We start from the raw sequence: 144,179 nt of genomic DNA on the forward strand, positions 1-144,179 counted from the left end.
TCCACCATGTATAGTATGGTGGCTTGCAGAGTATGTACGTTGACGCTGATGCTACTGTGCATCTTGCCTAGATTCCAGTAAATACGGATGTAGTCATCGCAACCTTCAATAAATCTCCCGTCTGTCGAGTAATGGCATCCGGCGCTTCACTAGACTGATATTGGCTTTGTATTTATGTGGCAGTCGGCATGTTCAGTTTTGGTGAATGTTTGTCACTAGTGTCACGCCTCCATGCTGCTACGGACTGCATCTAGGACGCCGGGCTTCTACATTTCCACTCTTGCAACATGCCAGTCGGATTTTTGTATTTTTTTATATTTATGGTACATGAAGTTCAGGAAAATATCAATCAGCCTTCTCTGTTCAATGCCAGTTTCAAAAATTCTCGAGAAAATCGAGTTTGTAGTTTCCCGCCCATTTTTAATACACAAAACAATGGCTGTTGTTTTCGATAAGCAATGTGCTATGCGGTAGACTGCACATATGACTCGTGTGGGGCATGACTTCAGTTCCTGATGGAATCAAATTTTTAAACAAAGGTGCATATTCTACTAGCATTTGTGTGAAGCGTCAGTGCTTAAAGAAGGAAAAAGTTGTAATTTTTTAAAAATATAAACAATTCCAATTAACAATCTTTTGTAAAAGATCAGTAATTAAGAACGCGTTTGCAACGAAAAGTGGAGCTAAGTGTGTGATGTGTACATGGACGAAAAAAAATTGCAACACCAAATAATAATTAATGTCGAGTAAAGAAATTTCTGTAATACACTTGTCTAGGCAACATATTTAACTGGTTAAGATTGCAAGATCATAGGAAAATGTAAACATGCGCTATGCCATTGCAAATGTGAAATTCTGGTGCATTAATAAGCAGTGTAACCGCCAGAATGTTGAATGAAAGCATACAAAAATGCATGCTTTCTGTTGTACAGGTGCCGGGAGTCTGTTTAAGGGAGAAGTTCCAAGGTGGTTGCACTTAGTCGGGCAACACACGGATGATTAATGCTCGTTGTGGATGATGCTGGAGTTGTCGACTGATGATGTCCCATACGGGGGCGTTTGAAAAGTCCGTGCAAAAATAAAAACTACTTACGTGTTTGGGGTAAACCTTTTTTATTTTTCGACATAGTCTCCTTTTAGACTTAAACACTTTGTTCAACGCTGTTCTAATTTGTTGATCCTTTCCGAATAATAGGAACTGCCCAAGTCTGCAAAATAGCTACTAGTTGCTGCCATCACCTCCTCGTTTGAATGAAATCTTTGGCCCGCCAGCCATTTTTTTCAAATTGGGGAACAAATAGTGGTCCGAGGCAGCCAAGTCTCGAGAATAGGGGGGATGTGAAACGAGTTGGAATCCTATTTCCATTCATTTGGCGACCTCAACTGCTGAGGTGTGTGCTGGTGCATTGTCGTGATGGAAAAGAACATTTTTGCGGTCCAATCGCCGGCGGTTTTCTTGCAGCTCGGTTTTCAAACGGTCCAATAACGATGAATAATATGCTCCTGTAATAGTTTTACCCTTTTACAGTGAGTAGATGAGGATTATCCCTTGCGAATCCCAGAAGACAGTCGCCATAACCTTTCCGGCAGAAGGACTGGTCTTCGCTTTTTTGGTGCAGATTCTCCCTTGGTAATCCATTGTTTAGACTCGTGTTTGGTCTCAGGAGTATAGTAATGTATCCATGTTTCATCCACAGTGACGAAACGACGCTTGAAGTCCTGCGGATTCTTCCTGAACAGCTGCAAACCTTCCTTGCAACACTTCAAACGATTCCGTTTTTGGTCAAGCGTGAGCAATCGCTGAACCCATCTTGCGGATAGCTTTCTCATGTCGAAATGCTTATGAAAAATATTATGTACCCATTTATGCGAGATGCCCACAGCACTAGCAATCTCACGCACCTTAACTCTTCTGTTCACCATATCATGGATTTTATCAATGCCCCCTCCAAGGGGCGTTCAGAACGTTCAGCATCACTTGTGACCATATGGCCACTCCGAAAATTTTTGAACCATTTATAAACTGTTCTAATCGAAGGTGCAAAGTCAGGGTAATGCCTATCAAGCTTGTCTTTAGTTTTTTGATGCGTTTTGCCTTTCATAAACTAATGTTTAATCTCCGCACGAAATTCTTCTTCGTCCGTATTTTGACAGTCACTCGACTTCCTTGATTCACACGAATGCCAAACACAAAGAAATACACCAATATGGCTGAAGCTTGGTATGCGTTCTTTCCAAAGATGCTACTAACCAAACATGACCTCGATACACTTCGGGTGTTGTGTGCTGTCGTTAGGTTAGTTAGGTTTAAGTAGTTCTAAGTTCTAGGGGACTGATGACCGTAGATGTTAAGTCCCATAGTGCTCAGAGCCATTTGAACTATTTGATACACTTCGGTGGTGCCATGTCTCGGACTTTGCACGGACTTTTCAAACGTCCCTCGTATGTACTCGATTGGAGATCGAACTGCTGATCGAGTGGGCCAGGGCAACATGTCGACACTCCGTAGAACATGTTAGTTTACAGAAGCAATATGTATGCGAGCTTCATTATGTTGGAATACAGTCCTGGAATGTCGTTCATGAATGGCAGAACAAAAGGTCGAATCATGCGTGGGATTACCACGAGAGTGCTCCTGCTGTCATACGAAGTCGCACCCAGACCCTAACTCAAAGTGTGTTTAGCACACATTTTGGTTGGAGACCCTCAGCTGGGCCCTTTCTAAGCAACACACGGCCATCACTGGTACCGAGGCAGAACCAGCTTTCATCACAAAACACAACAGACCTCACCCTGCCCTCAAATGAGCTCTCGCTAGACACCTCTGAAGTTGCAAAAGGCGGTGGTTTGGGGTCACTGGAATGCACACTGCAGGGCGTCTGAATCGAAGCTGTTCTTGAAGTAAGCGATTTGCACCGGTTCGTTGTCACGGTGGTGCTAACTGCTGCTTAAATTGCTTCTGCAGGTGCTCTCGATGCGCCGGAGCCAGACACCGAACTTGATGGTCTTCTCTCTCAGTAGTGCCACTTGGCCATCCGGAGTCCCATCTTCTTGCGATCGTATGTTGTCGTGACCGCCGCTGCCAGCAATCTAGTTCAGTGTCTACATTCCTGCTAGCCTCTCTGCAATACCGCAGAAAGAATATTCAGTTTCAAAAAATGGCTCTGAGCACTATGGGACTTAACATCTGAGGTCACCAGTCCCCTAGAACTTAGAACTACCTAAACCTAACTAACCTAAGGACACCATACACATCCATGCCCGAGGCAGCATTCCAACCTGCGAACGTAGCAGTCGCGCGGTTCTGGACTGAAGCGTCTAGAACTGCTCGGCCATCATGACCGGCAATATTCAGTTTCTTGTGGCTCTGTTGCACGACCTCGTTCAAACTGAGTGAGGTGTTCATAAGGGTGTCTTTCTCCCCTTAAAGGCATTCTTGACTAACATCAGCTCACCATGTCCAGTCTCAAAGATAACTACCACTCCCGACCGTCACAACTTTTATTTAAGCGAACCTGATTTGCATGTATATAGTGGCGCTACTAGCGCTAGTCTTAAGCAACTGGCGCCAGATTTTAATAGACTTCATGTTTTAGATGCACAAACAAGATTATGAACTTTCGTTTGTGTCGCACAGATTCTTCTTAGTATTGCGATTTCTTTCCGTCAGTCAAATTATAAATAAGGAGACGTACATTGCTCATAAAGATGACAATTAGAATCGTCAATTAGCTTATATTTTATAAATTTTACTTTTAAATGCCGTAGGTATTTGAACTGAACGGAGAAAACTAAAAAAATAATAACCGAAACGAGACTCATTCCAGAAATTACCAGACTCGAATGCTACCATTTACAACTTCACTTATTGGACGCTTAACGGAAACGTTCGTAGAACATACGTCTTTGTTTAAAAATTTGCTTCAGCCATGAATCGAACGTGTGGCCCCTTGTGGGTAGCGAGGGAGCCATACCACGGAGCCACGCTTCTTGTCGAGAAAAGTGTCTACCTTGTTTTAGCTTATTAATCCTCTCATTACTAAGGGGGCAGGGGAGGATGCTACGTGACTAACTTTTGAAAAAATATTATGATCTAGTCAGTTACTTCATATTTTAAAATTTTGAATAAAAATGGTTATTGTTCATAATGAATTCTTCTTCGGGATTCCATAAATGTTTTACATTTTTCAGGGAAACTTAACCCAGAAATTAAAGTCTCAGTAGACTAGTAGATGTCAGACCCGCCAGGCTAGCCGAGAGCGCTGATGCGCTGCTTCCTGGACTGGGGGACTCGGGTAGGCGCACCGGTCCCGTATCGAATCAGCCCAGCGGCTTAACGACGGAGGCCAGTGTGCCGGCCAGCCTGGATGTGGTTTTTAGGCGGTTTTCCACATCCCTCTATGTGAATATCCCGCTGGTCCTGATGTCCCACCTCAGTTACACGGCTCGCAGACACATGAAGACATTCACACTGTTCCGTGGATTACACTCGACACAGACAGTTGGGGTACACTAATTCCGTCTGGGGTATGGGGTGGCGGCAGGAAGGGCATCTGGCCACCCCTTAAATTAACCTTGCCAACTCCGATTAACCATGCCAACCCTGCGTCATTGCGGGAAGAATGCTCAAGCAAAAGAAAAAAAAAAGACTAGTAGATGTCACTTTGTCCAGTGAACCCCATATTCATTATTTTGAAGTTTAGTACCTTATTTACACATCAACATTTTTTTGAAAAGTATGTTATGCGTAAAAGTCACCAACAGTCAACGAAATTTGCACTTGTTGTAATTTTTTTGGGGTAGGCGAAAGTATATCCCCCTCCCACCCTTGGCAGTACATGTTATTAAAAGTGTATTGATATTGCTAAGAGTGTGCTATAAGATATTTTCTTGTTCTGGACTCAGCTAACATACCAGTGCCTTTTTAAAAAATAGGTTGTTAAGATAAGTCAATTACAGTTACTGAATTATTTTTTGCCTAGGCATAAAGTAGCTGCAATCCCTTGGTAATGCGCGTTATGGAAAATACGTCGGTGTTGTTGTTGTTGTGGTCTTCAGTCCAGAGACGGGTTTGATGCAGTTCTCCATGCTACTCTATCCTGTCCATGCTTCTTCACCTCCGAGTAACTACAACAACCTACATCCTTCTGAATCTGCTTAGCGTATTCATCTCTTGGTCTCCCTCTACGATTTTTAACCTCCACGTTTCCCTCTAATACTAAAATGGTGATCCCTTGATGCCTCAGAACGTGTCCTACCAACCAATCCTTTCTTCTAGTGAAGTTGCCCCCACAAATTCATCTCTTCTCCAGTGCTGTTTAGTACATCTTCTGTTATATGGTCTAGCCATTTAATCTTCACCGTTCTTCTGTAGCATCACATTTCGAAAACTTCTATTCTCTTCTTGTCTAAACTATTCATCGTCCATGTTTCACTTCCATACAAATACTTTCAGGAAAGACTTCCTGACACTTAAATCTATACTCGATCTTAACAAACTTCTTCAGTGACGCTTTCCTTGCCAGAGCTAATCTACTTTTTATATCCTCTCTACTTTGACCATCACCAGTTTTTTTGCTCCCCAAATAGCAAAACTCATCTACTACTTTAAGTGGTTCATATTCTATTTGAGAGATTTCCGAAATCTCTTGTATTTGGAGTCAGCGGCTGGTCGATGGCGTAGATGCTTATGAGAAGAGTGAACACTTACCCGAGGTATTTTCCGTGCATCCAACTATTACAGATGTTACAGAAATAGCTCTTAGCACAGAGGATGTGTGGAAACGTCTGGATCAGATTTGCGGGCGCTCGCCGTAAAACTCTGTCATTAACTTTCGTGCAAGTGATAATGACAAACTGTGTTATGCGAAAATTTGACACTCTGTTGTGAGTGCACAGTGCGTGGCGCTCTGTGACCTCAGCTGTCAGCAGCTGGACGGCCAGGTCAGCAGCAAAAAAAAAGGGCAATAAAAATGATACCCGGGCCACCAAGTTTCCGCCGGAAGGGTATAAAAGCGAGTCTGGAGGCACGCCGCTGTTAGAGCAGCAGCAGTGCTCACCATGGGGAGAGTCCGACACAGCCCGCCCCCGCTCTGGCTGGGGGCTGTCGTCGCAGCCTGCCTGGTGAGTGAGTCCACATCCTCCGCTCGCTTCCACGTCCACCGCGTCATTCTCACCGGGATTAGACCGTAGATAATACAGACCACGCGTGACGTCATTATGTTGAAATCGACATCTCGATCAGCTGACGAGAGCGGCGGTATCCATTTGCACGTGACTTCTTGAATACTCTTCAGTTCATGTGAACATAGCTGCGTAGATAATACAGAGTATTCGTGACGTCATTATGTTGAAACCAACATCTCGATCAGCTGTCTAGAGTGGCGGTATCCCGTTGCACGCAACTTCTGGAACACTGTTCAGTTCAAGTGAACATAGCTACAGTAGTTTCAGCAAAGGTTTCTTTATTACAGTGGCGAAATCTTGCGTAGCGTTTGGTCACATATGTGACGGAAAGTAATATTCCGTTCCGCAGGTGAAGTTGTTTGGGATTAGTGAAATTACACGCTCAAGCTAAGGACTGATAGAGTTACCAAACGGGTGCGAATGGTCTTCTATTTGCCACAACTTATTTTTAATATGAATCGAATGATAAATATGATCGTGTTAAAAAAGAAACTTCTGTAGTTTGAGAGGCAGTACAATCGAACAAAACAATGAAAAAAGTTCCATAAAATTTCGGCCATGCAGCCGCATAAATTCGACATCTTCTTCTAATATTTCGGCTGTATACCGTCCAGGCATCTTCAGAGTGAGCTCACTCTGTACAATATTCAGCTAAAATGTTGGAAGAAGAGGTCGAATATATGCTGCTGCAGGCCAGAAATTTTATGGAACAGTCTTCGCGCCACCAAAATATGGAAATGGACAACGAAAAAAGTTCAGTAAACATTGCGTCTAAAACACATATCTTGGGTTATGTGCGCTTGTTGAAAAGAACATGTGTTTCAAGGTAGTAAAGATCAGCAAGTGCCAATAGCTCGTAAGATATGCATTTTGGGGCCATGTATACTGGACATTTTTGTTTTGTTTCGGTGCACACTGTCATATCTGAAAATGTTGTTGTTATTGTGGTCTTCAGTCCAGAGACTGGTTTGATGCAGCTCTCCATGCCAATCTATCCTGTGCAAGCTGCTTCATCTCCCAGTACCTACAGAATCCTACATCCTTCTGAATCTGCTTAGTGTATTCATCTCTTGGTCTCCCTCTACGATTTTCACCCTCCACGCTGCCCTCCAATGCTAAATTGGTGATCCGTTGATGCCTCAGAACATGTCCAATCAACCGACCCCTTCTTCTAGTCAAGTTCTGCCACAAATTTCTCTTCTCCCCAGTTCTATTCAATACCTCCTCATTATTTATGTAATCTACCCATCTGATCTTTAGCATTCTTCTGTAGCATCACATTTCGAAAGCTTCTATTCTCTTCTTGTCTAAACTATTTATCGTCCATGTTTCACTTCCGTACATGGATACACTGCATAGAAATACTTTCAGAAACGACTTCCTGACCTTAAATCTATTCGCGAAGTTAACAAATTTCTTTTCTTCAGAAACGATTTCCTTGCCATTGCATCTACAGTTTATATCATGTCTACTTCGACTATCATCAGTTATTTTGATCCACAAATAGCAAAGCTCATCTACTACTGGAAATGTCTCATTTCCTAATTCCCTGAGCGTCACCCGATTTAATTCGACCACACTCCATCATCCTCGTTTTGCTTTTGTTGATGTTCATCTTATATCCTCCTTTCAAGACACTGTCCATTCCGTTCAACTGCTCTTCCAAGTCCTTTGTTGCCTCTGACAGAATTACCATGTCATCGGCAAACCTCAAACTTTTATGTCTTCTCCATGAATTTTAATTCCTACTCTGAATTTTCCTTTTGTTTCTTCTGAAAATATAGAATACTTTTTTGTAATATCCTATGGGTGATTCAGCTGCCCCTACCTATGAATTTTATGAAACCTGCAACGCTTTCAAAGACCACGTGTTAGATTTTCATGTTCTCTCGCTTGCTATACGCAAACTGTTAGTCCTGCAGAAAAAAATAAAGTGGACCTTTTTGTAGGAAACTTAATGTGGATAAATTTTGTGGTGGAGTACATTTTCGTTAGAAGTCGTAGTTGTCGAATTATTCAAGATAAACCAACAAAAATGACCTTCAAATGTATTTTTATTGAGTGACTCAAACTCTGTGGCCTCCAGCAATAACGCGTCCCAGTACAAAATTTAAGCACATGAAGTTTCCTACAAAAAGGTCCTGTTCATTCTTTCTGTAGAACCAAAAGTTTGCGCATACTGAGTGAGAGAATATGAAAAGTTCGAATGTCCTTTTTGAAGGCGTTGCAAGTTGCATAAAACCCACAGTTAGGGGCAACTCAATCATCCTGTATATAGGGCGTCCCTCCTATGAGCCATCAGGCTCATTTTTTCTGGTGTTTCAGCAGATACTTGCACTTCAGTTTTTTGCAATGTGAACGTGGAGTCACCTCAGACAGATATTGCTAATCACGTCTTTCATGTGACACCCAATGCCAACTAAAAGTTTCAGTTTGTTACCCACTGCAAACAAAATGAATTTTTAAAACGGAATTTTATGTGCCCTTTCGCCGTGGCGGTTCACAGTTACTCTAGTGAGATATTCGTTTTGCCGATATGTATTTACAGGGACAGTAAAACACAAAGAATAACCAGTGCTCTAGCAACGACCGAGCACCGCCATTGCCTGCCCTGACTGTTATCGCCATGCACCGGCTTCGCATGGAAAAAAAAACCCCTTGATGAATGATATATATACCTTGCACCTCACGTCCAAAGCTTGATGGATGACAAAAATTTTGAGGCGACAGGATGTTAATATCAAACTCAATACTCATTTTCTAATACAGCATGCTTCTTATGTTAACATTGTTTCGCTGTCTGTACTGGACTCAATGAAACTCATAGAACATAATCGCTTATTTTTGTAAAAACCGGGCATTATGGAACAGAGACGTATCTCATTTCTTATAAAAGCATAATAAAATATTTCACATGTATTGTTGAGGAGTTGTCAAAGACTAAATACTTTCTGTCAAACCTATGTTTTCTTTTTTACTCCTGTGGTAGCAGCGAACTAATTGACTCACTTTGATACAAATACAGGAATTCAGCGAAGAACTGTAATTCTATTGCTTGCAACATAAAAATCTTTCACGCAGGGTTTAAAATGTTTCTTATCGTTACACATGGACAAACTAAAGATGATAACTATCGTACTAATACTGGAAATTTTGGACAAGTTGCGTTAATTGTACTACTACATGAGTGTTACTAATACAAGTCGTTCAACAAATGAGGAAAATCGTAAACGTCAGCTCTACTTCGCACAGTACGTGATGTTAGAAACTCGCCTTTTTGCTCTCCGTCACACGACTCAAAGGCTGATTTCAAACCTCAACATGGCAGAAACAGGGGGGTGCGCAGTCTAATCGTTCCTATGTCTGCGTTGCCGGGTCTGCTTCATACAGCAGGTGCTGCTGATAGTCCTACGGAAAGGGGGCCTCCCGTAACAAATAAAACTTGTTGTCATCACTACTTATAATATGCTACATAGACAATGATTTTAATGACAATAATAATAAATATATAATATGATTTAATATAATACTAATCTGTTTACATCAGCGCTTTACCGAGCGAGGTGGCGCAGTGGTTAGCACACTGGACTCGCATTCGGGAGGACGACGGTTCAATCCCGCGTCCGGCCATCCTGATTTAGGTTTTCCGTGATTTTCCTAAATCGCTCCAGGCCGGGATGGTTCCTTTGAAAGGGCACGGCCGACTTCCTTCCCTAATCCGATGAGACCGATAACCTCGCTGTTTGCTCTCTTCCCCCAAACAACCTAACCTAAACCCTAAACATCAGTGCTTCGTTTGAAAGTTACCTGAAAGATAAAGTTCATTAATTTCAAAAATTAAAAACTATCGACACCCCAGTCCTAAGTAAAACTGAGAACAGATATTTGACATGCTACATCGTTGGCGAATTTCAGATTTTTACGTGATTTTTATAACAGTTGGAGATATTAAACTTATTTTCTATTCTCCGCGGAGAGCAGAACTCTGCGATGACTTCCTGAAGACAGTAATTGTAACAAAAATGTCGTAACCTGGACCCTAGGATATGGCGTCCCTGGCTTTTTAGTTGGTAGATTTCTGTGCAGTACGATCCTTCGTAATGACAGAGCCAGCTTTCGTGTTTGTTCTGGCATATGTGATGGTGGTTATAATTCCATGTTCATGGGTGCTGATAATGTCGTGGATTCACCCCAGTTCCAAGAACTCCTGAAAATAGACGTTGAATGTGGATATTGCTTCACAGACACAGTCTGTTCAGTGTTGTCATTAAACCCGCCCAAAGATGTAACCATGCATGAGCAGCGCTTATTAGCCGATCAGTTCCAGTCATTCCGCCAGGAAGGAGGTACACGGCTGGTGTTGTCTGTAGTTCAACAATGCCTAGACGGTCAATACCGCGGTTCGATCGCGTCCGCATTGTTACTTTCTGCCAGGAAGGGCTCTCAACAAAAGAAGTGTCCAGGCGTCTCGGAGTGAACCAAAGCTATGTTGTTCGGACCTGGAGGAGATACAGAGAGGCAGGAACTGTCAATGACATGCCTCGCTCAGGCCGCCCAAGGGCTACCACAGCAGTGGATGACCGCTACCTACGGATTATGGCTCGGAGCCAGCAAAGCCATCATGTTGAATAATGCTTTTCGTGCAGTCACAGAACGTCGTGTTACCACTCAAACTGTGCACAGTAGGCTGCATGATGCGCAACTTCACTCCCTACGTCCATGGCGAGGTCCATCTTTGGAAACACACCAAACAGTGCGGTACAGATGGGCCCAGCAACATGTCGAATCGACCGTTCAGGATTGGCATCACGTTCTCTTCAACAATGAGTGTCGCATATGCCTTCAACCAGACAATTGTCGAAGACAACCCGGTCAGGCTGAACGTCTTAGACGCACTGTCCAGCGAGTGCAGCAAGGTGGAGGTTCCCTGCTGTTTTGGGGTGGCATTATGTAGGGCCGACGTACGCCGCTGGTGGTTATGGAAGGCGCCGTAACGGCTGTACGACACGTGAATGCCAACCTCCGACCAATAGTGCAACAATCCCGGCAGCATATTGGTGAGGCATTCGTCTTCATGGACGACAATTCGCGCCCCCATCGTGCATATCTTGTGAATGATTCCCTTCAGGATAACGACATCGGTCTACTAGAGAGGACAGCATGTTTGACACACATAGTGGTTACGGTTACTACAAGTCACACCACAAGTTGGGAAACGGGGCCAAATTTCTAGTAGTTTACTGTCGAGTTGAGATTCTCACACACAGATGTTTTATTCATATCTTACAGAAACTAGCAATACGGCAATAAACAGCCTTTTAAACACGCCGCTAACGGCAATCAAATCATTTATAGCAATACAACAATTTAAAAAAAAATTTCTTTTTAAAAAAATGGAAGTGACAGTACGGCAATCAACAACCTTTCCAAAGCACGCCGCTAACGGCAATCAAGTAATTTACAGCAATGCAACAGTTCAAAAATTTCTTTTAAAAACGGCAATCAAGTCATTTATAGCAGTACAACAGTTTAAAATTAAAAAAAAAGCAGAAGCTAACAGTACGGCAGTAACAGCCCTTCAAAACACGCCGCTAACGGCAATCAAGTACTTTATAGCAATACAACAGTTTAAAAATTTTAAAGAACATTAGTAAACAGGTTACTACAGTAAATACAGAGCTTTGTTAATAAAGTTCGGTGAGGTAGTGAAGCTACCCACACCGCCATTAAAAAAGAAAAAATCAAAAGCCTCAGCAAACACACGATTAATGGCAATAAAGGAATGGAGGAATTTAAAAGGTTTTTAAACAAAAGTGTCCTGGAATTTCATTAGAACATAACAGATATGACGGACCCGTGTAAGGCGGCCACAAATCACCCACTCAGGGATGCTCAGGCTAGGCAGAATACTGACCAATTTAAATACGCCCGTAAACACAATTGCCACTCTCAGGCTGGTCACTGCACCGACTTTTAGCCAGCGAAAACTTGTAATAAGATGGCTTAACTTGCTGACAGAATTAGAGCTAACCTCGTGCAAGGAAACATTACACCACACAGTCCTGAATGAGCGACCACATGATCAACCAACAAGAAGCATGAATTTACTCAATAACACACGACATAATAGCGAAACAACTTCAATTACACCGGTGCCAAGGACAGGAAACCCGATCGCCGGAGGCCACAAGGCAGAAGAGACACTGGTTACGCAAACGTATTACTTAATGATCAAATCTTCCACTAAGTTAACTTGCAATTATGCTCCAAGAGGCCGTACACGACCTCCCATGGCAAGGATCCACACATCCGACCGCGCACGCGTCGCCAGTGTACCCAACACGCCACGGTCACCCGACAACACGCTCTGTCACCGGAGTTCACGTCTTCTCTGCAACGTTGACGGGTAGTGACCGCTCCTTCATGTTAGGTGTCTCCTTTTCAAACTCCAGTGTTGAAACGGAGGACTTAAAGAAGCTTGTTAACGTCCCACCAAGGTGAAATGAACAGCAACTACTCGTGGGGCGATTCTGTATACAACCAACCCGCGGGGAGCTCTTCCGTCAACTCGCCCGCTCGTTACACACAACCGACAAACATCACGGGGCGACTCGGTACAACCCACCACGGCTAGTCCGCGCTGGCGAGCCACACTGCCCTCCCGTGTCCACCAGACTCTCTCAGCGCACTCCGCCCCTACTTCCGCGCCACCACACAAGGTTACCACCGGTCAAAGATCTCACTTCCTCCATAGCAGTTTCCCGGAAGAAAACGCAGATATCGATAGCAGAAGGAAAAGACAACCAAGCAGCCACTTAATGACAGACAACATATCAAACAAACATGTCATGGGAAGAAAAGGAAAACCAATGCAATCTAAATGCAAGGTGTAGCACGAGTCGATACACGGCTCAACCTCCTCCCCTCAGACTAGAACCCGGGGGGTGATATCTCGAAATAAACTAACTAGCAGCTTCTAAAAGGCACAAGACAATGGGCACGAAAGGCCGCAAGCGATACACTCGGTCGGACCCACCCCTGCAGAGGAAACATGCCCTCAGCTACCTCGACATCCCTGCCCCGGGACGGCACCGACCTAAGACCGACAAGACGACCAACTCACAGCCACTGCTAAGCTAGCAACGAAAAATAGCGAGATACCCTTTCGGGCTTCAACCATGCAGAGGAAACATGCCACAGGCAATCCGACATCTCTACACAGTAGAAGGCACCGAGCTAAGCCTCACAAGATGACCGAGGTTGAAGGGACTATTCGAAGCGGACAACCAATGAGCTACCAGAAGTTTAAGACCTAGCGAGATACCCTCTCGGGCTTCAACCACGCAGAGGAAACATGCCACTGGCAATCCGACATCTCTACACAGTAGAAGGTACCGAGCTAAGCCTCACAAGATGAGCAAGGTTGAAGGGACTATTCGAAGCTCACAACCAATGAGCTACCAGAGGTTAAAGACCAGAGGGTAATGCTCGGAACCTAACAGACGCGGTTGATCAACACAAAACCAATTGTGTGTCGAGTTATCTGAGCCACTTAATTCAACTGACCCTAAGTCACGTACCCGATTACCGAGGTGAGCTAACTGCGCCCGCACCCTATCTAATTGCCTGCCACTAGGCTGAGCATCCTCTAAGAAGGATATAGTATCTGAGACGATCAACCGCCTCACCCAAGAATTTTGCTGCCGCCTTACACTCACCAATCACTTCCGGCGTGATGACCACCGGAGACGAAAGTGCAGACCGTAAACGCGCTGCCAGCTCCGACACACTTCCTCCCGTGGGCTGCTGGCGGATGGCCAATTCATACAACAAATGTTCCCTCTTCAACAAGTTTATTCCAGGGCACTTCCGCGGTTCCATAATTACTAGGACGCTGAAACAGAACAAACAAATCAGCTTTTGCACCACACAAAGATTTCAGACAATGAAACAATTTCTCGAACTCGACAGTGAGCAACTGACCAAGAGACCGTAACCACGCTCTGCTACCAAAGCTGACACACACAGTGGTTACGGTTACTACAAGCCACACCACAAGTTGGGAAATACAAGGTGTAGCATGAGTCGATACACGGCTCAATGTTCTACAGACATGAACCCTATCGCTCATGTCTGGGATAGACTGAAAAGGGCTGTTTATGGACGACGTGACCCACTAACCGCTCTGAGGGATCTACGCCGAACCGCCGTAGAGGAGTGGAACAGTGTGGACCAACAGTGCCTTGATGAACTAGTAGATAGTACGCCACGACAAATACAGACATGCATCAATAAAAGAGGAAGTGCTACTGGGTATTAGAGGTACCAGTGCGTACAGCAATCTGGAGCACCAAATCTGAAGGTCCCACTGTGTGGTGGTACAACAAGTAATGCGTGGTTTTCGAGAGCAATAAAATGGGCGGAAATGACGTTTATATTGATCTCGATTCCAATTTTCTGTACAGGTTCCGGAACTCTCGCAACCAATTTGACGCAAATTTTTTTTTTGGTGTGTATATGTTAGTGAAACGTTCTTAGCAAATAGGAAAGTTGTATTTATGGATTATCGGCTTATGATTTGGATACTGCTACAGAACAGATTATAACAATAAATGAGGCTCAAGATCAGACAGGGGCGAAGAGGAGATGGACAAGGGATGAGAGGAGATATATACAGAAAGTGGAAAGGAGGAGATGGACAAAGAGTGAAGGTGGGACGAGCTAGAGAGTGGAAAAGAGAAGATGAACTGAGAAAGTGGGCAGGAGATGATGAACGAGAAAGTGGTGTGAGAGGCGCAGGAGGGGATGGAGAGATGAGGAGAAGATGGGCAGAGAAGAGGGGAGGTGATGGACAGAGGGAGAGAGCTAGGAGGAGATGGAGAGAGAGGGAGGAGAAGATGGACAAAGGGTGGAGGAGGTGATGGGTTGAGAGAGGGAGAGAGAGAAAGGCAGGAGGGGATGGAGAGGGATAAGAGGAGGGACAGAGATGGGGTAGAAGGTGATGAACAGAGAGACGGGGAGAGAGATGTCCCGGGCAGCAGTAGGTGGACAAAGAAAGAGGGTGGTGGTGATTGAGGGGGGGAGGGGGGAGGGTGGAGAGTGGCACAGGAGGAGATGGAGAGAGAAGGGGGAGGAGAGAAGATGCGTGGCTGGGAACAGCTAGTTCTCTACAAAAATCTGAGTTTTCGACGTAGATCGTCAGGGAAGCAAGGGTGACTATCGAAGTGATGGAATCACACATAAAAGACTGTGATAAACTGCATAAGAATATGTCACGAATTAATGTCACGAATTACACATTGCGATAGAAACAAAAACACCGTGGACGAAATATGATTGTTTCCAGTGTAATATCTGGTCACAGTGGTCGCTACCACATCTACACTCATACTCATAAATCAAAGATAATTGCAGAATGTGGTGCCACACAACGTGGCACTACACAAAACTGGCGCAGAAAGCATTAGCACATAGGGAACATACATGACGCAGATCTATAAGTGCACTGTGTTGGTGATAAGTTGAGAAAACCGTCCCGAAACACATGTGCTACAAAACGCCTCTGTCTCCTGCGCATGTACCCCGACATCAATATGCGATATGATCACCATGCACACGCACACAGGCCGCACAACGGGTTGGCATACTCTGGATCAGGTGGTCGAGCAGCTGCTGGGGTATAGCCTCCCATTCTTGCACCAGTGCCTGACGGAGCTCCTGAAGTGTCGTAGGGGTTTGAAGACGTGCAACGATAAGTCGACCGAGAGCATCCCAGACGTGCTCGATGAGGTTTAGGTTTGGAGAACAGGCAGGCCACTCCGTTCGCCTGATATCTTCTGTTTCAAAGTACTCCTCCACGATGGCAGCTCGGTGGGGCCGTGCGTTATCATCCATCAGGAGGAAGATGGGACCCACTCCACCCCTGAAAAGGCGGACATAGTGATGCAAAATGACGTCCCGATACACCTGACCTGTTACAGTTCCTCTGTCAAAGACTTGCAGGGGTGTACGTGCACCGGTCAGAAGCCCACCCCACACCGACAAACCACAACCTCCATGCAGGTCTCTTTGAAGGACGTTAAGGGGTTGGTATCTGGTTCTTGATTCACGCCAGATGAAAACCCGGCGAGAATCACTCTCTAGACTGTACCTGGACTCGTCCGTGAACATGACCTGTGACCACTGGTCCAGTGACCATGTACTGTGTTCATGACACCAGGTTTTACGGGCTCTCCAGTGACCAGGGGTCAGTGGAATGCACCTTGCAGGTCTCCGGGCGAATAACCCATGTCTGTTCAGTCATCTGTGTCTGGAGACAACTGTTGCAGTGACTGCAGTAAGGTCCCGAGCAAGGCTACCTGCATACTCCGTGGCCTTCTGCGGGCACTGATGGTGAGATATCGGTTTTCTTGTGGTACTGTACACTGTGGACGTTCAGTGCTGTAGCGCATGGACACGATTCCTGTCTGCTGGAATCGTTGCCAAAATTTTGAGATCACACTTTGTGTCACACGGAGGGTCTCTGCTACGACCTGCTGTTTCTGACCAGCCTCCAGTCGCCGTCGTATTCTACCCCTCATAACGTCATCGATACGTGTTCTTTGAGGCATTTTCAACACACAGTCACCATTAGCACATCTGAAAGCGTCTGCACACTTACTCGCTCCACCGTACTCTGAGATGCACCAACACACCTCTGCGTATGTGGACTGCTGCCAGTGCCACCGTGCGACGACCGCAGGTCGAATGCACCACATGGTCATACCCCGAGGTATTTGAAACCCGCAAACCGCCCAACAGAGCGTTGTTTCACCATCTATCAGCACTATCCTTACTTTATGAACATGAGTGTAGTTCATCTGCCACTACGTTTACATGGGTTTCCCAAATCCGGTTTTCGTAAACCGATTTTGGAATACCGCTTCTGGTTGTCACTTAAACTCTCCAAAATCTACTCTGGAACTTCTTCAATCTATATTTGCTCACTTGTAAACTCTGTACCGTTTGCAACGTGTTACAGGTATCAGGTTTATACTCACCTTTAAAAATTTCGACTAATTTTGTCGGAGTGAACTTTTATGCAGCGTAGGACAAGAACAAGAATTAGAAATAGATTCAGCGAGAAGTTTTCACCGCCTCTCCAACCCCTTGCCCCCCCCCCCCCCCCCCCAATAAGTCACTGAAGAGAAACTGTGGTGTCACCGCCAGACACCGCACTTGCTAGGTGGTAGCCTTTAAATCGGCCGCGGTCCGTTAGTATACGTCAGACCCGCGTGTCGCCACTATCAGTGATTGCAGACCGAGCGCCGCCACACGGCAGGTCTAGAGAGACTTCCTAGCACTCGCCCCAGTTGTACAGCCGACTTTGCTAGGAAGGGTTCACTGACAAATACGCTCTCATTTGCCGAGACGATAGTTAGCATAGCCTTCAGCTACGTCGTTTGCTACGACCTAGCAAGGCGCCATTACCAGTTACTATTGATGCTGTAAAAAATGTACCGTCAAGAGCGATGTTCACCAATTATTAATTAAAGTTAAGTATTCCAGTAGTTACGTACGTTGTTTGCTACTATAAATTCCTTGTCCTGTTCCAGACCTCACGCCAGCCTGCGTGAGCTTAAACGCGTGCCTTTCGGCTTCCTCATAGTGGATTGGCTGTCTTGCCAGTCCACAACAGAAACAGTCACCGTACTGACTGAACAGACCACGTGTGTGTAAAACCGACTATCGGAAAACCGATATTTGACGGGGCTGGCAAAATCGGTTTAGATTTTCGTATGTAAACTGGTTACGACAGTAGATGCCGACATCAGGTTTTCGTCTTTCACAAGTGGCATCGCATTTAAAGGTGATGTGTGTGATTCAGACACTTCTTTCACATTTAGGAGGTTTTATGAGGAAGAAAATGCTGGATATTGTTTGAAGCTGGGATTTTTGTGGAGAATTAACTCTTTGGTGTAACGTTTTCAATGCAATGGACAGCTTTTAATGGTAACTTCTCTGGCATTTTCAAATGCATGCATGCCATAACACCAGCAGGGAGTCCCCGCTGTAGTGGGGATGCCTCTACGGCCTCATGCCTGACTGAAAACGCCAAAGAAGCGACCATTAACGTGGACAGTAGGCGCCACAGGGTTAAAACAACTAGTGCACCGAGAACATTTCATATAACTCATCCGTTACTGAAAGACTTCGTAGTTACGTATTACTTGTTGTTTCAGGTGACCGTGGGATTGGGACTGGCTGTACCCCAGGGTGCAGGTGAGTTGAGTAGCATCCAAGAACGCAGTACGTGAGTGTACCTTATTATAATACTGTTCGGAGAACTGACGCTTAGGTCAGATGCTACTGTACAGAAGTTCTTTTCTCTCTTGCCTGTAGCTCGAGATGGCGTTTCCACCGTATATAAATTCATGTCGAACTAGTTCCGAAATATCACAGTATGCTAAGTGAATTATCATTGAAACTAGTTGTTTGTACAATGGACCATTCTTTAATAAAACTATTTTGGTATGCAAGACATTTTGAGCTCATGGAGCATTAAAGTTGTAGCTTCGTACTCTGGATGAAAAACGATAATCAAAAGCTCTTTGTAGTAGGAACTATTTTTGGCTGCAGTACAAAGACGAGTTCGGGACTGTATGGAAGATGTGTAGCGTACTCACCCACATGTTGCTGAGGTTGTTTCCACCACGCTGCAGAAGTTTCACTGGGAAGCCCTCACACATCCGCCATACAGACGCGACCTCTCCCCATGTGGTTTCCGTATTTTGGGAGCCCTGAAGAAAGACATTCGTGGACATTGATTTGCGTTTATCTGGGTACAGTCGTGATTCCGTAGGCAACCGCTAACATTTTTCCATGGGGGCATTGAACGCCTTGCCTCGCAGTGCGATAAAAGTGTTAACAGTTATTGCCATCATTTTTGATATAATAAACAGTTTACTTGCGTTTTTTCATATGTCTCATTCTCATTTGACTACCCCGTTCATATGGGGGCTCACATATATGGAGAAAAATACACGGTACGTACATACTGTTCGAAGACGGTGTTATTGCTGCAGCGGGTTAACACGCAAAGAAAATTTCTGTATTTATTTCTGAAAAAATAAGCAGGAAATAAATGAAGAATTTAACTTTTGACTTGGGTGTGTTTCACTCTGGAAGGATTTCAGGGCACAGGCCACTGCAGTTCTAGTTAAATATACCATAATAGCAAGAGAACGTTGTCGCGTCTGCGAACATATTATTCTGAGAGCATCTGGAAGTAGAATAAACAGAATAACAGCTCTGATATCACTAACATTTTACGCACAGACCAGAATGAACTCCACTGCCATAATGTTTAGTTACGCCGCTATTTTGCAGGTAAACGATACGCGGTTTTCGTGTATATGCTATCGTTTGCCAAACAGAAATATTACCGTCTGTTTGCTAACGAGTACTACGAAGTTTGCAGTGTACAGACGAATGGTGAATGAAGCTTTGATGTAACTTGTTAAGATAATTAAGCCAGAATTCAACAACGCAGCAATGATAGTACTGTGTTATGCTACATAATCCGTATCTTCCTATATCCCAGATACTTCGCTGAAAGATGTATTTAGTCGTACTATCACTTGCTACTTGAAGTGACAACAAATAAAATCAATTTTAATTGAAATGTGGTGCAGCAAATGAAAGGTCCGATGACATCCTCAAAACAAGAATATAAAAACGCTTTAGGCCAAATTATACCGGACATTAGTTATTCAGCTTCTTTTTATTGTTTAATATGTTAAGATGTGGCTATTAAATACCGTTTTTTTACTGTAGTAATTGAATTACTGAAACTAGATTTATAAGGTCACAAAATGATTGATCCACAAAGTTCCAAATTTAATTGTTGTGTTGTTGTGAATGAGAGTCATTTTTCAAATTTAAAGCAAAAATGGTAGAAACCGGCGCAGCTGCACTCGAGGTCTTTTGCTTGTGATTTTGGACTCCAGTGAACCACAATCAGTAATTTGTCAACGTAAGTGTTCGCGATTACATTTTGCAAGTGACTGCTCATTGTCCCAGTGGAGACAGAGACATTTGCGGTCACTTTGGTGATAGATCCTCGCTGATTTTCCGCAAATCACTACTGTGATGCAGCAGTGGGGAATAGAAAAATTTGAGGACTGTAAGAGCGTTGGAATTTTGCTAAGTTGAGCAGCTTTATATTTTGGAACTAGGCGGCTTAAAATGTCATGATTGACATTGTGCATGTGTTTGTGACTACATCGATTTCTGGAACATTTAAAAGCAATTAATGGGATTTGATCGCATACTAAAACAACCACCTCTTTAATTTTGCTTTCTGAGTCAGTGTGAGAACACACTGAACGAACAAGTAGTTCATTCTTGGAAGTAGATAGTGTCGATTACAGTAATTTATGACATTTCATACTAGTTTTTGTGAAGTATGTCCGTTTTCACAAGTGCTAGATCAGCATCCTTCAGTGTAGTTTGAAATTTGTAAGCAATTATATTATCAGACCATAATGTTCGGCTGTGGAAACCTTTCCCACGAATAGTCATGTGAGCTAAAGTAATGACAAAAACTGTACAGCAGCCTGAACCCCATATTTTCACATTCATGTAATTTATTTCTATGCATAGTGACCAGATTTGTTCTTTCTACACCAACGGCAACCTCACGGTAGGTGTCTGGGGATCCTGTGCCATCAGTATCCACCAGCTGACAATTGGCGTTTGCTGTAAACATTCAATAATAAGCCGCCACGTCTTGTTCAGTGCCTCGTTGATCTCCCTCTGGAGTGGAGAGACTTGTACCAGACAGTAAATGAGTCTTTTGTTATGGAGTAGCAGAATGTTAATCGTTCTTAACGTTCGTTGCTGTGGAAGGGGAAGGTAAAGGACAGATTAAAACTACGTACCAGACCGAGATTTGAACTCGAGACCTTTGCCTTTGGCGGACAAGTGCTCTACCGTCTAAGCTACCCAAACACGAGATCATGCCCCGCCCCCACAGCTTTACTTCTGACAGTACCTCGTCTCCTACCTTCCAAACTTCACAGAAGCTCTCCTGCGAACCTTGCAGAACTAGCAGTATTGGAAGAAAAGATATTACGGAGACATGGCTTAGCCATAGCCTGGGGGATGTTTCCAGAACGATATTTTCACTCTGCAGAGGAGTGTGCGCTGATGTGAAACTTCCTGGCAGCGCACACTCCACTGCAGAGTGAAAATCTCATTCTGGAAACATCCCCCAGGCTGTGGCTAAGCCATGTCTCCGCAATATCGTTTCTTCCAGTAGTGCTAGTCCTGCAACGTTCGCAGGAGAGCTTCTGTGAAGTTTGAAAGTTAGGCGACGATGTACTGGCAGAAGTAAAGCAATGAGGACGGACCGTGAGTGGTGTTTGGGGAGCTCAGACGGTAGAGTACTCACCCGACATAGGCAAAGGTTCTGAGTTCGAAGCTCGGTCCGGCACACTGTTTTAATCCGCCAGGAAGTTTCATATCAGCGCACAATCCACTGCAGAGTGAAAATCTCATTCAGTTAGGACAATTCAAAGTGAAGATTGTGATTATAACCGGCTGTAATGTTTTTGCATAACTACATATCAATAAGAATTTTAAAAACAGGAGGTTCAAAATATTTTTACCTACTTTATGCTGTACTATACAGTGTGGTTCAGCTGCCCCTACCTATGGATTTTAATCACCCCACAATGCCTTCGAAAATCATATATGAGATTTTCATATTCTCTCACTTGCTACACGCAAACTACTTGTCCTACAGAAAAAAATTAGGAAATTTTATGTACTGAAATGTTATGTTTGGATACGTTTCCGCTGGAGGCCACAGTTTACGAATTATTCTAGAAAAGCGAAATTGAAGGTCATTTCTTGAATAATTCTAAAACTACGGCCTCCCGGCCTCTAGCGAAAACGTACCCCAGAACGAAATTTAACTGCATTAAATCTTCTACATAATGGCCCTGTTCATTTTTTATGTAGCACTAATAGTTTGTACGTAGCTTGCAAGAGAATATGAAACTCAGGTATGTGATATTTGAAGGCGTTGTGGGTTGCATAAAAACCATATGAAGGGACAGCTGAATTATATTTAGTTCTAATAAATATGGCGACATCAATTTTAACCCTTAACCCGCTGTAGGTGTCCTTTACATAGTACCTATCATCCGTTAGCATAGGTACATTATTATCTTTGAAACGATAGTTTTGGAGACAGCACTACAAGGACGCCACCAATAGAGAGACTCTCAGCTGCTTCACAAGAATTCTAACTTGTTGATTTTTCGACTGTTAATCTGTGTACCCGTTTCATTTTATCATAGAAAAGATCTGTCTCTGGAGACGAATGAGTCAGGATGGTACTTTGGGGGATGGAGGGTTTCCCCAAGCAGATATCGCAGACCATAGTTGCTGCAGAGTAATTGGAATCTTCTGGAAGTACTAGAATTGTATGGCCATAAGACTTCGGCATGAATTCCCTTAGCCCTTAGTTTACTGTGTTAAGTTTTCCCTTGGGGATGCTTTCACCATAAGTGATATTCTCCTGCTTATCCTTCATTTACCAGTGGAGAACACATCGTGTTTTGCGAAATCCCAGCATAATCTGTGGGCTGTCTGGAGGTGTCGATGGGTTTAGAGGTAATAATCTATTTTCTGTTGCACCTCCAAGACTTAGCCCACTCAATTTGCAGATGAGTTGAGATGTCGCCTGTCCAATAGGTGTTTTTATATCCGAAGCAGTTTCAGAAGTTAGTGTTATTGTGTTTTTGTGTTATTATCAGTATAAGCAATCCGCCTCGTTTCCTCAAGTTTCAGAGTCTTGAATTTTCCAAAATACGTAGGTCATTCCCCTTATTTTAAATGCAATTGGGGTACCATGCAGCAGTTAAGTGGAGTGGAGTTCGAGCTGGGGGTTGTGCAGAAGTGGGGCTAAATTTGACAATTATTTCATTTAACATCAAAGTACAGGGTATCCCAGAAACCTTTCCCTGATTACAGACGCGAATAAGGCAGAAAATATAACATGTAGACTTATATCTTTTAAATTGACGTGCAGGTTACATATTCTAGTTATTATGTACACACATACAAACCTCATTTTGGGGTTAAAGGCTCGTACCTGTTTGGATACAACATTTCCGGGAAGATGCATTGGACTTGGTGGTCGCATAAATTGGCCTTCAGAACCACCCAACATATAACCACTGGATTTCTTCCTATGGGATTACACCAAGTACTAAGTTTACCGAACGTCAGTGACTCTCTGGAGGCCGTTAGACACGGACCAAGAGCTTGAAGGTTCCATCTGCACCTTGCGAATATCTTTAGAAATGGTGGATATCCAGACAGAGCCCCTTACGTGTATACTAAGCTAATAAGCAAACCAAACAAGACAGCGAGTAACACCGGTTGTTACCCCAGACAGAGCCCTTTATGTGTATACTAAGCTAATAAGCAAACCAAACAAGACAGCGAGTAACACCGGTTGTTACCCCAACAATGGTGTCAGCTGGTCAAGTAATAGAGCCCACATGGTTCTTCAGGTATCCCACTTTCAGCTGAAGTCGCTCATTAATGACTGGATCTCGTAGATTTTCAGCCTTACTGCGATGTTCATACCTACGTTTCACTCGCTGTTCCAAACAGTCCCAACCATTTTCTGCTGGATTAATAGTCTGATTTATCAGTCCAGTTGATCTGTAATTGGATGCCTGACTGTTCTTCAAAGCTGTGAGGACGGGGCGCTCAGATGGTAGAGCACTTGCCCGCGAAAGGAAAAGGTCCCGAATTCGAGTCTCGATCCGGCACACAGTTTTAACCTGCCAGGAAGTTTCAGGGACACGACTGTTGTACACTCCAAAGGCGGAAGCGTATACATAATACAGATCGAGTTGTGAGACAAGGGACGACACTAGGTCACCGAGAAAGTGGAAATAAACATCCTGGTTCACGTTCACAGTACCCTCAATCAACGGGCCCGTCATGATACGAGAACCACCCACAAACATTGCAGAACCACCGAAGGATTGAAATACACCCACCCCATACTACTGGTTAAAAGTCTCTTGGGGTCACCGGTGCATCGATTCCTTTGCATCATTTGGAAACAGACAAAATTACGAGTAGTAGGAGCACGCTACACGTCTCCAGTCAGATACTGTCCAGTTTCGGTGTTGTTTGCGCCATTGGAGATGTCCAGATTTATATTCCTCAGTGAGCAGTGGCCCCTTGAGATACACTGGACTCCAAGTATCCACTGTTGGCAATGTTCGCTCGCAAACTGGTTCAGAATCTGGATTCACTGACAGCTCTCTCATTGCCACTGACAAAGCGTGACACTCAAACTCTGTTGGCCCATCATGGACACGGGATTTCGGCTGGTTAAGTACTTGTCAATGTCAATGAAAATGCTTCTTGGACTGCAGGTGTGCTTTGTTGCTATCAAGTCTTCGAATTAAACACTAGTGCAATGGCTGAATTCACGACATCCAGAGATTTATATTTCTATATGACATTTTCGTTTATTTGGAGAAATGCATATGGGGCTTGAAGATGAAATAGTGAAATGCTGAAACTGGTAACCTTCAAAGTACAAATAAAATAACATCTTAAGTTACAAAGCTGTTCGTGAATTTCATTGACATTGACAAGCGTCACACTTGCTTCCCGTTTCCGTCGACTGGGATATTTTTGCATCCGCCATGTTCTGAAATACTGTTTTGTTTCTCCACCAGACAGTGCCACAAATTCCTCCAAAAAACCGTAACACAAGACACACACACACACACACACACACACACACACACACACACACACACACACGTCATACTAACAAATGTAAATTCATCTGATGACGGAGGTTTAAATCTTTGAAACGCGTTGTACAAGTGTAAATCCATCTGATAATGGAGGTTTAAACCTTTGAAACACGTTGTGGAAATAAATAAACAGTGACTGGCCGTGTTACATGTCTGCGACTGGTACATCCTTCCCTGTAGTCACAGTGAACAGTCCGTGCTAATACATCAAGAAATCGGGCAACGTAATTCACAGTACGGTCATGGACACGTCCAAATACGATGTCTCAATCCTATCATTCTGTCACTGCCACGATTCACGTCTGCAGTGGAGAATCACATGATCGTTTGGTACGAATTCCACGCTATCAGCGGCGTCCCAAACTGTCCAGTGTGCTATATTAATGGGTGTCTAACTTTTGCAAACCCTCGTAGCCAGTTTTGTAAAGGCCTCGTCGCTACTGCTGTGCCGAGTTGCCACTGTAGTTACGGTAGGCCGAGTTTGTGAGTTCGTGAAACGACTTCTGGTGCAGTACACCTTAGCGGTGTACTATTTCTCCCTGCCACGGTTACTCAGCTATGCGCCAGGTTCAGATAACAAGATAGGAGAACGAAGGTTCTACAACACTCCAACAAATTAGTAACAAATGAGTTCAAATGGGCCGGCTGTAGTGCCCGTGCGGTTCTAGGCGCTACAGTCTGGAGCCGCGTGACCGCTACGGTCGCAGGTTCGAATCCTACCTCGGGCATGGATGTGTGTGATGTTCTTAGGTTAGTTAGGTTTAAGTAGTTCTAAGTTCTAGGGGACTGATGACCACAGCAGTTAAGTCCCATAGTGCTCAGAGCCATTTTTTTTTAGTTCAAATGTTTACTTATCTTTGTGACTAGTTGAATAAGTCTGCAACACAGCTTGTAATATAAAGCAAAAAAAGGCCCTCAATGGTTAGGTGCTAATTATCAAAGTAAAACTTCACAGTACATAGCAAATTCAATTTACAACAACCGTCTGTTCACTTCTAAGACTTCACTAAACGACGTTTCCTGTTTAAGTCAGCCTTTGGACGATGATCTATAACTTCCGAGTAGGCTTCTGTCCGATCGTCCAGTCATTGATGCATTGTACTCGACATTTTGTGCGGTGAGCTTAGACTAGGTCGTGGAAAGTGCCAGAAAGGTATTTCCGATTCAGCGCCCATCCATTCTACAGGCTCGCCACAGACCTTAGAGGTTTAAGTTTTTGGTTTTTTATGTATTTATTTTTTCACATCTAGCCGGCCGGGATGGCCGAGTGATTCTAGGCGCTACAGTCTCGAACCGCGCGACTGCTATGGTCGCAGGTTCGAATCCTGCCTCGGGCATGGATGTGTGTGATGTCCTTAGGTTAGTTAGGTTTAAGTAGTTCTAAGTTCTAGGGGACTGATGACCTCAGAAGTTAAGTCCCATAGTGCTCAGAGCCATTTGAACCATTTTTTTCATACCTGATCGTCTCGCAGAAGACTTTCCAGAATAGTTCACTCTACTAGAGGACTGACAGTGTCGACCTTGCCCCAGAACACAAGGAAACGGCCAATTCCCTCCCCCATACACACACACACACACACACGCACGTACACACCATTTTATTTCTTGGGCGCGTAAAGAGTGTAAAGTTTATTGGCAGAGTCAACGCCAGGCTTGAACTGAATTAGTGAATATTCGAAGCCTCCCCAAAAATTCAAACAAAAAAAAAATGAATATTTTATTCTTGTATACGCACACATGATATGCTGATTTGGCAGTGATCTAAAGTAGGTTACGTTACGTCCAGCCACCGAAAAATCAGAAATAATCAACTACATAGCCTGGATGAAACAGGGAGTGACGTGTTTGACGACTCGCCATCAAAATGTAAGATTTTAAAATGGAAAAGATAGCTTTAGTGAATACTTTTGATGGTTTACTGTATTATTAGATCCGTGTGAAGTCTTTAAGCTGCTGTTGTAAGGGATTCTTTAGTTTAAATGAGTAACAGATTCATATTTCATTTAAGTTTCTTCTCTCTTAAAAGACTGGTCTTCTCCTTCGAGTCGCGTGAGTAAGTGAACGGTACCTCATTGAAATTCATTGTATCACAATAATGACCCGCCGTTGTAGAGGGATGGTCAGTTTTCAAGAAGGTGACACGAACGATCATTTGACGCAAATAACAAATGTCTTAAGCTTTGTGAACACTTTTTCTTCTTCGATACTTTGAAACAAATCTCTTCTACTGCTAGCTCATTGCTTTCCGTATTTTGGGAGGATGTAGTGTGGACCAAAAGAAGAAAGAATTGTCTAGTAAACATTGGCTATAAAATGCATATTTTAAGAGCTGTGAACACCTATTCAGCGGAAGAGATTTGTTTAGTAGTAGCGAATACGGAAAAGGGCTCATGTCACTTAAGGTGCCCACTTTAGAGCTACGTTTACTGGCTTGTTTCTTGTTTACTTCCATACAACCACCTTTCAAAATATGAAAATCCAAGAGCTTGCAGTAGAAGAGTTTTGCCTCACAGTATCCAAGAAGAAAAAGTGTTCACAAAGATGAAGTGGTGTTCAAAGATCTTAAGGTATACCTTTTGTTGTGTTTTGTTTATTTTATACCTATCATGACTTAATGTAACCTGCCATAACCTGGACTAAACATTGCTGCATTACATCGCTGAAATACTCTTACCAAAATAAATGCGTTACGAGTATATGCCGTTCTTGTGAGAATGCAGCATAGGCGCCGCTTCGGCCTATAAATAGACATGGTCCTTCAGAATCTGGTCCGCGAGTAGATACAGGCAATTTCTCTTTCGCAGTTAGGATATAACGTTAATGGTCTACAAAATTACCGGAGGACTAATGACACTATGCAAGATAGTAATCACGATGTGTTAGGTGCTTGAGGTCGCGCAAGGACGCCGACCTTCATGAAACGGAAATGGTAAAGCCACCGTTTCCGTGTTGTTGTGACGACTCGCTGGGACTCATTTGCCGCATACTTCCACCACGTGTGTTGTGAGTGACGCCATTTCAGCGACTGACGGAAGTTACGTTTGCTCTGACGTAATTCGTTGAGTTACGTGTCCTTTGTCTCACTATGGGTGTGTACAGTCATAGGAATCTGTACTTTACGTTGAGTACAACACATGTTACATGTTGATTTTGTTTTTTAAATGACTATTTTTTTAGAAAAACTTTCAGTGTATCTAGTTTCAAGGATGGTCAGAATCTTTTATGGATGGATGTTTGTTAATAAGTGAAATCACAGAACTCCAAGTCAAGTTTACGTGTGTGCTCTGTTCACAAACAATTATTTCCATTGTTTGTACTATTGTGCCAACACACTTGGTCGTATTTGGGTATTACCGGATAGTTGCAATTAAATCGTAGTTACTCACGGAGGACAGTCATGGGTTGTAATTACCGTATGGCAGCAAAAATTGGTAGATTTGCAAATGCGTAACCTATTTACACTGGAAAAAATTAGTTCCAATTTCGGCAACCGGGTGGAAATCTGGCTGTGTACCGTCTTTGTATGACGATATGACACCCACGCTGTCATTTGAAAAGCGATAACGTGAATGAACAGTAAGGATACCGAGAAGAGGGACCGTACGCTCTCAGTGAGATTGTTTTATGTGCACAGCAGCAATTACAGCGCTACACTGAAAGAGTAACGCCGACTAAAAAGCCAGAGGAGAGGCCAGATGTCATTAAGTGGTTTAAAGGACATAATAACGAAATTCGAAAACACGGGTGTGTTTGGTGTGGCACCTGAAAGAGGAAGACGTCCTACATCGGTGGAAATTGTTGACGAGGTTGCTGTTGCTGTAACTCTATAACTGTCAACGCAGCACGTGCACCGGCGAGTGCTACTACCCGTGCAGTGTCCATCCCACGGCCAACAGCACGGAAAATTTTGTGACCTCTTATAAAACAAGATCGAGGTGGTGCAGCAACTGAAACAGCCGGCCGTACCACAATTCATCAAGAGTAGTGACTGGCGTATTGTGACGAGCCACTTGCTCGGCCACTATTGACCAGACGTTTTCAATTGGTGAGAGATCTGGAGAATGTGCTGGCCAGGGCAGCAGTCGAACATTTTCTGTATCCAGGAAGGCCCGTACAGGACCTGCAACATGCGGTCGTGCATTATCCTGCTGAAATGTAGGGTTTCGTAGGGATCGAATGAAGGGTAGAGCCACGGGTCGTAATACATGTGAAATGTAACGTCCACTGTTCAAAGTGCCGTCAATGCGAACAAGAGGTGACCGAGACGTGTAACCAATGCACCCTATCCCATCACGCCGGTGATACGCCAGTATGGCGATGAGGAATACGCGCTGCCAATGTGCGTTCACCGCGATGTCGCCAAACACGGATGCGATTATCATGATGCTGTAAACAGAACCTGGATTCATCCGAAAAAATGAAGTTTTGCCATTCGTGCACCCAGGTTCGTCGTTGAGTACACCATCGCAAGCGCTCCTGTCTGTGATGCAGCGTCAAGGATAACCGCAGCCATGGTCTCCGAGCTGATAGTCCATGCTGCTGCAAACGTCGTCGAACTGTTCGTGCAGATGGTTGTTGTCTTGCAAACGTCCCCAGCTGTTGACTCAGGGACCGAGATGTGGCTGCACGATCCGTTACAGCCATGCGGATAAGATGCCTGTCATCTCGACTGCTAGTGATACGACGGATTCAGCACGGCGTTCCTTATTGCCCTCCTGAACCCACCGAATCCATATTCTGCTAACAGTCATTGGATCTAGACCAACGCGAGCAGCAATGTCGCGATACGGTAAACCGCAATCGCGATAGGCTACAATCCGACCTTTATCACAGTCGGAAACGTGATGGTACGCATTTCTCCTCCTTACACGAGGTCAACTGCTGTTTGTGTATGATAAATCGGTTGGAAACTTTCCTCATGTCAGCACGTTGTAGGTGTCGCCACCGGCGCCAACGTTGTGTGAATGCTCTGAAAAGCTAATCATTTGCATATCACAGCATCCTCTTCCTGTCGGTTAAATTTAGCGTCTGTAGCAAGTCATCTTCGTGGTGTAGCAATTTTAATGGCCAGTAGTGTATGTCAATCAGTGACAAGCCGAATAACAGTTTACATAAAGGGGCAGAGGTGAACCAACGCGTGATTGACTTGCTCAGTTTGTGAAGCTCTTTCTCTTGAATAAATCATCCAATTTTTTGGCATTTTAACACTTTGTTTGTTTGTACATCTACATAACCTGTATTGATTTCCGTCCCCACTCAGATAATTCCTACGTGCTGCGTTATGTTTTTGTTTGGCCAGGAGCTGCAGATAGACTTGCATGCCACTACTCTTCATTTACTATGACTGATGAACTTGGCATAGAGTTCAACCAACATGGAATGACGTATCTGTGTCATCCGAGCTCGGTTACACCCGACTCCCAGCCACCCTAGAGTCGTCGTTTCTGCCATAAGTGACAGCTCTGTGTACCAGATTTCACACGCTGTACACTCCCAAACCATCTACAATTCTTCCTTCTAGACCGTATACGCACAAGATAAAATTTTAATATTTTCTATCTTTCTGGTGTTGGTATTTTATTCTCCCACCGTGTACTTGAAAATTAAGTACTTAAATATCTCCTTTAATTATCTGTGACTGAGATCGAAGTGATACGGAATTTGTGAACAAATTCTTTGCTGTTTAGGAGGTGTACCAAATCTTACACGACTGTCCTCAGAAAACGGTGTCCTAATAACCACTGCTCACCTGAATCCCAGCCGGCCGGTGTGGCCGCGCGGTTCTAGGCGCTTCAGTCTGGAACCGCGTGACCGCTACGGTCGCAGGTTCGAATCCTGCCTCGGGCATGGATGTGTGTGATGTCCTTAGGTTAGTTAGGTTTAAGTAGTTCTAAGTTCTAGGGGACTGATGACCACAGATGTTAAGTTCCATAGTGCTCAGAGCCATTTGAACCCGAATCACCCCGGCTGCGTCTGAAATAAAGTTATAAACACTCCAACACTGTTCATGACTGGAAACACCGGCAGCAACCACGAAAACAGTTAAACAGCTGAGTATTACCCATTCCTATACTGACGGATTCTCATGAGCCGTCTTAGTTTACAACGCACCCGCTCGTGTAAGACCACTGTCGCACTAACAGACTCTCCAAACACAGATCTCAGTCTCGGACCTGCTCGTTTCCCTGTTGTCTCTCTGAGGAGCTAGACTGACGATACTTATTTTTAAAAAATATGCTTCACAGAGCGCACAGAGCAGATTCGAATGTGCGTATTTACAGTTCCTTCGGAAACAGTGTCCGCTCATTAGGATTGCTTGCGTCGATAATACGTGGAGCACATTGACCGAGGCACGCCTTGGATTTCACGACTTTGTGCAGTCTAGAAAGTGAGACTCGGATTGTTACAACATGACTGCTTTTACAGGCAAACGCTTTCATCTTGTGGTGGTCGCTTTCTGTCAGTTCGCATCCTATTTAATATTCTGCTTTCCGTGCATCCAATTTTTGAATGGACTCTTGTTTACTTTAAAAAAGTAATTTACTTGTAAAGTTTCCAAATATGCATCCGATTTAAATTTACTGGCTCTACTATATTTTTCTTGAATGTTGCTCGATCTTAGAATCTCCTTTCAAACGCATTTTAGGGGAAATTTTGAAGTACAGTAAGGAACAAAAAAGTCCGAGCAGCTGAAAAACTAATGATAAACATTACATGCTTAAAATCTAGAAGTCATAGATCACACAAAAATATATATATCAAGTAAGTAAATTCAGTGTAACAAACGGAAGAGGTTATAAAACTTGCAACATAACTAACTCAAAGTACACTTGGACCGTGACACTACCCAATTCTTTAGAAAATCAAAATTACAATCTCACCACAGTTATTTAAAGGGAATGGGAAGCCCGGGATCACTGGTGTTGGACAAGCTTGCGATTGTTTTACAATTTTAATTTGACTCAAATGAGACTTTATTATAAACTTCAATTCGGACATTTGCCCTCTTACTGATGCAATATACAAATCTTCACTTTGATTGAATTACATAAACATGAATAAGAATCATATTATTTTGCGGCCGCAACCAAAATCATTGATAGCAGGCACGGTGAATAATCAATCACAAACAAATCATTCTTGTTTAACCATATCTCAAAAGAGTAGTAGCACCATACACTTCAAATTCAAAGTTACACAGCCACGTAATACCACAAGTTCATAAAGAACAAAGAGATATTAAAGCTTAATAAAGCTGAAATGCCCAGATAAAGGTCGACAGTGAAACATGCTTATACTAAAAATACAAAGTGGGCCAACCAAGATCGCAAAACTTGGATACAGGAATAATACAAGTTGCACGTTCATTAAAGATACACAAATGATTAAATAAGAAGGACTAGCAATAACTCAACCAATAAAATGACTTACAGAAAAGTCAATATTAACAAGGTGGCCTCACTTAATTAACGGACATAATGACTCTGAATGATTCTCAAATTGCACTTAACTTTAGAGAACAATAAAATGACTTACAGAAAAGTCAATATTAACAAGGTGGCCTCACTTAATTAACGAACATAATGACTCTGAATGATTCTCAAATTGCACTTAACTTTAGAGAACAATAAAATGACTTACAGAAAAGTCAATATTAACAAGGTGGCCTCACTTAATTAACGAACATAATGACTCTGAATGATTCTCAAATTGCACTTAACTTTAGAGAACAATAAAATGACTTACAGAAAAGTCAATATTAACAAGGTGGCCTCACTTAATTAACGAACATAATGACTCTGAATGATTCTCAAATTGCACTTAATTTTAGAGAACAGTGTTAAGTCCCATGGCAGTGTTTGGAAGTAATAACGCTACGGCAGGCAGGCAATACGAGCGTTCACTCCCCACGGCTTGCGCACAGGGTCACATAGCAGGCGGTATACATTTATGTACAATCCGACCGGCCCTACAGTGACCGGTCCTGACAAGAATCGATAACCGCGCCGACGCCAGGGAACGAGCAGTCTTAACAAATGCCCTCCAGCACAAATAGATGGCAATGAAAACAAAGTCAAATCAGCACGCCGCCAATTCTTAAGGAGCAATACTCTAACGTTACCCGTCTTCCAGTAAATTAGCCGGAAACTTAGAGATCACTTCCAGTTGGCTGAAGGCACTTTCTAGATTAAATAAACATACCAAATGCTGCCCTGACAAATGATTAAACCATTAACTCTACAGCTGCCCGGCACGTACACAACCGCAACCAGTCCCAAAGCGAACAATATGTCCTAAAACAATTTAAAATTTGCGTGAAAACCACTTAAAACACTCCACGGATGATCAAAAACGGAATGCGGAACATCAGCCTCCTTAAAATACCCATGCAGCGCGAGATTAGCCGAGCGGTGTAAGGCGCTGCAGTCATGGACTGTGCAGCTGGTCCCGGCGCAGGTTCGAGTCCTCCCTCGGGTATGGGTGTGTGTGTTTGTCCTGAGGATAGTTTAGCTTATGTAGTGTGTAAGCTTAGGGACTGATGACCTTAGCAGTTAAGCCCCATAAGATTTCACAAACATTTGAACATTTTTTGAAAATACCCACTGTGGAACCAAGTTCAGAATCCTCTCCGGCAGCTACCCATGCCACAAAAAGTTCCAACAATCTTCTTAGTTAAACGCAGAATAAAAGTGATACGTAACTTGGAGCTTGCAAGTTACGAGCTGGAAAGCTGTTCAGCGTGAGACGACTGATCCAAAACAATTTTGAACGTCAAGGCGCCCGATGATCGGCACAGTACATCCGGCGCGCACCAAAGGTCAAGGGCGGCGAGCACGGTGAGGCCCATGCGCCACGGTTAGGGACGTGGGTTTGTTTTCAACACAAGATGGCTCGTTGAACGCCGACCGGAGACTCCCTCGTCACACGTTCACCCGGAAAACCCGCCGGGGGAGCAGTCAGAGATAGCAGGACAGCCGAATATCGATATCAGCGATGCAAATCGAACATCCTAGCGCCAGTCGCCACAGCTCAACACTGACGGAAAAAAATCGAAACACCAAGAAGGAGTTGCGTGACATAAACGGAAGTTGGCATGCGTGTTTCTGGATCTAAAATATGATGTCTATTCATATTTGGCACCAGTCTCAAACGTGTGTGGCGATAGTAGCAACACAATGAGGTTGGCTTTGAATACACGCTGTAATGGTCGTGAGCGTTAGTTTCCTTTGCGATCGGACGTGGTGAGTTGATGTTAGGTAAAAACGCCTTTAAGGTGACAAAGACGCCGCCATCAACACCTCAGTATGTTTGAATGATGTTGTATGAATGTCTACAAGAGGCTGCATGTTCCTTTTGCAATACTGCAGAAAGACTTCGCAGGAATGTAGCCACTGTTCATGACTGCTAGCTGCGGTGTTGATGAGAATATGCAGTCAAAAAAAGACCGGGCTCCAGACGGCCACGTAGCACAACCGAGAGGGAGACCATCGTGTTCGGCGTATGGCTCTGGTGCAACGTATTGCATCTGCGACGGCAGCACAGTTACACAACGAACTGTTAAAACTCGGTTACTTTCAAGGACAGCTCTGAGCCAGAAGCCCTGCAACGTGCAATCCAATGACCTCAAAACACCGCCATCTGTGACTCCAATGGTGTCAAAGGAGAGCTTATTTGAGGACAGGGTGGAGGTCTCTTGTGTTTTCTGATGAAAGCCGGTTCTGCCTCGCTGGTAGTGACAGCCGTGTGTTGGTTAGATGGAGGCCGACTGAGGGCTTGCAGCCAACCTGTATGCGTGCTATACAGGTTGGACCTACACCCATGGTCTGGGGTGTGATTTCGTATTATATCAGGAGTACTCTCGTGGGTATCATACGCAGCCTAACTGCAATCTTGTATGTCAGTCTGGTGATTTGATCTGTTGTGCTGCCATTCATCAACAGTATTGGTTGGTTCAAATGGCTCTGAGCACTATGGGACTCAACTGCTGAGGTCATTAGTCCCCTAGAACTTAGAACTAGTTAAACCTAACTAACCTAAGGACATCACAAACATCCACGCCCGAAGCAGGATTCGAACCTGCGACCGTAGCGGTCTTGCGGTTCCAGACTGCAGCGCCTTTAACCGCACAGCCACTTCGGCCGGCATCAACAGTATTCCAGGGGATGTGTTCCAACTAGATAAAGCTCGACCACATACTGGTGTTGTAACGCAACATGCTCTACAGAGTGACGACATGTTGTCTTGACTTGCTCAGTCACCAGGTCTGTCTGCAGTGGAGCACATCATGGGAGGACAGATCCAGCACCACCTACGACCAGCATTAAGCGTCTCTTATTGACCGGATATATCCAACAGGCACGGAAGTCCACAAACTGATAATCTGCATCTATACAACACAACGCACGAACGTTTGCATCTTTGCATTCAACGTTCTAGCGACTACACCGACTATTAATGTACCAGCATATCACATTTCAAATGGTTTATCTCGCGCTTGCATCAACCTGTGATCTTGCTGAGAGCTGGTTTCTCAGGATGGGGCAGGATAAGGTTTCGATTGTGGATGGGGCCATAATCAGTTACTCTCGGCTGCACAACAAATACGTAAACTTTATTTCAAGAAATTAAAATTTTAAAACAATCTCTTAAAAAAACATAATTGATTGTATGACGGCTGAAGGCCTTATCACAAAAAATTCGACAATTTTGGGGCCGAAGGCCACCAACCTCAAACAACAAACGACTGAAGTCCTGAATTAGAAGTCAGAATCCAAATAGCACATTTAAAATAAATAACTTGCTTAAAAAAATTTACTGTAAGATGGCTGAAGGCCTTATCACGAAAAAAGTGAAATTATTTCTCGGCTGCAGGCCACACCAACAATAATTAGAAAATTACAGATATCCTTAAAACAAACATCACAGTCTAAGGAATCAGGACAAGCGGTTCTCTGCAAGTGTTCCAAGGGTCGGCCTGCGAAGGTAACTCAAGGTAAAATGAGACAGGCAGCCAAGAGCTATACTCACGTAACAGGATGGAAACTGAAGCTAGGGGCAGCTTAAGCGCTGATCGACCGACTAACCAATCCGCCTAACGTCCGATCACCAATACAACGATGGAATATTTTTAGGCAAGGGCGAAGAGACAGACAGCACCACGTCTTGAAAAAACACCGAAGGAAACACTAGAACCAAGGTAGACCTCCCCAAAAATATGCACAGTACTATGCAAGAGGCTGTCAAACTACACGACGTGTCGGACAGCATCAACAAGACGAGGAAAGGTACACTGCCAGAAAAGCACACTAACATCCAGGGCACGTAACTGGGGCGTTAGCGGCCACAAGGCAGAAAATACCGCTGGTTGCACTTAACTAATAAGAATAATACTAAATACAATGATGAATAACAAATAGGGAAAGACGGTTGCAATAGGCCCCGGCTTGCCCTGGCGCTGCACGGACCTGCTCGCTGCTGCGCGCCAACCGATTTGATTTCCGTTCGCAACTCTCCACCAAATCCAGTACGCACCAGGAAAGCAATTCCACCAACAACTCACACTGTCAAACAACACGGACGAATTAAAAGACGGCACAAACAAGCCAGAAGCGGTCGGAAGAACAAATGCACGTCGTCCGCTGCGACGACCGACCGAACCACCGACCAATGGTCGTCCCCATTCAAGTCAGGCACGAAAAAGATCCCAGCATAAATATTCGACTGACAACTTATTGCCATGAGGTCACTTCGACGGGGGGACACACACACACAAACGAGTGAAAGTTGCACTACTCGAATATCACGGTCCATTCAACTGAAACACGCTGAACCTGTCCTTGACGTGGTCGTGCACTCTCGCGACCACATCCTTCCGTCGGACAGCGCGTGTGTGTCGCCAGCGGTCGGGCGAGTCCTTGCTGTCCGGACCTCACCGCTGCTCCGACGCAACTCCCTAGCCCGACACACGGCGACCCGGAAATACTAGAGGCCGTTCCCAAGCTGGTACTGCAGCACGCGCTATCGATAAGTGCTGCTGCTGACACTCACGGACAGACAAGGACAGCAAACGTAGTGGCGCCAATAAACACTCTATGAAAACGAGACACCACTATCGCTATTACAAGATGCCAAGCTACGAACGGCATCAACGCGAGCCGCACACGGCTCACTTGTAATGTTAATCATTTGAATATCTTATCTAGACATTTATATTCCCGAAATTTCATTGCATTAATTATTTCATTTGTGCTGCGATCTTTTGCGACAGTGTGTTAACAACTATTAAGCCTTCAAAATCGCACATTACATAAAAGGCAGCTTCAACCTAACAGGTCAAATTAAAGACAGAAAGATTCAAGAAAGAATATGCATGGTACGGTTGACTCTCGTGGTGGCTGTAATTGTGTTTTTCGCAGCAGTGTGTGCTCGGATCCTTTTTTTTTTTTTTTCATGGCTCCCAGTAATTGTCAACATCTCTCCATAGCTGGCTCAGCAACATTCAAATCTGAATGATTTTTGCCTTACAAGACACGTCCCGCTGCTGTTTGACGAACTACCGAGAGTCCTTTGGTTGCAGGCTGGGCGCAGCTCCTGAGGCATCGCCGCAGCAGTAACAGCTCTTCACCCCCGGAGCCTCCCAAGGACGCCAACGGCCGCCCCATGCCTCCCCCAGACGGCTACGCCCACGGAAGGGGGAGGAGGGACGCACACAGCTTTAGTTCTGAAACAACCACAGCAGTCCCACTAGAATACATCAATTCTGGTAAGTACCCATTCAGAGATACAGTGACCAGTGAGAACATAATGATCACCCGCCCACTATCGATATAAACCCGTCTGGCGATAGTAGCCTTACTTGGACAGGAATGACTCCCAGTCAGACACATGCATGGTGCATGTAGTATCGACGAGCATGCTTTCCATGTTTAGAATGGGGAATGTGCACGATCTGAGTTTGACCGAGGGCAGATTGTAATGGCCCAGAGGCTCGGCACTAGGAATTCGGAAACCGTACGACTTGTCGGTGTTAGAAGAGTGCTGAGATGGATTGCCTCATTACAGTTGTCGGACGTCATATGTTGGTCAGACTGCTAAAACAGGACAGGAGGCGACCTGTGGCGGAACTAACATCAGACTTAAGTGCTGGGCAGAGTACAAGTGTGGCTGGACACACAATGCACTGAACTCTCCTAAGGACCTAGTAGAGGATAAATGAGCTGTTCGTGGATGATGCTGTTGTCTACGATGAACTCGCTACTCTAGAAAATTGTAACAAATGGTTCAAATGGCTCTGAGCACTATGGGACTCAACATCTATGGTCATCAGTCCCCTAGAACTTAGAACTACTTAAACCTAACTAACCTAAGGACATCACACAACACCCAGCCATCACGAGGCAGAGAAAATCCCTGACCCCGCCGGGAATCGAACCCGGGAACCCGGGCGTGGTAAGCGAGAACGCTACCGCACGACCACGAGATGCGGGCGAAAATTGTAACGTAATGCATAAAGATCATCAGAGGATCGGCGCTTGGTGCGAGGATTTTCAGTTAACCGGCAACATAAATAAATCTACTGCGTTGCTTATGAAGACCCGTTATTGTATAATTGCGCGATTGTCGGAAGTCACTGTAAACAGTCACGTCTGCTAAGTACCTGTATATAAAGACACGGACATTTTTGTAGTGGAATGACCATATAAAATTAATTGTAGGAGTGTCAGATGCTAGACAGAGTTTCGTTGGAAGAGTGCTCAGAAAGTGCAGTCCACTTATGAAGGAGCTGGTTTACAAAAGTATTGTTCTCCAGTCGGGGGCGTACACATAGACCCAAAACGCTCGCTTTCGTGTGACCGAACAGGTCAGTCCAAGGAGGATTTCCAAGTGTCAGTAACCAATCTCGATGAAACTTAGCGGGTGTGCAGAAGAGGCGAAATAGTGCAATACATATTTCTTTTTTTGTGCTCAAGTTCACTTTTAAGTGTTGAAACACATCCCAAAAGGTAACGTGGCATTGTTGGTTTGGAGAGAATATCTTTGGTTCTCATATAAAAATTGATATGTAATTAACGTTCTTGAAAACTGTATAATGGAATTCTGTAATAATTTGAAATTTTGCAAACCACCCTACCACCATTAATTAGTTTTGAAAAATGGAAAATTTTGTTACAACATAAATTAAAGAAGCTTTCAAGCTACTCACACCCATGTGTAATAAAGCTGTTTTCTGAAGTACTATTTCCGGGAAATAAGCTGTATACGATGTGCTGTCAGAGTATTTGCAACATAGCTTATTAAAATACCTAAATATCGACCCTCTGTCCATAATTGTGTTGTATAAATGGAGATGATGTTTTAACTACTGACGACGCCTTTGGCACAATTGTTTTATCAATCTCCATTGCAGGATGTGATTTTAGTGTATTTTACTTCTGATGAAGGTATATTTAGATATACTGAAACCGTGGTCAAGAATTTTTAATGAATCTTTATCCTGCTACTGTTTTGGCAGTCATCATTTACCGTGAAGAATTTCAACAGTTGCTGTTTCAGCCATGTTTAAAATCTTGAAATATCTAAACATTCTTTATTAGTCTCGTTGTTTATTATACTCCTTTTTGTTTTATGTTTAAATTGTTATTTTACGTTTTATTCTTTTGTTTTTAGTTTACCGTTTCACATACGTGGATGAGTTGGGGTTGTTTGGGGGAAGAGACCAAACTGCGACGTCATCGGTCTCATCGGATTAGGGAAGGACGTTGAAGGAAGTTGGCCGGGCCCTTTCAAAGGAACTATCCCGACATTAGCCTGGAGCGATTTAGGAGAATCACAGAAAACCTAAATCGGGATGGCCGGACGCGGGGCTGAACCGTCGTCCTCCCGAATGCGAGTCCGGTGTGCTAGCCACTGCGCCACCTCGCTCGTTCACATACGTGTATTTTGTTATTGAAAATAATAACTCGTCATCATGATACAAAATCATCATTATAATATTAATCTGTAAATTACTGTTTAAAACATAACATTTTGTAACATCTAACACATGAAATGAACGAAATTTGTTCACGTAATGTGCATGATGGAGAACACAACGAAAAAAAAAAAAAAATTAGCAGGATGTTAAATTGTCGCGAATGATCCACTAAATATCTTGATTTGTATCAGACATATTTCAGTATACTGCTAAGCCATGGCGAAAAGAACTGATGATGCACTAGTGACTGCAGCTTAATTATATTGCATCTTAAGTGGAGATCGACATCTAACTCATTCAACAGAGCTAGATCTAAAAATCTGTACCTGTGCCGTCGAGTCCTTTGGGATCACCAGGTAAACAAGTCTCTTGTCCTCAGGAACGATGCTATATACTGTTCTTTCACAGTGGCAGCCCTAAGAATCTAACAATAATACACATTTTTCTCCTTCACTGGGAACGAAAACATGTTTCAAATATCTTTTGTTTATCAGATTTCCGTGTTTTCACGAGGACATTAGGGCTTCAAAAATAGATATTCAAATTCTCGGTCCAAAAGTGTCATTAGTTTCTCCTAAAACTATGAAATGGCGGTTGTTCAGTGTGAAAAAACAGTTTTGACTACCACACGCAAGGACAAGAAACATGTTCATCAGGTGATTCCAAAGGTCTTGACGGCGCAGGTACAAACGTGGTACGTATACGTGTACAGCTTTAGACGTTGGAACATCTTCGTGCGAAGAATTTCAGAATTTCAGATCTAGTTCCGTTGGATGATTCTGATGTCAATTTCTAATTGAGAAACAATGTAATTAAGTTGCAATTACTAGTACATCATCCTTTTCTCCACGGCTTACCAGTGTACTGAAATACGCGTGATATAATTTGGGATGCTTAGAGGATTACCCGCGACAATTTAAAATCCTGCTGAATTTTGTTTTGTATCGTGTTCTACATTATGTATATTATGTGAAAAAAATTCGTTCCTTTTATGTGAAAGGTGTAAGACAACGTTATGTTTTAAGCATTTATCTACAGATTATCATTTTTGTAGTTATTTTGTACCACAATAATGAGTTATTTATTACTTTCGATTAACAAAATACACATATTTGAAATGGTAAATTAAAAAAGAATAAAACGTAAAGTAATTTAGAACATAAACCAAATATAAGTACAATAAATAACTAGACTAATAATGAATGTTTAGAAATTTTAATTAGGTACGTTGGAAATACTGTGACAGTACAATGGATACAGATTATTTTCCAAAAACAGTATTTCAGAAACCAGCTTTATTACACATTCAAGTATATAACTTGAAAGCTTCTTTAATTTCTGTTGTAACAAAATTTTTCATTTTTTAAAATTAATTAATGGTGGTGGCGTGATTTGCAAAATTTCAAATTATTACGAAATTCGGTTATACAGTTTTCAAGAACGTTAATTACATATCAACCTTTAAACGAGGAACATTTTTTATAGGTCATCGTTTCGGTGTTACTCCTTCCATACCTAATATGCCAGACAACTTTTAGGGATGTGTTCCACACCTTAAAAGAGCAATTAGCAACAAAAAAATCAAGAAACACTTTATTTTGTCCCCTTTACACACCCGCCAAGTTTCAAGACCGTTTATTAACACTTGGGAATGTTGCCCTGTTAGTAGATGCAGAATCTTCAGACGAAGGGGAAACATACAAGAAAGTGTCGGTGTGATGGCGTCAAAGAGTGCAATATCAGGATGTAAGTTCTAACATGAAAGAATGATTGGACTTCGGGAATCGGGTTTGTAGTTCCATGACATTGCGGCTCTTACATGGCACGCTGCTGCGACAGTGCTGTATGTGAGAAACCGGTGAATAGAGCAGGGACCTACACAGCAATGAGCGGGTACTGCAACACACGCTGTGCCCATCACGCAGGATGACCGCCGCCTTGTCCGCATGGCCGCAACCGCCAGATCAGCTTCGTTCCAGTGTTTGCTCGACGTTGGAGCACTGCAGTCAGAAAGACTGCTATAGCATACAATCTCGCCTCCTTACTCAGGATAACCTGAACAGCAACCTTTAGGTCAGGGAGATTTTAGAGCCCGAGTCACTAAACCTTCTGCATGCAGCTCCGCAAGCCACAATTCAATAGGACAATACCCGGCCACGAGTTGCAGGGATTGTGCAAGCATTATTTAATAGGTGAAGCACACTAGAACCTGTGAAACACGAAACCAGACAGTGAAAAGTGTGTGCATGATGCGCGGGGTGTCCTTGTAACAGTAAACTGCTTGACCATAGGCACCAGGACGTCTAAAAACATTGAAAGTTATGCGGCTGTGACACCACACTTCCTAACCAAGTTACACAGAGTCGTTTTGAAAGATAAAGTTTGATAACAACAATTGTTCTGTGGAATTTAGTAGCTCCTCCTGCAGGAAAACATCGCACGAATAATTAAGTTTCTTTTGTTCATTGTTAACTGTTTCACATAATTACGGACTATATCAACTGTACAATTTTTGATACTTCCTAGTGGGATATCACATTTTCGTAGTACGTGAATACAGGACTGCAGACAAAGAACGTAAAACACACTTGGGATCGTAAACGTACATCGGTTTTCGCGTTGTGTACGCAGTCGACCGCTCCTGTTGATCGTTACCGAGCGAACGAACACGTTTCAGCCGCCGTTACGGACTAGTAATTCTTGTATTCTCCTCACACAACACCCAGGGATCTCTGCGAGGCAGAAACTTCCAAAATGAAGAGAAGCTGATTTTCAAGGTGGAGCTTTCCCTGAACACCCAAAATGCAGACTTCTACAGCCAAGGTGGCCGTCAAGTTAACTGTCGTTGTGAAAAATCTGTAGACTTGTAGAAAAAACATGCAGAGTAGGAATAACACCAACACCAAGTCTCATGGAGACAACTTGATTTTTTTAGAGGTGGCAATTGAAACTTCATTACTACACGTCGTGCTTTCCCATCGATTTCATCATATTCTTTCCTCACTCGCTCGCCATTTCCACATTTACATGACAGCAAGAGCTTATCAGCTTTCTGTCTTCCTCTGTTTTGTTGAGGGAGTCACATGATGTACAGCATCATTTGTCTCTATTGAGCGAAAATGGCGAGCAGGGAATATGTATTGCCGGCTAAACATCAGCGAGCCTGAGCCATGTTAATGAGGACTAAGCGAAGGCAAGTCTGTGGAGCCAGGTCATCATTCACACATTACGCTGTGGTGCTCGGTAGTCGTTTATCTCGAAAGGAAGCGTGAGCTGCGAATATACGAAATGAAGAGTGGCCACTGACGTTAGTAGGTTAAATATTCGTGCATGTTTTCTCTTAATGACTCGATTTCATTAAGAGGATATTTTTTTTAAATTTCAGTTGTACAAACCGTTTCGTACCAGATTTATCAGATTTCACGATACTGCAAGTGTTTTACATGAATGTAGACAGAAACTTAGGGTAAATTTTAACTTACATAGTTGATATTTTCAAAACAACCATCTGATTTTGCAAAGTAATATTTTTTACATAAGCGCGCGTACAACCTTAAGGTAGTTAATATAATTCACAAAATGTTCGACGTTCCTCCACGAGATGTGCAATAAACATGCAGACGATAGCAAAACTCGTCTTCTACTTTTTCGAGCACATGTGGCGTTACTGCACTCACTCCTGTTGCTATGAACTTTTCAGAGCTATGCAGTGGTTTACAGAATTCACGAGGGCCATAGTCACGCCGCTTTGTTGAAGTGGACAGGTTTACAGTCGCTGATACAGCATAACATGGACGAAGACGAGGTGCTACCAACAATTGGCTACAGGCGTGATGTGAAAAAACTGTACATGCGTTGTCAGACTGTTTTAGACAATGTCGGATACTATATTTCTGCTGATTAATTTATCCCATATGTTTATTTGTTGTGTTCATAACCTATCGAAAAAGCACTATTTAGTACGCACTGCACAAATACAAATGTACACTACTGGCCATTAAAATTGCTACACCACGAAGATGACGTGCTACAGACGCAAAATTTAACCGACAGGAAGAAGATGCTGCGATATGCAAATGATTAGCTTTTCAGAGTATTCACACAAGGTTGGCGCCGGTGGCGACACATACCACGTGCTGACATGAGGAAAGTTTCCAACCGATTTATCATACTCAAACAGCAGTTGACCGGCGTTGCATGGTGAGACGTTGTTGTGATGCCTCGTGTAAGGAGGAGAAGTGCGTACCATCACGTTTCCGACTTTGATAAGAGCCGGATTGTAGCCTATCGCGATTGCGGTTTATCGTATCACGACATTGCTGCTCGCGTTGGTCGAGATCCAATGACTGTTAGCAGAAAATAGAATCGGTGGGTTCATGAGTGTAATACGGAACGTCGTGCTGGATCCCAACGGCCTCGTGTCACTAGCAGTCGTGATGACAGGCATCTTGTCCGAATGGCTGTAACGGATCGTGCAGCCACATCTCGGTCCCTGAGTCAACAGCTGGGGACGTTTGCAAGACAACAACCATCTGCACGAACAGTTCGACGACGTATGCAGCAACATGGACTATCACCTCGGAGACCATGGCTGCAGTTACCCTTGACGCTGCATCACAGACAGGAGCGCCTGTGATGGTGTACTCAACGACGAACCTGGGTGCACGAATGGCAAAACGTCATTTTTTTGGAGGAATCCAGGTTCTGTTTACAGCATCATGATGGTCGCATCCGTGTTTGGCGACATCGCGGTGTACGCACATTGGAAGCGTGTATTCGTCATCGCCATACTGGCGTATCATCCGGCGTGATGGTATGGGGTGCCATTGGTTACAGGTCTCGGTCACCTCTTGTTCGCATTGACGGAACTTTGAACAGTGGACGTTACATTTGAGATGTGTTACGACCCGTGGCTCTAGCCTTCATTCGATCCCGGCGAAACCCTACATTTCAGCAGGATAATGCACGATCGCATGTTGCAGGTCCTGTACGGGCCTTTCTGGATACAGAAAATGTTCGACTGCTACCTTGGCCAGCACATTCTCCAGATCTCTTACCAATTGAAAACGTCTGGTCAATAGTGGCCGAGCAACTGGCTCGTCACAATTCGCCAGTCACTACTCTTGGTGAACTGTGGCATCGTGTTGAAGCTGCGTGGGCAGCTGTACCTGTACACGCCATCGAAGCTCTGTTTGACTCAATGCCCAGGCGTATCAAGGCCGCTATTATGGCCAGAGGTGGTTGTTCTGGGTGCTGATTTCTCAGGATCTATGCACCCAAATTGCGTGAAAATGTAATCACATGTCAGTTCTAGTATAATATATTTGTCCAATGAATACCCGTTTATCATCTGCATTTCTTCTTGGTGAAGCAATTTTAATGGCCAGCAGTGTATTACAGCTTATCATTGAATGTTACGAAAAAGGTTTTTTTTAACTGAACACAATATCCCGAACATTCACGAATTAACAGGTTAATATAGACTTTTGCCTTCGAAATTGTCTATATCTAATTTTAGTCCGCCGCCATAATGAAGTAGTGTTACAGGGAGGACTACCATAAAAATATGCAATTGTAGCAGTAGTGTTAGATACATAACGAAATCCACTTAAAGAATCATTCAGTGCGACAACTGAGTCAATGCAGTTGACAGAAGCAGAAAATGCAGGCATTAAGAAATGTACAATTCTGGAAGTTTTTCGCCTTTAGGTCTACAGCGCACAGAATCAAGTAGCGATGAAAGCTATAGCGCAAAAGCTGTCTTAAGATATCTTTACTGATTGTCGATCTGTGTGCTAGTGCGTCTTTACATGATAGGTAAAAGTGTTGTCTCCATTGAGATTATAGCTGGAAACTAACACAGGTGAACATTTTACCAATAAGCTAGCATACAATTGTAACAGACATCGCTGCCTTGTTGTCCCAGTCATGGCCAAGAAGGATAATTCAGAACCTATACGGCAAAGTAAGCTACAGTTGCTGAAGGAACAAGGTTCCAGGCGGCAAAAAAGATGAATTTACTTACCTCCGCGTCATCCCTTAAGTGAGAATGATTCATAATATTTAATGCAATCACAAAAAATACATCGAGTGGATTTACCAGGATAATTACGAACCACCCCAGGAAGTAAATCGACAGCCTCATTGTTGCCAAACGTTTTCTAAAATGTTGCCAATTCTCGATTAGACTAGCCACAGGCAGAATACGTTTGCTTTGCTGATGTGTTATCTTCGTTGGGGAAGCTTGCGCCTGCTGCCAACGCATTGCCTGAGAGTAGAAATACCTAGTAGTAACCAATAAGTTTTGTTCGCATTTCTGTAACTACGATTTAGGTCTAAAGTGTAGTTACGAATAACATTCAGCTGCACCGACTGCAATTCGTACATCATAAATAAAGAGCAGGGGAAATTATTTCGGCGGTTCTCCTCTAGTTGCTGTCATAGCTATTTTTGTTTTTCTGCCTTAAGCGAACTGCTAACTAACGAAGATACTCATTCACCGGAAGCGAATCGCTTTATTGGCGTCAGAAGTCACTATTAACACTATGAGTAAATTTCTATAATTTAAAATTTTTTACTTGGGAACAGCTTTCCTTGTGAATGCTTGCACTGGCACCATCTTTAATACATAGTAACACAAATTAGAAAGACAACGCAACAGCTATTACAAAGTGCGAACATCCACAAAGAAATTTCAATAGCTACGAATAACATACAGTCTCAAATCATAAAAACAATCTCTGTAAGGAAATTTTTCACAATGACCAAAAAATAGGACCTATAGCCACTACGTATCTCCATTCTATTAATGATAGACTCGTTCCTATTCTTAATGTTCAACTTTATTCCGAAACAATGAATCAGACATTAACATGGAACATCTCAGAAAACAAACAAAAAGCAAAGAGTAAATGATTATGTGCACACTAGAGTCTTTGCCGCTGCCCCTGTACTGTGCACACGCAACTATTCGTCTGCGTGCTCCCACAGACCCAAAAGCCGCAGAAAGACAATTAAACGAGTGAACAATTGTAGTGCAAATTCGATTCCAGTTATTGATGGGTAACACTAGTTTCACAACACTTCCCGCATACGCGACGTTAATTTGACGTTACACGCAATATTGACGACAGCCCGATCGATTTTCGACTTTGTGACAAGGAAGATTATAAATGATTTTGCTCTTCGCTTCACTCGTAGCAATTTAAGGTTATAAATAATTCAAAAGCCAAAATTGCTTAAATACTGTTTACTGGATAACCGATTTCAACACACTAAAGGTGCCAACATCGTATCTCACTGTAGTTTAACATTTATAAACCACAAGGATATAACGATACATGAGGCAGACGAGCTGTTATAAAATCATTGTCACAGAAATAAAAAATAGAAAACAACTTCTCTCATGGTCATTCTATTCCATCAGATATATAAAACCGAAGTCACAAGATAAAACTATTTTGTACATGACCGCTTGAGACTTCTTTAGTGTGTTGAAATCGGTTATCCAGTAAACAGTATTTAAGCGATGTTGGCTTTTGAATTATTTCTACAACAGAGTAATCGCCCCACAATACACTATGTGTTCACCGCAAAATGTAAGCTTAGGTTCATGGCTAACCACTCTCTCATAAATCAACACAAACTGGGAAATAAACAGCGAAATATTTTCAACAAGGAACAATATGAATGTTACACTTATTCGTTTCACTAGCAGCAATTTAAGGTGTCGTCTTAGGTTCATGCCTAACCACACACTCGAAAGTCCCACATATTCGGATATAAAGAGCTAAATACTTGTGGTATGAAGAACATGAATTTTATTGCTGCTCGTTTCAGTCGCAGCCTCCCTGTTTGGTTCTTGATTAACTACACACTCGGAAACGCTAAAGATTTATCTCAACCTACGTTGTCTAATCAGAATAAAATCTAAATAACATCTAACATCTTATATTAGTTTCATAAGAAGGCACCATAATGTGGCAGCAACACTGACTTGAACAGAAAACTATTTACGTACGGCGAGATATAAACCTATATCTTTTAACTACAGAAATAACGATGTTATCCATTACGCTAACACTTACTCGTTTGACTTTTGTTTCTTGATCTGGTTATCACAGAATTTCTTGAATGCTTATGTCATTGATGCGTTATTAAATGACATTTAAAGATAAAGGTGACATGCTTGTGAAAAATTTTGATGTTTCGTTACTTTGGAACGACATACTGCAAATTATAATACTATCGTGTTTCATACTTGATTTGTAAATTAATGACGATAGCAGTTCACATCTGAAGAGCACTCACATATGAACGGACTAACCGTCGATAAATCTTTATGTGAGGTTCAATTACAGCAATAATTATAATAAATCATTCCAAGAATGACGTGTTTCTATAAATCTCTAATACGTGTACATGAAGTCTTGTGAGAGGACTGTATCAAACGATAATGAAAGTCGATAGCAGTTCCTGTGGTCGTCGATATTAAGAGTGACGTCAAACTACTGGTGATGCTCTGTCAATAAAAGGGAAAAGCGCCTGGTGAATGTGATTTTTAGTTTTCACAGTTGGCGCATTTTGATCGTAGTTGTTTCACTATCTTGCAGTGTGGCAATAAATGTATAATAAAACACATGTTACATTGAAATACCAGTAAGAGTACGATAAACCTGTTTTGTACCGTAATACCCTATATTAACGCATAAAAATCTATAAGTTAGTTCACTGCAGGAACCAAAAAGACATCATTTTTTAGGTACGAGCAATCTTCTAAAGAGCCATGACTACCGTCTGTGCTGTCACGTATAACAGTGTCCACATTTATATGGATCAGCGATATTAATCATGTGTTGCTAGCAAATAAAGGGAACGATTTTCAACACCAGTCGTATAATAATGCACAAGTTTTCAAATCAATGCTAACGATGTGACTGTAATTATATTGTGCTTTGTATTTATTATAGGTGTACAAGTTGCGAATATGGAGAGTACGTTTAAGTTTAATAACGGTAAACCCTTATGTAGTATTAAATAAAATTACCGTGTAAATCATTTATTTAAATTATGCATTTACTGAGCTGATGGGGTTCGTAGTCAAAACTTTACTCACATACAACATAAGGCTGTCAAGAATGTTTGTCTGCCATGAACCAACCTTAAATTCAACCCATAGTGTTATCATATCGCAGACTTTAAAACAAGTTCGCTGGTAAACTGTGGATTGCACAAGGTGATAAGGATTCTTGTTTTAAAGGCCAATGTTGAATCGCAGTTTGAAGAGTCTGGGCACATGTTTAATTCTGTTTAAATAGCACCCCCCCCCCCTTCACACACACACACACACAGGCGCGCGCGTGATAGCAGGCAGAGAGAGAGAGACAAAGAGAGTCGTTGTTTTGGAAGTTGTGTCCCATTTGTCGCTGTCGTAAGATGAATAACCTATATGGAACTAAATAAACAGTCAATACATAGCCACAAAAGAACTTGAAAGGTGGGTCGGATGCAGCTATTTTGCGACATCTTAACAGAAGTAACCAACGTTCATGTGTAGAGTATATCAAAACGACCGTAAACAATAACTTGTTAAGGACATCAGTGAGATAGTCTCTCACTGACTTCCAATTCTACGGAATCTGACACTTACTGTGAATTTTGATGACACATAGGTTCTGTCAGAGAGAAGCGCAGCAGTGGTGATGACGAGGCCGTGGGATCACCTCACGTCCTGGAGATGACAGGTGGCAGGAACCGTCGTTCCAGCAACCATTCGGCGCCACCAAGAGGCCCGCCCCCCAACCGAGGGCGCAGGGCTACTGGAGACCTTGAGAGTGGTGAGTGCATGCGACTAAATGTTCGGAGGCTGCGGATGTAAAAGCCGTACCGGCAGCAGGCGTACCAAGGCATTGTTAGCCGTGTTGCGACAGTCTAGGAATACATGGCGTTCCTACAAACCAAGGAAGAAATACAAAAATTACAACGCAGCTGATTGTAATCAAACTGCATAACGCATTTTTATCTTCTATTTCCAACAGCCCTCTCTCTCATACTCGAATCTGGACGTTTCCTAAAAGCATATATCGTTCTTTGATAAAGCTTTTCTACTGGACGCCATCCCAGCTTATATTATGTTACACTGTTTCATTTCATTACTTACCTGACGTCCGCGGCTCGTGGTCTTGCGTTGGCGTTCCCGCTTCTCGCGCACGGGGTCCCGGGTTCGATTCCCGGCGGGGTCAGGGATTTTCTCTGCCACGAGATGACAGGGAGTTGTGTGTCTTTCATCATCATTTCATATTCATTCGAAAGTCGCCGTAATGGTGTTAAAGAAAGATCTCGCGAGGGGTCTCCCGGCCATCAAAGCCATACGCTCATTACTTAACTGACTGTTTTATCTGTAGTATTCTTCGCTATTAACTCTTCTTTGAGTTTGTTAACATCAATGTGCTGTGTGTGTTGATGAGCCGTTTCAGAAAGCAGCAAACTATAAATGTGGTGGCTATTTATTCTATCTTATTCAATCTGACTTGGAAATCTACTTCAGGGACGACAAAAATGAGCCGGCCGCGGTGGTCTAGCGGTTCTAGGCGCTCAGTCCGGAGCCGCGCGACTGCTTCGGTCGCAGGTTCGAATCCTGCCTCGGGCATGGATGTGTGTGATGTCCTTAGGTTAGTTAGGTTTCAGTAGTTCTAAGTTCTAGGGGACTGATGACCATAGATGTTAAGTCCCATAGTGCTCAGAGCCATTTTGACAAAAATGAATTAAAACTGCGTATTAATAAGAAGACTTTTTCTGATTGGGCAGCAGAGGCACGTGGCCCATTGAATTAAACTCAAAGGAAGAATGTACAGTAGAGAGAAACGAACTTCGTTGATAGTTTTATATTGCTTAGAAATTACTCGTACTGAAATGGGACGTGCTCAGAGATCATACCAATGTGCGAGTAAACTGTAGGGGAGAAGAATCCAGTTTACGGCGCCTGTGACTCCTTCCTTAAGCGACTATAATCGAATGTCAGGTGGAATTTGCGTTTATGCCCTAAACTCAACCGGTAGTGAAACTGTGCCCCCTCAAACCCCTTTTGAAGCTGTGGCTCTCAGAATAAGGACGTCGCAGGAAATAATTGTCTGCAATGTATAACTTCCTCCAGATGGTGCAATACCCCCGAAATGCCTTCACAAAAGAAGACGAAGTAAATATTCAGCTGCCAACATGAGTAGCGTAGAAGTAAATATCCTCGGAGTAGTGAAGCACCTTAAATCACTTAGTAAAAGCAAGTCTTCTGGTCCAGACTGTATACCAATTAGGTTCTTTTCAGAGTATGCTGATGCATTAGCTCCATACTTAACAATCATATACACCAATATTCAAGAAAGGCAGTAGTAGTAATCCACTAAATTACAGGCCCATATCGTTAACGTCGATAAGCATCAGGATTTTGGCAAATATATGGTGTTCTAACATTATGAATTACCTTGAAGAAAACGGTCTATTGACACACAGTCAACATGGGTTTAGAAGACATCGTTCCTGTGAAACACAACTAGGTCTTTATTCACATGAAGTGTTGAGTGCTATCGACAAGGGATTTCAGATCGATTCCTTATTTCTGGATTTCCGGAAGGCTTTTGACACTGTATCACACAAACGGGTCGTAGTGAAATTGCGAGCTTATGGAATATCGTCTCAGTTATGTGACTGGATTTGTGATTTCCTGTCAGACAGGTCACAGTTCGTAGTAATTGACGGAAAGTCCTGGAGTAAAACAGAAGTGATTTCTGGCGTTCCCCAAGGTAGTGTTATAGGTCCTTTGCTGTTCCTTATCTGTATAAACGATTTGGGAGACAATCTGCAGATGACGCTGTCGTTTATCGACTAATAAAGTCATCAGAAGATCAAAACAAACTGCAAAACGATTTAGAAAAGATATCTGACTGGTGCGAAAAGTGGCAGGTGAGCTTATACAACGAAAAGTGTGAGGTCATCCACATGAGTGCTAAAAGGAAATCGTTAAAAATCGGTTACACGATAAATCAGTCTAATCTAAAAGCCGTAAATTCAACTAAATACCTAGGTATTCCAATTACGAACAACTTAAATTGGAAGGAACACATAGAAAATGTTGTGCGGAAGGCTAACCAAAGATTGCGTTTTATTGGCAGGACACTTAGAAAATGTAAGCAGGCTGCCTACACTACGCTTGTACGTCCTCTTTTAGAATACTGCTGCACGCTGTGGGATCCTTACCAGATAGGGCTGCAGGTTTTGTAGTATCGCGAAATATGGGAGAGAGTGTCACAGAAATGATACAGCATTTGGGCTGGAAATCATTAAAAGATAGGCGTTTTTCGTTTCGACTGAATCTTCTCACGTAATTCCAATCACCAACTTTCTCCTCCGAATGCGAAAATATTTTGTTGACACCGACCTACATAGAGAGGAACGATCACCAAGATAAACTAAGTGAAATGAGAGCTCGTACGGAAAGATATAGGTGTTCATTCTTTCCGCGCGCTATAGGGGATTAGAATAATAGAGAATTGTGAAGGTGGTTCGATGAACCCTCTGCGAGGCAGATTTGCAAAGTATCCATGAAGATGGAGATGTAGAAAATTTCACAGCACTTGTGAAACACTTTGTAGAAATTTTTGTCTGCGTACAAGATGGTACTTCATAAAATACATTTTTACCTTCTAGAGACGGCCGTAATCACTATAATTATTAGTATTGTTTTATTTTTAGACATAAAGAAAACATAGTTCTGACTCTGCACAAAAATAAAAAATATTTTGAGGATGGTAGTTTAGCCAGGCAATCTCAAACAGAGATGATCAGTCGGGGCTTATGATGGATGATGGGGGTAGGTCTAAGGAGACAACTGTAGCCCTTCTCTTTCAAGGGACGATAAAAACACAAAGAGCTCGATCTGCCCTGTTGTTACATCGCACCTATCTTTCCAAAGGGGCGCACCAGATGGACTTTTTTTCAATTTTTTGTCAATTCTGCCTCCTCCCGCACAAGGACGGAAGTTGGGCTGTCAGCAGTTGCAATTCCCCACTTTTCAGCCAAATAAATGATTTTGATTTTCAGATGCCGCTAAAAATAATGGTAAGTCCCGTTGGGTAAAAAACGAAAAGCTGTTTATTGAATTTGTTTAAGGTATTCACACAGAAGAATGAAGTGATGATTCTACGTAGACTGCGAGGGATACCGGTGGGAGTGTCATAAGATCAGTGGCATGTAGCATGGGTTTTATGTCAGGATGCCTCATTGAGGGACTTGGGAGGGTGACGAGAAAAGACGTTCTCGACCAAGCATTGGGATATGTGTTACCTTTTCCTCACAATCCTTATGTGTGATATAAGATAGCAGAAGAATTATCGCATAATCTTCTTCGAGTACAGGTTCCATAAACTTACGCAACAGTGTTTCGCTACACCTAGGTCGTCTTTATTCCAGAGATAACCCATTTAACTACCCGCGCATTTCTGTTAAAATTCGTTGTGGCCTATACTTACCTATTACGACCCTATGTCTGTTCTGATGTCTACTTGATAAGGATTCCAAAGACTTGAACAGTATACTAGAGCTGGTCGCTTTAGTGTCCTGTATGTAATTTCCTGTACAGATACGTCTCACTTACCCAGAACCCTCCCAATAAATCTAAATCTTTAGTTCGTCTTCCCTAATACTGATTTTACTTTTTATATCGCATCCTAGAATTACCCCTAACTACTTACATGACATCACATGTTCAAAATGTTTACCGCTAATCTTGTAATCTGATACTGTCGTGATTTTTTTCTTTTTCTTATAGACGTTATCTTACTTTTGTCCACATTTAAGGACAGCTCCGATTCATTACGCCAAGTGGGCATGTTGTCCTAGGCTTTCTGTAATTCATTACGATCATCCAGAGACGATGCTTTCCCGAACACAACAGCATCGTCAGGCAAAATTCTTGTAGCGCCGCATATCCTCTCTGATAAATCATTTACACATATTGAAAACATTTGAGGTGCTGTTCGGCTTCCTTGTGGTCATTCTGTGTCACGACGGCGTGTCCAAAAGCAATGGCTCCCAATATTTTATGTGAAAACTCTTAAAGCTTTTTAAATGAAACAAACGTTATTAACATTCTACATCTTCATTCTTCATTTCAACATAGGCAACCTGGCGACGAACACAGTTCTCCCAAAGAGAGACCAGATTCTTGATAACGTCACTTTGTTGATGGAGCCATAACCTCACTTCTGGTTGCACCGCTTCTTCACTATGAAAGTGACGTCCTCGAAGGTGTTATTTAAATTCTTTAAACAGACGAACGTAGGATGGGACAAAGTCTGGACTATATGGAGGACGATCGATGACATTGAAGCCAAGGTGTCGGCTTGTTGCAGACGTATCAGCGCTCGTGTGTGGTCTAGCCATGTCATACGTAAGGGGAAGGTGCTCCATGTGTGGACGACCTCTTAGATTTCGAAACTCGATTACAGCACGCTGTTTCTCACGCCTCGACATAGTAATATGGCACACCGCCATGTTACACAATTCAGAGCCCTCTAGCGCCAGAGGACTGCAAATATGTAGACGTGAAGAATAAAGACTCAGCGGAGGAGCGCCTCTGAGGATGTCCAGCGCAGTCATGGACGAAACGCGAGGAACAGGGGAGTTTCTTGGACCATGGCCTCACATCCCCAAAGTTTTACCAGCAGCTAAAGATGTACAACGTTAATGACGTTTGTTTTCTTTAGAAAGCTTCAAGAGTTTTCACATAAACAAGTCAGAGGCATTACTTTTCAGCACGCACCCGTATTGTCATTTCTGTAAAACATTCACTGCCCTAATGTAAAATACCCAGACCGTGTGCAGTAACTAAAAAGTGCATCCTAATACGTGTTATTTCTAATTCGACTGCTTCATTAACTTCAAACTCCGATTTGACTTTTCGCCGCTCTCGGGATACTATTCTGAGATAAATTACGATACATTTCAGCAAACTGAACCAGCACAATGGCTACTACAACGTTACTTCACACTGTATTTTTTTCATACGTCAAGATGATAAAACACAGATTTTGCCTGATGAGTGTTAATGATCTGATTGAAACCTGCATGAGAAGGAGTACGGATATTTTTAGCAACCATGGTATGCATTTTCTTGAAGAGTGTCCATTTGAAATTGGATAGTGTCCCAAAGTGACCTCCAGTACCAATTTAACGATTTCGAGATGCCTCAGGATTTATCCTATCACCCGATCACTTCTTTTATTGAAGTTGTGCAACACATTTCTTTTCTCCCTAGTTCGGTTCATGCCTCCTCATTAGCTATCTGATCTACACGTCTAATCTCCGGCATTCTCCTGTAGCACCACATTACAAGAGATTCAGTTTTCTCTTGGTCTGAACTGTTTATCGTCCACGTTTGTCTTCCGTACATGGCTGCATTCCAGACAAATACCTTCAGAGAAGAATTTTTAACACTTTTCTTTTCCACAAACGTTTCAGTCTGTATTTTATGTTTTCTTTTCTTCTCTCATAGTCAGATATTTTTCTGCCCGCTACTACTTCTAGTGCCTCATTTCAAAATCTACTTCCTTTACAATATTCTGACGTAATTTGATTGAATTCAATTATCCTTGCTTAACTTTTATTCGTGCTCAGCTTAAAACCTCTTTGCGAGATACGGTCTATTTCGTTCGACTGAACTCCCATGACCTTTGCCGTCTTCGTCGAATGACAACTCTTAACATTTTCGCTTCTCACCCGCAGCCTTAATTTCTTTCTGAGGAACTACAGATCTTATAGTGTTCATTTCTTCTCCCTGGATTTCAGTTCCTGTTCTTTATTATACCTCTTGAATTAGCTGATAACATAATTATGCGGAAGTTATTTAGACGCCGAGACGTTACGGTGACGCCTGGCATACGTTTCCTGCAGCTGCTGCAGATGGTGGAGTCGGCCAGTGGGACGATGCACAGCAGCCAGTAGCCTTAGAGAGGGAGCGGCGCGCCAGCAACCATTCTGGTCCTCCCAGAGGACCTCCACCCGGCAGGGGCCGCAGGGAACTGGAGAAGGAGGACCCAGGTAGGATGCAGCTTTGCGTATCCGGACACCACCAAAAACATACGCTTTTCATATCAGGTGCATTGTGCTGCCACCTACTGCCAAGTACTCCAATCAGAGACCTCAGTAGTCAGTAGACATCGTGAGAGAGGAGAATAGGGTGCTCTGCGGAACGTGATCAGGTGATTTGGTGTCACAGGGTGACAGGATATCTGTTGAGAGATCAGCGAATAATTTCCATTTACTAAAGGGAGGCATAGAGGGTAAAATCCGTAGAGGAAAACAGAGATTTGCATACATTCAAAAAATAAATGAGGACGTAGGTTGCAATTGCTGCTCAGAGATGAAGAGGTTTGGACAGGAGAAGAATTTGTCAGTGGTCTGATGAAGACGTATTCCATTTGTATGTTATTACCGAGTAACATGACAGCCGACCAAACAGTGCCGCGTAACTGGTCGCTTTACCCCTATGTGCCCCGAATTTCGCCGCACCAGCGAGTGAAGCTCACGCATTGGTTCCAATGGTTCAAATGGCTCTGAGCACTATGGGACTGAACATCTATGGTCATCAGTCCCCTAGAACTTAGAACTTCTTAAACCTAACTAACCTAAGGACGTCACACAACACCCAGTCATCACGAGGCAGAGAAAATCCCTGACCCCGCCGGGAATCGAACCCGGGAACTAGCTCACGCATTGTTCCGGGTTGTTATGAGAATTGTTAAAAAATTAATTCTAAGATTTCGATGTTATTGCAAGAGTTATCTTGTTGGACATGACCTTATTAAGAGTATCAGAAGTACAACGAATATTAACAAATGTGTATATTGATGGAGTGTTCTTATTTCAAAATAGTTGAAGCATATCTCTGGATGATTTGTAATGGATTTCTTATTTATACCATCTTACAAGCAAGAAGACAGCTTGCGAAATGACGTGGGTGTGTATCTATTTAAAACCTCAGTTAATGCGCTTGTGCCATTACAATGGTTGATCTGTGAGTCGTCGTATCATCCAAATGGAAAACCACACATTTTTTGTTCGCTAATGTAGATTGTTTCAGTTCCATCTTTCTAGAAAGCGTCTAATTACGCTAACCATTGTTTCTCATTTAAAAGTAAAAGCCATCACTCTTATTGTTGTGACTTGGCGAGACAGCCAAGTTACTAGGAGAGGAAGCCGAAACGCACGCGTTTAGCTCACGCAGGCTGGCGTGAGGTCTGGAACAGGTCAAGGTTTTAAAATAGTACGTGATTTCTGGAATACTTAACTTTAATCCATAATTGGTGAACATCGGTCTGACGGTACATGCATCACAAGATAAATAGCAAATAATTATGGTGCCTTGCTAGGTCGTAGCAAATGACGTAGCTGAAGGCTATGCTAACTATCGTCTCGGCAATTGAGAGCGTAATTTGTCAGTGAACCATCGCTAGCAAAGTCGGCTGTACAACTGGGGCGAGTGCTAGGAAGTCTCTCTAGACCTGCCGTATGGTGGCGCTCGGTCTGCAATCACTGACAGTGGCGACACGCGGGTCCGACGTATACTAACGGACCGCGGCAGATTTAAAGGCTACCACCTAGCAAGTGTGGTGTCTGGCGGTGACACCACACTTATCACCGGCAAATTAGTACTAATCTGGTTTTGTTGTAATTACACCTTCATCGCTCGCGTTTTTTGTCTTCAGGCTGCTCAGGTGTATGCACCTTTCATCTAGGAAAATCCTTGAGATTAAGTTCCTATCTTTTACAACACGTTTTCTTTGAGAAGTTTTTTATAGACTTAAAAGACCTACACATATTAGGGAATATGCACCTTCATATGCCAAACTTTTTTCGTGACATTATGCATCTAATAACTTCTTTCAAATGGGATTCACACCCTGTAAAATGTTGTTAATTGTAGCCAGTGTTTTGTTATTCCAATGCCACCTAGCAACTGTAAGTTCGTTTTCATTGACTGACTTCGGGAGTGTAGTGTTTGGACTAAATTAATCTCACAGTGTGTGATGACAGCTCATAATTTTCAAGCAGATGCATTTGAAGTTTGACATTAGGTGCACATTCATGATACATCTGTACATACTAATAACTTTGATAATATCCACCATGGTCGAAAGCAGCTGATGATGTACGACGTGTAGAATTTTGTGTAATTATTATAGTCAATAACGTAACACTGAATTTACCCAAGTGGGATGCGTATCATCTGAACTGTTAAATGAATTCTATCTTCCCCAAACACTCCAACAATATTGTGTTTGTGCGTGTGATTGGATCTTATGGGCGCCCAACGGTGAGTTCAGCAGCGCCCTTACACTTATTAAAGCAAACTTATGTAGAGATGAACTAAAGTTGTTTCATATGTATTCATGCGAAATGACCACACAGTCACTCTATCTCAGATGCACTCTTACGTGCACTAAAACATATTAGCAGGGGAGATAGATAATCAAGAAATTAAAACACAGAGAAAGCAAAACACAGGAGAGCCAACAGAAAAGCACAAGGAAATGTGACTGGCTGACATTGTATTCTTGTATAAAATTTATTTATCCGATAGTAAACAGTCATACTAAATAAAAATGTGATGTCGCTGTATGATACTTAATTTTCACTATTTTTACAAACCGTGCCATAGTGATTACCCAAGGCAGCTGTTAACAAACATTGCGTATTTATCTGTACGAAAGACTGAACAAAAATCACATCACAGGATGTATACTGTCCAAGACTGGTCGTATGTAAAATCGATAAGCGGTCTAAGATTTCCATTCAGTCTCTTGTTGACCAACCTGGTTTGCCAGTTGAAGATAACAAAAAGAAAGCAAAAGTTTTTAATTTCACCTTCAAGACATCGTTCACGCATGAGAATCGTGCAAACATAATGTCATTTGACCACTGGCCATACTCTCATATGGACGACATAGTAGTAGGGATCCCTGAAGTAGAGAAACCACTGAAAGATTTGAAAGCAAATAAATCACCAGATCCGGATGGAGTCCCAATGCGAAGAGTACTCTAAGGCATTAGCCCATTATCTAGCCTACATTTATCGTGATTCTCTCGTCCGACACAAAGTCCCAAGCGACTGGATAAAAACGCAGGTGTAGCCGGCCGGAGTGGCCGTGCAGTTCTAGGCGCTACAGTCTGGAACTGGGCGACCGCTACGGTCGCAGGTTCGAATCCTGCCTCGGGCATGGATGTGTGTGATGTCCTTAGGTTAGTTAGGTTTAATTAGTTCTAAGTTCTAGGCAACTGATGACCTCAGAAGTTAAGTCACATAGTGCTCAGAGCCATTTGAACAATTTGCACCAAGGGTAAAAGAACGGACACATAAAGTTACAGACCAATACTCCTGTATGTTGCAGAATCCTTGAATACATTCTCAGTTAGAAAGTAATAAACTTCCTTGAAGTTAAGCAGCTCATGTCCGCGAAAGCATCACTCGTGCGAAATTCGGTTTGCCCTTTTCTGACATGATATACTGGGAACTATGGATGAAGCGCAACAGGCAGATTACATATATCTACATTTCCGGGAAGAATTGGACAAGGTGACCCATTGCAGGCTGTTAACGAAGGTACGAGCGTATGAAATAAGTTCACAGATATATGAGTGGCTCAGAGACTTTTTACGTAGCAGAACCCAGTATGTTGTACTCGACGGCGAAGCAAGGGGAGTCTTCAGAAGTGGCCCAGAGAAGTGTGATAGGACTGTTGCTGTTCTCTAGGTACATAAATGATTTGGCGGACAGGGCGAAGCAATTCACAGTCGGCTGCCAGATTTATTACCGGTAGGTTCGAGCAACAAGTAAGTGTTACAGAGTTACTTCGGGAACTCGAATGGGAATCCATGGAGCGAAGCGGACGTTCTTTTCGTGAAACTATATCGAGAAAATTTAGAGAACCGAAATTTGAAGGTGACTGCTGGGCGATTCTACTGCCGCCAAAATACACTGCGCGTAATGACCACAAAGTTAAGCTTCGAGAAATTTGGGTTCATAGAGAAGCATTTAGTCAGTCGCTTTCCCTTCTCTCTATTTGTGAGTGGAAATGGGAAGGAAATGACTAGTAGTGGTACAAGGTGCCCTCCGCCACGTGCTGTACGGTGACCGTCCACCACCATCCGTACGGTAACTTGCGAAATATCTGTGTAGATGTAGATGTAGATGCTTACCGAAGTCTCCCACTGTTATATCGTCACAGATTTGTGCAAGGAATTATACAATAGGAAAACGGGAACACATAAACCGATAGATTATGTTGCTAATGAGCATCGCTTTTTGCAAAACCCGGTATCTGATCCACAACTTAAAATAAATTTAATTTAACGTTCGTAAACAGATTCGCTAACAAAATACTCGCGTATAGTATTCTTGAGTACTTGTCTCTGTGTAGGGCTTTCGCCAAATAGCAATAGCGCATTTAAAGAGAACAGTGAAAAAAAAAGGGGAAAAAAGGATTGCCCCATTTGTTGCGCTACCGTTTTGTCCAGAGCGTGGCCGTTACAGAGGTGCTCAGCGACCTCCAGACGGGGTTGTTACAAGAAAGCCGTGGCACATCAGGTATTACAATGCTTTCAGAATATCGAGAGCCTCATTTCAAGTAACAGATTAAACGTAGATCAAAAAAATTTAGAAATTTGTGGTAAGTTGCTATGGGACCCAACTGCTGAGGTCATCGATCCCTAGGCTTACACACTACTTAATCTAACTTAAACTAACTTATGCTAAGGACAAAAACATACCCATATCCGAGGGAGGACTCGAAGATCCGATGGGGGAAGGTGTGCGGACCGAGGCAAGGCGCGGCTAAACACAGATCAGCCAGCATATGTGTTGCTTTGTGATCGCGCGATAAAATTAGACAAATCCAGGACTATGTAGAGGACTATCCAGCAAGATTTTGTCTTCCACCGGCAGCTTTCGAACTTCCACTACATGCGCATTTGCAGTTTCCTCAGAAAGCTCTTCGTTAACAGAACCTGTCAAATTCTTCCAGGACAAATACACAGAGTGTTAATAACGTTTATTTTACCTACAAAGCTTCAGGAGTTTTCGCATAAAAAATTGAAAGGCACTATCTGTAGAATGAAATTCTCACTCTACAGCGGAGTGGGCGCTGATTTGAAACTTGCTGGCAGATTAAAACTGTGTGCTCGTCCGAGACTCGAACTCGGTACCTTTGTCTTTCGCGGGCAAGCGCTCTACCAACTGAGCTACCCAAACACGATTCACGACCCCTCCTCACAGCTTTAATTCCGCAGTGCCTCGCCTCCTGCCTTCCGTGTTCTAGTCTCGTTCTGGCACACAGTTTTAATCTGCCAGGAAGTTTCATATCAGCGCACACTCCGCTGTACAGTGAGAATTTCGTTCTAGAAACAACCCCCAAGCTGCGGCTAAGCCATGTGTCCGCAATATCCTTTCTTCCAGGAGTGCTAGTTCTGCAAGGTTCGCAGGAGAGCTTCTGTGAAGTTTGGAAGGTAGGAGGCGAGGTACTGGCGGAATTAAAGCTGTGAGGACGGGGCGTGAGCCGTGCTTGGGTAGCTCAGTTGGTAGAGCGCTTGCCCGCGAAAAGTAAAGGTCACGAGTTCGAGTCTCGGTCCGGCACAGTTCTAATCTGCCAGGAAGTGGCATTATTTGTCTTTACGACCGCTCAAAAACTATTATGGCGCACAAACGTCAGTCTACCGAAGCCATTTAAACATCCAACAATGAATGGCGGGAGAAAATGTCCCTGATACGTCATCAACTAATTGAGAGCGATGAGCAGGTTTCCATCTACCCCCCCCCCCCCCCGCCCCCACACACACTGGTGCATTCTGAATCAAATCAGAACTGATCAGGGCAGATGAGGAGCATTACCACAACAATGGGGACTGAAGTTCCCTACTCAAAGTGACTACACCAAAGAGAAGTAAACCGTACATCAAGTAATATTTGACTGTCCTTCAAAGCATTCATAGTGACAATGGATTACCTCCACAATTTGCCTACAGATCCTTTTGATTGGATTCCAGACATAGGGTTATAAACCCATTGTTAATGGGATATGGTGTGTATCTGTGTAGAAATCTATCTACAGAGTGAAAAGTATTTAAACCGACAAACTCTGGGAGGTTGTAGAGGAGATCAAAACAAATATTTTTCCCTAATGTCATTTTTTGCTATGAGGATTATTTAAACCGGTGGAGGCCGTAGTACGGTAGTCAGTTGTTACAGGCCGTATTACGATCTTCAGTCGTTGGAGGGCGTATTACGCTCTTCAGTTGTAGGCAACTGCTATCCACCAACGTAGTAGTGCATTATCGCTGGTTACTAATCGAGCCATACACCTGGAGTGAGTACACTGATATGGTTGGTGCGTACCACGTAGCGCACCACAACGGACGAGCTGCACGGCGGGTTTATCAACAACAAATCCTAATCGCCATATCGCGCATCATACGACCTTTGCTGCTGTGTACCAACGTCTGCGTGACACCGGGTCATTTAGCAGATTAGCTAGACAGGGACGCCATCGCACGGTAAGAACGCTGAAATTTGAGGAAGCTGTCTTGCAGCATGTGTAGCGGGATCCTTCAGTCAGTGCGGTTCTTCGTTAATGTGTGGGTCGGTGTTGTTGGGGACTGTTTAATTGGGCCGTATCTGCTACGTAGGCCATTAAATGGCAGGCACTATTACAATTTTCTCGCCAGAGCATTGTAGGAATTGCTGGAAGACGTCCCGCTCCCTATAAAAGTAGGGTAAACATAGTCATGTGTAGGGACTGTGGTTGTTGTGAGCGGACGCAAGGAGAATTGGCCACTCTTCGGGGGCAGGTGGAGGCTTTGTCTGTTAGGCTCATCGAGCTCGAGGCGCAGGCGTCGGCTCGTAGTGGCGTTGGGGCAACTGTGGTGAGACCTATGCCTACTTCGGTGGCCTTGGAATCACATGGAACCCCTGATGTCGCTGCGTCTTCCGGCAGTGAGCATCTTACCGGTCAGCCATCACTCCAGGGTGAGTGGCGGACAGTGGTGGGCTCGCGCGTGCCTGGCCGAAAGGCGAAGGTGGGATCTGGCCGCGTGGCAGCTGCCCTACCCCTTTCCAACAGGTACGGGGTGCTTCCTAGTGGTGATGACATCGTTTCCGAGCCACCACAGGATGCCTCGCCTGTTGGGCCAGTGGCCGATTCTCCGGCAAGGTCCCGACAGTCACAGAGGGCGGGCCTATTAGTTATAGGGAGCTCCAACGTTAGGCGGGTTATGGAGCCCCTCAGGAAAATAGCGGGTAGGTCGGGGAAGAATGCCAGTGTGCACTCGGTGTGCTTGCCGGGGGGTCTCGTCCGTAATGTGGAGGAGGCCCTTCCGGCAGCTATTGAACGCACTGGGTGTGACCGGCTGCAGATAGTAGCACATGTCGGAACGAATGACGCCTGCCGCTTGGGTTCTGAGGCCATCCTTGGTTCCTTCCGGCGGCTGGCTGATTTGGTGAAGACAACCAGCATCGCACGCGGAGTGCAAGCTGAGCTTAATATCTGCAGCATAGTGCCCAGAGTCGATCGCGGTCCTCTGGTTTGGAGCCGTGTGGAGGGTCTAAACCAGAGGCTCAGACGACTCTGCGACTATAATGGTTGCAAATTCATCGACCTCCGTTACTGGGTGGAGAACTGTAGGGCCCCCCCTAGACAGGTCAGGCGTGCACTACACACCGGAAGCAGCTACTAGGGTAGCAGAGTACGTGTGGCGTGCACACGGGGGTTTTTTAGGTTAGAGGGACCCCCCCTTGGGCGAAACGATAAAATACCTGACGGCTTACCAGAGCGGACATTATCATCGTTGATAAAGAACGTCCGTCCTCAGAGACCAAAAACAGGAAAAGTTAACGTAATATTGGTAAACTGCAGGAGTATCCAGGGCAAGGTTCCTGAATTAGTATCTCTTATTGAAGGAAATAGTGCGCATATAGTATTAGGAACGGAAAGTTGGTTAAAACCGGAAGTGAACAGTAACGAAATCCTAGACACAGAATGGAATATATACCGCAAGTATAGGATAAACGCCAATGGTGGAGGAGTATTTATAGCAGTAAAGAATTCAATAATATCCAGTGAAGTTATTAGCGAATGCGAATGTGAAATAATCTGGGTTAAGTTAAGTATCAAAGGTGGGTCAGATATGATAGTCGGATGCTTCTATAGACCACCTGCATCAGCAACCGTAGTAGTTGAGCGCCTCAGAGAGAACCTGCAGAACGTCGTGAAGAAGTTTCGTGATCATACTATTGTAATAGGGGGAGACTTCAATCTACCAGGTATAGAATGGGATAGTCACACAATCAGAACTGGAGCCAGGGACAGAGACACTTGTGACATTATCCTGACTGCCTTGTCCGAGAATTACTTCGAGCAGATAGTTAGAGAACCAACTCGTGAAGCTAACGTTTTAGACCTCATAGCAACAAATAGACCGGAACTTTTCGACTCCGTGAATGTAGAAGAGGGTATCAGTGATCATAAGTCAGTGGTTGCATCAATGACTACAAGTGTAATAAGAAATGCCAAGAAAGGAAGGAAAATATATTTGCTTAACAAGAGTGATAGGGCACAAATCGCAGAATATCTGAGTGACCACCATCAAACGTTCATTTCTGAGGAAGAGGATGTGGAACAAAAATGGAAAAAATTCAGAAACATCGTCCAGTACGCCTTAGATAAGTTCGTACCGACTAAGGTCCAAAGCGAGGGGAAAGATCCACCGTGGTATAACAATCATGTACGAAAGGTACTACGGAAACAAAGAAAGCTTCATCATAGGTTTAAGAGTAGTCGAATCATAGCTGATACGGAAAAGCTGAACGAAGCGAAAAAGAGCGTAAAGAGAGCAATGAGAGAAGCATTCAACGAATTCGAACATAAAACATTGGCAAACAATCTAAACAAGAACCCTAAAAAGTTTTGGTCATATGTAAAATCGGTAAGCTGATCTAAATCCCCTATTCAGTCACTCGTTGACCACGATGGCACCGAAACAGAGGACGACCGAAGAAAGGCAGAAATACTGAATTCAGTGTTCCGAAACTGTTTCACTGCGGAAAATCGTAACACGGTCCCTGACTTCAGCCGTCGCACGGACGCCAAAATGGAAAATATTGAAATAAACGATATCGGAATTGAAAAACAACTGCTATCACTTAGTAGCGGAAAAGCATCCGGACCAGACGAGATACCCTTAAGATTCTACAGTGATTATGCTAAAGAACTTGCCCCCTTTCTATCAGCAATTTATCGTAGATCGCTGGAAGAACGTAAAGTACCTAGCGACTGGAAGAAAGCGCAGGTCGTTCCCATTTTCAAGAAGGGTCATAAATCAGATGCGAATAATTATAGGCCTATTTCGCTTACGTCAATCTGTTGTAGAATAATGGAACATGTTTTGTGTTCTCGTATTATGACGTTCTTAGATAATACAAATCTCCTTCATCATAACCAACATGGATTCCGCAAACAGAGATCATGTGAAACTCAGCTCGCCCTATTTGCCCAAGAAATTCACAGTGCCGTAGACACTGGCGAGCAGATTGATGCCGTATTCCTGGACTTCAGGAAGGCATTTGATACGGTTCCGCACTTACGTTTAGTGAAAAAAATACGAGCTTACGGAATATCGGACCAGGTTTGTGATTGGATTCAGGATTTCCTAGAAGAAAGAACACAACATGTCATTCTTAACGGTTCAAAATCTGCAGATGTAGAGGTAATTTCGGGAGTACCGCAGGGAAGCGTGATAGGACCTTTATTGTTTACAATATACATAAATGACTTAGTTGACAACATCGGTAGCTCCGTGAGGCTATTTGCAGATGACACGGTTGTCTACAAGAAAGTAGCAACATCAGAAGACTCGTACGTACTCCAGGAGGACCTGCAGAGGATTAATGCATGGTGCGATAGCTGGCAGCTTTCCCTAAACGTAGATAAATGTAATATAATGCGCATACATAGGGGCAGAAATCCATTCCAGTACGATTATGCCATAGGTGGTAAATCATTGGAAGCGGTAACGACCGTAAAATACTTAGGAGTTACCATCCGGAGCGATCTGAAGTGGAATGATCACATAAAACAAATAGTGGGAAAAGCAGGCGCCAGGTTGAGATTCATAGGAAGAATTCTAAGAAAATGTGACTCATCGACGAAAGAAGTAGCTTACAAAACGCTTGTTCGTCCGATTCTTGAGTATTGCTCATCAGTATGGGACCCTTACCAGGTTGGATTAATAGAAGAGATAGACATGATCCAGCGAAAAGCAGCGCGATTCGTCATGGGGACATTTAGTCAGCGCGAGAGCGTTACGGAGATGCTGAACAATCTCCAGTGGCGGACACTTCAAGAAAGGCGTTACGCAATACGGAGAGGTTTATTATCGAAATTACGAGAGAGCACATTCCGGGAAGAGATGGGCAACATATTACTACCGCCCACATATATCTCGCGTAATGATCACAACGAAAAGATCCGAGAAATTAGAGCAAATACGGAGACTTACAAGCAGTCGTTCTTCCCACGCACAATTCGTGAATGGAACAGGGAAGGGGGGATCAGATAGTGGTACAATAAGTACCCTCCGCCACACACCGTAAGGTGGCTCGCGGAGTATAGATGTAGATGTAGATGTAGATAAGACAACGCATGTGGTTCCCACATGACGGGGCGCCGGCACATTTCGGTCGTTGTGTGCGTCGATTACTGGACCGACGGTTCCCAGAAACGTGGATTGGCAGAGGTGGTCCTGTACCATGGCCTGCTCGATCCCCAGATATGTCCCCTCTGGACTTTTTTCTGTGGGGCTAGATGCGCAACTCTGTTTACGCAACTGCTGTTGCATCAGAAGAGGTTCTGTTTGCCCGGATAGTAGCAGCAGCAGGAATAATTCAGGATACTCCTAGGGCTTTTGCCCGTGTCAGACAGAACATGATCCGACGGTGTAACCTTTGTTTACGTGTAATGGAGGCATTTTTGAAAATCTACTATAATTGAAAGTGGGTTATGTTAATGTGTTGAGTATTGGTCATAAAAAAATGGAAGAGTCTGTCGGTTTAAATACTTTTCATCCTGTATTTGTTCTAAATAATCATCTAGTATTTTCTTCATTGTATGATGAATAAACTGTTATAGTCGAAACTTGTGCTGGTAGTAGCTGTGCTAGACCTATGCTGTTGTTATGTTACCATTTTGTTGAACGACACACTTCAGTGCTACAGTGCTGCATGGTACATGTTATGCACAGAGGCTGTGGACGATGATGGCCAGTGGAAAAACACATGGCAGCCAGTGGCAGTAATGAGGGAGAGGCGGGCCAGCAACCACTCGCGACCTCCAAAGGGGCCTCCGCCTGGCAACCATTCAGGACGTCCCAAGGGGCCCCCACCCAGCAGAGGCCGCAGGCAGCTTCACCAACAGGCACCAGGTGGGTCGAAGGAAACTGGGTAAAAGCTAAGAAAACAGGCCTCCACACACAGGATGACCGGTCTACCAACCTGCTCATGCAGGGGGTTAGTCTCAATCCACTTGCCTGTGTGTGGCTGATGGGCATGCTGTCAGGTCTGTGGTTTGGGTGTATCAATTCCACTGGCATGCACCTACCTACTTACCATGACCACTACCTGCCAGCCCCCACTCTGTCAGCAGAGGCAGGTAGGGTCCCACAAGCAACTGATGGATTGAGTGAGCTGCTTGCCAACCTTAGCCACAGCCCTTCTGACTGTGTTTGTACACTGGCAAGTGCTTATATGGATGGAGTGTGGGCTAGCAGGTAACAGTCAGGGTGAGCAGGTAGGTACTTAATGGTAGAACTGACACATCCAAAACACAGACCCTACTGTGAACTCATCAGCCACACACGGGTGTGTGGGTATGGGCTGACACCCTCAGTGAATGGGATGGCTGAATGGTCAGCCTGTGCTTGGAAGCTTGTACACACACTATATTCAGTGCTAAGTTTCAGTGCAGGACCAGGCCACTCAGCTAAAAGTAGTTCTTGCTGGTGTTAGAGCTACCTTGTTTCAGCACATCGTTACCACAAAATAATCTGAGACACTGACGTCACATTCCTTGAAATATAGATGCACTGTGAAGCGTTTAGCAAGCATGGAGAAAGGACATATTTGTCTATATGTAGGTTTGTGATTTGTCGAGGGTGGCTGCCACCTGGCCCTACTGAAATTCGTTTTTAACCAAATAAAAGCACAATAGTAAAATTCTTCTGTAGCTACGGTACCTAACACGCACCAGTACCAAGTTGCTCGAGACGTTAATACACTGAAGCGCCAAAGAAACTGGTATAGGCATAAGTATTCACATAAAGAGATATGTAAACAGGCAGAAAACGGCGGTACAGTCGACATCGCCTATATAAGACAACAAGTGTCTGGAGCAGTTGTTAGATCGGTTACTTCTGCCGCAAAGGAAGGTTATCAAGATTTAAGTAAGTCTGAATGTGGTGTTATAGTCGGCGCACGAGCGATGGAACACAGCATTTCCGAGGTAACGATGAAGTGGGGACTTTCCCGTACGACCATTTCACGAGAGTACAGTGAATATCAGGTATCTGATAAAACATCAAATCTCCGAAATCGCTGCGGCAGGAAAATGATCCTGCAAAAACGGGACTAACGACGACTGAAGAGAATCGTTCAACGTGATCGAAGTGCGGCCCTTCCGCAAACTGCTGCAGAATTCATTGCTGGGCCGTCTACAAGTGTCAGCGTGCGAACCATTCAACGAAACATCATCGATAAGGCCTTTCAGAGCCGAAGGCCCCTCGTATACCCTTGATAACTGCACAACACAAGGCGTAACGCCTCGCCTGGGCCCGTCAACACCAAAATTGGTCTGTGTTGACTGGAAACATGGTGCCTGGTCGGACGAGTCTCGTTTCAAATTGAATCGAGCGGATGGACGTGTACGGGTATGGAGACAATCTCATGAGTCCATGGACCCTGCATGTCAGCATCGGACAGTTCAAGCTGCTGGAGGCTCTGTAATTGTGTGAGGTGTGTGCAATTAAAGTGATATGAGACCCCTGATACATCTAGATACGACTCTGACAGGTGACACGTACGTAACCATCCTGTCTGACCACCTGCATCCATTCATGTCCTCTGTGCATTCCGACGGGCTTGGGCAATTCCAGAAGGACAGTGCGACGCCCCACACATCCAGAACTGCTAGAGAGTGGCTCCAGGAACATTCTTCTGTGCATTCTTCTGTGCTTAAACACTTCCGCTGGCCACCAAAGTCCCCAGACATGAACATTATTGAGCATGTCTGGGATGCATTGCAACGTGCTGTTCAGAAGAGGTCTCCACCCGCTTGTACCCTTACGGATTTATGGACAGCCCTGCAGGATTCCTGGTGCCAATTCTCTCCAGCACTACTTCAGACATTAGTCGAGTCCAGATCACATCGTGTTGCGGCACTTTTGCGAGCTCGCGGGGTCCCTACACGATATTAGGCAGGCGTACAGTTTCTTTGGCTCCTCAGTGAAAACAGCTCAACTGATTTTTTTTACCTTTTTTCCTTTATTAAAACAACCATATATGTACATAAGCACAAAAGCAAAATATTGAAGTGCTGGAACTGATTCAACACGAATTGTATCCTACAATAGACTGAAGAACACATTTCAATATAGTGCCATTTGTAAGCTTACAAAATAGAACGTAAATAGTAAACTGACAATAGCCTCTTCAGTCCAGACACAGACATAGATCCGAAACGCAAACATATATATAATTGATTGTCTTAACTGGAATGACAGTTCTGTCATTTGATTCATAACCGTCCAAACTCAAAGTCATTTGGAGCACACAAACGGATAACAAGAGATGCACAGGAACATAAATTAATGAAAACGTCATAATGAAGTTAATAACACCATTGAGAAGTCGGGAGTAGTCCTAGGAATTGGTATAACCCCTTATTCGTTGTGTATTTTCTTCGCTACATAGTCTTGCATGTGGTTAGTGTCCTTACCGGCATCGAGAATTACCCTACGCCTTGTTTTTCAAAAATTATGTCTAACATGTTAGCAAACATCTTCCTGAAATTTGGGTAACGTTTCATCTTCCAGCGTGCCGTTCTCATGTAAGCCTCGAAACTAATGAGATTATATTCACTATTGTGGATGATGATATATGTCACAAACTGTCCTAACATCCACATCATGGTGTTGTTCTTGGTAGCGGGAAAATGTTTCGCGTCCGGCCAGAGCAGGATGTCGGTGCAGTGGCTGGCTGGGCTGCTGCGGGTAATCAGGCCCAGCCTCTGCTGCACCCATTTCCAGTTAATGAGACGACCGCCACAAGTGAAGCGATGGCGTAAGGTGTCGACCAGACCACAGCGGACGCATTTATCACTGTCACTTAAACCGATTCTATGCAACCTTTCATTAGTGGGTATAACATCGTTAACCACTTTATACCATGTGGACGCCACTTCAGCAGTGTGGACGGTTAAACTTATGTTGTCCCAAACTGCCTTCCAATGAACACTCGGGTATTTAAGTTCAATGGGATTCCGGACTATTGGAGATGTCCATCTTTTTAATAACAGGTGCGTCGTCGGTAAATCCTGCGTGAAATAATGTCCATCAATATAGCTTACTTCAAGAAAAAACTGCTTCACATGTCGTAGTTTGTAATGTATTTTACCTACATCAATGGGTGGATGCGTATCGGAGGGTTGTAAGGTTCGGAAGAGCCAACTGGTTACGCTATGAGGTTCCTTGTCCAACAAATGGGTGATTCGTTTAATATATAACACAGTACACTTTCGGTTAATGTCAGGCATGTATAGTCCGCCGGCCTGTCTGGAAGACGTTAGCGTGGTGTATTTCACTTTGAACAGATGCCCTTGCCAGATAAATTTATTAGAGAGTTTCATCACGTGTTTGACCTGCATCTTGGGGACTGGAAATACACTACTGGCCATTAAAATCGCTACACCAAGAAGAAATGCAGATGATAAACGGGTATTCATTGGACAAATATATAATACTAGAACTGACATCTGATTACATTTTCACGCAATTTGGGTGCATAGATCCTGAGAAAGAAGTACCCAGAACAACAACCTCTGGCCGTAATAACGGCCTTGATACGCCTGGGCATTGAGTCAAACAGAGCGATGGCGTGTACAGGTACAGCTGCCCATGCAGCTTCAACACGATATCACAGCTTATCAAGACTAGTGACTGGCGTATTGTGACGAGCCAGTTGATCGGCCACCATTCACCAGACGTTTTCAGTTGGTGAGAGATCTGCTGGCCAGGGCAGCAGTCGAACATTTTCTGTAACCAGAAAAGCCCGTACAGGACCTGCAACATGCGGTCGTGCATTATCCTGCTGAAATGTAAGGTTTCGCAGGGATCGAATGAAGCTTGGAGCCACGGGTCGTAACACGTCTGAAATGTAACGTCCACTGTTCAAAGTGCCGTCAATGCGAACAAGAGGTGACCGAGACGTGTAACCAATGGCACCCCATCCTATCACGCCGGTCACGCCGTGTGATACGCCAGTATGGCGATGACGAATACACGCTTCCAATGAGCGTTCACCGCGATGTCGCCAAACACGGATGCGACCATCATGATACTGTAAACAGAACGTGGATTCATCCGAAAAAATGACGTTTTGCCATTCGTGCACCCAGGTTCGTCGTTGAGTACACCATCGCAGGCGCTCCTGTCTGTGATACAGCGTCAAGGGTAACCGCAGCCATGGTCTCCGAACTGATAGTCGATGCTGCTGCAAACGTCGTCGAACTGTTCGTGCAGATGGTTGTTGTCTTGCAAACGTCCCCGGCTGTTGACTCAGGGATCGAGACGTGGCTGCACGATCCGTTACAGCCATGCGGATAAGATGACTGTCATCTCGACTGATAGTGATACGAGGCCGTTGGGATCCAGCACGGTGTTTCGTATTATCCTCCTGAACCCACCGATACGATATTCTGCTAACAGTCATTGGATCTCGACCAACGCGAGCAGCAATGTCGCGATACGATAAACCGCAATCGCGATAGGCTACAATCCGACCTTTATCAAAGTCGGAAACGTGATGGTACGCATTTCTCCTCCTTACACGAGGCATCACAACAACGTTTCACCAGACAACGCCGGTCAGCTGCTGTTTGTGTATGAGAAATCAGTTGGAATCTTTCATCATGTCAGCATGTTCTTGGTGTCACCACCGGCGTCAACCTTGTGTGAATGCTCTGAAAAGCTATTCATTTGCATATCACAGCAACTTCTTCCTGTCGGTTAAATTTCGCACCTGTAGCATGTCATCTTCGTGGTGTAGCAATTTTAATGGCCAGTAGTGTAGTTGGGCCATATAGTACGCTTTACTGAATATATAACTGCTGAGGAGTCGTATGCGTTGGAGAATGTTAACGGACCGCCAATTGTTTTCATAGATGGCACCTTGCATTTTATTGGTGACCTGCTTCCAATTTTTTGCATTCGTTTTTAGCGGGCATTTGTCGATAATTAACCCCAGAGTGGTGTGGGTTTCGACACGCTTCGCCCAAGGTATAATAACTGCGTCGAATCCTCGAATGTTGACAAAGGTGCATTTACCGGCGTTGATTTTAGCACCGGAAGCACGACAGTACTCGTGTACCGCGGTCTTCAGGGTTGATACGTCTCCGTCGTTGCGCAATAACACTCCGACGTCGTCGGCGTAAGCACGAACCACGAAGGACGTCCCGGCGATCGAAAGGCCTGCAAGTTTGTCATGAACAGAGCGTAAGAGCGGCTCGAGCGATAAAATCATGGAGAGAGGGCTCCCCTGCGGCACTCCTCTTTGGACCTCGATGGTTTGAGTAAGCTGTCCATTTACGCTGATTCTGGTTGTAATGTCCGTGACGAAATGTTGCACGACATTTATAACCCGTTGCTCGAAACCACAACCCTGCCGTAGCTGTAGGAGGTACTCGTGGCGGACGCGATCAAAAGCCTTGCAAAAGTCGATAAACAGCAATGCGAGTTTCACGTTAGTGACTGACGCTGTCGCTATTACATCTCTATATTCCGAAAGGGGCGTCATAATAGTGCGACCAGGGATGCATGATTGATGGTTGTGAATCACTTGCTTCATTAACGGAGACAATCTGCTGTTGAGTGCTCTGGCGAAGGTTTTGTAATCGAAATTGAGTAAAGTAATAGGTCGGAAGTTATCTAAGGTTTTTCGGTGTTTGCTTTTTGGTATCAATACAATTCGGCCTTCCTTCATTCCGGCCGGCACGTCACTCCCTCGCATCACTTCATTGAGAACATCTGTAAATGCGTGTCCGATTATGGGCCAGAAGCGCACATAAAATTCCCTTGGCAAACCATCAGGGCCAGGGGATTTATTTGATGGCGAGACAGAAAGCAGTTCAAGGACTTCGTCTGGGCAAAATCGTGTACGACCGCCGAGTTGTCCGCAGGCGTGACTACGGTGGTCACAGCACTCACGATATCGCCGCCGTCATCACCATATGTATCGCATTGCGAGTACAGATCCGTGAAGCACCGGTAAACTGCAGTAAGAATATCACTCCGTCGGGTCAAACGGAGTCCATCATCTGTGTCCAGCTCCCCGATAAAAGCTCGCTTGCGATGGACACGATGTTTTATGAGGTGATACAGCGATGCAAGTTCGTCCTCTTGAAGCGATTTTGCTTTAGATCTGATCTTCACTCCTTCAAGCTGCGTTAGCTTTATGCCTATAAGCTTCGCCTTTATTTGTTTGATGGTCATCAGGTGTGTTTTGGTTGGTGTCGTAGTCGCATACAACTCTCGCAGAACTGTTTGGTAAAAATCAATCGTGCGTTTGACATCTTGCGCCCGTTGCCAACTGTAGTTTCTTAAAGATAATCGCATTTTCCGTTTGACCACAGCATTCCACCAGGCTATCTTGCTCGGATATCTGCAGCATTGCTGGAGACAATCCGCCCATGTCGTGGAGATGACATCTTGTAGCAAGGCATCGGCGAGAATAGAAACATTTAGGCTCCACGGAATCCTATGCCATTTAGTATGCTGTTTGGCCAGATTTATCGTGACACAGAGGGCGCAGTGGTCGGAGAAGCTAGCCGGAATGACATCGGCGTCCAGAACATGTTGGCAAATGTTCTCAGAGATGTACAAACGGTCTAGACGGCTACATGCGGTGGTGGTACGTGTACTTTACCAGGGTAGGAAATTTTAGTTCCCACGCATCCTTCAGCTGCAGGTGACGCACCAGATCATGTCGTTCCCTACAGTAATTAAAGTTTGGCGATTGGTCTTTCCTGGGGATCACACAGTTGACACCACCACTAATTATCAACTGGGTTGGGTTGCGGCGTAGCAAGTATATGATGTCTTGTTTAAAGAAGTTAGCTCTTTCTGATTTTAAGGTCGTTCGAGATGGAGTATAGATATTGACGAGGGTGACGTCAAAAATTTGGCAAGCTATGCCTCTACCGGAGTCCAACATTTCGATATTACTCACCGGGATTCCGTCTCGTGATAGAATGGCCGTACCTGTACCTCCGTCCGCCACGTTGTTGACGATTGTTGCAAATCCTGATACATGAAAACTTAAGGTGGACACTTCCTGTAACAGAACTATATCAGCTTCGGACTCATAGATAAACTGCCGTAGCATTGCTAATTTTAAATCTGTCCTATGTTCAGGGACAAAAACTTATAAGCTTGACTCATGATCGTCCGGAACTTGTGGGTGATGGGAAGCGTAGGAAGCCCAGTCCATCTCACCGTCGGACTTCGAACCTACATCCGCAGGTTTTGTACCAGTTTTTGCGCTGACTTTACTTTTTGAGCTACTTCCAGCCACGGAGTCCTTTGGTTTAACTTTATTTTGCCGTCGCAAAGGCGTCCGAAGTGTCATTGAAGACGGCGGAGTCGGCGAGTCATGGCTGTAAGCAGTATGTGAAAGTCCTTGCTTCGGAACGGGTGACAGCAAGTCCGAAGACGCGGCTTCAGTAGGCTCACTGTGTTTGCTTGGAGCCGCACTGGCTGTTTGTATACAGCTGTCCGGGTCCTCGTGTTGTTTGGAAGCAGTTTCGAGGTGGCGGCTGTTTATGTTATGCTCTACACCGCGTGCTTCATCCGCCGTGTTTACGAGTTGCAGTTGACTGACTGCCGCCTCTTGTTTGTTGGCCAACTGCGGCGAGTCGGCAAGCGGCATCGGAACGGATTGCTGTAAACACTCGGCTGCACTCGTATTGACAGTTTCTGCGTCGGGCGGTTGAATGGGAATTTGGCGGGTCGTAACTGAGCCATCCGACACATGCGTGTCCTGTGTGGAGGCCCAAGGCTCCGCGTCATCGGTTTGATTTTTTACTACCTGGTCCCCGGAACCACTACCGTCACTTATAGTACGTCGTCGTTTGTTACCGACAGATATTGCAACACCGGTGGCTAAGGGGTGACTGGGCACGGGTTTTTGAGGCAAGGGTGGGAAGGTGCTGTTACCGAGATCGTTGTCCTCTGACACAGATGCACTCGGTTGGGAGTCAGTCACAGAAGGCGTCTGATTTTGAGTTAGGACATCAGCCAATGTTAATCTCTGTCGTTGTTGCAGATTGTTTCGAAGTACGACAACTCGCCGTGGGCAATCCTCTCGTAAATGGCCACTCGTGTTACAGATAAAACAAGTGCCTACTTGCCCCTCGTAAATGACATGAGCCTTATAACCACAAACCATTATATAGGATGGGATATTGACTTTAGCGGCCATGTCAACTGAGCGAACCCCACTATAACATTGGAGTTTGTGACGGCTCGACCATTTTTCGTTTCTAATCTGTCGGATGTCACCGTATTTGGCGAGGACATCTCTAAGAAAACAATTCTCAACCTCAGGTGGCAAATTGAACACTCGCACTTGTTTATAGTCAATGTCAGCGTTAGTTATTGAAACTGTACTCACCGACTGATCACGATGTCGGAACTCTGCTTTCCCACCAGTATTCACCAAAATTTTCTCCAGTTGTATCTGGTCTAAAAACTTCACAAAGAAACAGTATTCCGCCATATCATAATATGCTGTGTGGACCTGATCGGATGTGATGCCAATAATATCTACTATCCAGTCATGGATTTCTAGAGAACTCGGTTGCACATTCCTGGGAGATTTCTCAAATTCAAAACACAGGGTATTCTTACGTGGTACACTGGGAGCCATAACTGCACTATATGAGCGGTTGGAACCGCTGTGAGTAAATTAAGAAGCTTGTGTACGACGGTAGTGAAGAAGCACTGAGAATATCACAGGTCACAATCCAAGAATTATTATACACACGGCTTGCGGCGCTACGACTACGCGGAAGTACCGACACGTCCGATCGCTGTCGCGTCCCAAGCGGAACTGACCACAGCTTGATCGGCCACAGGATTGCATCTGGTCACGTGACGTCCATGATGTAACCATGCACCTTTGCCATGGGTTAGTGTTGTGTAATGAGGACACTGGTTTTCTATCTTACTCTGTTGCTAGTCGCATGGGGTAGCCAAACTCGCTTTTGGTGCTATTCCAGAGGAGTAGGCCGTTTACTGATCCTCATTTCACCTCCTCCTTACTCTGTCTCACTGTTGTCATCAGCACAAACATGACGCTGTACTCTACACTCATTCATTATGCTTACATTGAGATAGATGTCTCCTATTTATTTTTCGTAAACACTTCGTTAATACGTATAACGTGTCTCATATTTTGTATATTGGATCGCCGTTTATCCAAATTTCTATTCTTAATAGGCTCGATGGTGTGTTTGCACTAAGAGTCAGGCGCGTCAGAACATGTAGACATACATTATACACTCTGTATTGTCACATCGAATTAGTCCACACCTGCAGATAGGCAAATCATTGAACAGATTGCCAAGACAGTCTGCTGTTGCGTCTTCCCAAGCAGTTGATATCAGCAACTTGAATGTATTGCATGCATGTACTGATGTTTGCTATTTCACAAACGGTGCCTCTATTTAGGAACTGTGACTTGAATCAAAAACTTGTAGAGATGCTCTATCCATTGATATGTGTTCGTTTTCTATATACCCAGTTGCTTCTGTGCAGTCGTCTTCCGAATCCTCGGAGGTACTTACAAGTAGCACTAGATATTACGCATGATCATTCAGCTGCCCCTACCGATGTTGCTTTATGCAGCCCGCAGTGTTATACCTGGTCTTAAAAAACCAAGTGCGAGATTTTCATATTCTCTCGCTCACTAAGCGCAAATTATTCGTCCTACAGAAAAAAAACGAACAGGACCTTATTATAGGAAAATTCATTTAGTTAAATTTTGTGCTGGGCAGATTTCCGGCAGAGGCCATAGTTTTTGAGTCGTTCAAGAAAAACGCACAAATTTGACCATCAAGCGCACCTGCACTCTCACACTCAGAGCCCACAGGAGTTCTAATATGTTGCTCATGGCACTCCCTCCTAACCCTGCACAAAAATTTACGACGTCACAGATTGTTTTGCGCATTCGTCGAGTCATGTTAGGCCGCCGACTTAGTCGAGCACTTACGTATTGTGAAATTGTTATTATTGTACCTGTTACCTAACAATTTTGTGAATTTTTACAGCATGAAATAAACAATCGCATCGTTGTATTCGTCAGGCTTTCTGCACACGATATTGTTATGCTTGTAAGAGTTAAATTCGGATCGAACCGTCAATGTAATTGATTTTAGCGTACCGTCTACAGAAACCGATTTCTTTGTTTAATCTCACAGGAACGTTTAAATTAATAACATAATGGAATAGCCGATGATGCTGATAACGTAAGAGCCCAGTCAACATATACCACAGAAGGTCGAATATCGGGCTTAGTTCGTGTAGTCGGAAATTTTTGTACTGTGGTAGGGGGGAATGCCACGAACAACGTACGAGAAATCCTAACTGGTGAGAGTTGAAGGTGGGGTTGATCTCCATTTTAAGATCACTGTTGTACATTTTTCCTGAATAACTCGAAAACCGCGACCCCCAGCGGAAACTTATCCAGGAACAAAATTAAACTACATTAAATTCCCCACAACTGCATTAAATTTCCTAGGAAACGGCACTCTTCACTTTCTCTGCAGGATTCGCGTGTAGCGAATGAGAGTATATGAAAATAAAATAAATATCGCGCTTGGTTTTTGAAGGCCAGTGGGTTGCATAAAATGACAACGATAGGGGCAGTGGGACCAACCTGTACATATCTCGGAAAAAAAACCTCGATTTCGCAACAAGACTTCTAAATTCAAACATAAAAAAATAAGTCAATACATATTCAATCAATGAAATGGATAATACAAGAGTACAGAAAAGCAAAGACAATAAAGTACGTAACACATTATTATGGCTGTCCAAACAACTTTTATTGAATGCTGAACCAAAATTCAAATTGAGACAGATACATGACAATATTTTTGAATCTGGTAACCAATTGTTTGGAAAGAATGGTCGTAAAGTAAAACCAATCGTTCAGATCCTCGATGACAGAAATCCACTGCTTTGTGACAGAGTCATTCGAGAACTACTGCCTGAACGCCCCCTTCATTATAAAATCTATTTTCCCCCAGATGTTCTTTCAGATTGCCGAAAAGATTGAAATAGCATTATGAAAGATCTGAACACTATGTCGGGTCGGCATCAACAATGTCTGCGCGGTCTTGGTCTAATAGCTGGCACCATTTCACTCTGACTGGGCGCGACAGTGCATTTGGTCCATATACGAGGTGCAATTATAAAGTAATGAGACTGATTTTCCTTGCAAGATGTGGCAACCCTGCAGGCTTGCGTAGGCACAATATCTTTCACCTTGGCTTCTAGTCCAGGCGGCATATCGATGCAACTGCCCAGTTGTGAGCTGTGCTGTAATAAGTTAACACGTGTTTGTCTCTCTCGCCACGGAAATGGAACCGCATAATACTGCGCAACGGTACGCCATTTCTTTTTGCGTTAAATTGGGTGAAAACGCGACGTCAACTTACAGTAAGCTTCAGAAGGTTTATGGAGTGGAGGTTATGTCAAGAGCTCAAGTTTTTCGTTGGCATAAACTGTTTAGTGAAGGCAGAAAGAATGTTGAAAATGAAGACCGCAGTGGACGACCATCAACCTCACGGACAGATGTCAACATGGCCAGGGTGCGTGAATTCGTACGATCTGATCGAAGATTATCCGTGAAAATGATTGCAGAAGAACTGATCATCAATCGATAAATGGTTCATCTAATAATAACTGAAGATCTTGGTATGAGAAAGATTTGTGCAAAACTGGTCCCCAAAAAGCTCACACTACAACAGCGAGAAACACGGAAAAATGTGGCAGCCGATCTATTAGAGCAAACGGAAATCGGTCCAGAATCGGTGAGTCGTGTTATCACTGCTGATGAAAGTTGGTTTTTTCATTACCATCCAGAGAGAAAACGCCAAAGTTCGCAATGGCGCTCAAAGGGATCACCCAGACCAAAAAAACTAGCATGGCAATGTCAAAAGTGAAATGCATGCTTGTGGGCTTCTTTGATTCAAAGAGAATTGTTCATAAAGAGTGGGTGCCTCCTGGACAAACAGTCAGCCAATATTACTGCAAAGAAATTTAGAAAGACTTCGTAAAAGAGTTCTTCGTGTCCGTGCCAACATTGCTGATAACTGGATACTGCATCACGATAATGCGCCATGCCATACTGCTCAGCAATTTTTAACCTCAAAACAAATTTCAGTACTACCACAGCCACCTTGTTCACCAGATATCACTCCGTGCGACTTTGTTCTATTTCCAAGAGTCAAAACGGCGGTCAAGGAACACAATTTTCAAACAACACAAGATGTCCAAAAAGCTGTGACGAGGGTCTTGGAGGATATTACAGAAGATGAGTTCCAGAAATGTTACCATCAATGGCAGAAGCGCTGGAAAAAGTGTGTGCAATCAGAAGGGAACTACTTTGAAGGAGACAACACTAACCTTGATTAAAACGGTAATTGTCGCACCTCGTACCGCCGGAATTTCGTTATGAGTCTGAAGACAAACGTAGACTTTCGCTCACAAGAATCGTTCTGTGGCACGTAATTCAGCTTTGGAATACTTTTTCGGTTGCTCTGCAACTTACTCTCAAGCTGTGATGCACCTGTTGTCCATACCGCAGCATAGCTGCGTGTGCGGGAAACCTGGAACATTTACTCTCGTCTTACAATGCGCCACTCTTACTGCGCAATGGTCTTAGAATGGGACGGCGTTTATAACTCACTTTATGAAGGACCTCCATGTTGCCTGCGATAATTTGCCTCAGGAACATTGCCTTGTAAGGACCAGCGGCAGACAGAAAACACTGCATTGGCAACGCTTTTCCATGTCAAAAATGTATAGTGGAACAGTTCTCTACGTTCGCCATTTGTGGAGCCAATGTAACTCGGAAAGAAGTACAAATAATTATTCAAGAAGTGACACGTTATATGCCGTAAGGTGCTATGATTTCTGTAGTTCTTGTGCAATACTGTGATAAATCGTAGCCCTATGGTTGTGTAAAAAGCTCTTGTAAACACTTGCGAACGACACGCAGGCCATACCTCACTCAACAAATCAAGGAAATCGACATAAAAGTTTTCTGGGTGTGGTATCGCGTGACAATGTATAAAATTATGGTTGCTGGAGAAAAAAATCAACGTTTCGGCCACAGTTGCTGGTAGACCCTGAAGAAGTTCGCTGCAACCATGGCCGAAACGCTGGTTTTTCTCCAGCAGCAATAGTTTTATAGTGTACATTATGACACGGTACCATACCCAGAAAACTTCTATGTCGACTGACTGACCACGGAAGCCTACGCAGTTATAAAACCAAGGAAATGTTCATCAGAAATCCAAGTTTTGGTCAGGCAAATATTCTTTCCTTTATTTTTGATTCACTGATCCCTGACAACCACTGTTCTCTGCTTTCACATTTCTAAAAGAACGCACAACCGAGCTGCAAGCAGACAAATTTGCTGTTACACCCGTATATACAGATGTACGCCTTTTGTGTGCCTCATACCGGATAAGTGTGAGTAGCAGTTTAAATTTTCTAAATGGCTCCTTCAGATAAACTGCGTAAGCAATCGGAAAGGAGGGAAATTTCTTCCCATTGTGGGGAAGTACTGCTTTCAGACTAAGTTTACTGGAATCTATGAAGAACTGCCATTCATTTACATTAAAATCGTGTCTCTAATCGCCTTTCTTTCTGAAATATTAAGCAAAAAATCACGACACTCACTTTGGTACTGCAACGGAGAGGATTCCAACTTTTTTAATGATGAAACTTTGGTACTGCAATGAAGAAGATTCCATCTTTTTAATCATCAAGCTAAAACCTCAACCTGTTACATCGGCGAATTTAAACCACGAACAAGAACGCTGAGATCAATTTGAGACAGAAAGTATGACTCATTCGATTCACAGTGGACTGAAAATGTTCGGTCGACATTTTTATTTCCTTCGCTGTCTTTTGCGCGTTCGTCACTGTATTCTTCTTCATCCACTGTCACATTCTTACCAGCTACTGGTATCGGCAAGTCTTCACTGTGACATAAGACCCTATATATCGGACAGTAAATTAGGATACGGCAGAGTTTTCCTTGATTTCGGGGCGAGTCTATCCATTTTTTTCACACAAATCTTACATTCCGCAGTGCGGTCGGCTGGTTCCCACCAAATCAAGAGAACAGCAATGGACCTGTGATGTGATCTTTTTAACCAGCCCATCAGGAGTATACAACATAAAGGGCAGCATAAGCAGTGCTGGTCGCCAAGCTTACACCCGAAATAAAGTTCGCAGCACTTTTTAACAAGATTAAGTTCCCTATTTTGTGATTTCAGGGTTCATTCTTCGCGAAACTTGCGCTGTGATCTGAGGTACGAGGCTTTTATTCTTCTGAATTAACGCAAAACCAAACCGCTAATCTTCACGAATTTAGGAAGACAAGCAATCAGTTCCCAAAATTGTCGGAACCGTCAGTGCTGATATGCACGTGGCAAAAAACATAACTCGATTCCAATTGTCCGAAAATGACTCGTCAGCAGTGCTGCCAAATTACCTTGTGACACGACTGTCACATATAGATATGCAATATTCTTTTCATTTTGTGCCACTATTTTGCAGTTATTATATTGAGTGTAACGGGCATGTCTGCTACGGAGAAATGTTCAGCGTATGTTCTCACTGGGAAGGGGCTACCGGGGTGGTCTCAAGCTTTCGCTTGTCGCCAGAATGCGGCCAGTCATTCTCAGCATGAGTGATGAGCGTCACCAGGGAGATGAGCAATTTTCGCAGAACTGGACCAGCGGTCCGGTCTGAGCTTTGTATCGAGAGAGGCGGCACCTACACTAGCTGGGGGCAAGGACCGGCAAGCCTCCACCACTGCGCCTAGAGACTATTTGAGCGTGATATTTAGCCTTTTCTGTACGGACATCAGAAGACAGATTGATGTACGCCGCCATTTTTTTTTAGCTCATCAGTCTTGTGACTGGTTTGATGCGGCCCACCACGAATTCCTCTCCTGTGCTAACCTCTTCATCTCAGAGTAGCACTTGCAACCTACGTCATCAATTTGCTGGATGTATTCAACGCTCTGTCTTTCTCTACACCTCTACAGTTTTTGCCTTCTACAGCTCCCTCTAGTACCATGGAACCCCATACAGCGTGTGAAAGCTGATTGCTTTTGCTCCAAATTTTTGGGGTATCCAACTGAATGAGTCGCCCCCACCACTGTAGTTAGTTGGCGCGAAGAGGCCGATCAACTGGTGGGACAATGCTACATGACGGTACTAACATATTGTTTGCTAACGTGTGTTTTTTATGTCTAAAGTGGGAAGTTGCTGCTGCGCTCCCCTGTTTTTATGTGAAGTTGGCGATATTCTTGTTCTTCAACATAGAGTCACACACTCCACTTTTTTTTTTTAAGTTGTGCAGTTGAGGCTATTAAACTAAATATCGTGGGACTTCCTCTTCCGGCCAACGTCTGGGGGTGATCGGCCCTTGCTAGCTGATTTCGAAGAAGCATGTCACAATTTCCGTACCGCAATCCACATTCTGAGCAGCTTGCAGTCTGCTTTTAGCGCCACGCAACTTGTGTTGTCTAGCTGAATAATTTTACCGGTTTTGGTCTCGTTAACTTTGAATTTGCGAGATTCACTGATGAGCAAGTTTTGTTTCGTTTTCTCTTGTAGTCTTCCATAAAATTTGGTACCCACATTCTCTCTCCCCCCCGCCCCCCCCCCCCTTCCAGGGTTATCGTAAATTTCTCTAATTTCCGTTGAGTTCTTAGACAGCTTTGATCTCTCTCAATTTTTATGTGAGCTCTGTTCATACAGAGGAGAAAAATGAAAAAAAAATGTTATACTTAGTCTTTGCTTTTATTTCGAAATCCCTTAATCATTCTACAACTTTCGCATGCTTACGTGACCCACAAAAGATAGCAAATATATCCTACGTTTCTAATCTGTTATTCTCATTGTGAACCGTGGACAAACATAACAACCATTATTTCATCTTTAGAATAGGGAAGGTGCATTGAAATGTTCACTTTTTTTTTTTTTAAATCATCAGTCTTCTGACTGATCTGATGCGGCACGCCGTGAATTCCTCTCCTGTGCCAACATCTTCATCTCAGAGTAGCCCTTCCAACCTACGTCATCAATTATTTGCTGAATGTATTCCAATATCTGTCCTCCTCTTGCGGTCTTTCCAAAAAGAAATGTGATGAGTGTGGTGAGGTGGCCCTCAGCTACGTACCCTTCGACTCAGTGTTGAAATATTAAAAGTTTTGGCTGGTTTCATTGTCTAGGGGCTGGGATACGTAGTTGCCGCATTTCAAGCCAAATCTGCTGAGTCTCCAGTATACAATATGAATAGACACATGAATCGTATGGTCAAAGGTTCCTATCACTCGGAAATTGCGAATTTTGAACGTAATATAGATATTTTTAAATGAAAGATTGCAATTAAATAAAATCTGCTGGTTCTGTCATAACGACTTTAAATGATGAGTAGGACAGTAGAAGTACTTCTGTGCATGCGGTATATTTCTGCAAAACACTTATTGGTGTCGATGGTCGAGGAATCAAATAAAATATAAGTTGGATAACAGGGAAACAATAGATTCTTACAGAACGTAATTAGTTATGAACAACAACACAGCTCGCGAGATATTCACTTCTAAACGCACAGTACGTCTTCACTGTAGCAGCCACGGAAATCTCACAAGTGCACAAGTCGGCACTCCAAAGTATTTTTATCTGCCGCGACCACGCGCAAACCGCTCCACACTCTCCAAGTCTCTCCTCGCACTCTCGCGTTCAGCACTTCCTTGGAGTACTCCAGAACTCCCCGTGTCCTGTGCGACTGTCCCCCGCGCTGCACTGCTCAAAACTACCACGTCTCCTCTCCGGAAACGATGTTCCTGCCCAACCTGAATACGTCTCTCTCAGTAACGAGCGCTGTGATTGGCTAGAACGCTCCCTCCATGTCTCCATGCCAACGTACACTCACAAACATAATGTCACATGTTCGAAATACTGGTTTTACATTTAAATACTTGAAATTAAATAAACATACCTACGGCTAGACCATAAACACACTCTAACACACATTATTAAATACATAAACAAATTAAATATACGTATATTAAGGAATAGAATGTAGGCCAGTAGCCTAATCTCTCTGTGCTTTCTAAAACACAGTAAATATTTAACCAGTTTCTTCATGGATAGTGTATGTGGGATATAAAGAAAGACATAGATGGTTAAATGTATTTATAATCATGCTGCTACCGTTTTTTCGTGTAACTGCGGAGAACTTATGGCCTGACGCGATCGATAGTAATTGGCCACTTTGACTTCCAATAACTCATGTACTACGTAAGTTAGGTAAGTTACATGCCTGTAATTCATACCAATTTGGGTTTACACTAATAGCTTTCTAAAGACACATCGATCTACGAAATCGGATGAAGCGTTTAAATTTTGGGAATTCGTTGCTGGGTGTTACTTGTAGAATTTACCGTCAGATACTAAACTTTAAACAGATAAAGATATTGAAAATCTGATGACACCGTCACAATCATCGTGCAAATAATGGTAGTGTACATGTTTCTTTTTGAGGTACCATGATTCATCTGGCTACTATCTATTTCCATACGAACTGTGAAATGTCTGCCATTAAAGTTTCACAAAGTCCACCATCTTTGGCACTCCCGGCGCGTCTCCTTCAGCACAGCGTCATGATGGAATTCCCAGCCACGCAGCTGGACCATGCGCTGGGGCTACCCCTCTCGTCCGGCTAGCGTTCGCCACCACGTGTTTGCTGCTGGGCCCCGGCTGGTCGAGCGGCCCGTGCGGCCACGCCAACTTAGAATATTTTCAGGGCGCCACAATTCGCCCGTTACCTTGCACTATACAGTTTTCGCTCTCTACAGCCCTTCCAACCTGCGTCATCAATTATTTGCTGAATGTATTCCAATCTCTGTCTTCCTCCACAGTGTTTTCTCTCTACAGCTCCCTCTAGTATCATGGAAGTCATTCACATAGTCTTAACAGATGTCCTATCATCCTGCCACTTTTCCTTGTCAGTCTTTTCCACATATTCCTTTTCTCTCCGATTCTGCACACAGTCTCCTCATTCCTTACCGTATCAGTCCATCTAATTTTCACCACTCGTCTGCAGCACCGCATCTCAAATGCTTCGATTCTCTTCTGTTCCGGTTTTCCCACAGTACAGGTTTCGCTACCATACAATGCTATGCTCCAGCCGTACATTCCCGGAAATTTCTTCCTCAAATTAAGGCCTATGTTTGATACTAGTAGACTTCTCTTGGACAGGGATGCCCTTTCTGCAGTGCTGGTCTGTTTCTGATGTCCTCCTTGATCAGTCCGTCACTGGTTATTTTGCTGCCTAGGTAGCAGAATTTCTTAACTTTCTCTACTTCGTGACCATAAATCCTCATGTTAAGTTTCTCGCTGTTCTCATTTCTGCTACTTCTCATTACTTTCGTCTTTCTTCGATTTACTCTCAATCCATATTCCGTACTTATTAGACTGTTCATTCCATTCAGCAGATCATGTAATTCTTCTTCACTTACACTCAGGATAGTAATGTAGTCAGCAAATCATATCATTGATATCCTTTCACCTCGAATTTTAATTTCACTGCTGAATCTTCTTTTCATTTGCATCATTACTTTTTAGATGTACAAATCGAACAGTAGGGGTGAAAGAATGCATCCCTGCCTTAGACTCTTTTTAATTCCAGTACATCGTTCTTCGTCGTCATTATTCTCTCTTGGCTCTTGTACATATTGTATATTACCCGTCTCACCCTATAGTTTACCCCTATTTTTCTCAAAATTTCGAACATCTTGCACCATTTTAAGTATCGAAAGGTTTTACCAGGTCGACAAAATCTATGGAAGTGTCTCAATTTTTGTTTGGTCTTACTTCCATTACCAACCGCAACGTCAGAATTGCCTCTCTGGTGCCTTTATCTATCCTGATGCCGATGTGGTCGTCATCTAACACATCCTCAATTTTCTTTTCCATTCTTCTGTAAATTATTATTGTCTGCAGCTCGGGTGCATGAGTTGTTAAGCTGATTGTGCGATAATTCTCGTACTTGTCAGCTGTTGCAGTGTGGATGATATTTTTCCGAAAGTCAGATGTTACGTCGCCAGACTCGTACATTCTACACACCAACGTGAATAGTCATTCTGTTGCCACTTCACCCACTGGTTTTAGAAATTCTCATGGGTCGTTATCTATCCCTTCTGCTTTTTTTATCTTAAGTAATCCAAAGATCTGATTCTAATACTGAATCCTCTGCCTCTTCTAAATCGACTCCAGTTTCTTCTTCTATCAGATCAGACAAATCTTCCCCCTCATAGAGGCCTCCAGTGTACTCTTTCCACTGATCTGCTCTCTCCTCTGCATTTAGCAGTGGAATTCCCGTTGCACTTTTAATGTTACCACTCTTGCTTTTAATTTCACCGAAGGTTGTTTTGGCTTTCCAATATGCTGAGTCAGTCCTTCCGCCAATCTTTCTTTTTCGATTTCTTCATGTTTTTCATGCAACCATTTCGTCTTAGCTCCCCTGCACTTCCTATTTATTTCAATCCTCAGCAACTTGTATTTCTATATTCCCGCATTTCGTTGAACATTATTGTACTTTCTTCTTTCGTCGATCAACTGAAGTATTTTTTCTGTTACCCATGCTTCCTTCGCAGTTATCTTCTTTGTACCTATGTTTTTCTTTCCAACTTATGTGAGTGCCCTTTTTAAAGATGTCCACTCCTCTTCAATTGTGCTACCTGCTGAGCTATTCCCTAATGCTACATCTATAGCCTTAGAGAAATTGAAGCGTATCTCGTCACTGCTAAGTACGTCCTTATTCCATTTCTTCGCGTATTGATTCTTCCTGACTAATCTCTTAAACTTCAACCTACTCTTCATCACTACTTCATTGTGACCTGAATCTACGTCTGCTCCTGGGTGTGCCTTAGAATCCAGTATCTGATATCGAAATCTTTGTCTGACTATGATGTAATCTAACTGAAATCTTCCCATATCACCCAGCCTGTTCCATGTATACCTCCTCCTGTTGTGATTCTGGAGCAGAGTATTCGCTATTACTAGCTGAAACTTGTTACAAAACAGAAACTAGCTGAAATTTGTTACAGGACTCAATTATTCTTCCTCCTCTCTCATTCCTTGACCCTAGCCCATATTCTCTTGTAATCTTTTCTGCTACTCCTTCTCCAACAGTACATTCCAGTGCCCCCTTACTGTTACACTACTGGCCATTAAAATTGCTACACCACGAAGATGACGTGCTACAGACGCGAAATTTAGCCAACAGGAAGACGATGCTGTGATATGCAAATGATTAGCTTTTCAGAGCATTCACATAAGGTTGGCTCCGGAGGCGACACCTACAACGTGCTGACATCAGGAAAGTTTTCAACCCATTTATCATACACAAACAGCAGTTGACCGGCGTTGCCTTGTGAAACGTTGTTGTGATGCCTCGTGTAAGGAGGAGAAATGCGTAACATTACGTTTCCGACTTTGATAAAGGTCGGATTGTAGCCTATCGCGTTTGCGGTTTATCGTACCGCGACATTGCTGCTCGCGTTGGACGAGATCCAATGACTGCTAGCAGAATATGGAATCGGTGGGTTCAGGAGGGTAATACGGAACGCTGTGCTGGATCCCAACGGCCTCGTATCACTAGCAGTCGAGATGACAGATATCTTACCCGCATGGCTGTAACGGATCGTGCAGCCACGTCTCGATCCCTGAGTCAACAGATGGGGACGTTTGTAAGACAACAACCATCTGCTCGAACAGTTCGACGACGTCTGCAGCAGCATGGACTATCAGCTCGGAGACCATGGCTGCGGTTACCCTTGACGCTGCATCAAACAGGAGCGCCTGTGATGGTGTACCTAACGACGAACCTGGGTGCACGAATGGCAAAACGTCATTTTTTCGGATGAATCCAGGTTCTGTTTACAGCATCATGATGGACGCATCCGTGTTTGGCGACATCGCGGTGAACGCACATTGGAAGCGTGTATTCGTCATCGCCATACTGGCGTATCACCCGGCGTGAAGGTATGGGGTGCCATTGGTTACACGTCTCGGTCACCTCTTGTTCGCATTGACAGCACTTTGAACAGTGGACGTTACATTTCAGATGTGTTACGACCCGTGGCTCTAACCTTCATTCGATCCCTGCGAAACCGTACATTTCAGCAGGATAATGCACGACCGCATGTTGCAGGTCCTGTACGGGCGTTTATGGATACAGAAAATGTTCGTCTGCAGCCCTGGCCAGCACATTCTCCAGATCTCCCACCAATTGAAAACGTCTGGTCAATGGTGGGCGAGCTACTGGCTCGTCACAATACGCCAGTCACTACTCTTGATGAACTGTGGTATTGTGTTGATGCTGCATGGGCAGCTGTACCTGTACACGCCATCCAAGCTCTGTTTGACTCATTTCCCAGGCGTATCAAGGCCGCTATTACGGCCAGAGGTGGTTGTTCTGGGTACTGATTTCTCAGGATCTATGCACCCAAACTGCGTGAAAATGTAACCACATGTCAGTTCTAGTATAATATATTTTTCCAATGAATACCTGTTTATCGCCTGTATTTCTTCTTGGTGCAGCAATTTTAATGGCCAGTAGGGTAGATTTTCATCTCCCTTTACGTACTGCGTTATCCTGTGAATATCCTCATACATTCTCTCTATCTCTTCATCTTCAGTTTGCGACGTCGCCATGTATACCTGTTGTCGGTGCTGGTTTTCTGTCGATTCTGATAAGATCCACCCTATCACTGAACTCTCTGCCCTACCTTCCTATTCGTAAGGAATCCTACTCCCGTTTGTTACGGCGTACAGTTAAGTGCCTGCACGCAAGTCTGGAATGATAGAGAAGACGGCAGCCAAACGCACGCTGACCGACCCATCTCCAGGACGACGGAGCGACAGCAGCGGCCTCTGTGTGAACAAGACATAAGAGCCGCGCCCGAATGGTCGCGGACCAGTGGAACAGCAGCCTCAAGACTAGCGATTTGAATAGAAGCGTCAAAACTCATTACTGCGCTTGTATTAGGATTGTTTGTACTGAACTACATCGATTATTTTGCATGTCGCATTTTGCCTGCGACACATCTGTGTAAAGTTACGTTTTGTCATTTACTTTCTTGTAATAAAACTCATTTATATGATTTCCTTGAGTTTTTGCCTAGTGAACCAAGTAGGTAGGATTCCTAGACTCCACATATTTGACGACGGGCATAGATACATTTTCTGCTACTGTTGACATTACCCTGTACTCATCTGATCACAAATCCTTGTCTTCTTTCCATTTTCCTTCAATGACCCCTACTACATCTCGACTGAACCCTAGCATTTCCCTTTACAGATTGTCTGCCTTCCATACCACGTTTAAGCTTTCACATTCCACGCCCAGACGTCGAACGTTATCCTTTCGTTGGTTATTCAGTGTCTTTTTCTCGTGATCACCTCCCCTGTGGCAGTCCCCTCCCGGTGATCCCAATGGGAGACTATTCCGGAATCTTTTGCCACTGGAGAGATCATCATGACGCTTTTCAATTAGAGGCCACATGTCCTGCGGATACACGTTATGTGTCTTTAACGCAGTGGTTTCCGTTGCTTTCTGCATCCTCATGCCGTTGATCATTGCTGATGCTTCCGCCTTTGGGTGCAGTTTCCCATCCCAAGGGCAACAGAGTGCCCTGAACGTCTGTCCGCTCCTCCGCTCTCTTTGCCAAGGCCGTTGGCAGGATGAGGGTGACTTCTCATGCCGGAAGTCTTCGGCCGCCAGTGTTGACTATTAATTAAAATTTAAGCGGTGGCAGCTTTGGAACCAGATACCGATGACGTTTTGATTACTAATCAAAGTCGCTACCCCTAGACCAGATATAGCATACAGAAACATTTTTATAGAAATATTTTATCATAGCTTAGGCCAAGGGCTTACGGCACCATTCACTCCCTGTCCTACAGGAAGCCAAACGTTTCAACATTCATTCCTGGAGGTAGGAATGTGAAGTGAGGGTTCTGTGTGGTAGTTTCTTGTAGGTGTTACGCTTATTTTCGACTAACATACCTGCATAGTATTTAAGTTAGGCCACAGACGAATAACCAACATGAAGCGTTTTCAAAGAATTCGATATACAGTATAGAGGGAAGGAAGTCTCATGAAAATTGAGTTCGGTAATCAAAAACGTATTTCAACTTCGAATTCAGCATCCAAACTTTTGTAAAGATTCATATTTTAATAAATGTATTTGTCATTTATTGTTCCGTCTCAATTTCACATTTATTACGATATGACCAGTTTCAATCACAGTCGGTCTATATAACTGTCTAGCATCCTGTGGTGTCTGTACAGCAACTAGACATCAGAATGCTGACGGTTTGTAACGTATAGCTGAGTTACAGATACGACGGATTGCTTACGTAACTACTTAACTCTGAAATTATGGACTATGATCGAAACTAGTCATACCGTAAAAAATGTTCAACTGGGATCGAACAATAAACGACATATAGATTTTTTAAAACATCAACATAGTTGTTAGAATTAATGTGTACGACCAGCAGCGAACGTGCCAATAAATTTCAATAGATCACGAAAACCGATAGCAAGTTACATGCTAGCGAACGGAATGTCCGTGAATATGGTGGTAAATTTAGACATATCCTGCTTTGGTTCAGTTTACGATGTGGACAAGTTAAACAACGGCGTCACGTTACAGTGATATAGCAACGAAGGCGGGAAGACTGTAAAACTATATACATTTATTTTTAGCATGAAGGCTTATCATGTTAAATATGATATGGGCGAGTCTATTTGAGACCTTTTTTATAATGTTTTGCTGACACATGGAGTAAAAAGTGGAGTAACATTAAAATCCGTGCTCATATAAATTTGGCTGAGAACGTTCGAGCTCGATGGTCCAGACGAGGTATGTTTGTCAGCTAGAAACGTCGTAGCGGAGAATGCCGATAAAGCTATATTATGCTGCTATTGTAGTAGTCGGTCTTTGACGTTCGTTACAAGTCGAAATTACTTTGAGATGAATGGCTAAACGTCATTTCTAGTACACGCTGTGTATATAAAATACTGATGTAAAGGTATTTATGTGAAAGAGAGAGTATATTATGTTTACCTTAAAAGTCATAATTCAGTTCGTAATAACATTCGACTTCGTTTTTGTGAAATACAATAACGTAACGTTCAGCGCAAGGAAATTGTAAGTGCGACTCCTGCCTATTTTTGCGCTTACCTTAGAGTGATTGAGTGTCCAAAGAGTTACTCCCCTTGATCACGAACCAATACAGGTGCGACGTTGTGATGGTCCTCTAACAGTTATACATTAGACAACGTATTCACTATTCGGGAATAACGGATACCGAGCTGCTTGTAGAAAGAAAAGCTTCTCAATTATGAGGCTGGACAAGTTGGAAATCTCGTAGCTGTCATTTTACTGCACTTTGCATTGCGTGTGACACTAATTTCTAAGTCTTGTAGGAGCAGCAGTAGATATAGTGCTGGCGGTAGTAGCAGTGGTATAGTAGTAGTTGATCATTTTTGTAGTAATGTTGGACATGCCGTTAGATTAAAGATTAACAGCAAAAATCGTAATTCATTTATAGAAGCTTTTACGTATTTACAAGTTTATCTTGCGAGGGATGGAACACTTAGCCATTGCCTTATATTAAGAACCTCCCTAGCATTTTTACGAAGTAAGTTAGCAAAACCAAAAAAGACGTAAATCAAGATGATCGAATGATGACTATTGCTTCCATCCTCCAGAATGCTGAGGCAATTTATTAACAACAGTGAAATTCCATTGGATTCAATCCTAGAGATCAAAGCTGTTTTGTTTTTGTTGTATATTGTTGCAAAGAAATTATATCTCAACGTAAAAAGCAAGTGCTAAACTTTTCATTTATTTCTCAAAACTAGTCAAATCCAGGACCATCAGCTGACGTCAGGACCACGTTAATGATGTCTGGTTTCCATTTTGCATAGCGCAGTTTAGCGTTTGCATGTCTGGAAAACGGTCGGCATCCATCCGTAGTGAGTCACAGAAAGAAAGAGGATAGGATATTAGTAAATATTATTAATCATTGCAGAGATTTGGATAAAAATTTGCTTGCAATAGACAATAGTGCATAGGCGTGCTGGTGTGTTGTGAAATGATACAGGTGATTTTTTTATCATTTACATTTTTTATGAAACTGTATTGGTTGACATATCCTTCTTAACTGTCTTTTTAAATAAATTTGTCTTAATAATCTCTTTAACCACTTTAGGAAATAAATTGTACAATTTTATTCCTTGATAGAAAATACTGTGTTCCACGATCGTGAATAGAACTGTTGTTACGTGCACTATCAATATTTTTTCTTTTTCTATGTGAGTGATTGGTAACTGTAGTCTGGTGGTGTAACTAAATTTCCCATTGTGCTGAACACATCTTTAAAATGGACCCGGCAACTATTTTTGACTGTTATTCTTATAATCCTTTTCTGCAATTTAAAAACTATGTTTATAATTTGTAAATTTATTTCCCAGAAAGCATTCCTTAGCTAGAACTGAGTGTAGATAAGAATAGACTAGAAGACATAGGAATACACTGAAATACATTCGCTGTTAGAATCTAATGAGAAGACTCAAACGGCATATTCACAGTATGATATTCTGTTTGCTACGATCATATAGGGTTATAAACACAAAATCAAATAAGGGTAATGCAGGAGTAGGTTTAATAATCAATAAGAAAATGGGAGTGCGGTTGTGCTACTACAAACATCATAGTGAACGCCTTATTGTGGCCAAGATAGACATGAAGCCCACTCCTACTACAGTAGTACAAGTTTATATGCCAACTAGCTCTGCAGATGATGAAGAAATTGACGAAATGTATGATGAGATAAAAGAAATTATTCAGGTAGTGAAGCGAGACGAAAATTTAATAGTCATGGGTGACTGGAATTCGATAGTAGGAAAAGGGAGAGAAGGAAACATAGTAGGTGAATATGGATTGGGGCTAAGAAATGAAAGAGGAAGCCGCCTGGTAGAATTTTGCACAGAGCGAAACTTAATCATAGCTAACACTTGGTTCAAGAATCATAAAAGAAGGTTGTATACATGGAAGAAGCCTGGAGGTACTAGAAGGTATCAGATAGGTTATATAATGGTAAGACACAGATTTAGGAACCAGGTTTTAAACCGTAAGACATTTCCAGGGGCAGATGTGGTCTCTGACCACAATCTATTGGTTATGAATTGTAGATTAAAGCTGAAGAAACTGCAAAAAGGAGGGAATTTAAGGATATGGGACCTGGATAAACTGACTAAACCAGAGTTTCAGGGAGAGCATAAGGGAACAATTGACAGGAATGGCGGAAAGAAATACAGTAGCAGAAGAATGGGTAGCTTTCAGGGATGAAGTAGTGAAGGCAGCAAGGGATCAAGTAGGTAAAAACACGAGGGCTAGTAGAAATCCGTGGGTAACAGAAGAAATATTGGATTTAATTGATGAAAGGAGAAAATATAAAAATACAGTAAATGAAGCAGGCAAAAAGGAATACAAAAGTCTCAAAAGTGAAATCGACAGGAAGTGCAAAATGGCTAAGCAGGGGTGGCTAGAGGAAAAATGTAAGGATGTAGAAGCTTATCTCACTAGGGGTAAGATAGATATTGCCTACAGGAAAATTAAAGAGACCTTTGGAGAAAAGAGAACCACTTGTATGAATATCAGGAGCTCAGATGGAAACCGAGTTCTAAGTAAAGAAGGGAAAGCAGAAAAGTGGAAGGAGTATATAGAAGGTCTATACAAGGGCGATGTACTTGAGGACAATATTATGGAAATGGAAGAGGATGTAGATGAAGATGAAATGTGAGATACGAAACTGCGTGAAGAGTTTGGCAGAGCATTGAAAGACCTGAGTCGAAACAAGGCCCCGGGAGTAGACAACTTTCCATTAGAACTACTGACGGCCTTGGGAGAGTCAGTCCTGACGAAACTCTACCATCTGGTGAGCAAGATGTATGAGACAGGCGAAATACTCTCAGACTTCAAGAAGAATATAATAATTCCAATTCCAAAGAAATCAGGTGTTGACAGATGTGAAAATTACCGAACCATCAGTTTAATAAGTCACAGCTGCAAAATACTAGTGCGAATTCTTTACAGACGAATGGAAAAAATGGTAGAAGCCGACCTCGGGGAAGATCAGTTTGGATTCCGTAGAAATATTGGAACACGTGAGGCAATACTGACCTTACGACTTATCTTAGAAGAAAGATTAAGGAAAGGCAAACCTACCTTTCTAGCATTTGTAGACTTAGAGAAAGCTTTTGACAATGTTGACTGGAATACTCTCTTTCAAATTCTAAGGGTGGCAGGGGTCAAATACAGGGAGCGAAAGGCTATTTACAATTTGTACAGAAACCAGATGGCAGTTATAAAAGTCGAGGGGCATGAAAGGGATGCAGTGGTTGGGAAGGGAGTGAGACAGGGTTGTAGCCTCTCCCCCATGTTATTCAATATGTATATTGAACAAGCAGTAGAGGAAACAAAAGAAAAATTCGGAGTAGGTATTGAAATCCACGGAGAAGAAATAAAAACTTTGAGGTTCGCCGATGACATTGTAATTCTGTCAGAGACAGCAAAGGACTTGGAATAGCAGTTGAACAGAATGGACAGTGTCTTGAAAGGAGTATATAAGATGAACATCAACCAAACGAAAACGAGGATAATAGAATGTAGTCGAATTATGTCGGGTGATGCTGAGGGAATTAGGTTAGGAAATGAGACACTTAAGGTAGTAAAGGAGTTTTGCTATTAGGGGAGCAAAATAACTGATGATGGTCGAAGTAGAGAGGATATAAAATGTAGACTGGCAATGGTAAGGATGCGTTTCTGACGGAGAGAAATTTGTTAACATCGAGTATAGATTTAAGTGTCAGGAAGACGTTTCTGAAAGTATTTTTATGCGGTGTAGCTATGTATGGAAGTGAAACATGGACGATAAATAGTTTGGACAAGAAGAGAATAGAAGCTTTCGAAATGTGGTGCTACAGAAGAATTCTGAAGATTAGATGGGTAGATCACATACGTAATGAGGAGGTATTGAATAGAATTGGGGAGAAGAGGAGTTTGTGGCACAACTTGACAAGAAGAAGGGACCGGTTGGTAGGACATGTTTTGAGGCATCAAGGGATCACAAATTTAACGTTGGAGGGCAGCGTGGATGGTAAAAATCGTAGAGGAAGACCAAGAGATGAATAAGCAGATTCAGAAGGATGTAGGTTGCAGTAAGTACTGGGAGATGAAAAGCTTGCACAGGATAGATTAGCATGGAGAGCTGCATCAAACCAGTCTGAGGACTAAAGACCACAACAACAAACAACAACAACCATCTCTGTGTGTCTGCTTCAATCAAAAAATTTGTTGTGTGGTCTGCAGGGTGTAACAAAATGATTCTGACAAAATTCGATGTACTATAGAGTGTACATTCGTAAACAAGTGGAGGACGGGGACTCATGTCCGGAAACGTCATGCAGTAGCGCCATATGGCTTTGACTATCTAAGGCCCGAGAACTGCCCAGAGGTCGTTCTTTAGACGGTGAAGGCGATTCTGACCGACGGCAAGAGCAACTTCTTTCAGTGGACCTGATAGCATTCACGGCGCACCGACATTGCCATCCCTATCCTAGCAACACCGATTGATATACGTCAGCTTCAAAATTTAAGGGATGAGCTAGAGACGGCTGTTGACTTCCGCCGTGATTTAGTCGCCCTGTGGGTGAAGTTTCCGGCCTGAATTCCTGTCCTGTATGTTCCACAAGAAACCCTCTTCTGTCCCTCGTAATTTGTTGGTATCGTTTTCTTACACACTGTATGGTGGTTTTAATTGCGTTTAAAATTGTAGTGACATTTTCCGTCTTCAAACCGAAATTGGTGGATTTGTTTTCTTTGCGTTTTATGTAACCCACTGGAAGAATGCCCCTAGAAAAGTTGGTTTTACTATCGTGGGCTATACTACCTGCCTGAAACTCTACCTGAAAGTTCCTTCTTCCTCCGTGCACTGTCCCTGTAGATGTACTGAAACGTTTAAACACATAATTCGACACGGGGGGAATGAAAGGGTGCTGTTGTAGCGGTTAGGGTAACTCTCTTCTAGTAAAATGCCAATCTATTCTGAGACAGAACTTCAGGTCAGATTAAAACCATGTGCCGGACCGAGACACGAATTCTGGATCTGTTCCTTTCGCGGGCAAGTGCTCTATTCTGAAACGGTTCGCATGCTGTTTTCATGCACGGATATGAGTCACTTACACTGTCAAACCACTCCAGGCTACTGACTGTCTGTTCGTGAGCATAATTACGATCTTACTGGTTCATTCGAAGCTACACGGCAGATGCATCCAGATTTTTTATAGCACACACGATTCAACTTAATTTGTGCATTAAGAGATTGTCGGCACTGTTACGCGGCACACACATACATACACTATCGATAACTGACGTTTACCACTTTTTCAACTCATCTAGCTTAACATCCCACTCGATGCTCTGATGCGCTAGCTAGCCTCCGTTCATCTCGGAGAATTCCAACACACTCCTTTTGCTGTGTCGTCCGAACAAGACATAGTCAGGACAAAAGCACCACAGGTGCAAAGATGCGAGCTGGTACCAGTGCAATAGAGACTCGCCACTATCGAGTGTTCCACCAGCTCCATGACAGCGCTTAGGATGACGATATCGACTTCGCCTCGGCCAACTGCCGGCCGAGTACAATTCGCCAATGACCGGACGACGAAGCACAGAAGCGCAGCTCTCTCCCACTTGGTTTAGATCATCGTCCAGGGCTGAATTAGAAAGGGAACTTCATTCAGTGAACTTTTACAAGTGAACAGTCAGTTGTCGTAATTGCATTTGCTATGTACTGTAGAGTTACCTACATATTACGTGCAATGTTGCAGACTTCATTATTCAACATGTCAAAAAGATATGTAAACCTTTTCGTTACTAATTTGTTGGAGAGTTGTAGAACCTTCGTTCTCCTATCCTGTTACCTCCTGAGCCTGGGGCAGGGAGAAACTGTCTTAGTAATGTACTGCACGAACTCACAAACTCATCCTATCGTAACAACAGTGCCAACTCGGCCTCCACAGCAATAGCGACGAGGACTTTAGAAAAACGTTTGCACAGGAACTGCCAGCTCTTGAACGTCCAAGAAACAAATGCGACGCTAAAGACTCCGGCATCTGTGGCCGAGCGGTTCTAGACTCTTTAGTCCGGAACCGCGTGACCCATATGGTCGCAGGTTCGAATCCTGTCTCGGGCATGGATGTGCGTGATGTCCTTAGGTTAGTTAGGTTTAAGTAGTTCTAAGTCTATGGGACTGATGACCTCAGATGTTAAGTCCCATAGTGCTTAGACCCCTTTGAACCATTTGACGCTAAGGACGCTAACGCTACTATATACACATTCGATATACAGCTTACATTATCAAACTGTTGGAAAATTCTATTGATGTTCGGTGCGTTTAGAAAACAGTGTCAAGAAAACTTTCTATAATGATATGTCCAGACACCAATACCTCCTCAGGTCTGGGCCGTTGAAGATCCGCATTTCACAGCCAGCATGTTATTTACAGATGATCCAGAATTGACATGTGATGGCGTAGTAAATTGCCCCAATACGTACATGTTAGCAGATGCAAATCCTCGTGCAGTCATAGTGCTGAGGTCAGGATTGCTTAAGTGAGACTGTATGGGCAGGAATTTCCGGCGACTAACTCGACTAACTCAGAGAACCATACACTTTACCAAACAGATTAACAGGTTCTGTGCATCAGCGATATCTTTGTGATGAATTACGAGCGCTTTTAGAGAACATTACCAGTTCAGAAAGACAATGTTGTTTGTGCATCACAGCGAACCACCTCATTTTCTGTGAATCATGCGGCAGTACTGCACCGCAACATTTCGTGTGGGATGGTTTGATCGAGGAGATCCGGTGGCATAGTGTTCTCATTCGCCGTACCTGAATCCATATGATTTCTGGCTATGGGGACATTTAAAGGTATTGGTGTATGCCCGACACAGCAACAATGTGCAGACGTCACAGGACAGAGAGACCAATGCATGTGACGCAGTGTGAATGCAGCCAGATGTATTTGAAAGAGTGCGTTTTTCAATGCGACGAAGGGCTGGAGAATGTGTGTGGACGCGTGGTAACCACATGCAGCACTGAGTGTGGTGTCTGCTTATGCGTAACACACATGCGAATGAGAGGATACATTGGCCCACATCTCAACAGGTACTGGTTTCCGGACATACCACTACAGGAAATCGTCTTCTAGTTTTGATCAATACTATATCCTATTGGAATATGAGACATTTGATCGTTAAACACCCTTTGTATGAAGAATAGTACTGATCATAACTCGCTACTATGAGGAACTGATACTCAGGTGTCTACCCCCATACCGAAGAACTGGCTACTTACGGCACGTGTCACGATCAGGGTTGCGCTCTATCAAAACCGCGGTTCCGTAGTTTTGGTACAGTTCATGAATGACGTAGTAAATTGTAAGATTACCAGTAACAGTGGCAGCGTTGGTAGGGTATAAAACACCAATGAATTTATCTTAGACAATCAATTAGCCGATGACTTCTCTTTGCTTTTTGTTAGTTTGTTCACGTAATTGGAACCTGTAATCTACCCCCTTGTTCCTACTTGCAGCTGTTGTCCAAAATAAGCATAATCTTCTATGAAAAATTTGAGAGGAGCGAAGATTACAATAAACTTTCTAGTTCACGTTGCTTTTCGTGTAAATTTGGATCCAGTTCTTCTTGTCTATGAGTCTGATTCTTGAAGCTGAAAATGTCACATTTTAGGTCCTCACGGACTGATCTAAATAAATTTGAAGATTGTTGTTGTCGAATTTTTGTTGTTACGATAATATATTTTCTCACATTTTAGTACGTCATATAGTTTCTTGATTTTTCACATTAACAAAGCTGAAATTACATTGTTCGCACAAAATACAAAAATACATCCGATCTCATCAGAGGCATGCTTACTACTCTCTAACTCAGCGGAAATAACAATATTCCAAAAGGTTTACAATTTTTCTTCACAAATGAATTTCTAGTAATTTCTGTTACACTATTACTTTTGATGATTATTTCATAAATGAATCCAGAAATAAACATAGTAGCCAGTACAGTACTGCGTAATTAATAATAGAAATTTTTAGTGGTCTATATTTCGTAATTTCAAATGTTTCTAAAAAAAAAACAACTTTAACTGTATATTCAGAATTGTACTTATCGACTATAAATCGAAAAAAAATTAATTCCTTTTCATAAATTTTAGCTTGAAGCATAACACATTGTGTATAAAATTACATGAAAGTGTTCATAAAGGCAGCTGAGATAATACTGACCTGTCCAAAATTCGAAAAATAATACTGGTATCGACAGCTACTTTTGAGGCAAAGTAATACTAGAGGAGGATGTCCCGTTACAAACCTCACATCTCTCCGTGTCAGTTCAGTGTGTATTTTAGATCCTTACAAAATACAAATTGCAAAAAATGGTTCAAATGGCTCTGAGCTCTATGGGACTTAACAGTGGAGGTCATCAGTCCCCTAGAACGTAGAACCACTTAAACCTAATTAACCTAAGGACATCACACACACATCCATGCCCGAGGAAGGATTCGAACCTGCGACGCAGCGGTCGCGCGGTTCCAGACTGAAGCGCCTAGAACCGCACGGCCTTCAAATTGCATTTTATAAGTAGTAAATTCTGCACTTTTATGTAACCAAAGCAATTGCTTTTGATGCAAGAACAGTTTACATGCACAAACATAAAAAAAATCTATATAATTATTGTAATATTTTGCGTTCAATGGAAGGTTCTTCATTATGAACAAAGGGAAGAAAAAAAATGGCTCTAAGCACTATGGGAATTAACAACTGAGGTCATCACTCCCCTAGAACTTAGAACTACTTAAACCTAACTAACCTAAAGACATCACACACATCCATGCCCGAGGCAGGATTCGAACCTGCGACCGTAGCAGCCGCGTGTTTCCGGACTGAAGCGCCTAGAACCGCTCGGCCACTGCGGCCAGCGAACAAAGGCATGAATGAGAGAAATATGTTTCATACAAGCTCGACGAAGTATTGCAGTTCCAGTATTTGATAGGGTTCTGTTTTGCATTTTGTTTTCTTAATTTCACCTCTTTTCTCCGAAAATTGTGTTTTCTATCACCTTTGATAAATCTGAGTTGGTTATTTTCATTTTTGCTACAACAACCCTGCGTTTCATATTACAGTTCAAAAATTTTCGAATAAAACCTGAATCAAACAACGGCAATTTCAGTTTTGCTATAACTACTGTTTATTTTTAAGTAACCAGACGTAAGGATATCTATGTAGAACAAAAATGTTCCATACATTACACGGCCGTTTATGTATCCTCAATCAGTCTCTAGTCGGCCATCGCTTCCGATTTCTAGAGGAAATTAGTAAGACACTGATCACATATGCAAACATGCAAACAAAGCGATCGAAATGAGCTAACGCCCGATAGGTATGCAACACACCTAACGCACAGGTAACGCGGTTAGATCTGAACTGAGGAAGGCTGCTGGGAAAGCTACCATAGCCTACTCATACTGAGGAAGGCTACTGGGAAAGCTACTGTAGTCTACTCATACTTCCTATAGTCTCCGGTAGCCTACAGTAGTTTTACGACTCCAGTCACTATGAAGTAGTGCGTAGTGGGTAGTCTACAAGGAAGAAAAGGTAATTCGTAGTGTGGTGTGTATCTCGCAGGAGTAGAAGCCGAGGACTGGGAACAGCTGGAGCAGAGTGAAGCGCTGGCAAGGGAGAGACGGGCCAGCAACCACTCGAGACCTCCCAAGGGGCCTCCACCCGGCAGGGGCGGCGGTCAGCTGCACCACCAAGCAGGTCAGTCCCACCACCAGCACCGCCTCTCCAGAAATCACGTATCAGTTACAAGTCACAGTTTTCGCCATAACAAATTTACAGTATCTGGTGTTCTCAGTCACAACTAGAAGTCACAAGAAACAAGGAACAATCAAGCCATGTGCCATCTGTTGGACGAACTTGGCACTTCTTTCAAAGAACCTTGTGTCACGCTATCGAGTCTGACTGCGATTTCAGTGACAAGTAGCAACTAAAAGTCACAATAGCAACGGAAAGTAACATTTAACATTCAACTCCTTGCGCCACCCGTTGACCAACGTTCGTGGTTCGTTCTAAATCCCATTTTACACGATCGACATTCTTGTCTCACGACGAGAACACGGCAAGTCCATTACCCGGTTTCCCAGAACACACAGTGAAAGAGCAGCCAAAATAAGCGAACTTGAGTCTCGGTTTATGCGTAGATACTCGACCGTTTCTGTGAAAACGACCGACAAGGTGCGCGATGAGCTCAACCCAATTGATGGCATAAAATCCGATTATGGTTTTTATTTTTTTATTTTTATTTTTTCATTCATCTACCCATGTCCGTAGAAGGTTACTATACGAATGTTTCTTATTAAGTCAAAAGATACAAGGGCATTATACTAATAGTAAGGTTACAACTGAATTTCACAGTAAGTGTCATACGTTTGTTGTACAGAGTGATTTTTTCCGTCGAAAACAACCTCTAGGAATTGATCAATAAGAGGATACGGAACAAAAAAGGTCTTATGAACTTATTCCTAAAATGCATGGCTTCCATGCTAGAGACCATTTATTCAATCATACTTCTTTACAGGGACTGTGGTCTAGTAAGCGCTGTATCATGGAGCCACAGTTACAGTATGCATGGTTTCCTCCTAAAGGTGGTACTGTTCCTCATACGCATGCCCTACAGCCCTCTCCTGCCATAGTAATGTTGTGTCAAATTTACTTCTCTTGCTGACTCACCTGGCAGTGGATGTGATATAGCGTTGTACACAAAGGTTCCGTATTCGAATCGAGAGCTTGCCGACATGGTGTTTAGTTACGGAAAGTTAAATGACAACGATCTGCGGACAGCAAGGTCATATGAGGATGCCTGTCCCCGCAGGCAACAACCATTCATTCAATGTTTGCAACAGTCCTCAGCAGTTTGTCTGAGACAGGATCGTTTCAGGAAGCAGGAAATCATGAAGGGCGTACCCGAAATGTTCGGACGCCAGACTTGGAGGAAAATGTGATTAGCACTGTGGAAGGGGACCGCCGTGTCAGTACCAGGCAGCTGGTCTGCCAGTACAGGGTATGTTAGACGACGGTGTGGATCATTCTCCATGACAATTGATACTGCACTTTGTGTGCAGGGCTTACTAGAGACAGACTTTCCACGCCGGGAGCAGTTTTGTCACTGGTTTCTTCACCAGGCAACCACGATTCCGGGGTTTGTGTCATCAATCCTATTCACAGATGGGGCCATCTTTACTCGGAGTGGTATCTTCAAATGTTGGGTAGTATGCAGAACACATGGTATGGTGACAGCTTATTATAGCATCTGTGCAGCCGGAATGTGTGGGCCAGGATAATTGGCGACCGTGTTTTGGAGCCTAAGAGGCCGGAACTATCAGCGTTTAGTGCCTACTCTACTGGAAGAAGTGCCATTGATGATTCGATGGATTATGTTACTGCTGTATGATCGTGCTCCACCCCACTTCGCCGTTAACGTCCGGACGCATCTCAATCGTGTCTTTCCTGGCCGATGGATTGGGCGAGGGGGTCCAGTTGCATGGGCTGCTCGTCCACCGGATCTCAACCCGTTCAATTTCTGGTTAAAGGGCCATCCCAAAAGCATCGTGTATGCAGAGCCCATTGCAGATGTAGAGACACTGGAGCAGCGTATTCATGCAGCCATTGACACTGTCCGGATGCAGCGTGGCCGATGTGAACGTATGAGGAGGAACATGCTACGGCCGTACGCGAATGTGTTGAGGCACCTGGAAACAATTTTCAACACATAATGTAACTGTGGCTGCATTTTACGGCGCTTATTGAACCGCAGTATCTGTATGTGGTCTGTGGAAACCACTGTGAAGTGCGCGGCGGAGGGTACATAGCATGGTACCACATGTTATAGCTTGTTCCTCTTCCAGTACTGTATGGAGTGCAGGAAGACTTACTGCTTAAATGCTTCTGGACCTGCTTTATTAGTATAATATTGTTTTCGTGGTCCCTACAGGACGATACTTACGAGGCTGAAGAATATCTTTGTAGTCTTCACCTAAAGCTGATTCTAGAAGCTATCAAGGATAATCTACATCTACGTCCATACTCCGCAAGCCACCTGGTGGTGTGTGACGGAGGGTACCTTGGTAAGTCTATCGGTTCTCCCTTCTATTCCAGTCCCGTATTGTTCGTGAAAGAAAGATTGTCGGTATGCCTCTGTGTGGGCTCTGATCTCTCTGATTTTATCCTCATGGTCTTTTCGCGAGATATACGTAGGAGGGAGCAATATACTGCTTGACTCCTCGGTGAAGGTATGTTCTCGAAATTTCAACAAAAGCCCCTACAGAGCTACTGAGCATTTCTCTTGCAGAGTCTTCCACTGGAGTTTATTTATCATCTCCGTAACGTTTTCGCGATTACTAAATGATCCTGTAACGAAGCGCGCTGCTCTCCGTTGGATCTTCTCTATCTCTTCTATCAACCCTATCTGATACGGATCCCACGTTGGTGAGCAGTATTCAAGCAGTGGGCGAACAAGTGTACTGTAACCCTTTCTTTTCGGACTGCATTTCCTTAGAATTCCTCCAATGAAGCTCAGTCTGGCATCTGCTTACCGACGATTAATTTTATATGGTCATTCCATTTTAAATCACTTCTAATGCTAACTACCAGATTTATGGAATTAACTGCTTCCAGTTGCTGACCTGCTACATTGTAGCTAAATGTTAAAGGATCTTTCTTTCTATGTATTCGCAGCATATTACGCTTGTCTACAATGAGATTCAATTGCCATTCCCTGCACCATGCGTCAATCCGTTGCAGATCCCCCTGCATTTCTGTACAACTTTCCATTGTTACAACCTCTCGATATACTACAGCATCATCCGAAAATAGCCTCAGCGAACTTCCGATGTTATCCACAAGGTCATTTATATATATCGTGAATAGCAACGGTCCTACGATACTCCCCTGCGACACACCTGAAATCACTCTTACTTCGGAAGACTTCTCTCCATTGAGAATGACATGCTGCGTTGTTTTATCTAGGAACTCTTCAATCCAATAACACAATTTGTCTAATAGTCCATATGGTCTTGCTTTGTTCATTAAATGACTGTGGGGAACTGTATCAAACGCCTTGCGGAAGTAAAGAAACACGGCATCAACCTGGGAACCCGTGTCTATGGCCCTCTGAGTCTCGTGGACGAATAGCGCGAGCTGGGTTTCACACGATCGTCTCTTTCGAAACCCGTTCGGCACATCTGTTTGACGTCCCTTCTTGAAAACGGGGATGACCTGTGCCCTTTTCCAATCTTTTGGAACGCTACACTCTTCTAGAGACCTACGGTACACCGCTGCAAGAAGAGGGGCAAGTTCCTTCGCGTACTCTGTGTAAAATCGAACTGGTATCCCATCAGGTCCAGCGACCTCTCCTCTTTTGAGCGATTTGAATTGTTTTTCTATCCGTCTGTCATCTATTTCGATACCTACCATTTCCATTTAGTCATGTGTGTGACAATCTAGAGAAGGAACTACAGGACAGTCTTCCTCTGTGAAACAGCTTTGGAAAAATGCATTTAGTATTTCGGCCTTTAGTCTGTCATCCTCTGTTTCAGTACCATTTTGGTCACAGAGTGTCTGGACATTTTGTTTTGATCCACCTACCGCTAGTGACATAAGAACAAAATTTCTTATGATTTTCTGGCAAGTCAGAGCATAGAACTTTACTTTCGAATTCGTTGAACGCTCTCGCATAGCCCTCTTCACACTACATTTCGCTTCGTGTAATTTTTGTTTGTCTGCAGGGCTTTGGCTATGTTTATGTGTGCTATGAAGTTCCCTTTGCTTCCGTAGCAGTTTTCTAACTCGGTTGTTGTAGCATGGTGGCTCTTTTCCCTCTCTTACGATCTTGCATGGCACATACTCATTTAATGCATATTGCACTATGGTTTTGAACTTTGTCCAAATAACAACCGTCATCTTCAAGAATCTCTGAAATCATGGAAGCATTGGCGACTGAATGCACATATGGCCAACCTCTACTAATAGCAGTGCCAAATCCAGAATAAGCCTAGGAAAAAGAAGAAGTTCTTTCTTGTTGTAGTGCACTGAAGAGTTTCACACTTTTAAAACTATTATTTTAAACGCTTCAATATGCAATCAACATTTTAATAATTTTAAGTAACTATGTAAACATTTTATTTGTTTCATAATATGAAGGCTATTCGGAAAGAAAGGTACGATCCGGCGCGAAATAGAAACCACAGTGAAAATCCTGTGAAGCTTTGCACAGATCTGTTGGGCAGTGTCTCTAGTGTTGAAACATCCCCTTGGAAAAATTTATGAATTACTGTGCTGATAAACCTCTTACGTTATTTGATTTTCAAACAGCTGAGCAGAACTGAACGTACGCAGACATTTCTCTCTTTACTTATTCTGATCAACACTAAACTGACACACAATATTTTTAGCGCAACGCAATCTGACTTTCAATAATCCCTACAAAAGAATGGCCCTGACTAACAATAACTTATACCTTTCATGAATCACTTACCTCAAAAAAATCTTTGTTACCCGAACTACTACAATACAGCGAGCGCCAATACTGCCAGCTAAATAAAAGATTCAAACTACTGAAGGCACTAACTACTGACAGGCATAGTCAGCAAATTAAAGATTTTGATGGGGAACAAACAATGTATTTACCTTAATAATGTTCCAAAGTCATTCATGATATCCAATATTACAAATTTACTCTTTCTGATGTACACACGTCCAGATCGTCCGCTCTCAAAAATTTTGCCACCTCTCTCCCCAAATCCACCACTGCTGGCGGCTCACCTCCAACTGCGCAACGCTACGCGCTGTTCATATCCAGCTGCCCAACACTACAATAGCGAATATTCCAACAATGCCAACCAGCCACAGACTGCACACAGCACAGCCAGTGATTTTCATACAGAGTGCTACGTGGCGTTACCAACATAAAAACCTAAACAGCCTACTTACATTGTGCCCATCGATCGCATCAAGTCGCTCTTTTCAGTTCTGAGTGCACAGTGAGCACGTACAGAAGGCTAGAAAATAGTGTCTTCCGCAATGTATGAGAGCCTGGTGAGAGATTTCGCCTGATGACATGCAGCCCACATAACGTACTTGTCATGTGTTTCCCTCTACGTGGCAATTATGGCCTCACTCTGCAGTGGCAATGAAGAAGCTCCTACGGCGTTTTCTGTGGGAGGTGTATGATCATCCAAAATACAGCGCGTAATTCGTCCCCCCTGAGCTTAATGTCTGATCACACGACCCGCTGGCTACGAAGAAAACATTTTGGCACGGACAACAGGCCGTAGACCATTGTAGGGAACTGGCGAAAGCACAGCCGGCTGATTTCAATGACGAGGTATTGGAAAGTTGGTACAACGCTATGATAGATGTCTAAGTCGGAGCGGAAACTATGTAGAGGAGTAGCTGGAAAGTGTAACTAACTGCTGCAAACAACACGTTTTTGATTTTCACAGTGGTTTTCATTTCGTGATCGATAGGACCTTACTTTCCGAACAGCCTTGACATAAACGATTCTGGCTCAAGAGCGGTGTGTTTTACCGTTGCCAGCCTGCCCTATGCGGGAAGAGGGACGAAGAATGAAAGAACAATAAAGAAATAAAAGGCAGGCAAGGCTCTCGTTCGTGATTTGAAAATGACGTGTCGAGATATGGGTGGTTTTTGAGGAATTTGTCTGCTCGTATTCCCGCAAGGTATTCTCACTATTAGAGTCAAGCCATGATCATGAAGTGAGTTTGGGAGGCAGATACAGAAAACGAACATTGTCATTCTGTACACGTTTGCCGTTGCCTTCCTCCGACATGTCATGATGTGTCATGTGTGTATTTGTGCCAAGAGGCTGACTGTAATGAGCGCTTGTATAATATGTTGTTATATTTGAGTTGTTATGGATGAAAATTAGTTAGCTGTTTGTTCTTTGTATCGTATGAACGACTAGCCATAATGATGTGGAACGAGTCATTCTGCACAACACTTTCACATGTAGCCATAAACTTGTTTGTATGTTGATCGTCTATTTTTTAAATACTGTTATGAGTTATTAATTCCCAGCCACCACCTTTTACACATTACAAAATTTGAAATCCTTGTGCACAGTAGAAGGCGTCGCCAGGCAGAAACTTTTTTAGTTTGTTTTCAAATTTTACTTTCTTGTCCGTCAGACATTGGGAAAGTGATAAAAAAATTTTGTGGCAGCATTGTACAACCCTTTTCGCGCTAAAGACAGCCTTAATGTTGAGTAATAATTTTTTTCTTCTGGTATTGTAATTATGCATGTCGTTGTTTCTTTTGATCTGTAATGGATTGTATACAAGAACCTTCATGACGGAGTAAATATATCGTGAAGCAGAAGTCAAGACTCCTTAGAGAGATGTCTACAAGATGATCGTGAGTGAGCATCACACATTATTCTTACAGCATGTTTTTGAGCAACAAACACTTCCAGTACTGATGATGGTTTACCCCAAGGCAAGGGAAATCTGAGGGTGAAGCGCGTTGCTAATACCCGGCCTACTACTTTCGAACAGCATCATGGTGATCACTGAGCTCAACCTTCCCATCCTATGAATGGATCACCAAGCCATCACACTCACTTCAGTGAAGTACCGAAGAGATGTTTGGAATTCAAGCCAGAGTATTGTTGCGAATTTGTTGATTAGAAACTGTACGCCATCACCTCTCGTAACCCAGCCGGTGAAACACAGAATGCATTGAAAAACAGTCTTGACCGGAACGAGATATTTGTTTGAATGGTAAACGGTTTCGGTCAGAAAGTGACCATCTTCAGACCATTTACACATTGATGGTAGGTGGTGTCGGTGAACGGAGTAGGTGTTGTGGCTCCGCGAACGTCAACGAACAGCTGACGTTCGTGGCTCCCGGATGTCAACTAGTCGCTGACGTTCACGGAGCGACAGCACACGTAAAAACTCTGAAGAAGGCCACATTCTGATCGAACCGGTTACCATTCAAATAAATATCTCATTCGTGCCAAGAGAGTTTTTAATCCATTCTTAAAGTATTTGAGCTAGACCGCTGATTGTCTCCACGAGAAATGTTCTTTGAAATTATTGGCGAAGCAATTTTCTTCCACCACCAGTATCCGAAAAACTCAATTCAAGCACTCTAGAGCAGCGCTGGCGATCTCTGAGTCGCGTTTTTCTCTATTAATCGAGGCAAAAACCGGTCACTGGTATCCTCCTAACGGCAAAACTTTTTGAGTGAAATTGTTAACTATTTGGAAATTTGTGGTACGTTCCTATGGGACCAAACTGCTAAAGTCATCAGTCACTAGGCTTACACACTACTTAATCTAACTTAAACTAACTAGGGACGACACACACACCCTTGCCCAAGGGAAGACTCGAACTTTCGACGGGGGGAGCCGTGCGAACCGTGGCAAGGCACCTGTGACAGCGCGGCTAACACGGGCGGCGAAATTGTTAAGTAAGACACTGTATTAAATAAAGAGTGTCGTTTCAGCAACTGCGACATGGCCGCGTATACAAAGAGTGATTCAATACTGTCAAATGTTTTTTATTCCAGTCTTTGATCACAATATCAATTCTTTAGACGACGACCGGTTTCAGTCCTTAGTGACCACCCTCAGATCTTTTTTACACCATGTCCTAAAGTGATAAGGCCATACTGGCATCGTTAAAACATATAAATAATGTGCTGATTATACAGGATGTTACAAAAAGGTACGGCCAAACTTCCAGGAAACATTCCTCACACACAAATAAAGAAAAGATATTATGTGGACATGTGTCCGGAAAAGCTTAATTTCCACGTTAGAGCTCATTTTAGCTTCGTCAGTATGTACTGTACTTCCTCGATTCACCGCCAGTTGGCCCAATTGAAGGAAGGTAATGTTGACTTCGGTGCTTGTGTTGACATGTGACTCATTGCTCTACAGTACTAGCATCAAGCACATCAGTACGTAACATCAACAGGTTAGTGTTCATCACGAACGTGGTTTTGCAGTCAGTGCAATGTTTGTTTACAAATGCGGAGTTGGCAGATGCCCATTTGATGTATGGATTAGCACGGGGCAATAGCCGTGGCGCGGTACGTTTGTATCGAGACAGATTTCCAGAACGAAGGTGTCCCGACAGGAAGACGTTCGAAGCAATTGATCGGCGTCTTAGGGAGCACGGAACATTCCAGCCTAAGACTCGCAACTGGGGAAGACCTAGAACGACGAGGACACCTGCAATTGACGAGGCAATTCTTCGTGCAGTTGACGATAACCCTAAAGTCAGCGTCAGAGAAGTTGCTGCTGTACAAGGTAACGTTGACCACGTCACTGTATGGAGAATGCTACGGGAGAACCGGTTGTTTCCGTACCATGTACAGCGTGTGCAGGTACTATCAGCAGCTGATTGGCCTCCACGGGTACACTTCTGCGAATGGTTCATCCAACAATGTGTCAATCCTCATTTCAGTGCAAATGTTGTCTTTACGGATGAGGCTTCATTCCAACGTGATCAAATTGTAAATTTTCGCAATCAACATGTGTGGGCTGACGAGAATCCGCACGCAATTGTGCAATCACGTCATCAACACAGATTTGCTGTGAACGTTTGGGCAGGCATTGTTGGTGAAGTCTTGATTGGGCCCCATGTTCTTCCACCTACGCTCAATAGAGCACGTTATCATGATTTCATACGGGATACTCTACCTGTGCTGCTAGAACATGTGCCTTTACAAGTACGACACAACATGCGGTTCATGCACGATGGAGCTCCTGCACATTTCAGTCGAAGTGTTCGTACGCTTCTCAACAACAGATTCGGTGACCGATGGATTGGTAGAGGCGGACGAATTCCATGGCCTCCACGCTCTCCTGACCTCAGCTCTCTTGGCTTTCATTTATGAGGGCATTTGAAAGCTCTTGTCTACGCAACCCCGGTACCAAATGTAGAGACTCTTCGTGCTCGTATTGTGGACGGCTGTGATACAATACACCATTCTCCAGGGCTGCATCAGCGCATCAGGGATTCCATGCGACGGAGGGTGGATGCATGTATCCTCGCTAACGGAGGACATTTTGAACATTTCCTGTAACAAAGTGTTTGAAGCCACGCTGGTACGTTCTGTTGTTGTGTGTTTCCATTCCATGATTAATGTGATTTGAAGAGAAGTAATAAAATGAGCTCTAACATGGAAAGTAAGCGTTTCCGGAGACATGTCCACATAACATATTTTCTTTCTTTGTATGTGAGGAATGTGTCGTGAAAGTCTGGCCGTACCTTTTTGTAACACCCTGTACTTATATGTTTTGACGATGACGTTATGACCTTATCACTTTAGGACATGGCGTAAAAAAGATCTGAGGATGGTCATTACGGACTGAAACCGGTTATCGTCTAAATAATTGATATTGTGATCAAAGACTTTAATAAAAACATTTAAAGAGTGTCGTTTTTCTTCTCTCCTTCGTATCGCTTGTCATTAATGGGTAGTCTCCTTCCCTAGTGAGATGAGAAGGACGTGTGTGCCTGTGATGTCACGGACGCCTTTACGTTGGTTGCAGAGGACGAAGATGTAGAGCACGCGATGCGACAGCGGCGGGACTCGACTTCGGACAGCAGCAGCAGCGAGGACAGCTCTGACGACGACGACGACGACGACGAGGACGAAGACGATGAAGACGAGTCCAGCTCCCGCGGTCCACCCCGGCGCGGCCGACCGCCTCCGAGGGGTGGCCCCCACGGCAGGGGCCCGCCCCCCAGGGGCTGCGGGCGGCGCCGCCCCCCCTCAGACTCCGGCACAAACTCCACCACCACAGACACCGACACGGAGACGGTGGAGAGGTACTCCAGGCGCCGCGGCAGGAACAGGGGCTGACCGCCGCCACTAATGTGTACACACTTGCCAAATAAACCATCCGACATGCAATGAACTCGAAAATTCTTTTTTATTTCTTATTTTTATTTACTATGTGTCTTGAAAAGAGGATATAAGATGAACATCAACAAAAGCAAAACGAGGATAATGGAATGTAGTCGAATTAAATCAGGTAATCAGGAATTAGATTAAAAAATGAGACACTTAAAGTAGTAAGGACTTTTCCTATTTGGGGAGCAAAATAACTGGTGATGGTCGAAGTAGAGAGGATATAAAATGTAGACTGTCAATGGCAAGGAAAGCGTTTCTGAAGAAGAGAAATTTGTCAACATCGAGTATAGATTTAAGTGTCAGGAAGTCGTTTCTGAAAGTATTTGTATGGAGTGTAGCCTTGTATGGAAGTGAAACATGGACGATAAATAGTTTGGACAAGAAGAGAATAGAAGCTTTCGAAATGTGGTGCTACAGAAGAATGCTGAAGATTAGATTGGTAGAACACATAACTAATGAGGAGGTACTGAATAGGACGGGAGAAGAGGAGTTTGTGGCACAACTTGACTAGAAGAAGGGATCGGTTGGTAGGACATGTTCTGAAGCATCAAGGGATCACCAATTTGGTATTGGAGGGCAGCGTGGAGGGTAAATATCGTAGAGGGAGACCAAGAGATGAATACACTAAGCAGATTCAGAAGGATGTAGGCTGCAGTTGGTACTGGGAGATGAAGAAGCTTGTACAGGATAGAGTAGCATGGAGACCTGCATCAAACCAGTCTCAGGACTGAAGACCACAACAACAACAACAACATTTCCTATCAGCGTCGCAATTTCCTGATTATTCAATTACTTGAAGGGTGGGCAACGAAAACGTTGTAAGCGCCGTTTTTATCACGAAGCGTATTTTCAGAGCTGTTGTGTTCTCGGTACTCTATTGCATGTCCCTAAACCTGACCCAGGTACCAAACCATGGAGAAAATCTGGGAAAATGAGTTTAGTAGATGGCGCATCGCCTATGTGACAAGCTTTGTTTTTCTGTGGAGTTTCATAATTTAAAATATCTGAGAAGTGTTTTTGTTGTCTATAGCTGCTGTATTTCTGTGCTTGCATTACTTCAAATAAAATGTAGTGCCTCAGTACTAAGTCACTTGAAACAAAAGCGTACTTGATGTATTATACACTACTAGCCATTAAAATTCCTACACCAAGAAGAAACGTAGATGATAAACGGGTATTCATTGGACAAATATATTATACTAGAACTGACATGTGATTATATTTTCACGCAGTTTGGGTGCATAGATCCTGAGAAATCAGTACCCAGAACAGCCACCTCTGGCCGTAATAACGGCCTTGATACGCCTGGGCATTGAGTCAAACAGAACTTGGATGGAGTGTACAGGTACAGCTGCCCGTGCAGCTGCAACACGATACCGCAGTTCATCAAGAGTAGTGACTGGCGTATTGTGACGAGCCAGTTGCTCGGCCACCATTGACCAGACGTTTTCAATTGGTGAGAGATCTGGAGAATGTGATGGCCATGGCAGCAGCCGAACATTTTCTGTATCCAGAATGGCCCGTATAGGACCTGCAACAAGCGGTCGTGAATTATCCTGCTGAAATGTGGGGTTTCGCAGGGATCGAATAAAGGGTAGAGCCACGGGTCGTAACACATCTGAAATGTAACGTCCACTGTTCAAAGTGCCGTCATTGCGAACAAGAGGTGACCGAGACGTGCAACCAACGGCACCCCATACCATCACGCCGGGTGATACGCCAGTAGGACGATGACGAATACACGCTTCCAATGTGCGTTCACCGCGATGTTGCCAAACACGGATGCGATCATCATGATGCTGTAAACAGAATCTGGATTCATCCGAAAAAATGACGTTTTGCCATTCGTGCACCCAGGTTCGTCGTTGAGTACAGCATCGCAGGCGATCCTACCTGTGATGCAGCCTCAAGGCTAACCGCAGCCATGGTCTCCGAGCTGATAGTCCATGCTGCTGCAAACGTCGTCAAACTGTTCGTGCAGATGGTTGAACACTTGAAAACGTCTCCATCTGTTGCCTCGGGGATCGAGACGTGGCTGCACGATCCGTTACAGCCATGTGGATAAGATGCCTGTCATCTCGACTGCTAGTGATAAGAGGCCGTTGGGATTCAGCACGGCGTTTCGTATTACCCTCCTGGAACCACCGATTCCATATTCTGCTAACAGTCATTGGATCTCGACCAATGCGAGCAGCAATGTCGCGATACGATGAACCGCAATCGCGATAAGCTACAATCCGACCTTTATCAAAGTCGGAAACGTGATGGTACGCATTTCTCCTCCTTACACGAGGCATCACAACAACGTTTCACCAGGCAAAGCCGGTCAACTGCTGTTTGTGTATGAGAAATTGATTGGAAACTTTCCTCATGTTGTAGGTGACGCCACCGGCGCCAACCTTGTGTGAATACTCTGAGAAGCTAATGGTTTGGATATCACAGCATCCTCTTCCTGTCGTTTAGATTTCGCGTCATCTTCGTGGTGTAGCAATTTTAATGGCCAGTAGTGTATATATGCAGACTGAAATGAGGAATAAATATTTGTACCAAGGGCGAGATCTGAACCTGGGTCTCCTGCTCATCAGGCATATGCGCTAACTACTGTCACCCTGGCACAGCGGCTTTTCACAACTGGCCAGACTACCCTAGCATGCCTCCCTCCTCAGCCCAAATTCACTTCCGCACCTCTGCCCACTTGATATTCCTCCAACAGCATTGCAGAGTTTCACCAATTGTATTGAAACAGCATCTCTCCAGCGAACGAAACGGGGGACTTGCGTGAAACCCAAACATGGGCTTCTTAATCAATCGAAACTCTGTAGTTTCAGAGATCTGGGTTTGGATCCCAGTTTTAGTACAAATTTTCATCCGCTAATTCAGTCTGCATATACAGCGTGGTCCATTGATAGTGACCGGGCCAAATATCTCACGAAATAAGCGTCAAACGAAGAAACTACAAAGAAAGAAACTCGTCTAGCGGGCCAACCATAGCTGGTTGGCCCGCTAGATGGCTCTGTCATAAGTCAAACGGGTATCAACTGCGTTTTTTTAAATAGGAACTCCCATTATTTTTACATATTCATGTAGTACGCAAAGAAATATAAATGTTTTAGTTGGACCACTTTTTTCTCTTTGTGATAGATGGCGCTATAATAGTCACAAACGTATAACTACGTGGTATCACGTAACATTCCGCCAGTGAGGACGGTATTTGATTCGTGATACATTACCCGTGTTAAAATGCATCGTTTAGCAGTTGCGGAAAAAGTCGATATCGTGTTGATGTATGGCTATTGTGATCAAAATGCCCAACGGGTGTGTGCTATGTATGCTGCTCGGTATCCTGGACGACATCATCCAAGTGTCCGGACCGTTTGCGGGATAGTTACGTAATTTAAGGAAACAGGAAGTGTTCAGCCACATGTGAAACGTCAACCACGACTTACAACAAATGATGACGCCGAAGTAGGTGTTTTAGCTGCTGTCGCGGCTAATCCGCACATCAGTAGCAGACAAATTGCGCGAGAATCGGCCATCTCACAAACGTCGGTGTTGAGAATGCTACATCAACATCGATTGCACCCTACCATATTTCTGTGCACCAGGAATTGCATGGCAACGACTTTGAACGTCGTGTTCAGTTCTGCCACTGGGCACAAGAGAAATTACGGGAGGATGACAGATTTTTTGCACGCGTTCTATTTAGCGACGAAGCGTCATTCACCAACAGCTGTAACGTAAACCGACATAATATGCACTATTGGGTAACGGAAAATCCACGATGGCTGCGACAAGTGGAACGTCAGCGACCTTAGCGGGTTAATGTATGGTGCGGCGTTACGGGAGGAAGGATAATTGGCCCCCATTTTATCGAAGGCAATCTAAATGGTACTGCCAACATGAGGGATGTCCGGCACATAGCTCGCGTGCGATTGAAGCGGTATTGAATAGCATACTTCATGACAAGTTGATTGGTCGTCGAAGCACCATACCGTGGCCCGCACGTTCACCGTATCTGACGTCCCCGGATTTCTTTCTGTGGCGAAAGTTGAAGGATATTTGCTATCGTGATCCGCCGACAACACCTGACAACATGCGTCAGCGCATTGTCAATGCATGTGCGAACTTTAAGGAAGGCGAACTACCCGCTGTAGAGAGGAATGTCGTTACACGTACTGCCAAATGCATTGAGTTTGACGGACATAATTTTGAGCATTTATTGCATTAATGTGGTATTTACAAGTAATCACGCTGTAACAGCATGCGTTCTCAGAAATGATAAATTCACAATGGTACATGTATCATATTGGAACAACCGAAATAAAATGTTCAAACGTACCCACGTTCTGTATTTTAATTTAAAACACCTACCTGTTACCAACTGTTCGTCTAAAATTGTGAGCCATATGTTTGTGATTATTACGGCGCCATCTATCACAAAGCGAAAGAAGTTTTCCAACTAAATCATTCATATTTCTTTACGTACTACATGAATATGTAATAAAAAATTGGGGGTTCCTATTTAAAAAAACGCAGTTTATATCCGTTTGACCTATGGCAGCGCCATCTAGTTGGTCAACCATAGTGCCATCCGGTTTCCCCCTTCAAGCTAGACAAGTTTCGGTCCTTGTAGTTTTTTCGTTTGACGCTTATTTCGTGGCATATTTGGCTCGGTCACGATCAATGGACCACCCTGTATACATCATAGATGTGTCTGGAACCCTAGAGTTTCATTTGGGGAAGAATACTTCCTGCTTTTTTTTTTTTTGTCGAAAACTGACATTTATGAGACAGTGTCTGTGTACATAATACAAGTTGATACATGCGAAAAAACAGCCATTGTTGGTAACAGTATTTCCTTTAACAAACAGTGCCGTTACCGGTTTCGAACAGGCAGGTTCATCTTCAGACGGCTGCCCACGTTTCATCACATTTACTTTTGTTGGCTGCTTCTTTTCCAACAACTAATGTGATCAACAATAAATGTAATGTAATCAGGCGTCTGAAGATGAATCTGTGAGTTCGAAACCGCTAATGGCGCTATTTGTGTAATGAGTAGTATTATTAACAGTGGCTGGTTGCTGTTTTCTTCTTTAAAAGAATCAACTTCTAAAAACTTTCTTATTGGTACTTAGAATCGATCAGTTTCCCGCAGCACAACTCTGTGTGGACAGAAATCAGTTACGTGTAATGTACATTGACTTTTTTTAGCTCTCGTGACAAACTGTCGGATTTGACACAACTTTTTCCATTTCCAGTCTTCATTTGTTTTTTATTGATCTATTGACTTAATTATCCTGCTGAGTATAGGGCCATTTGTCCCTTTCTAAATCTGATCAGGCATTCTTATTGTGTTACATTACATTATTCACGACTCGAATAATTTCACCTGATAAAATATTAGTCATCCCTTAATTCTGGGGTGTAAGTTTTGCCACAGCCCCGTTACCATAACAAAACACAATCTGTCACTCGTCTAAATCGCTGCCACACAAACCCGATAACGCTTAACAACACTTAGTCATAAACATTCTGAACAGTGAAGCGATTTATGCGCACTACATATTATCAAAACCTTAAACTCGAGAACGAAATCGATTAGGTTCGTCCGTCACATACGTGTCCGTTCTCGACAACAAACCGCACCCAACTTTTAACAATGACACTGGAGCTGCTGCCTCAAACCTTTCGGAAAATCAGGGGTTAGGAAAATCCTCACTCTCTTATGAGGTACGGCTCCACTCAGCCAGTAGGAATCGAACATGCTGGCTCCAGATGGATTGTGACGCAGTAATTTTCAACCGAGACGTCTACATCTTGTAATAGGATCGCCAGCAGCAGGGCTTGTTACGTTTTGCACAATACTACAATTTCACTGTCACTAATTTGCCATAAAAGTAACAAAATATTACTACTGCTTGTGGGAAATATGGCAGATAATTTCCTAACAGTAGATACCAAATTCAAGACCGTTTACTCGCGTTTTCATTAAACTGCTTGTAAGACGCAAAAAAGTCCAGCAACCATATGATATCCGAAAGAATAAAGATTTTGGATGAGGCAGAAGACATTTAACTGCTAGAATGTACTCCTTCAAAAATCAGACGCATAATTTCTACACGTATTTATGCTTATCATTTATAGCAGATTCAACACCTTTGGGAGGGGATTGATGTACCCGATAGGAATTTTGTCGTGATTCTTGAAGTTTGCCCCGGCGTTTCGAATATTCTACGAGGTTTCGAGATTGCAACCGGATCATGTTGACTTCTTGCCATAATATTTCGGCTGGCGGCCGTTCAGGCATCTTCAGGTAAATGGAAATGTCGTGTGGATAGTGCCTCCCGGTGGGTAGACCGTTCGCCTGGCGCAAGGCTTTCGAATTGACGTCACTTCGGCGACTTGCGCGTCGATGAGGATGATAGGATGATGATAAGGATAACACAACACCCAGACCCTGAGCGGAGAAAAACTCCGACCCAGCCGGGAATCGAACTGGGCCGTTAGGTATGACATTCCGTCGTTCTGACCACTCAGCTACCAGGGGCGGACATCCTCAGATGAGTATCTGCCATTGGAGACTGCTAGTTAGCGGTGTCAGCTTTACAGGAAAAATTGGAGCGAAGGCGCATGTGCATTGGCGACTGGCGTCGCTGGGCGTGTTATTATGAATAAAATGTTTTCTCTTAGAAGAAATTAAAGAGATCACCGGGTCGCAAGCCTTGTCCAGTTGAAAGCTGCAGTCACGATTTGTAAGATCTTGTGTTAATTACTGAATCCCAAAACGATCTCGCCGGGTTCAAGATTTTTGTGGCAGAATAATCCATAGAGTGTCCTGTGGTAATATAATGCTTAAATTCGGCCAACTTAATAGGCTGCGAAATGCGAGTGTGGCGCTCATGTTCAACGCACCTTTCATGTACTGCGCGTATCGCGTGACATACGTAACCTTTGCCACACTGGCAAGATAGTTTGTGAATTCCGGCCTTCCGCAGTCCAAGATCGTCCTTTACTGAACCAAGATGAGCACTGATTTTCGCCGGTGTTCGGGAGATTGCTTAAACTTGATGTTTCCTTAGGATCCTACCTGCTTTAGACGAAAGGTTGTCGACGTATGGAAGGAACGCCCTGGACTTGAACAGCTCCTTATCTGACGTCTGTTTTTAGCGCCGTGAGCACGCGTTCCGACAGAGTACGAACATGTAGTTTTACCTTTACTCATGCGCCTGTTCGCCACAGATGGAACAGAATTTGCAGATGGCGCAGATTTCGATAGAGGACGCTCCTGAGATAGCTGGCAATGCGCATGCGCCTCCTCGCCAATTTTTTGCATAAAGCAGATACCGTGAACTAGCAGTCTGCAGTGGCGGATACTCACCTGAGGACGCCTGAACGGCTGCCAGCCGAAATATTGTGGCAAGAAGACAAAGCGGTCTTGCTGCAATCCCGAAACCTCGTAGAATATAGGAATTTTGTCACTGGTTAATTGAAAATTGTCGAATAATATCATTAGTACTGTTTAGTGGCGAAGCCACTTTCACCCATAACTCACATCAATGGTTAGACGAGAACCCACATCCCATTGTCTAGGCAAGTTTCGAAGATCGCATATTTGTAAGTCTGTGGTGTGGTATAATATACAATCAGTTCACCTGGCCTAAGGCGTTACCACATCGTCTTACAGGGCATTGTTACCTGTGTAAGTAGGCTGTTTATGTTTTCTCTATGTAAGTAGGCTGTTTATGTTTTCTCTATGTAAGTAGGCTGTTTAGGTTTTTATTGGTAACGCCACCTCTGTATGACAATCACTGGCTGTGCTGTGGGCAGTCTGTGTCTGCTTTGCATTGTTGTAATACTCGCCATTGTAGTGTTAGGCAGCTGGCTGTGAACAGCGCGTAGCGTTGCGCAGTTGGAGGTGAGCCGCCAGCAGTGGTGGATGTGGGGAGAGAGATGGCGGAGGTTTGCAATTTGTCATGAACTGATATATATATTATGACTTGTGATGATATTAAGGTAAATACATTGTTTGTTCTCTATTAATATCTTTCATTTGCTAACTATCCCTATCAGTAGTTAGTGCCTTTAGTAGTTTGAATCTTTTATTTAGCTGGCAGTAGTGGCGCTTGCTGTATTGCAGTAGCTTGAGCAGCGAAGATTTTTGTGAGGTAAGTGATTTGTGAAAGGTATAGTTTAATGTTAGTCAGGGCCATTCTTTTGTAGGGAATTTTGAAAGTCAGATTGCGTTGCGCTAACAAAGTATTGTGTGTCAAACTATGGAAGGCACTAACTACTGATAGGGATAGTTAGCAAATGAAAGATATTAATAGAGAACGAACAATGTATTTACCTTGATATCATCATATATAAATATAGCAGTTCATGACAAATTACAAACCTCCGCCATCTCTCTCCCCACATCCACCACTGCTGGCGGCTCACCTCCAACTGCGCAACGCTACGCGCTGTTCACATCCAGCTGTCGCTGCCCAACACTACAATGGCAGACAACAATGCAAACCAGCCACAGACCGCACACAGCACAGCCAGTGATTTTCATATTGAGCGCTACGTAACGTTGCCAATAAGAAAACATAAACAGCCTACTTACATAGAGAAAACATAAACAGCCTACTTACATAGAGAAAACATAAACAGCCTACTTACATAGAGAAAACATAAACAGCCTACTTACATAGAGAAAACATAAACAGCCTACTTACATAGAGAAAACATAAACAGCCTACTTACATATGAAACATCCCCTTAGTACAATTTATACATATGAAACGTCCACTTAGAACAATTGTACAAGACTGTGCTTAACCTGACACACAATATTTTTAGCGCAACGCAATCTGACTATCAAAATTCCCTACAAAAGAATGGCCCTGACTAACATTAAACTATACCTTTCACAAATCACTTACCTCACAAAAATCTTCGCTGCTCAAACTACTGCAATACAGCGAGCGCCACTACTGCCAGCTAAATAGAAGATTCAAACTATGGAAGGCACTAACTACTGATAGGGATAGTTAGCAAATGAAAGATATTAATAGAGAACGAACAATGTATTTACCTTGATATCATCATATATAAATATAGCAGTTCATGACAAATTACAAACCTCCGCCATCTCTCTCCCCACATCCACCACTGCTGGCGGCTCACCTCCAACTGCGCAACGCTACGCGCTGTTCACATCCAGCTGTCGCTGCCCAACACTACAATGGCAGACAACAATGCAAACCAGCCACAGACCGCACACAGCACAGCCAGTGATTTTCATATTGAGCGCTACGTAACGTTGCCAATAAGAAAACATAAACAGCCTACTTACATAGAGAAAACATAAACAGCCTACTTACATAGAGAAAACATAAACAGCCTACTTACATAGAGAAAACATAAACAGCCTACTTACATAGAGAAAACATAAACAGCCTACTTACATAGAGAAAACATAAACAGCCTACTTACATAGCCCCCATGCTCCCCACAAAAAATTTTTACAAATGGTGTTGGGCACTGGCCAATACAGATTTGACAAAAATTTTTCACAAATACACCAACAAAGATATAAAATGCACACACTTATTGATACAATGTTGGTCAAAAGCTAAAATTTTCTCACAGTCCATAAAGACAGTCCTAATCGTACATAACAGTAGAATAGCAGTGTTTTTCTCAAAGTCTGAGCAGTAAAAGAAAATGCACACGGAAGTAGTGGATTTCCATGCAGTCTTGACTCTTGACATGCAGACAGGTAATGGGCCACAACAGAGCAAACCCACAGCAGAGTCATTCGAAATTTTGAAGAGTATTGGTAGGTAGGTCATCACAGAGCAGACCCACTGTAGTCCTGGTAGAGATTACGGTATTGGTGGGCCACCAGAGGTGCAGACCCACTGCAGTCCTTGTAGAAATAATGGCATGGTGGGTCATCATAGATGCAGACCCACTGTAGTCCTTGTAGAGATAATGGTACTGGTTGGTCATCAAAGATGCAGACCCACTGTAGTCCTGGTAGAGATGACCAGCAGCCATCTGTTGTGATTGTGCAGGTGCACAATCACCAGTGAAGAGTCTTGCAGTTAATATAGCAAGTCCATAACCACCACTTGTGCACTCACAAAGTTTTTTTTTTAATTGTCCTTAGAACCAGCAATGCTGTTATCCAGTCCCTTGCTGAATTACCAACACACGTGCAAACACTATCAGTCCCTACTTCTCACATATTGTCCATATACTATGACCAACAGAAACGTGTGCAATGAAATGTAACTAACAAGTTAATAATATCATGAACTGGTGACAATTACAATTTTATAACATAAGAATACAATAACAAAGGTACAAAATACATCATTAAAAACATAACAATATAGATAACATTTGTAGTACAGGCTTTACAAAAGAATAGAAATAGACATATACATCAGTGTTACAGGAATTATGACATGAGTACATACATAGAAGATCAGAATAACTTGCGAAACATCAACTTCACACATGAGCATTTAAACAGAATGAATAATGTCTAATATCTTTACAAAGTAAATAACATATTATTAATGCCAATTATATTTGAGGATAACAGTATTCCTCATCATAGTGAATGTAGCTTAATATTAAAAGAAGAAAAAAATTCTATGAAACTACACAGAGACAGGAAGAAAACAAATACACAAGGGTACACAAACACGTACTGGGATAACACAAAAGGAAAGGACAGGGTTCGTTTTCAGTGTAACATTTGGTACTGCAGTCCAACCTAAAACTTCATATATCTTTCCTTTTATTTCATCCGTTGTTTCCACCAAAAAAATTCTATCTAAGCATGCTTTCTGTATTTAAATGTTCACACATTTCGTACCTCAACATTTATTTCCAAGAAAATCCTACCTAAACATGTTTTCTCAATGCATTTCTTCCAATTCATCGCAACTCATTCTCTTAGAGGCTACCCCCTCTTAAGCTAACTTAAATCTACTGAGCTCAGATGCTAAACTAAGGGACGAGGCAATGCAGCATCACATAACAAATCAACACAAACAGCAATGCAAAAAATGCAAATTGGCAAAGCTAGCAGCATAAATGAGCAAAAGTCAAATTCAATAACACTATGCCTGGCAAACAGCAGCAACTTATACCTAAACATGACATAGCGCAAGCAGAAAAAATATTACACTAAAATGGCCATGTCTAATACCTATGTCACATCTTAACATTAGAGTGATGCATCACAAAAACTTACGCTAGTAGATAAGTTACCAAATCGTAAAAAAGTTATTTATGCAATTCCTGTGAAGGGAAATTTCTTTTTGTGCTCCCTCATTTGATTTGGATGGATCATAAAATAATTTACTGGATCTGTAGGCATAAAATATTTATATTAGTACATATATTAAATTTTATTTTAACCATTGCTGCAGTGCAGCTAGAAACTTGATATTAAACAAAATGTGTAAATAAATACATAAAGCAAGCCATATGGCATTTTTCTTAACTAGCAAGACAATAGCTGTGAAATGTTTCTCATCGTTTCATTAGGCATTTCAGTAAATATCATAAATTACGAGCTCCACAGTATGCTTTCAACAAGGAGATGTCAGTAGCGCGTACAATGGCCTTCCCTTTCTTTTTTTTTCTACCTGTGCCGCTGAAAAGGGCTCGCAATAATGGCTTTTTCTCCAGGCGTCTGACACAGCTGTGTGCCCGCGACGCATTACGTGCAGGTGGTCACCTAACTTTCTTACGGAAATATTTACCGCTAAAGTGACAGTCTGATATAAAAATATTTCACAGGTCAAGAATTTGCGTTACAAATCTGTAGAAACAAAATGCTATTGATATAACAGTGTCCAAAAAAATTTTCGTCTGCATTGTAATACATTCACGCATATACACACACATTTCATAACTCTTAAAGTACGTTTCTTGGTTTCCAACATCCTTTTCATAAATCAGAGTCCCTAACCACTATTCATTATTCCTTACCTTATTATACATATACATATTCGTCGACACTTCTTCAATATTTCATCCTGAGAAACATGTAGCATAATCAAATTCCTCAGATACGGTATCATCATCTTATTGATCATAAACATACCTCAACAGCATAATACACATCGTCGTCGTAATAATAACATCATAACACCTCAGTCAAATCTCAAAAACGTCGTAGCTTTCTGCAATAATATCAAAACCTAAAAAAATTCTCTGCTCATGTCAAAAGTGTCAGCTGCCTCAAACGTACTTTAAAAATCATGATCTCATACCAAATACATCATTCAAAGCTCTCATAGTATCACAATGGTTCCGAAAAAATATGAAGAGTTCACACAGTACAGACAAAATACAATTTCGTAAGTGTGAAGTTATCTAACGGTGTAATTACGTAAACATCTGTCACTGATATAGTAAAATAAGTGTTTGTCTCTCTCAGTTACATGATCAGATAGCTGTGTAATTTGTGTGTTAGAGAAATATGGTACCGAAGTGTAAAGTTGTATAAGCAAATACCATATTAGCTAGGGTTCCTTGTGGTTGCCACACACATGGTACACAAAGTAGACGTGTACCCCCCTGAGGATTAATGTAATTATACCTTCAGGTGTTACAGATTACAGCAATGAAATGAAATGTATCACTGAAAACTTTCTTTGTAATTCAAAAATCTTTAAAAATAAATGTTTTAAGTACAAAATTAATCACTGAAATGCGTGTCCTGTAGCGCTAAATGTGCATATTGTTGTAAGATAATCTCTGTGAAAGTGTCGTAGTTATTTTCCTCCAAAAGCTAAGTTCTGCAGAAGCCAATGTACTTACCTCATGATAAACAAAAGTGAAATGCTTTGCGTAGAGAGATCTTAGTTATTACGCTTATTGTTGTGATGATGAAATTACTGTGCTGTAAAGTATTGTTGTGCTACAGAAAAGGCTGTCTCATTGTAGCTATACCACAAAAGTTACTATTAAAACATGTTTTACTTTCCAGAAGAATTCAGAAAAACTGTGCAGATATAAAACAGATACACTGCAAAAGCAACATTGTAAATTGTCACTCATTAGTAGCGTCGTGATAAATCCGTGTAGCTGTCACATAAACTAACCTCTGTGTCATCTGGTATCTCTCAGAAAGCACATTAATTCAGAATGTATTTTCAAATAAACCAAAATGTTGCATTAAAATCTCATTAGCAGTACTGGTAAATGTTCTAAGTATGTAAGCCTGATAGTCGTTACGTAATCGTGCAACTAACAAGGAAGAATGTACAAATACAACACTGTGTCGTCTGTTCACTATAACAATGCATTCGTAATTTCTGTTTAAAAATGTTCCCTAGGTTCTACACTGGATATTTAACTTCAAACATTGTTGCATGTTAACAGTTTCTTAAGTCTTTCAAAGCATACTAGTAATGTAAAGTGAAAAGTTTTATGGCAAAGACAAAGTTAAAAAGCAGATTATCTCTCAGTAAGCGGTTTTACATGTGAAGTGTGGTGCAATCCTTTACTCTTCGTAGTACGCAGACTTTCAACTTCAAAGCAATTATCATGTTGTTTACATCGGTAAAGAATGCTGAATCTTTTCTCAAGGCTAGCGTCTTTGTTATTTTTCCCTGAGCCAGCGGCCGCACGCAGCTGCCTGCTGTGCGAGTCATTGTCTGTCTCTTTGTTGGCGCGCGTCGTTATTGGGGTTTGGAGACCTAACTTCTACAAATTCACCGGGACGAGAAGGCCCTGCTCTGTTTGAATCCCGCCAGTTCTGATGCAATTCAGGTCTGTCGTCACGATCATATCGTCTGTCGTCATGTCGGTAGATTCCATAGTTTCTTTCTTGTCGGTCACATGGTGGAGAATTTCTCCCTGAATCGTAACTGTGCGCCAAACTGTTGCGTCTGAAGTTATTCTGCCTCCATTGATAATAATTGTTTTGGTTCCCATATTGTCTGTTTCTCTGATTGTCTCTGTGACAGTCATTACTACGGAAATGCGATCTTTCTCTGTAACTATTGTTACTCTGCCAGCGGTTGTCATATGGGTGGTGTCTGTTTTGGTCACGATTTGCGTTGTAAGAATAGCCTTTTCGTGTCCAGTTATTGTTTCTTTCGAACCGGAATTGTGACGGATGTACCTGTAGTGATCGTTTTCCTGTTTTCGCATCCCGCGACGGTCTGTGTCAATTTCCAGTTCTTGTAACAGTCCCTGAAATGCTTCAATGTCGTCTTTGCAACGTCCTGCTAAAATAATATGTCGTAAATGTTCAGGCAGTTTGATTAAGCAAATGCGGATAAGTTCTGACGGGCTGTATGGGTTTGACAGGTATTGATTCTTGTGCAACATGTCTTCAAAATATTTCATAAGACTGGAAAATTCAGATTGTTCGAAATGTTTCATCATTATGACGCTATGTTTTACGCTGTCTTGTGTGGCTTGAGACCAATATGCTGAGAGGAAGGCATGGTAAAACTCTCCTTCACTGTGGCAATCGTGAATTACCGATCGCATTCTTACAGCTGGTTCATTCTCTAAATAGCCACACATGAATTCTAATCTGTGTTCTAACGACCAGTTGGGAGGAAAACAATGAGAGAATTGATGGAGCCATGCTTGTGGATGAATGTCGTTGCCAGAATTCTTAAATGTTTTGAATTTACGTGTAGTAATGAACAGCTTATAGTCAAAATCATCATGTCGGCAAGTCGCATGTCGGTCATTGTTACGTCGTTTCGGCGGTTCCATCTCAAAATTCGGCGTACCTTGCCAACTTCTTTCACAATTTCCGAAGTGCCCTGTGTTGTTATTTTGTGTCTGTTCCGTATTTGTATGTCCCTCTTCCCGTATTGGGGCGCGAGTGTCCTCTGAAATACGTAATTCTTGTACTACTTGTGCCAACTGATCTTGCACTTCGCGGATTTCTCTTTTGTACTGTGTATTGATTTGATTTTGATTTTGTTTGAATTTTCTAATTTGTTCATACTCTTCAGTGTCCATGAAGGCTACAGGTGTTGTGTCATTCAGATCATCATCTACCTTTGTAGATAAGTTAGTGAATTGATCCGAAAGTTCGGCTGCTTTATCCGATAGTGAAATCATTTCCTCTCTATGTTTTTCTGAACCAAGTTTCAGAGTGTCCATTTGTGTTGCAATCGTGTCTACTGTGACCTTTAAGTTTTCCTGAGTTTTTGCAAGTTGCATAACCGTATCGGTAGATGCAACTGAGTCAAATTTTGCTTGCAAGGTCTCATGATTTTCATGAACAATAGTTTGCAGTTCTTTTATGGCTGCTTCGTGATTCTGTAGTGCATTTTCATGACGCGAAAAAATAGGTTGGAAATGCTCACAAATTTGTGTTTTTACGTCATTACAGACTTTTTGACATTTCGATTCAATGTGATGTAACTCAGCAGTTAAATCCTCACGTGTTCGTTCAAGAGTTTGCTCCAATGAGTCTAACTTTTCAAGCTTTTGTCCCATTTGTTGCATTAATTGTAATAACAATGCACTGGTGTCTGAAACATGTTCCTCAGTGCTTTTCGGCAGTGAATTTACACCGGAAACATTCACATTTTGACAAGCAGAAAATGTGTCTTGACTTATTTGAGAAAACGGTGAGAACCCAAAACCTGAGTCTGCAGTATTTGCGAGATCGTGTCGTGTCATTTCGGCTTCCTGAGGCGAGCTATTGCCGACCGATCGATCGATAATGCTTCCCTCTTCACTACCTGTTTCACTGTCTACACCATTGTTTGACGCCCGCTCCATTTCCCTGTGCACAGTTACCAAATTACTACTTTGAACATTAGTAAATTCATTACTCGGTGGCGCTAACACACTACTTTCATTTTCACTGTCATTTCTCAGTTTACTTTGGAGCCTAGTATTACGTTTTTCACACGCCATTATTGTCACAGTATTTCACACGACAACACAGAAAAACACAATTTGAAGAGCAAAAATAAGAGAACACATTAACATAGCACTGAAAATAATATCTAGTTAATTGCAGCTGCGAAATACTTGGTGCAAATCTACATGCATGCCACAACTGTTTTACTGTGCAACAATGAAAGACTGCAACTACAAAGGAGATTCTCTCTATAATTACGCGCTAGCAATAAACAAAAGCTACACTAAATACACAAACTACAAGAAAAAATCAGATGTACTCATGTCATAATTCCTGTAACACTGACGTATATGTCTATTTCTATTCTTTTGTAACGCCTGTTTTACTACAAATGTTATCTGTATTGTTATGTTCTTTAATGATGTATTTTGTACCTTTGTTATTGTATTCTTCTGTTATAAAATTGTAATTGTCACCAGTTCATGATATTATTAACTTGTAAGTTCCATTTCACTGCACACGTTTCTGTTGGTCATAGTATATGGACAATATGTGTGAAGTAGGGACTGATAGTGTTTGCACGTGTGTTGGTAATTCAGCAAGGGACTGGATAACAGCATTGCTGGTTCTAAGGACAATTAAAAGAAAAACTTTCTGAGTGCACAAGTGGTGGTTTATGGACTTGCTATATTCTCTGCAAGAATCTTCGATGGTGATTGTGCACCTGCACAGTCGCAACGGATGGCTGCTGGCCGTCTCTACCAGGACTACAGTGGGTCTTCACCTCTGGTGGCCCACCAATACCACAATCTCTACCAGGACTCCAGTGGGTCTGCTCTGTGATGACCTACCTACCAATATTCTTCCAAACTTCGAATGACTCTGCTGTGGGTTTGCTCTGTTGTGGCCCATTACCTGTCTGCATGTCGAGAGTCAGCACTGTCTTTCCGTTGGAAGGTCAACACTACTTCTTCAAGACTGCATGGAAATCCACTACTTCTATGTGCATTTTCTTTTACTGCTTGGACTTTGAGAAAAACTCTGCATTTTTACTGTGATGAACAATGTGGACTGTCTTTATGGACTGTGAGAAATTTTGATCTTTTGACCAACATAATATTAATAAGTGTGTGCATTTTATATCTTTGTTACTGTAATTGTGAAAAATTTTTGTCAAATCTGTATTGGCCAGTGCCCAACACCATTTGTAAAAATTTTTGTGGGGAGCATGGGGGCTATGTAAGTAGGCTGTTTATGTTTTCTCTATGTAAGTAGGCTGTTTATGTTTTCTCTATGTAAGTAGGCTGTTTAGGTTTTTATTGGTAACGCCACCTCTGTATGACAATCACTGGCTGTGCTGTGGGCAGTCTGTGTCTGCTTTGCATTGTTGTAATACTCGCCATTGTAGTGTTAGGCAGCTGGCTGTGAACAGCGCGTAGCGTTGCGCAGTTGGAGGTGAGCCGCCAGCAGTGGTGGATGTGGGGAGAGAGATGGCGGAGGTTTGCAATTTGTCATGAACTGATATATATATTATGACTTGTGATGATATTAAGGTAAATACATTGTTTGTTCTCTATTAATATCTTTCATTTGCTAACTATCCCTATCAGTAGTTAGTGCCTTTAGTAGTTTGAATCTTTTATTTAGCTGGCAGTAGTGGCGCTTGCTGTATTGCAGTAGCTTGAGCAGCGAAGATTTTTGTGAGGTAAGTGATTTGTGAAAGGTATAGTTTAATGTTAGTCAGGGCCATTCTTTTGTAGGGAATTTTGAAAGTCAGATTGCGTAGCGCTAACAAAGTATTGTGTGTCAGGTTAAGCACAGTCCTATATAAATAGTTCAAAGGGGAAGTTTCACCTGACTATGTTAAAAACGAGCTTCCATTATTATCGGAAAATGTTCCTTTGACTAAAACGGTGGCTATGTTCTTCCAGCATAACGGGTCATCTGTACGTTGCAGCCGTCGTATGGCACATATACGATACCTAACATTCCCCGGAACCTGAATCGGTAGAAATTGTTACATCCCTTGGCTGCCAAGGTTTTCAAACGTTACTCGTTTGGATTTTTATTTGGGGGGGGGGGGCTGGTTGAAAAGTGAAATCCAAAAAGAAAAGGTAAAAAAGAGAGATGAATTAAACATTCTGATTTACGAATAGAGCTGCCCTCATAAAATAGCACTATTACAACCTCTGAAGAGCTACACGTTATGTTGTCAAGAGAATTCGAAGGTGCATTGATGTCCCGAGGTGCAATTTATGAAAATAAAGTTTGCACTTAATCATTTGCCTTTGCTTAACACTTTTTGTGGGTATTTGTTTCTGTTAAATATTGTCTCTGTAAACAAAGAAATGGACACATGTTACATGGAATGTTTTATTCCAATAAGTCTACACTACCACCTTCAAAAATATTCACTGTCCCTCCCGAAACGCACTGCATAACTTCATCTTCAAACATATCAATACCACTGTCCAGTCGATAGACAACAGGATAAGACAAGCACTTCAGATAGCGTACACATCGAATCTAAAAAACTTAACTCCGCCCGAACAGGCTATGAAGGCCCAAGGGTACCAACCTGCCGCCGTGTCATTCTCTTTTCGTAGAGAGCTTACAGTTACCTCGTAAACTGTCGACGATCTGAAAACTGAATTTGCTCTTACGTACAACTGGATGCGGATATGGAGGGGCATGTGGTCAGCACACCGCTCTCCCGACCGTATGTAGGTTTACGAAACTGGAGCCGATACTTCTCAGTCAAGTAGCTCTTCAGTTCTGCCTCACAAGGGCTGACTGCACCCCGCTTGTGAATTGCGCTTGGCAGACCGGATGGTCACCCTTCCAAACGCCAGCCCAGCCCAACTGCTCTTAACTTCGGAGATCTGACGGAAACCGGTGTTACCACTGTGGTAAGACCGTTGACAGACACTGAATCTATATTGTGAAATTCCCAGTTGTTTGACGTATGTGATATTTTCCCATTAGATCTCTACGTTCCTCTGTCATCGCAGTTTGATCAGTATTCCAGCTACACTCTCCGTGAGTCAAATAAGCCTTTCGCTAGGCCTTCTTACATTCTATGCCACTGTTGGTCCAACCAGATACAGATCTCAACCATTTTGAGTTTCCTTGTCCATGATCTGCAAATGTTTCGCATACAGCTTCTCTTTTCGTAGAGACTACAATTATATCGTAAACTGTCGACGATTTGAAACCTGAGCGGGGTATGGGTACATCACTTCCCCTCCTTATGTATACTACCACCAATTAACTGAATTGCATGCTTGATCCCTATAATGATTCATTAATAGATTAGCCCAATACAACAACATTTGTACTATTTACAGATTACATTTTACCTATTGAAAGAGAGTTTATAGCAGCTGCATCACGTTGATATTTTGTCACAATGTTATTAGAGATTAAAACATACATTTTCAAATACTAACTAGTCACACATTACCACATCGTATGTGGTACTTTTGGAGTACAGTAATCAATAAGTCAATATCGTAACTGATGCACTAAGAACTTACTAATAAATCGTTCATCGACTTTACTTCAGATAACATGAACTCTAGACAAATTTTTAATCACAAAATTGATAGCGAATCTAAGATTTTTTTAAATCTGCTAGAAACTGGAGGGAATAATGGTACAATACTAGTATCGTTAAAAACTAATCTCATAACTGAATTCTTTTTTATCTGAAATATTTTTTGATGTGTGTCATGGATTTCATATCATCTAAAAATGTTCCCGTCACCAAGATGTTGCGCTACTCTTGAAGAAATAATAGAATCTTTTTGTGTGTTAGTACATCTACTCAAATACATCTGCTACAACGGAAGAAGAACAAGAAAGCAGACTCAATTTTCTAAGCAAAAGTGTAAGAAAAGACAATCACAACTACACCGAATACCTACATCAACAGACACAATGATAAATATAATCTCAAACCACCCACAAAATTACAAACAAGCTGCAATCAGATACACGCTAATCAGCCTCAATAAGATTCCTGTAAACTCTTCAGATCAACAAAAAGACCAAACCATTATAAAACAGATGACATTTTAAATGGACACAAAGAAACACTAGTAGATAAAGTTAACAGAAATATAGAGGCACAGCTTATAGTTGTTTGGGGATAATACTAAGGATTGGTATCAAATACTAACGACAATTTGACCAGGGTCACACAGATTCTGAGTGATACTGATCGAGAAGTAAGGCTGTCAACGTTGACCGCAAACGATAATCATGAGGCAGTTGAGAAACTGATTCATAGCAGTCGCAGATTTTCTGAGGATGAGGACTTTCATGCAGCGGTTATCGAATAGCTCCGTGACCAACCACTGCGGAACTTAACGATCGGCAGAACGTTCCACCGTTGTTTATAAAAACTTCGCCACTATGGCGAAAAATAGTGTCATGTGTGTGTGTCACATTGAAATGTAGTGCAACATCCAATAAAAGTTATTTTGCCTTCTATGATAGTGTGTATTTTATTGTTTGAAATCCCGCCTCATCTTATGATATACAAGAATGAAAGAAGTTTATTAACGCTACATGAATTTGCGTTGGTGCAATATTAATTGCGATGTTTTTCTGCTGGTGACGCGTTTATGGATAAACTGGGTACTCCTCATGTGCCGTTCTAGAAAGGTTACTACTGAACGGCACGAAGGATGTGTACTTTGAGACATTACTGCTTCAGAAACCGAAATGGTGAAATACAGCTTGAGTTGTTATTGTGTGCCATGCCGGTGAGTGTAATCGTTAGGCTAAATAAGGAGCAAAACACATTTCAAGGTGGTGACTTAAACTAATTTCAGAAGGTGATAGAGACTCTGGAATGTTGAGATTGGAAACGAGTTAAATAAATTGTGATGTACCTGAGATTAAGCGATTAAAATTGACAAACAGGCAAAAATTTGCAAATAGATCATTACACGAAACGGCTTTCAGACCTTCACACCACCCAAGGTCATTCTCCAACGTAGAACTTTGTGGAAATGTAGTGGATAAAATTCGATATGTGAGTAATCAACGTTCAAAATGCAAAAAAAGAAAAAGTCGCCTTGATACTATTCGCTACTCTACAGGGTTATTACAAATGATTGAAGCGATTTCACAGCTCTACAATAACTTTATTATTTGAGATATTTTCACACATACAAAAACTCAAAAAGTTTTTTTAGGCATTCACAAATGTTCGATATGTGCCCCGATTCGGCAGACATCAAGCCGATAATCAAGTTCCTCCCACACTCGGCGCAGCATGTCCCCATCAATGAGTTCGAAAGCATCGTTAATGCCAGCTCGCAGTTCTGGCACGTTTCTTGGTAGAGGAGGTTTAAACACTGAATCTTTCACATAACCCCACAGAAAGAAATCGCATGGGGTTAAGTCGGGAGAGCGTGGAGGCCATGACATGAATTGCTGATCCTGATCTCCACCACGACCGATCCATCGGTTTTCCAATCTCCTGTTTAAGAAATGCCGAACATCATGATGGAAGTGCGGTGGAGCACCATCCTGTTGAAAGATGAAGTCAGCGCTGTCGGTCTCCAGTTGTGGCCTGAGCCAATTTTCCAGCATGTCCAGATACACGTGTCCTGTAAAGTTTTTTTTTCGCAGAAGAAAAAGGGGCCGTAAACTTTAAACCGTGAGATTGCACAAAACACGTTAACTTTTGGTGAGTTGCGAATTTGCTGCACGAATGCGTGAGGATTCTCTACCGCCCAGATTCGCACATTGTGTCTGTTCACTTCACCATTAAGAAAAAATGTTGCTTCATCACTGAAAACAAGTTTCGCACTGAACGCATCCTCTTCCATGAGCTATTGCAACCGCGCCGAAAATTCAAAGCGTCTGACTTTGTCATCGGGTGTCATGGCTTGTAGCAATTGTAAACGCTAAGGCTTCTGCTTTAGCCTTTTCCGTAAGATTTTCCAAACCGTCGGCTGTGGTACGTTTAGCTCCCTGCTTGCTTTATTCGTCGACTTCCGCGGGCTACGCGTGAAACTTGCCCGCACGCGTTCAACCGTTTCTTCGTTCACTGCAGGCCGACCCGTTGATTTCCCCTTACAGAGGCATCCAGAAGCTTTAAACTGTGCATACCATCGCCGAATGGAGTTAGCAGTTGGTGGATCTTTGTTGAACTTCGTCCTGAAGTGTCGCTGCACTGTTATGACTGACTGATGTGAGTGCATTTCAAGCACGACATACGCTTTCTCGGCTCCTGTCGCCATTTTGTCTCACTGTGCTCTCGAGCGCTCTGGCGGCAGAAACCTGAAGTGCGGCTTCAGCCGAACAAAACTTTATGAGTTTTTCTACGTATCTGTAGTGTGTCGTGACCATATGTCAATCAATGGAGCTACAGTGAATTTATGAAATCGCTTCAATCATTTGTAATAGCCCTGTATGTTGTTAACACAAAGTAACATAAATAATAGATAAGTAGAATTTTACTTTATTGTTATCATTATGATAATTATTATTATTAGAAGTAGTAGCAGTAGTAGTAATAGTGCTAGTAGTATTGCAAAAGAAATAAAGTCATTGAACGTGTTAGGACATGTAAGGAACATTTTGCAAACGTTATCGTTTAGTATTTCTGGAAATATGATTACTTGCTGTAGTGCTATTGGTGGTCAGCCTTTCCATTAAAACACTTAACACGCTTAAACAAGAATTCATAATTATTTTGTGGAGTTTATATTTACAGTGTCCTCTGAGCAAATTATTTTTAAAGAGTATGGTGGAATTTAGGTTTCTTGTCCGATGTAAAAGAAGATCTTTCTCATTCCCCTTACGGTGCACGGTGACTGTTTATACAGCTCTTTCATATGTAAAATTAGTGTAACGATTTTCCTGCCGTCACTCGAACGAGGAGCGTGTTCATTTTCATTGCGTCATTTTTGATTTACTTTATGTACCGTTGCAATGGTGTGCCCGAATAATTTACGAATTGGCATTCCACGCACGGACTCGCGTCGTAAAATTCATAATACTCTTCCACTTGAAATAGATAACAGATGGAGGTGTTAGATTGCCATGAAATGGATTTTCATTTCTCGCGTTTGTAATTATATTTGGTCTTATCGCAACAACACGTCCGTAAGCTCAAAGCGTTTGCGACTCCTTTGTGTCCTCCTACATGTGTACAAATTATTTACATTCGAAGCCGCCATCGGCGTTTAAAACGTATGCAATATGGGTACTGCCTTTCCTGACAATAGTTCTCTCACGATTTTCGATGCAGTGATCGCCAGGTTCGCGGCTTCAGAAACCACAACCGTGCAGCACTTAATATTTTTTGACAAATGGAAAAACTCTTCATATCCATAACAGTAACGGGTGATTTATTTCCCTGAAAGCCCGGTTGATGACAAGAGAGGCATGTAACAGTCGGACGCGAATGTAATGAGAGCAAAAAGCAGAGCTTGTAACGAATTGGAAATCTGTCTGCATTCGCGGCGGCATGCGCTGTGGGAAAACACGGGATCTGCTCGCTTTGTTTGAAGAGCCAGAAATGGAGACGAAATTTTCGGCGCAATATTTTCCCCTCATTAGAATTACAGCGGCACACATAATTTTCAAAAGCAACGGCGGCGTGTGCGTTGTCCTGCGAACGTAAAACTGCGGTGGTGTGGAAGAGCGTTCAGTGGAACGTGAGCACGGAGGAGGGTACGGGAAATGCCATAGCTCCGTTGTAAGCTTTGAAAGCTTTGAAAAGGAGGTGAAAGGCATGGGTGGAGTAAAAAATGAGGGGAGGTTTCGTTTTATTGAACCGCGTGATAGAGGAATTGGAGGGATGGGTTAAAGAAGCTGCACACTGTAAAAAAAAAAAAAAAAAAAAAAAAAAAAAAAAAAAAAAAAAAAAAAAAAAACCAGAGGAACATGTCACCTGAATCGTGGAAAAGTTAAATTGTGATAAAGATTTTTATCAATTCCCTGTAAATGTAGCTACCTCACTGCTGGACGAATAATTCTGTATACGTTTCTGAGTTATCGACTTAAGTCAGTGCAGGTGTTCAAACTCCCTCTGGTCAACCGAATCTCAGAAACAGGACTATAACCAGGGTCATGGGGAGATGCCACCTTAATTTCGTTTCTGAAGCCCTGAAGCCTGAGAAAGACCTTATTTGCCTGACTGGATACCACAGCGTCAACCTGTCGACCAGCGAAACAAAAACCTAGGAACAGATGGTGAACTGGTGTGTCACGTGGCTTCTCTAATCCCGACACATCTTCGCTCACACTTAGTGTGGATTCAGTAAATATAATTCCACAACTGATAATTTGACCCTACTGTATATGGATGTGCTATAATGCTCAAATGTTTCCGAATGACCTGGGTTGCGTTCCTCCTGATTTTTACGCTAGCCACAAGATGTAACATTCTTACAGGTCCTCTATGTTGTGTTGGCAGAAGGGCCAACACCGTGTTACAAATTGAGGCCGAAATGCACGCGTTTTAGCTCACGCAGGCTAGCGTGAGGAGGGAAGAACTATACTGACGTGAGGTCTGGAACATGACAAGGAATTTGAATTCAGAAAGCAGAAGAAATTAGTTTGATACTTAACTTTAATCCATTAATGATGAACGTCGCTCTTGACGGTACGTGATTCACAATATTATATGTTCAGAATACATTCGTAGTAACTGAATATGGCGCCTTGCCAGGTCGTAGCAAATGACGTAGCTGAAGGCTATGCTAAACTATCGTCTCTGCAAATGAGATCGTATTTAGGCAGTGAACCATCGCTAGCAAAGTCGGCTGTACAACTGAGGCGAGTTCTAGGGAGTCTCTCTAGACTAGACCTGCAGTGTGGTGGCTCTCGGTCTGCAATCACTGATAGTGGCGACATGCGGGTCCGACGTATACTAACGGACCGCGGCCGATTTAAAGGCTACCACCTAGCAAGTGTGGTGTCTGGCGGTGACACCACACTCTAACCTCTCTTTGGTACAGTCCTTTGGTTATACTAAATGGTTTCTACAAGAATCGACTAGAGAATACTGCTCTGCATGGCAATCAATTCAGACGCAAATTGCCGCGCGGCATTAGCCGAGCGGTCTGAGGCGCTGCAGTCATGGACTGTGCGGCTGGTCCCGGCGGAGGTTCGAGTTCTCCCTCGGGCATGAGTGTGTGTGTTTGTCGATAGGATAATTTAGGTTAAGTAGTGTGTAAGCTTAGGGACTGATGACCTTAGCAGTTAAGTCCCAAAAGATTTCACACACATTTGAACATCAGACGTAAATTAATAAGACGTAACGTAAATATCAGGTAATACATTATTAGAGATGACACAGTTTTAGCGCTTGTAAACTCCAATTTATCGTAATAAATGACATTTCAAAAAGTAGTTTTCAACCTGCGATCACATGAAGAAAAGTTTTGTATAGGACTAGGATCCGGGAATCCTGTCTACCAATTACTTTCTGAGTTAACTGACCACGAAAGAACTGAAATATGTTTTCATCCACAAATTGGAAAGCGTCACATGTTTAAACGTACAATTTGTGTTGGACGCGAATTTGAACCCAATACCTAATAGGATAGCTTACTAAGCTTACCGATTTTTTAAAAATCGAATTTTTTCGTCAGTAGTGAAATGACCGAAACTGAAATGAAGAGACGAAAAGTTTTGCCTTGCCAAAATTCAAAACCGGCGCCTATCGCTGTCGTTCTTTAGCCATAAATAGACATTAAATATAGGTTTATTTCGCCAGTAAAGGGATGTGCATAACACTAAACTGAGAGTAACCTGACGAAAAGTTCTGTGTTAACTGGAAATCGAGCACCGCATTATCACTGACTACACACGACGAGGTGATACCTATCGATTTTTTTTCGCCAGTAGCTAGGCGTGGCTTATTGAATCTGAAATGATATGTTGAAAAGTTCTGCGTCTGACTGGGAGTCAAAACGTGCAACAATCGCTATTGTTGACAACTCATGAAGAGAAGTTAAAAAACGTACTTCATATTCACCCAGAGTTTGTTCTCCACATGCTACATCTGGAAGTTACAAGATCAAAATTTTTGTGCCGAACCAGGATTCAAACCAGACGCGTGACTTTCGTGGAGATCTTGGAGAAACGATGAAATTGTGTCACCATGATGGGGTAAAATACGAGGGTGAGTCAAATTAAAACCTTAAATTTGTAATAACGAATCGAAATTTCGCGCCGTTAGCTTGTAAGTTGGTAAGCATGCTACAAACAGCGTGCAGAATAGCCTGTAGGTGGCAGCATAGTGCAGACGTACACATACTGTCGCAGTATCAGTATAAAGATGGCCGCCCCATTTGCGACTTGCACCAGGGAAGAACAGCGTTCTGTTATTCGGTTTTTGCGTAGTGAAGGTGTGAAACCTATTGTAATTCACCGAGGAATGAAGGTTCAGTACGGTGATGCATGTTTGTCACAGCAGAAAGTCTACGAATGGAGTAGGAAGTTCGCAAAAGTTGTGACTTCAGTAGAGGATGCTCCTCGTTCAGATCAGGCACAACGAGTTGTGACTCCAAACAACATTGCAGCAGTTGAAGCCATAGTGAAGGAAAACCGCCGAGTGGCACTGACTGACGCAATGGGAGGAAAGAAGTTCCGTTCTGATGAAGAGGTACACCACGCGGTGCATGAGTGGTTGCGTGGACAACCAAAAGAATTTTTTTCTAAAGGAATTTATGCACTTTTTAAGCGCTGGAGGACTTGCATTGAGCGTGGGGGGAGATTATGTTGAAACGTGATACAGCTTTGTACCACTTCTGCACAATAAATAATATTTTAAAAAATATTTAAGGTTTTAATTTGACGCACCTTCTTACTATGAAAGAGGAGATCTTATTTAAAGACCAGGTTTTCAACATCTCAGGTTCAAAAACATTGAGAAGTAAGTGTCCCGTTATCTTGCACTGCTTGTCGCGACTTCCACCTCTGTCATGGTCCAACTTACACCTGCTCTCCACAAGTCATTAGCGAACTGACATCATGTTTCTTGTGGATCTGGAACCACAGCACAGCCACATGTCGTTTAATTGCCATTGCTAGAGACGAAGAGGTTGTGTTCGTGCTCGTTAAAAATGGTTCCCTAAAGTGAGAATCGAACCCAAAACTTAAGAATATCAAGCTACCAATGATTCTATCAGGCCAGTGTACTGCACAAATGGCTAGCTCATGATTTTATAGTAACTCTGGGTGAGAATTCTAACTCCCGGGGAGTGGATTACTACCTTTGCAGAACATCAATTGCCTTGTTCATCTGCATCACTACGAGTATTCACCAGCTGCCTCAGTTACTCAGTGCGTAATTTCGGCTTGCCTTTGTAATCACTGAAATAAACTCATGTAACGGCCATCTGCGCGAACTGACAGCACTGTAGGATCCACAAATTTCTGCAGGAAGTGCTGATTTCCATGTCAGCTGCTTTGGTGTTGTCATATTTACGGTGTAGTGGTAAACGTGGCACAGCGTAAACACAAAGTGGGTATATCGATCACACTCGTCTCTTTACGCAAAAACTGGGCAGGTGGAAGTAGGAGTCGCGCACTGAGGGTTCTGTGCAAACTTAATTATGTATGTAGACAGTTCATCTATTCCATAAATCGATAATCTAATCGATTTTGGACTGCTATCGACATTGGTACTGGCATGATATTGGTCCCAGGATTCCAAGATTATCGAGACTGTTTTAATTTCAAATTTGAAGTTGGGTAACAAATGACAAAAGAAATTTATTTTCGTGTGCTATCATTTTTGATTCTCTTCCTTTACTTGTACCGTGAAACCTTTCTTCTTCCCAAATTTCATGCTTCTACGTCAAAGGGGAAGTACACTACAGGTTTTAATGAGTAGCTTTGCGTCTTGAAAATATTTTACATAAATGGCCGTATCTTGGGATTGATCGACGGAGAAGCGTAAAAGTTTTGCATCACCATGGAATTATAACCTCAGTATAAGACACAAATTTTAATTTGACATGTCTAATCATTCCCGAAAACTGGCGTCTTAAGAGGCAGAGGGACAGACGGACGATAGAATAACAAATGACAATGACAAAACATTTTAGTGTGGTGTAACTACACATTTACAGTTTTTGGATTTTTTCCTTTACTGTTAAAATTTGCTTCTTGCCAAATTTCATGATTCTACGTCAACGGAAAGTACCCTATAAGTTTTGATGAGTGAGTTTTCGGGTATGAAAGTATTTGACATAAATAACCGTATCTTTTGATTGCATCTACTGAGAAGCTTAAAATTTTTAAACCGTCAAGGGACCATAGACCTTAGTAAGCCACATAATTCTGAATTCTGATGCACCAAAATTTTCCAGAGATAAAGGATTCTTCACAGACGGACAGACAGATAGACAGACAGACGGACAACAAAGCGGTGTCATAAGCGTTCCGGTCTTACAGATTTAGGTATCGGAATCCTAAAAAATAGCATTTGTGACATTTCGTTCCCTTTGGCTTTAACAGAGGGTTGCAGGTAGCGTAGGCGGGTAAGGGTTTAGCGCACCAGAGAAATCGTGTCAACAAATCGTTTTCGTTTCTCGAGGAGGATTCTTTCGACGTGAACTATTTACCACATTCAAGAAGACCAACAAGCTTTGATCAAGGCCGTTTTTAAGGTCTACCACTATTTTCCACCCGATTATTGGCAAGTGCGATTAGCTGATTACCTACGGCCATTTAACCTTTTATGTGAGACACTTGTGTTCAGTGGTAAACCTTGGGGGAAAAGAAAGAAAGGTTGAGCGGGAATAGACATATAGTCAGCGACGTTGTCGTTGCAGACGAAGCGGAGGATCGGGAAGGAAATCGAACTTGTCCTTTCAAAGCAAATATTCTAGCATTTTCCTTACATGTACATCTACATGATTACTCTGCAATTCACATTAAAGTGCTTGGCAGATGGTTCATCGAACCACAATCGTACTATCTCCCTACCATTCCACTCCCGAACTGCACGCGGGAAAAACGAACTCCTAAACGTCTCTGTTCGAGCTCTGATTTCTCTTATTTTATTTTGATGATCATTCCTACCTATGTAGGCTGGGCTCAACAAAATACTTTCGCATTCGGAAGAGAAAGTTGGTGACTGAAATTTCGTAAATAGATCTCGCCGCGACGAAAAACGTCTTTGCTTTAATGACTTCCATCCCAACTCGTGTATCATATCTGCCACACTCTCTCCCCTATTACGTGATAATACAAAACGAGCTGCCCTTTTTTGCACCCTTTCGATGTCCTCCGTCAATCCCACCTGGTAAGGATCCCACACCGCGCAGCAATATTCTAACAGAGGACGAACGAGTGTAGTGTAAGCTGCCACTTTAGTGGACTTGTTGCATCTTCTAAGTGTCCTGCCAATGAAACGCAACTTTTGGCTCGCCTTCCCCACAATATTGTCTATGTGGTCTTTCCAACTGAAGTTGTTCGTAATTATTACACCCAGGTACTTGGTTGAATTGACAGCCTTGAGAATTGTACTATTTATCGAGTAATCGAATTCCAACGGATTTCTTTTGGAACTCATGTGGATCACCTCACACTTTTCGTTATTTCGACTTAAGAAAGCAATGGAAAATTTTAAATCAGGATGACCAGATAGGAATTTTAGTAAACTCATGGTAGCTTTATAAAAAGAAAATAGTAGTTGGTCCTAATAAAAAATATCTGAAAGAATGGCCAGTGTGAGTCCACAAAACGTTGTGCGTCTGGTGGCACAAAGAAGGTGTTTTACGTTACCTATTGCATCCCAAGCGCTTGTCCACTGCACTTTGCATTTTATGTTAACAACTGAGACAACTTACAATTGCCATATAAGAAGAAAACTGTATCAAGAATTGTTACTGTACGCTAACGGCCATCTGCACTTTGCTCAAGTCTTAAAAGAACCTATCCAGGACCTTGGCCGGAAATCCATATCAACAGCACTTATTCTTCTAGTCTTGGCTCTTGAATGTTAAACTTTTTTGCTCTTTATCGAATAGTCATCAAGAAAATTTCTTTTCGGACGAAAATGAACATTACGCTTGGTTTAACATCTCTAGCTCTGAGCCAGTAGCTTTCTACAGCCATAGAATACATAAACTGCCTGAGCAGATTGTTTTACTTAATGTGAGACAATACATTAATGATGATTAATTTACCACTTTTTTGTTACATTCGATAAACCACTGAAAAGTGATGTCAAAATACGCACTGATTTGGTACAAATGAATTACAGCTTACCATGATAACCTTACAGCTCAAGTGGACATGAATAAAACAAATAGTATCCCATACAACCCTGCCCAAAATTCATGCATTAATAAGATATTACACAGTTTTGACCTTGATATAGCCTGTATCTACGTAAGGTACTATGTCTTACCCGAGAAACTTTTCTGAACGATCACAAAAATATTTAAATAGGGCGGTGAGAGTAGACCCAAAAGAAACACAGTTAAGAAATAATTCAATGCCACACATGCATTTATAAAAAACTAAAAGTTATGCCAGTATTAGCAGAAGAAAATAAGTTTAAGGAAGGGTGAAATCTCATAATTTCTTACATTTTTCACTTTTAGATCTAAGCGATACTTAATCAAGGTTGCAAGAAGACTTAAGGTATAGAAGGTAAAATTTCCTTACTGATTTTCGATCTGGAAGTTTGTAGATCGTAAAGAGAAGACATAAAAGGCTGACCAATTGTCTAGGTCACCAGTGAGATTAGAAGCAAGAGCTAATGTTTCACAAAGGAGCCACGTTACCACATAGGTAGCAAGCTTGTACACTCTGCCGTATTCTGTCATTGCCACAGTGAGTGATAACAAAGGTAACTCATAGCAAAAAACATAAGATTAGATTCTGTGCGGAATGACCACCTGGGTATCAAATAATAAATTGGTGATTATTACAATTAAGTGAGAATCATTCAGATTATTTATCGGAAATGACAAGAAAATTTCAAATGAGTTTCGCAGGATAATTCTGAATCACCCCAGGATGTATGTCGATGGTCGCATAGTTCACAAGTGCGTCGTACAATGTTGCCACGTCTCCATTAGACCAGTGACAGGAAGGATACGCTTGCATAGCTGATGTGTTCCTTGGGCTGGTTAGTACGAGTAGTTGGGGACATTACACTTCGTATACGTAGCAGTGCCAACTGCCACCTTATTGGAGTCGAATTATCTAAAGTATAGGTCAATGAGTTTTATTTGCTTTTATGTAACTATCGTTTGAGTGTAACACTCAATTATGAATAATAATCATGCATCGAATGCAACTTCAATTGAAACCTTCCCGTCGAATAAATAAAAGAAATTTATTGAACTTAATGCGTTTAGACGATAACCTTCCCGTCTAGAATAAAACAATTTATCTTACTTTCCGTCTAATTAAAGAAAGAAAGAGAATTCAACTTTTTGTACTTTGCAGCTTTCCTGTCTGGACTTGCTTTTGACAACGCGTCTGATCTGATAGTCTGTAGCGTACACAATGTTGTAAGCCTTGTGCCTTTATTGGTAACAATATTAATGTGACTGATCAAAAGATTATTTCGACGTGAACACATAAGATTACGCCGTGGCCCTTCGTACTGGATGTCTATGCAGTGAACCTGAAAACGCACATATGTATATTCCTTACCTTTTGTTTTTCTAGGTCGCCTCTGGATAACGTCATCCGACTGCATGTCTGAATATACTCACTCTGATCTATTGTTGATAATTATTTGGGTTGGCATTCATTTACTAGGATTGCAAATGTGTGAACTAAATCTGTACTTATTATTCATTTGCTTTTTTGATTGAAGTTACTGCTGCAAAATTCAATGTCATTATTAAATAAAATATTGTGAAAACTCAACAAAAGTTAAACCTTGTGGTTACTGGGTTCAATGAAAAATAATACGATATTGACTGAGATAAACTGATCTATTCTGAAAATGATTGAATGTAAATTTTTAACTCTTTATAATGATTCAATTTATAAAACTTTAGTTTGGGGATCGTTTATATAAAACAGATTAAAAATGTAACAACGAGCTTACAATATGCAGTTAGCACTTAAATACCTTTGATATCTTCATGACGTCGATTTTTAATAATTCATAAATAATTACCAATTACATAATTATAGAATTCTTCAAGTAATATATAGCTGGTGGCGAACAGGCAAACCGCTCCGTCTCTAACACAACTTCACTGCACAAAGGTTGACTTAAAGACAATGCTGCGCGCTTCTAGCCGCGCTCCCTATGTATCAATGCGCGGGATCTCCCGCCAACAAAGAGCTTGGTGCAGATACTTCACTGTCACCATCGATATGCAAAGACCTTAAATAAAGTTTACAAAACATTTTTCTTAACATTTACTTACACACTATAGTTGTTATTTACATATTTCTTAGCTTATAAATATTTTTCATCAGTTTATTACTTTCATTTATTTATGTTTTGACCCAGTTGATTTTCT

The 144,179-nt window shown here is 42.8% G+C and overlaps 1 protein-coding gene across 5 annotated transcripts; it reads left to right on the top strand.

The window, feature by feature from the left end:
• Positions 1-6,019: 6,019 nt before the first annotated feature.
• Positions 6,020-111,843, top strand: LOC124789790 (proline-rich proteoglycan 2-like). Of its 5 annotated transcripts, none has more exons than XM_047257260.1 (8): positions 6,020-6,123; positions 18,408-18,447; positions 37,606-37,791; positions 49,674-49,838; positions 55,945-56,091; positions 67,339-67,518; positions 101,517-101,651; positions 111,475-111,843. In XM_047257260.1, the coding sequence occupies exons 1-8, from the start codon at positions 6,061-6,063 to the stop codon at positions 111,786-111,788; spliced, it is 1,230 nt and encodes a 409-aa protein (XP_047113216.1). In that variant the 5' UTR covers positions 6,020-6,060; the 3' UTR covers positions 111,789-111,843. The 5 variants fall into 5 exon arrangements, with proteins under 5 accessions (XP_047113216.1, XP_047113217.1, XP_047113218.1 ...); XM_047257261.1 differs by having other exon boundaries at positions 55,954-56,091; XM_047257262.1 differs by lacking the exon at positions 101,517-101,651.
• Positions 111,844-144,179: the final 32,336 nt, after the last annotated feature.

Source organism: Schistocerca piceifrons, chromosome 3, assembly GCF_021461385.2.
Source record: "Schistocerca piceifrons isolate TAMUIC-IGC-003096 chromosome 3, iqSchPice1.1, whole genome shotgun sequence".
In the NCBI taxonomy this organism is placed as follows: domain Eukaryota; kingdom Metazoa; phylum Arthropoda; class Insecta; order Orthoptera; family Acrididae; genus Schistocerca; species Schistocerca piceifrons.

Excerpts from the sequence above, each read along its gene's own strand:
- LOC124789790 (XM_047257260.1), top strand. The coding sequence starts at position 6,061 with ATGGGGAGAGTCCGACACAGCCCGCCCCCGCTCTGGCTGGGGGCTGTC. Across the intron at positions 18,448-37,605 it reads GGCTGTACCCCAGGGTGCAG|GCTGGGCGCAGCTCCTGAGG; the intron begins GTGAGTTGAGTA and ends CTTTGGTTGCAG. Across the intron at positions 37,792-49,673 it reads ACTAGAATACATCAATTCTG|GTTCTGTCAGAGAGAAGCGC; the intron begins GTAAGTACCCAT and ends GATGACACATAG.